The 120,472-nt window shown below is 38.5% G+C and overlaps 6 protein-coding genes and 1 pseudogene across 7 annotated transcripts; 3 read left to right on the plus strand and 4 right to left on the minus strand.

The window, feature by feature from the left end:
- Positions 1-17,626: 17,626 nt before the first annotated feature.
- LOC149393051 (homospermidine oxidase-like) lies at positions 17,627-82,119 on the minus strand (annotated as a pseudogene).
- LOC149393052 (patatin-like protein 3) lies at positions 25,074-27,210 on the plus strand. The gene is made up of 6 exons (XM_089618459.1): positions 25,074-25,319; positions 25,579-25,766; positions 25,859-26,045; positions 26,149-26,310; positions 26,434-26,727; positions 26,800-27,210. The coding sequence occupies exons 1-6, from the start codon at positions 25,203-25,205 to the stop codon at positions 27,058-27,060; spliced, it is 1,209 nt and encodes a 402-aa protein (XP_089474585.1). The 5' UTR covers positions 25,074-25,202; the 3' UTR covers positions 27,061-27,210.
- LOC149393053 (patatin-like protein 3) lies at positions 37,688-44,398 on the plus strand. The gene is made up of 6 exons (XM_089618461.1): positions 37,688-37,851; positions 42,785-42,972; positions 43,065-43,251; positions 43,355-43,516; positions 43,640-43,933; positions 44,018-44,398. The coding sequence occupies exons 1-6, from the start codon at positions 37,735-37,737 to the stop codon at positions 44,276-44,278; spliced, it is 1,209 nt and encodes a 402-aa protein (XP_089474587.1). The 5' UTR covers positions 37,688-37,734; the 3' UTR covers positions 44,279-44,398.
- LOC149393054 (patatin-like protein 3) lies at positions 72,272-74,185 on the minus strand. Its single transcript, XM_089618460.1, has 6 exons — positions 74,022-74,185; positions 73,725-73,912; positions 73,446-73,632; positions 73,181-73,342; positions 72,764-73,057; positions 72,272-72,679 (listed from the first exon to the last, which is right to left on the minus strand). The coding sequence occupies exons 1-6, from the start codon at positions 74,136-74,138 to the stop codon at positions 72,419-72,421; spliced, it is 1,209 nt and encodes a 402-aa protein (XP_089474586.1). The 5' UTR covers positions 74,139-74,185; the 3' UTR covers positions 72,272-72,418.
- A 3,452-nt stretch (positions 82,120-85,571) lies between the features above and the next one.
- Positions 85,572-87,679, plus strand: LOC149393055 (uncharacterized). 2 transcript variants are annotated; one of them, XM_089617493.1, is made up of 3 exons: positions 85,572-86,064; positions 86,148-86,650; positions 86,739-87,679. In XM_089617493.1, exons 2-3 carry the CDS (start codon positions 86,150-86,152, stop codon positions 87,405-87,407), a joined length of 1,170 nt encoding a protein of 389 aa, XP_089473619.1. In that variant the 5' UTR covers positions 85,572-86,064; positions 86,148-86,149; the 3' UTR covers positions 87,408-87,679. The 2 variants fall into 2 exon arrangements, with proteins under 2 accessions (XP_089473619.1, XP_089473618.1); XM_089617492.1 differs by having other exon boundaries at positions 85,572-86,650.
- A 3,786-nt stretch (positions 87,680-91,465) lies between these two features.
- On the minus strand, positions 91,466-97,452 carry LOC149393056 (homospermidine oxidase-like). The gene is made up of 5 exons (XM_089616321.1): positions 96,624-97,452; positions 94,321-94,705; positions 94,136-94,249; positions 92,403-92,941; positions 91,466-91,788 (listed from the first exon to the last, which is right to left on the minus strand). The coding sequence occupies exons 1-5, from the start codon at positions 97,388-97,390 to the stop codon at positions 91,593-91,595; spliced, it is 2,001 nt and encodes a 666-aa protein (XP_089472447.1). The 5' UTR covers positions 97,391-97,452; the 3' UTR covers positions 91,466-91,592.
- A 14,513-nt stretch (positions 97,453-111,965) lies between these two features.
- Positions 111,966-112,325, minus strand: LOC149393057 (uncharacterized). Its single transcript, XM_089617893.1, has one exon. It carries the CDS (start codon positions 112,323-112,325, stop codon positions 111,966-111,968), a length of 360 nt encoding a protein of 119 aa, XP_089474019.1.
- Positions 112,326-120,472: the final 8,147 nt, after the last annotated feature.

Consider the following 120,472-nt stretch of genomic DNA (forward strand, 5'->3'; position numbering starts at 1 on the left):
GATCAGCAGTGACAATTTTTCCTCTACCCAGAAACTCGTTGATGGCAGAGGATGATATATCAAAGCAATGGCCACGAACATAGACTTTCCCAAACTCAGGGTGATGGGGCTGGTCAATCTCAGAGGACAGATTCACGATGCACTCTTTTACCAGTCTGGGATAATAAGGACCGATCCCAGTGACAGTCTTCCCAAGTTGAGCGTCGGACAAGAGTTCCATGATCACATCAATCTTCAGAGCCTCTTTAGACAATTCTTTTTCCGGAAAAATGGATCTGTGATAGACATACCTCCATTTTCTGACACGATCTTCCTCATGGAAGGAGACATTGTCTAGAGGAGCGGCGGGGACATCTTTGGGAAGCTTTTGGCCTCCGACAGTTTTCCTGGAGATGAGAGACATCCCTTCAGGACGGGCAACATCTTCTTCCTCTTCCAAGTCTTTCAGAACATCTGGAATTGTCTTTTCAACAGACTTTCCCTTCAGCCTTTTCTTGTTCAAACCCATCTTTACTGGTTTCTTCATCTTCTTTTTAGCCGGGATGGTAGTGGGAGCAGCTTCTTCCACCAGCTTTCGTTTCTTCTTTTTCTTCTCTGAGAGAAGAGTGGCTAGACACACATCATCATCTTTCTGAATTTTCCTTTTCAGAGAAGCAAGGATATCTTCTCCAACATCCTGGATAGGGTCGGATGTTCTTTCTTGCCTCTGAGAAGATGCAGGCACATCTTGCGAAACATCTTTACTTAAGCCTAACATGCCCCCAATGGCATCTTCCGGAGTAGGCTCTTGAGGCAACGAAACCTTATCAATAGAGGAGGCAGAGACAGTAGGATTACCTATTACAACCTTGTGAGGGCTTTCGACGGGGGAAACACCAGATGGGGTTTCTTCTTCAGGATCATCAGCACTTCTTCTTTCTTCCTCAGACGAGCTGCTGGAACTAACTCCTCCTGTGATGTCTGTGATGGAGAGAGCAGCTTTCTTCAGAATTGTGCGTCTGGCGGCAGATAGAGATGGATTCTCAGGTGGTACTGATGACCCAGCGATCGCACCTCCGGCCTGACCATCGGCGCGTATGCTGGGTTTCAGACCACGAACCCTAACTCCATGCATGTTGCTCTCAGCACTGGGCTTTCTTGTCCCGACATTTTTCTTCCTCATTGTGGCTTCGACTTTTCCAGAGGGAGTAGAGGTACTGATCCCGCTTCTTGTACCCACCATTTTTGAAAAAGAAATGAGGAAACTGTCACAAAGGTAACTGTCAAAATGGGTAAGACAGCAAATTCGGGAAACAAATCTTATGAGCACTGAAGAAGAATAAGGAATTTCGAAATTCAAACAGGAAATAACTTCCCCTTCTTTCTCGGAAGAGCAACCGTCTGCATGGGTGAGATCATGGCAAGAAAAACGACGTCGCAACTTCAAGTGGGCCTTGAACGTTCCTGGGCCCTGAGAGACAACACTTGGCAATATAGCCCGGCAAATCAGTCGAATGGGCCAACCAGAAACATGGGCCCATGAGAGAAATAACACACCAGTAACACGAACAAGAGTCAGCGAAGGATTAGCGCAAAAGTTAAGACCAAAAAATCCTTCGATAAACAATAATTGCTATTGATCAATAACACATAACCCAAGAGAGGATCTGAGATTTTCAAACCGGTTAGCATCCAAAGCCTTGGTGAAAATGTCTGCAAGCTGTTTCTCGGTGTGAATGTATTCGAGTTTGATCTTCTTTTCTTCCACGAGATCTCGAATAAAATGATGTCTGATCTCAATATGCTTGGTCTTACTGTGTTGAACAGGATTCTTTGAGATGTTGATGGCGCTAATGTTGTCGCAGAATAATGTCATGACATCTTGTCCAACATCATACTCGGCGAGCATCTGCTTCATCCAGAGGAGCTGAGTGCAACTGCTCCCAGCAGCGATGTATTCAGCCTCAGCTGTGGACAAGGAAACACAGTTTTGCTTCTTGCTGAACCAGGAGATGAGATTGTTTCCAAGATAGAAACATCCACCAGAAGTACTCTTTCTATCAATCGTGCTACCTGCCCAGTCAGCATCACAGTATCCCACAAGCGTAGAAGAAGTATCATAGGTATATAGTAAACCGAAATCAGCAGTGCCTGAGATGTACCTTATGATTCGCTTAGCTTGAGCCAGATGGCTGGCTTTGGGATTGGCTTGATAGCGCGCACAAACACCTACAGAGTAGGCTATATCTGGTCGGCTGGCAGTGAGATAAAGAAGACTGCCAATGATGCTTCTGTAGAGACTTTGATCAACAGATTCTCCATGCTCATCCTTAGTGAGTTTGATGTGAGTAGCGGCAGGGGTCCGCTTGTGAGAGGATTTCTCCAGGCCAAACTTTTTCACCAAGTTTTTGGCATACTTACTTTGGGAAAGGAAAATACCATCATTCATCTGTTTGATCTGAAAGCCCAGAAAGTAGTTTAATTCGCCGACCATACTCATCTCAAATTCTGACTGCATTTGTCGAACAAAAAGATCCACCATCTTGCTCGACATTCCTCCAAAGACGATGTCGTCAACATAAATCTGAGCTATCATAAGATTGCCATTCTCCTTTTTCACGAACAAAGTCTTGTCAACGCCACCTCGAGTATACCCATTCTGCACAAGAAATTGGGTAAGTCTTTCATACCAAGCACGAGGGGCCTGCTTAAGGCCGTAGAGAGCTTTTCTGAGTTTGTAGACATGTTGTGGAGAGCTGGGATCTGTAAACCCTTTTGGTTGAGCTACATAGACTTCCTCATTCAGGTACCCATTGAGGAAAGCACTCTTAACGTCCATCTGATAGAGCTTGAATTGCAGGTGACATGAGATGCCAAGCAAAAGTCTGATAGCTTCTAGTCTCGCAACAGGGGCAAAGGTTTCATCAAAATCAACACCTTCCACCTGTGAATAGCCCTGCGCCACAAGTCTAGCTTTGTTGCGAGTTATATTACCATGTTCATCAGATTTATTCTTAAAAATCCATTTAGTCCCAATGACATTTACATTGTTAGGCTTGGGGACCAGCTCCCAGACTTGGTTTCTTTCAAACTGAACCAGTTCTTCTTGCATAGCATTGACCCAATATTCATCATCAATAGCCTCGTTAACATTTTTTGGTTCAATCTTAGAGACGAAACAGAGATTACCAATCATTTCCCGGTAGTTAACAGAAGGTTTTGGACGAGTCTTTATTCCTTCACTGATTTCGCCAATCACCTCATGTGCAGGATGATTTTTCTGAATTCTTCGAGAGGGGACTCTTTGTTCAGTCTCAGGAGGGGAGCCTTCATCTGGAACAACTGGAACAATGTCGTTAACTTTGTCATCAGCATCAGTCCTGACATTCGGATTTCCAGTGGAGATGTCGTCCAAGGAGTTAGCAACATCTGTCATGTCATCTGGGTTACTGGGAAAAACTTCATCCTCATCATTAGGACTGTTAGTAGCATCATGATTATCATCATTTATCACCACGTTTATTGATTCCATTATAGTCTTAGTGCGTTTGTTAAAAACACGGTATGCACGACTATTTCTAGAGTATCCAAGGAATATACCTTCATCACTTTTCGGGTCAAATTTACGCCGTGGATCCCTGTCAGCAAGAATATAACACACCGAACCAAAAACATGGAAGTATTTCACATTTGGCTTTCTCCCCCTCCATATTTCATAATGAGTGCTGGAAGTACCTGGACGAATAGTAACTCGATTGTGAATATGGCAGGCAGTATTTAAAGCTTCAGCCCAGAAATGTGGTGGAATATTCTTGGCCAACATCATTACTCTAGCCATCTCCTGAAGGGTTCGATTTTTTCGTTCAACAATTCCATTTTGTTGAGGTGTGATAGGAGCTGAGAACTCATGTGCTATCCCTTCTTCAGTACAAAACTTAGCAAAGCTTATGTTCTCAAATTCCCTCCCATGATCACTCCGAATTCTGATCACTTTGCCTATGCTCTCTCCTTTTTCTCTCTGAACCTTCTTACAAAGAGCTTCAAAAACAGCAAAAGTGTCAGACTTTTCACGAATAAAATCAACCCAAGTGTACCTGGAGTAGTCATCCACACAGACGAACACATATCTCTTCCCTCCAAGACTCTCGACCTGCATCGGTCCCATCAGGTCCATGTGAAGAAGTTCCAGAACCCGAGACGTGGTAAGATGTTGCACCATCTTGTGGGACTTCTTGACCTGTTTCCCAATCTGGCACTCACCACAAATTTTACCTTCAACAATCTTCAGGTTTGGGACACCGATGATAGCATTCTCAGAGACAATTTTCTGCATACTTCTGAGATTTAGATGACCGAGCTTTTCATGCCACAGCTTGGTTTCATCTGCTTTGGTCAAGAGACACTTGCTGGTTGGTGCGGGGTTCCACATGTAGCAGTTGTCACGTGATCTGTTTCCTCGCATAAGTTCATCCTGATCTTCATTAATCACCACACACTTATCACGAGTAAAGTTGACATGCAAATTCAGATCACAAAGTTGACTAATACTAATGAGATTAGCAGTGAGTCCTTCTACCAACAAAGCCTCAGTCAAACAAGACATACCAGGATAGTTTAATTGACCTTTACCCACAATTTTGGCTTTGACTCCATCTCCAAAGGTAACATGGCAGTTCTAGTAAGGTTTTATGTTGGTCAGAAAGGTGTGATCCCCAGTCATATGACGAGAACAGCCACTGTCGAAGTACCAGTCATTCCCGGTGGAGGCGCTCAGAGAGGTGTAGGCAATATTGGCACGATAGGAGGTATTCTTCACTCTCCATTCCAGCCGAGTAGCAGGTTGTTGATGAGAAGAGACATTTCTGTGGATGGACCTGTGTTGACGGACATTTCTCCCATACAAACGATAGCAGAAAGGACGAATATGTCCCTTTCTTCCACAATAATGGCATACCCAGCGAGGTCTGTTGACAGGAGACCTGTTTGGTCCAGATTGATGATATCGAGAAATGTCATGAAATTTGTTATTACCAGATGGTTGAGGCAAGTTTCGTGACATCTGGCTAGTCTGCTTTTGAGGAACGAACGTAGTCTGGGATGACGAAGCGCCATGGGTATATCCAAGTCCCTTCATGTTCTTCGCGGGTTTGCCGATGGTGAGGATTTTGTCAAGACTGTCAGTCCCAGAGTTCAGCATTCTAACGGTTTTAGTCATGTGCTCGAGTTCGCCGTTCAAACGACTGACTTCCTTCTTTAGATCCACAATAGTCTCGAGAAGTCTAGCTTTATCTTCAGTCAGGGTAAGGATGAGAGCACCCTGTTTGTCTAGAATCTGAGATTCCTCAACCCATTTGGTATGAAGGGTATTGTAGGCTTCATTCATAGCATCGTCAGATAGTTCATCATCAAGAACATATTTCTGAGAGCACTCACCAAATTCATTAGTAGACTCATGAGTATGAACAGAAGCAGTAAAGGCTACAAAATTACTTATCTGATCTGAGTCGCTCTCTTCATCTTCTTCATCTGAAAGAGTAGCGTTGTATCCCTTTTTCTGTCTCTTGAGGAAGTTGGGACACTCCTTCTGAATATGTCCAAATCCTTCACACTCGTGGCACTGAATGCCTTTGCCTTTCCCAGATCGTTCACCACCTTTACTATTCCTGTGAGGATAAGTATTTTTCTGGAAACGTTGTTGGAAGTTGTCCTTGACATCTTGTGAGACATTTTTCCCATTCATCTGATTAAGTCTTTTCATGACCCTGCCATAGTTTTTTGCAAGCATAGCAATAGTATCATCAATATCATTGTCAGAGTCTGAATATACCTGATCCCTCGGTTCATGGACAGAACTTTTGAGGGCCATCCCTCTTTGTTTCTTTTCCACCTTAGGAAGAGAGAGTTCAAACGTCATGAGAGATCCCATTAATTCGTCGAATTTTAACGTCTTTAGGTCATGCACTTCCTCAATGGCCGTGATTTTCATCTTGAATCTGGGGCTCAAAGCTCTCAGGGTTTTTCGAACAAGATCTTCATCTGTCATGGGTTTTCCGAGAGAATAAGATTCATTGGCGAGATCACGAATGCGAACATTGAACTCAGCGACAGTTTCGTCTTCGAGCATCATGAGAGCTTCGAAATTGGTTGTGAGGTACTGAAGTTTTTGTTCCCGGACCTTTGTAGTTCCCTCATAGGCAACAGCGAGGATTTCCCAGGCCTCTTTGGCAGTAGTGCAAGTATTTATCAACCTGAAAACATCTTTATCAACAACATTAAATATAGCATTGAGAGCACGGGAGTTACCAAGGGCAGCCTCATCCTCAGTGGGGGTCCAGTCTTTTTCCGGCTTGGTTCCAGTACGGGCTCCTTTGTCATCAGTAGTCACAGGAGCTTCCCACCCATGTATCACAGCTTTCCATGTTCGACTATCCAGGGACCTCAAGAAGGCGGTCATGCGTGCCTTCCAATATCCATAGTTGGTTCCGTCGAGTACTGGAGGGCGATTGACAGAACCTCCTTCTCGGGAACTATCCATAATAGGCAATCAGAAAGAAAATACAGGAAACCACCTAAGAGATCAAGGTGCCTGCTCTGATACCAATTGAAATTCTGATTAGTTGCAAGGGCAAGATGTCGCACACAATGTGTTGACAATGTGTCCGACAACTTGCTTGAACACAGATATGGATAAACAACAAAGGTGCAGAAATAAAGTACACAGGATATGGTTACCCAGTTCGGTGAAACACACCTACGTCTGGGGGCACGCTGCCAGTGGAAAGGATTTTCACTATCTTGTAGTCAATAGTACACACAAGGTTATATCTGATTACAATCAACAAATCAATAAAACCTAGAGACTATTACTACCAGTGATCACCTAGACAGGGACTCCCCCTGAATTTGAGCTCCGTCTCAATTCCACCCCTCGAGCAACCTCCTGGCTCGGTTGACCTTCAGTCTTCAGAAGCACGTGAACCTTCAATCACGAAAAGCACAAGAACCCAAAACTCACATACACTCAATCTGTAGAATAGTGTTTGAGAGAGTACACCACTTAAAACCAAAACACACAGCCTCCCAGTCCGCCGGTCTTGCACGTCTAAGAGCTCTGAGTGTTTGATCAAAAGTGTCGAAGCTGCTAAGGGAGAGCACACGGCTTTTATAGCAGCTGGACAATCCTGGAAGATATCTCGGGTTTCCTTACCCGGCCTCAAGCGAATATCTCAATGTAAAGACTCCATCAAAGAGAATATTCGAGCAATGAAGATAGCAGCGGAGAATATCTTGCAATGAAGGCTCCAGCGAGGCAGATATCTTGTAATGAAGACAGCAGCAAGGCAATAACTCAGCAAAAATTCACCAGCGAAGCAATCTGTCGAAACTGGAAACTTGCCTGAAATACTGTCTGCACACACGAGGAAAGATGTCAAACCAGAAGATGAAACATAACATCCGACATCTTTCCATACTACTTGCACTAAAAAATAGAGCCAACAAAACAACGTAATAACAAAAGCAGTGGGATGAAACGGAAAGAGCTTCTTGATGACGGGTTTGGTTGGTGCGACCCGCTGTTCCACCGATGATAATCGAAACGGTCCAACGAGGATCAGAGGGTTGGTTTGGTGTACCCCGAAACTGGTCGGGTCTGTTCGGATGGGCACCGCCGGGTCAGTGGGGCGGATTGGACGACCTGTTTCCTCGGGTTGACGGGTTCAGGTTACATGCCTAGATTTGAGGCCTCGGTCACCTTAAGTTGTCAAAAGGCTACCCTAACCGGGACAATAAGGTTAATTGGACGTATATAAGTATCTTCGATATATTATTTTGGCTAATAAATCAATCAAAATTGTTTTTTTTTTCAAATCTATTTCTACACTTGTCACAAAATCCCATAAACTTATCACCAAATCTCTTTTTATGAAAAATTCATCATAAGATCCAATATTTTGTGACATTTTGTAGCATATGTGTAGAAAAATAATTTTATTTTATATTAATATAAATCTTCGAAAATAGTAATATTCATCTCCAATTCCCCTAATAAAGACCCTCAGTGACTTTCAAGGATCAACCAACACCCGTTTCGCTCCAAGTCCAACCATGATTTGATATTTCTACTAGATACGATATCAGGAAGTCTCACATCGATTGAGGATGTATACTTTGTGCTCTTTATAAAGGTCATGAGTTACTCCTCATATTGCCAATTGGTTTTAAGATGAAACCCCATGATACTTTAATATCGTATCAGAGCTAAACTCATTCTCGATGTTGGGCCCTCCCGTTTTTACAAACTTCACGCAACAGTTGTTCAATCCTCGGCGTGAGGGGGGTGTATCAGGAAATCCCACATCGACTGTGGATGTATCATTTGTGCTATTTATAAATGTCATGAGTTACTCATCTTATTGGGAAATGGTTTTAAGATGGAACTCCATGATACTTTAATAAGGATCAACCAACACCCGTTTCGCTCCAAGTCCAACCATGATTTGATATTTCCACTAGATATCCATGCATCCTAAAATCAACGCAGGTCAGGTGACCTGAACCTTGGTCAATGGGGATAAGTTTATTAGCTGTCCAAGCCCTATAAAAGGCTCTCCCTAATCAGTAATAAGACCTTAAGTCACAAACCATAGTCAAGGAGTCGCATTTGACAACGTAGAGCCTTGTGAGTCACTAACATTTCTTTCAAGCTCTTGAGCTAGTCACGAGTCATGACCTTTTTGCTAACTAGGATTGTGTATGGACACGAGTTCACACGGCATAGCCTATGCCTCACCGAGGTCTTGCTGTGTTGTAATTTTCAAGAACATGACCGTACCAAAAATAGTTTTAATTCTATATGCAAAACAAATATACTCAAAAAATACGTTTAGAGAGATTTATTTACATGAATGGTTTGTAAACTGGTTATGTTAGGTTAGTCCCTATTTTTTTTTTGCACTAACAGTCCTCGAATTTAAATTCTTGGCAGCTGTCGGGCCTAAGTCGTTTGTTTCCCTGGTCTTTTTATGTCCTTTTTGTAATCACGTGTCGTTTTTTCTAGTAAGAAAAATAATGACATACGCTAAGAACTCGCTTATGTAATAACGCTAATGACCTGGTTTCAATAAATCCCACAAATGAATTTTTAGTACCTAAATGCTTCCTAATATGGATATATACTTGCTTGCCTAAATTGCAAGGCACACTCTGATGAATTGTAATAATATGGTATCAAAATATATCCCCGAATGCTATTACAAATGATGGCAGTCCAAATGTGCACAGTTTCACTCCCAATCTCTTGATTTGTATATCACTGTCGTCTCTTCTTCATATCTTCATATCACGGGGCTTGACAGACACTAGTGTCTCGGAATACAAACTTCTGTAAGTAGTACATTCCAAGGCAGCTATCGGAATCGGGAAGTTGGTGAGTTGTTTGGTAGTGAAATTGTAGGAGACGACACTCCCGTCTTTTCCCTCCATCAACAGATCGTCGTCCTTCCAAAAATGTTATCGGAAGTTGGACGCTCGACAATGGTCCGATCCTAAAATATTTGGACCAACCACCGGCTTCTCCGTCCATGACCCACATCTCGAAAATACCCGAAAAGTTGAAGAAGACGAGCGAGCCCTTCCACACGAGGAGCAGCATCGCCCACGTCCACTGATGGTCGCGCCACGGAAGATCGACGGTCCCGAAGCTCTCGTCGGACATGTCGAACCACACCAGAGTGTTCTTCCGGACGTAGTCTTGCCAATAAAAATGGCCTTTCAGATACGCCCCGCTCAGCGTGACGCTCCAACGCCTGTAGATAAAGACGAACAAAAAAAATTGATTGGTTAACCATGTAATAATAATTTTAACCGGATCAAGTGAACACCTTTACCTGTGGAGTTTGATGTCTCTCCAGCCAGTTCGCAGAGTGTACACCTCGTCCTTGCACACCCCGTGGGCCGACTCGTCCGACAATAGCCTCACGAACTTGTAGTCGTCGGTTTTGGGGTCGTGGCCGAAACCCCAGCTAGAGCAACTGTAATTTCTGTCAAGGATGCCCGATGAGGTTTCGATAAGCTCGTGCTCTCTCAGCGCGGGGTTGTAGAAGCAGATCCGCTGCAAGAAGCACGGCGAATCGTCCATCAGACAAAGAATTGCGTTGCAATATGAGCCGAATAGAGATATTAAACAGCCAAAACTTCCTTTAAAAATTATCGTATAGTAAAAAGGCAATACTAAGCATGTACAAAACAACCAATATTCGTAATGAAAGCGAAAAAAAACCAATATTTAGAAATCGACATACCAAGCAAGCATTTTTTTTCATCCACATAAATTGAGTGCATCTATTTCCTGCAGCAATATAATCTGCCTCTGCAGTGGACAATGAAACACAGTTCTTTTTCTTGCTAAACCAGAAGATCAAGTTATTCCCCAAGAAGAAACAACCACCAGAAGTATTCTTTCTATCCTCGGCACTTTTAGCCCAGTCAGTATCACAATATCTCACTAAAGTGAAATTTTATCAAAAGAATACATTAGTCCATAGTCAACAGATCCAGAAATGTATTTTATGATATGCTTGACCGGAGTAAGATGACTAACCTTGGAGCTTGCTTGATAGCGAGCATAAACATCAAAAGAGTAGGTTATATTATGACATGTCGCGCAAGCTTCCAATCATACTTTTGTACATATGTTGATCTACAGCTTCTCCCTGGTCATCTTTGGTGAGCTTGATGTGTGTGGCATCAGAAGTATGTTTGTGAGATCCTTTTCAAGACAAAACTTCTTCACAATATTTTTGGCATACTTGTTTTGGCAGATAAAAATATCACCCCCCATATGTTTGATCTGAAACCCAAGGAAGAAGTTGAGCTCACCAACATGCTTATTTCAAACTCTGCTTGCATTTGTCGGACAAAATGATCCATCATCTTGGTAAAAATTCCTCCAAATACTATGTCATCGACATATATTTGAGCAATCACGAGACTTCCTTTTTCTATCTTAACTAAAAGAGTCTTGCAACTCATCCATGAACATAGCCCTTCTAAACAAGAAATTTAGTGAGTCTCTAATACCAAGCACGAGGGATTAGCTTGAGCCCGTAAAAAGCCTTTTTGAGTTTGTACACATATACGCACGAGGGACTTCACCAACAAGATAAATTTTCTGAATTCTAGTGGAAGGGCCTCTACTCTTAGTAACCATGTCCTCTTCATCATCGGAGTTGTGCTGATCAGCAGAAACATCTTCTACAGTATCATTGTCACCCAGATTGCTAGCAGCATCATTCTTGACATCTGTACTAGAAAGAGGTCTATCATCCTAATCAACAAAGCTTACAGAAACATCAAGATTATCAATTTTCATGACATTAGTAGGTTTCATCATAGATTTAGTCCGCTTATTAAAGACACGACAAGCTCGACTATTTTTGTAATATCCAACGCAGACAAATGACATATAATTTTCCTCCAAGACTTTCCACCTGCATTGGACCCATGGGATCCATGTGGAGAAGCTCCAGAACACGAGATGTGGTACAATGTTGTACCATCTTATGAGACGTTTTAACTTGTTTTCCAACTTGGTGGCCATCACAGATTCTTCCTTCTTCAACCTTGAGCTCAAGAATACCAACAATAGCCTTCTCAATTATGATCTTCTTCATACTTCTTAGATTAAGATGGCCAAGTTTTTTATGCCACAGTTTAGCTTCATCAACCTTAGAGATGATGCATGGTTGACTTTGGGAATCTTTGTTGTAGGACCACATGTAGCAATTATCAGGGGATCGAATTCCCTTCATAAGCTCAACCTATTGCTTGTTAGACACAATACAGTACATTCCTCACGAGTAAAGTTAACAAGCAATTCTTGATCACAAAGTTTGCTAATAGTGGTTAAGTTAGTAATAAGACCATCAACTAATAAGATAGCTTTCAAACAAGAGAGACCAATATAGTTTACTGACCTTTAGCAATAATTTTACCTTCACCTCTATCACTAAAGGTAACATCAAAATTTGAGTAGGGCTTTACATATGTTAGATAGCTTTTTAACACTTGTCATATATCAGGAACATCCACTATCAAAACACCAATCTTCAGTAGATGAAGCACGAAGAGAGGTGTAGGCAATGTTAGCCCGATAACCAGCGTTGACTCTCCGAACTTTGTGTTTGTTAGAAGATTGACAAACTGACGTCTATTGGAGATTTGAGGGCGATGGAGATTCCTTTCATACATACTATTAATCGCGTTTTTGGATTAGCACTAAGAACCGTCCGTGGTTCGATCTAGGTCCGGACCCTATGACCGCACGTAGGTTGAGTTTGGTGAAGTTCTTCTCTTCTCGTCGTGTTTGTGTTATTCGGATCTTCGGGTTTCCGAGTCCTTGAGTTTTCGGATCTTGGGATCTTTCATGTTCTTCGTTGAGTTCTTGAGGCTTTGCTTCTTTGAGTCTTCAACCCTTTGAATCTTCCATGTTCTTCATGTTTCTCACGTGTTCTTCGAATCTTCTAGTGTCCGGGTCTTTGGATCTTCGAGTCTCCGGGTCTTTGAATCTTCCACGTTCTTCGCGTTCTTCGTCGGGTCTTCGAATCCTTGCACTTTCACCTAACCACAAGAAAACATGAATCTAGAGGGACGCGGAAGGTTTTCCCTCGGCGCGTTCTCTGATGCTCAACATTAGTCGTGTTGTATTGTGTTTTTGGTAAACGATTTGTACTTGTCTCTATGTTTTCTAGAGAGAGAAAATGGTGGTGTGATTTTTGTAGAGTTTTGACAAGTTGAGAGAAACTTACCTTGTGTCGTGAATGAGTGGGGTATTTATAGGAGCCAAGAGTTTGGTGAAAAGTACTTGATTGGGTGGTGGAGATGGCCGGGTGGTCTTGACCGAGTGAAGACGACCGGGTGATCTTGGCCGAGTGAAGACGACCGGGTGATCTTGGCCGAGTGAAGATGACCGAGTGATTTCGGCCGAGTGAAGATGACCGAGTGGTCTTGGCTGAGTGAAGATGACCGAATGATCTTGGCCGAGTGAAGATGACCGGGTGGTCTTGGCCGAGTGAAGATGATCGGGTGATATTGGCCGAGTGAAAATGTCCGGGTGGTCTTGGCCGAGTGAAGATGACCGGGTGGTCTTGGCCGAGTGAAGATGACCGGGTGATTTTGACCGAGTGGAGATGGCCGGGTGGTCTTGACCGAGTGAAGATGACCGGATGGTCTTCTTTTTTGGCTGACCGGGTGGTCATTTTCTTTGGCCGATCGGGTGGTCATTTTTGTGGTTTTGTCTTGAAGATTTGTCAAGAAGTCTCGCTTGAAAACATTTTTTGAGAGTCTCTTTTGAAAGACATTTTATGAGTGTTGACTCGGAGTTTGGCGCGTGAATTTGATTGTGGGCTTGGACCTTGTGTATGGGCTTGATGTTTTATTTTTACTTGGGTGTTATTTACACCATGTGAAAATAACGGCATAACACAGACGACAACAAAAAGGGCGTATGTGACCATGGTGACCACAATAATGGCATATCCAACGAGTTTTGTTGACTGGAACCTCATTGATCTAAAATCAAACTGATGTTCAAAAATTTGGTGACGCATGTCAGTGTCTAATGTTTGTGAAATTTTGGGAGCCATCTGTCTAGTTCCCTTTTGAGAGGGAGGAACAAATGTTGTCTTGGAGCTGGAAGCACTATGAGTGTAGCCTAGACCCTTCATGTTCTTCGTAGGCTTCGCAATTGTGAAAATCTTGTTAAGATTATCTGTTCCAAAGTTCAGCGTTCTCACATATTTGGTCATTTTCTCAAGTTGTGAGTTAAGACTACTTACTTCATGCTTCAAATCAACAATAGTCTCCAACAACTTGATTTTGTCCTCTGTGAGAGACTCAGTCATCCTATTTTCCTCTCCAAAACATGTGATTCTTCTATCTATTTAGAGTAAAGAACTTTGTAAGTTTCAGCAAGAACTTCGTCAGGAAGTTTATGATTAGAGATATAGGTAGTAAAGGTAATGAATTGCTCATCTGATCTGATTAAATATCGTCAGACTCATCATCATAAAGAGTAGCATTGTAGCATCTTTTCTGCTTCCTCTGAAAATTAGGGCATTCCCTCTGATTATGCATGTACCCTTCATATTCGCGACACTAAATTCTCTTATATTTGAAATTGTTGAAGTTGAATTTGTCACCATCATGAACAGTTCTCTTAGAATTTCTTCCTTTCTGATATTGTTATAGAGGCTGATTGTCTCTGACAACAGGCGAGACATTCTTTCCAGACATTTTGTCGTCTCCTCATCACCCTATTATATCTTGACAGGAATAGCAATAGTGTCATTAACATCATCATCGATTTCAGAATATACCTGATCCTTCTAATCAGAGACAAAGTACTTGAGAGCCAAACCCTTGTTCTTCTTTTCAAGTTTGGAAAGAGACGATTCATGAGTCATAAGAGACCCAAATAGCTCATAAACATTCATCTGAGAGAGATCATGCACTTTTCAATAACATTTATCTTCATCGCGAATCTTTCAGGGTGAGATCTCAGGATCATTCGAACAAGTTTCTCATCACTCATGGGAACTCCAAGTGACTCATTAGCAATGTCACGGATGTGCACATTGAACTCAGAAATCATCTCTTCTTCAAGCATATTCATGGCCTTAAACTTAGTGGTAAGAAGCTAGAGTCACGAACTACGCACTTTAGAAGTCCCGTCATATGCAAGTTCAAGAATCTATCATGCCTCCTTGACACTCTTACATGTATTTATGAGTCTAAAAATATTTTTGTCAACACCATTGTTAACAACATTAAAAGCGCGAGAGTTATCAAGAGCAGCCTCATCTTCTACAGCATCCTAGTCATTCTCGGCTTTGGTGGACACGACCACACATTTATCATATTTGACAGTGGTAGCAGTCTAGCCATTGATAACAGCTTTCCATATCTTGTTGTCAACTGACTTAAGAAAAGGACACACCTTCGCTTTCCAGCACCCATAATTCGTCTCGTCAAGAACAAGTGGATTAACAGATCCGCCTTCTCTGGCATTATCCATCAAAAACAAAAACGGTCAACAATTCAAGGAATGCACCCTAAGACCTAGGTGCCCGCTTTGATACCAATTAAAATTCTATATAGTCAGAGACAAAATGTCAAACACAATGTAGTGCGTAAAAGTAAATGACACAAGAATGGTAACTTAGTTCGGTGCAACGTCACTTACTCTGAAGGTAACTAAGTGTGCCGAGTGGAAAAGAAATTAACTATATGAAAAGTAATCAATCGTACGACAATGGACTTATAAGAAGGATCCCCGCTTCTAGGCCCTTTTCCTATTACTACCCGTGAATTCCAGATCAGGCTCCCCCTAAATCTGAGATCCCCTCAATTCCACTCTCAAACACTCTTCCAACGTTTGATATTCTTCGATGTCAATGCTCGTGAAAACTTTAATCACGAAAATCACAGAACCCATAAAACTCTCTATCACTCAATATGTTTGGAACAGTGTGTAGAGAATTAAACCACACACATTACACCAATAGCTTCACAGTCCACCGATCGTACACGTCTAAGATCCCTGATGAGTATGTTTTATACGTACGATTCAACTCTCTTTCGACTTGAATCTAGCCTGTTCTTAGGTCTGTTTGATGGTTATTTCGAATTTCGTGCCATATTTCAAGTAAAATATGATATTTGAGAGCCGTGGATCTTTGAAGCCGAGTAGAGTTATTCGGGAACATTTGAGAGCTAAAACGAGACGAAACAAAGTCTTCAAAGCCTAGGAACGCAATTTCAAAAGCCCACGCACCGTGCAGTTCATCGGCACCTTCGGAACTCCTCCAGCAAATCTTTGCGCACCGCGAAGTCCTACAGAAAACTAGCGCGCGGCGCATAGTTTCTAGAGTTTGATGGATTTCCTTTTCGTATTTCACGGTTTTGGGCCTTGGAACTCGTCCAAAGGCCCAATTTTGATCTGATATCAACCTTAAGCCTATGCATATATATATATATATATATATATATATCATGTAACCTAAAACCACACTTTTTTTTTTATTTTAAGTTTTCTCTTACTGTGTTTGGCTACTTTGGAGAGCTTTTGTGAAGAGATAAAGTGTTCTTCGTGGGAATCGACGCCTCCGACGAGTCTCTTGAACTCAAACCAATTGTTCATCTTTCTTCCTTCTTTTTTTATTTATCGTTAGTCATTTAAATATTTGTTGAACATCAATTTAATTAATATGAATTATGTTTTCCTGTCATTATTCATCTTAATGTTGTTTATTATTGTTCGTTGTCTGTTGATGATTATGAATACCATTAGAGGCTAGGCTAGAACACTCGAGAGAGGTTAGTTAGTATTCTTGATAGTGATATTAGCATTCATATGGGTAGATTTTGTTGTTCAAGCATGAAACCCCCGACCTAGATAGTTCCGGTGAAATCGTGACCCCTACTTTCTCTTTATTGAAAACCCGTGTTTAATTTTGCCTTTTTTTTAAAAATTTAATTTTGTTATTCGTATCAAACCACTTCTATTTTACTTTGGAATCAATTCGCTACGAGTCATAGTATATCGTTAATTTTTCTAGTACTTGTGGGTTCGACACTCGATACTTCCATATTTATATTACTTGGACGACGCGTACGCTTGCGTGTGTGATTTAATCACAACAAACCCTAAAAGTGTGAATGAATGTGTCGAGACTATTAAGGGTGAAACCTTTGGCTTTTATAGTATTCAACACTTCTGAAGTCGAATTAGGATTTCCTTACTCATTCATGCGGAGAAGATGAATGTAAAAGGTCTTCTGGGAAGTATTTTAGCGAAACATGAAACTCGCCAAAAATACAATTCTACATACAGTGGACAAGATGTCTCAATATATCAGAGAATATATTACAAAACATCTTACCAAACAGACTTTAACTAAAGAATAAGCTAACAACATACGTAACAAGATTTTATTAACGTTGTGCTCATCTTTACAAACAATTACTTCATTCTAAATCATCCACATGAGAATTATTCCACAAGTCAGAACACAAAATGATTGGATAAAATTGTAAACCCTCTGTGTTTAATCATCCATCACCATGTGGAACATTAAATTATAATACTTTTTTGGTCAAAACATTAAAGCAAATGAAAAATTTTAGTCAGACATGGTTGCTCTTGCTCCTTTATCGCTTTATTGCCATAGATCTGAGCGACCAGTAAATAAAGCGCAACTTTTAATCCCAGTATTAATAGACAGTGAGATTATGATTTCACAAATATATCGACTATATATATATATTGATTAACTCTATTAATTTAGATACTGCTATCCATTTTTAGCCCAAATTTATTGATATACAAGATACCAATAAGTATACCAACAAATTTCATATTAAATAGTAAATATAAAAAACATAAAAAAAAAAGCTGAAAAAAAAGCCTAAACACAAAGTCAAATAATTCAAACAGTATTCAAAATACAACATAAATCATAATATCTGTTATAGTCTCGTACAATACTCAAAATAGAAATAACTCATAATATGAGTGTCTCATGCAATAATTATGATTTCAACCAGATTCTAAACAATAAACTGCCCATAATACTAACATTTTTATGCATCATATCACAGTTGATGCTGAGCAATTTGGCAACTTGATAGGCTCAGTTGGCTTAACTTTGAGCATAGGGTTTCTCTCGAAGAAATTCGTGGTCCTAAGCTCAAACCCACTGCTCAATGTTGGCATCACCGGAAAATCTTATTGGTAAGGAATATGATGAAACCCCAACGTGTACCACAACACAATATCTCTGTTCTCTATCTCCCAGTTCCTCAAATATTACAAATTTACATACACAATCTCATTAGTTTTGTTTTCAATCTTTCACTTCACACTTTGATTGGTAGCATAAGAAAGAAAAGAAAAACAGTTCATTAATTGGCTTTTATAATTAGCTTTTAACTTTTTATATATAATCTAGAACATGTACATATGCCTTCTATAAAACAAGAATATTTTTGTTTTTTAAAGGAAAAATCCAATCGTAGGCCCAAATAGCTAAGGAGGACCGTCCTGACAGCAAGTCGGGTCCAGGGTTTGAAACCACAAAGATTGGACATGAATATTAGCATCTTAATATTTTTTTACCCAAAATAATTTTTTTCACATCTATTACCATCTTTGTTAGAAAATCCCACCTTTTTATTTTTTATTTTTATGAAAAACTTGTCACGAAATCTAGTATTTTGTGACAAGTTAATAATAAATGTGTAAATAAACATTTTTGTCATTTTAGTACAAATTATCTAAAATAATAATGTTTATGTTCCTTCCAATCACACGGTCCACGTATGATTTGATATCTGCACTAGGGGATAAATTTATTAGTTAACCCAGCTCTATGATAGCTCACTAATAAGTAAGACTTAAATTAATTTGACTGGTTGTGGTGGATTGGTCGTTCTTTTTATTTATTTATTTATTTTTTTTTTTTTTGCACTCCTTGAATTTGACAACTTAACACTAATGTGCACTTTCTCTTAAGTTACATCGGTTTTTCACGGAATTTCAAGTATGCGAGCAGGGACCTTATATTTAGTGTGCAACATTTAGTTCATACGCAAATATGATCACCACCTAATATCGTTTACGTGGTTATGTTTTTTTACATTCAACTAATTATTTTACCCTAAAATTAAGGCCACCTTAGTCGGAAGTTAAAAAAAAAGGGTCATGAAAAATCAAAATGTCACATGTGCAAAAATTAAACAAAAGGGTTACATGTGCTAAAATTTAAGGCTCAAGGACTACCAATGCATATTTAATAAAATGTAGTCGCTAGTTTACCAAATCTCAATACGTTCAAGGGCACGGGGTGTAAAAAAAAAATTTAATTTAAAGAATAGTAAGTACTTCAATTACCTTTGGCTCCATATAGCTAAAGTATCATCTCCATAGCTTTGGTCAACATACATTCCTCCTGCCCATTTTTCTGACTTATTATAAGGCGTAACCCAAACATTATGCTTTGTAAAGGCGCCACGGATAATCGTCGTTCGATAAAAGCTGGCCCGCCACCGATTTTGGGATCAGACGGTACCCCACATTGTTGCCCACTTTTGTCCTCTTGTTCGGGTTCACAACTACGATATCGGACGGCCCCGAAGAGCCGAGATCGATCATCGCGTCACGCTCGGTCTTCGCGGTCTCGCTGACACGACCGTCCAATAGCTTTTCCTTGGTGACTTTTTGTTGGTCACTCTTGTGGTTTTCATTTTGGACATGACAGATGAGTATGACTCACCGTCAACGTCAAGGCGATATGAGAGGAAGTGGTCATGGTATACTCCAAATTGTGTTTTCAGCTATAAGTGTGCCATAAACTTCCTCTGCTATTTTGCCTTTGTGAGTGTAATTTGTTCCTTTTACTCCAAATTTACAAAGGATAATTCACTCTAATTTTATATGTGGTGGTATTATCCAGTTTGTTTGAATTCCCAATCCATAATGTAGTCATAGTTGAACACTGTTGCTACCGTTCTGACCACTAGGGTCACATCTGGCCTTACCTCTCTTACCTGCAAAACCATCAAATTATTTGTTATAGGAAAATTGGATAAGGAGGCGAAACTTTAGTTCGAAATGCAAAGTTTAAAGAAAATTGGGCACCTAATTAATTAGTGTCATAATACAAGTAGATCAATCATAAGTTTGTCTTGAAAATGTGTAGGGATATATACATTTTTTGATAATTAATTCGTTAGTGGCATATTTTATTATTTTAGAACATTTTTATGTTGTTTAAGACTTTGTTCAACTACTTGTTCAAGTCAAGTGGGTCACTTTGATCACGTGTTCATTCCGGCGATAATCGAACTAAAAACATCCTCATATTTTGGGTTCCGAGATCTTTAGAGATTGGATTGGATTTGGTTTATCGTTCTACTGCCTCATGGAAGATTTTGTTACTGATTCTAACAAAATCCTCATAAAGTTTTGGTCACATTGGATTTGGTTTATCGTTCAATGAACTCGTTTTAGTCACATATGCTGTTTTTTTTTTCCTTATGAGTTCTTCATCGACAACTGAGTCTGAGACTTGATCATAGTGTGTATTTACATTTCTGTCGCTGTGACGATCTCCGAGAGACGGTCGAGATATATATATATATATATATATATATATATATATATATATATATATATATATGATCTAAGGGGAGCTTGAATTGCAGTTCATTGGAAGTTAAAAGAGATGGCTAATTTGTATGTTTAAGTCATTGTACCTTAAATTATTATAGATAATTTATTTTCACCATGAGGCATACATAGGCTCGGCTTAAGTATAAGGGTCTTAAAGCTTTTGCTTTAGGCCCATATTTAAAGGAAGTGCTTTAGGTCCATATTTGAAGGAAGACTAATTTTTTTGTTTCTTTATCAGGAAAATGCCCATTATTTTTTTAAGATTGAAAAACATTACATGATTATTTTGGGCTCTTAGAACATCATTCCCTCATTTTATATCAAAAACTTTTCACGTCTCTAAGTGAAATCATTCTAAACGTAAATTTGTTCTTTTTGTTGGGCTCTTAGAAAAATATGGTCAAGGACAAAACAACATATCCCTCTCTTCAAATTCGATCTGCATGAGACGATTTTTTTCACAGTTCAATGAAATTTGTTGTTTTATTTTTCTCAGTGGGTTGGAGAGAAAACTGGAACTATAAATAATAAAGATTAGAAAGGTGGAAGTATAAAAAACTTTAATAAGTTGACACATTATAAAGATGAAAAAAAAAATATTACTGTTTCTTATTATATTTAAGACAACACTTTGAATTATGAGGTTTATGATGAAATCATTATTTTCTCTGATACATCTCTTAGAATGGATTAAGAAAAAAAAGGTCAATTCTCAAATTTTTGCTTTAAGCCTCAAGATGTCTAAAGCCGGGCCCTGGGCATACAACACCCTTTATAATAGGTGCTTTATCACCAATTTGGATTACCAAATTTATATGTCATTTACTATTTTTCTATTTCATTTATTGCATGTCTGTTTTGTCCTGCATCAAATAGTTGGTCGTTCAGCTATTTATTCTACTGGACAGTTGAAAAACCATATTTAGTATTTTCAATTCTTTTAATTATTTACAATTATAATGCATTCTAATATTTTTTCCCAAGTCCTAAAGTATGTGTATATTCTTAAATTATTTAAAAAAAAAACTCAAAAATTACAATACTCCTAAAAAAATGATAACAAAAGGATTTTGTAGTTAGGAACAGGTATAATTTCATAGTTTAACAGTACAAAAAGTTTCTTCAAACTGTGTATTAGTAAAAAGTTGTCCTTAAGTTAAATATTTGGTAGCATTTTAATCCTTTTAAAATCTATAACCTAAAATGCTCACAACTTTTTTCTTTCTATCTTAAAATCTTTTTATTTGTATAAATTAAAGCAATTAAATTATAGTTTAAATGGATACCAAGTTATTTAAGCTTATAACTATATTTTAGTTGTTTATGCGAGGGACTATTTTATAGATATGCAATTAAGTTGACACATTTTCCAGTCTATTCGGGATCTCGGTCTCAGTGTGACGCCACATAATATCACCATAATAACGTTCAAAAAAGCAAATAACGTCAGGCATTTGAACTTTCAAGAAGCTTTGGAACTTTCAAGAAGCTTTGGAAAAGAAGACGGAGAAATGTCATGGATGAAGAGATCAAGAAGATAAAGAAGAATGATACCTGGGAGTTAGATTCACTTCCAAAAGGGGACAAGGCGATAAGTGTCAAGTGAGTGTACAAGTCAAGGAAGAACTCCATAGGAAAAGTTAAAAGTTACAAGGCAAGATTAGAGTTACAAGGCAAGATTAGTGGCAAAAGGCTACAGCCAAAGAACCGGCATCGAGTATGACGAGTTATTCACTCATGTTTCTCGACTAGAAACTGTTAGACAAATCATATCATTGGAAGCTCAAAACAAATGGAGGATACATCAAATGAATGTCAAATCGGCATTCCTAAATAGGGGTCCTTGATGAAGAAGTCTAGATCAAGCAACCATAAGGCTACGAAGTCAAGGGAGAAGAAGACAAAAATCTTGAGGCTGAAGAAGGCGCTATGGGCTGAAATAAGCCCCAAGAGGTTGGAATGCTCAAAGTCGTTTCCTTCATTTTTGTCGTTCGAATTTCAAGGAAACGACATGCCGTTTCGGTCGTTTTCTGCCGTCGTTTGTCGTTCAAAATTCTGTATAAAAGCCTCAGTGTTTCCTCGAGAGTAGACGAAAATCGAAGGAAAAGAAAAAAAGAAACGAGTTTCGGCTGTGAAGAAGACGAGTCTGTTGTCGGCGAAATTCCATAGCAATCGGCGACTTTCCATCAATTTCGTCAAGCTGAAGTTATAAATCAACAAATTGTCGACGAATTTCCTCCGATTTTAAGGAAATTCCAGGTCGTTTTTAAACCCTAGATTCTGAAACTTGCATCTTCAATTTCTTGAGTAATTTGATTTTTTTTTCATATAATCCTCTTCATGAATGTTGTTTGTAATGTGATGATCTATCATATATATTTTTTCAGATTTTTTGGTGAACTTCCGACAAACCTTGAATTTTTCCGGCGAAACACCATTTTTTCCGACGAACCTTGAATTTCTTCGGCAACTGAAAAAACAGAATTTCAATTTTTTATTTATGTTTTTAAGTAAGGTTATGTGTTAGACGTAGAAATGTTGAATTGAAATTTAGTTATCATGTATATGCTAGAAATGAAATTAGTCAAGAGTATGAATTTATGGACATGTTGAAATAAATTTGTTGACATGTTTACATTAGATTATGAAATGAAGTTGTTACGTTTTGAATTGAAATGAAAGTAGTGTGAATTCAATTTATTGATATCTTGAAATAAATTTTTTGACATGTTTACATTAGATTATGAAATGAAGTTGTTACGTTTTGAATTGAAATGAAAGTAGTGTGAATTCAATTTGATGATATGTTGAAATTCAATATGCAGGTATATCGAAGATGAGCGAGGAAGGAGTTCGTAAGCATTGCACCCCAGTTGCAACAAATCCGAACCACTTCACGTGCAATTATTGTGGGCACGTTACCAGGGGGATCACATCGGATGAAGTTACACTTAAGTGGAAACGATCCGAAGAAAAACGTGAAAAAATGTCCGAGTGTTCCTTCAGAAGTACGCAAGGAGATGTTAGCATTACAAGCGGCGACTGTCCAAAAGAAGAAAAGTAAGGCCGTCCTTGATGAAACCGTAGACGAGCACTTGGCCGGATGCTTCGGTCCGACTCACGTAGAGCTTGACCCCGACCAACAATACGAACGTGATATGATGCAAGCTCTTAAAAGAAGCCTTCAAGAAACACAGCCGGATGCTTGGAGATCTGGCCCTAGTGGGGGTTCCGGGATTTCACCACCACCACCACCTCATTTTCGGCCAGATAGTGGACGACAACCTACGATCCCGGAAATCACGAATCCTAAATTGAAGCAACGTCTAGGACAAGCAGCTACACCATCCACGAGAACATACCAGCCGCCAAAGTGAAGTCGCCGCACTTTCGACACATGATCAATGAAGCTGTGACAGTTGGTAAGACTCGTGTATTTGAATTTTGAACTACCGATTTTAATTTGACAAGTATTATGGTGTCCGACTATACAATAGCGTGCACACTGAATTATTCCCTGAATTGTTCCTTGAATAATTATGTACTGTCTTTGCAGTTCAATTAAGACAAACTAAAAAAATGAGATTGTAAAAAACATTTGGGTTGGGCCATTTTAGAGATTGCTAGAGGCACTTGAATAGTTGATTCATGTCGAAGACTTGCAAATCAGCTTCGAAGTATGGAGACAGGCCATAACTGAGCTATATGATTTGGTCAACAACACAGCAATCATTGAGAAAAATGTATTATTAAATGCATGGACGCCAAAGTTGAGCATAGTCATTTTTTTTCTTATTTTTGGTCATGACTCATGAATGTATGTATCACTTGTTCAGTGAATTTATTTAGATCCAACCTAAAACGCGCGCTAATGACAATACTTTATTTTCTATTTCGTTAACAGTACTTTAGTTATTTAATTTTTATATGAGCGTTGTAATTTCATCGCCAAGATGCAACTTTGCTGAGAAAATTAAGAACGTCGTGACTACTTCGTAGTGCATATCATGGAAAAAGGTAAAATATATCACATGTAATTATATCTTGTATCTTAAAAGGTAGAAAAACAATATTAATACCGAATAATAATTAGAAGAACCTTCCATTTAGTCATATTTTTCAAATAATTTCAATTATGAAACGTTATGAATGATATTGTACTACATATATAAGCAGGGCTGGCTCGTTATCTATTGTGAAATTCCGAATCCACGTCTTGTTCCAGAATTGAAGAGAGAGAGAGAGAGATCAATTTTTGGGGGGAGAGAGAGACGGAGAGACTTGAAATGAAATAAATTCAAATTGCAATAAGTTACTAATTAGAAAATTGATTTTTTTTAATTTCAATAAGTATAATTACTTAATTAATAGTGGTAAATTAGATATATAATAATTGATTTCATTTGCCACACCAGCTTAAAAGCTATTTAAAAAAAAAAATTTGGCTAAAATGAAATTCCAACATTTTAAGTGGCTTAATTTGGTAACAAATTTCTATTAATTATTAGGTCATAGATATTGATATATTGATTGATGCAGCAAAATGACTATATCAATACATGACCAATTAAGAGTCATAAATTTGATGGTCCGATTTACGCGTGTTTTAGAACATGGGACCCTACTGAAACTTATTGAACAATCAATACATTAATGCGTGACCAATAATAATCAAAAGTTGACTATGAAGTTCAACCGGCGGCGTCCGCATATAACTAATAATATTTTCTTATATCACTGTATCGTTCTTGACCAAAACAGAGCTAAAATGTTTTTTTTTTTTTTAATTTCTTTTCTTTTTAATTATTTTAATGTATGGATGGCTGTATATAAGACCACCTCTTCTCACAATATTCTCAAATCATTATTAGATAAAGAATTTGAGGCCTTCCTTCTCTTCTATCAGCGCTTTTCTTTCATATATATCATCATTTCAAAGTCGATCCGATAAGTAGATCTCTCATTGTTTAGTTCATAACACATATCTTCAGAGATGGAAAAATCTGGTTCTACGAGGACTAAGACAGTTACAGTATTAAGCATTGACGGCGGTGGTATTAGAGGTGTGATTCCGGGGACACTTCTCGAGTTTCTGGAATCCAAACTCCAGGTACGTACTAAATGAGTAAACGTGTTTTATAGTAATTAAATCCCTTATTTTTTTTTTTATAATAATTATTAATAAACCATTATTTATATGACATACAAAAAAAAAAAAAAAAAAAAACCAATGATAGCCGGAAACAAAATAATGTATTTTTTTTTTTTTTTTTTTTTTTTTTGGAAAGCATCTAATTTTTATGGTAAAAATCAAAGCATGAATTCTTGTGTGTGACATATTTTCTTATAATACACCTATTATTGTGCAGGAATTGGACGGACCGGAAGCAAGAATTTCAGACTATTTTGACATAATTGCGGGAACAAGCACCGGCGGATTGGTCACCACAATGCTTACGGCTCCAAACGTAAATGATTGTGGCCGACCGTTATTTACCGCCAAAAACATCAACGAATTTTACTTAAACCACACCCCTAAGATTTTCCCTCAAAATAGGTAATTAAATAAATTCAAGGAGCTATGGCATTTTATTTCTTCAACATTTTACTAATGTTAATTATTCTTTAAATCTGATTTATTTTTCACAGAAACTTTGTGAAATCAATGACCGGTTGTCTCGACCCGTTTACGGGCCCAAAGTACGACGGGAAGTACCTCCATACGCTTTTAAACAATTTGCTCGGCGATCTCACTCTTAAGCAAACCCTAACAAAAGTGCTTGTTCCGGCTTTTGATATCAAGTACCTCCAGCCAGTAATTTTCTCAACCAACGACGTAAGTACATACATATCTCAATTTTGTTGCTAACATAAATTATAGTAATAAAAGTTAAATTTGTGACAATTAATTGATTTGCTTTAATGTTTTCATTGCTCAGGCTAGAGAAAATTGTTTGAAAAATCCCCGACTGGCAGATATCTGCATCGGTACCTCTGCCGCCCCTACGTTTCTGCCGGCACACACGTTTAAAACAAAGGATGGCAATGGAAAGACTCGCACTTTTGATCTCATCGATGGTGCTATGGCCGCAAACAATCCGGTAAGAAAATATTTTTAATTATTCTTCCATAAAAATTTCAATTAGTTAATTTATAATACTAGCTAGTAATGTAAAATGTTATAAATATAAGGATCTAATTGAGTACATATGAATTGTTTACAGACTATGCTGGCCATAAGTCATATCTCTAGAGAAAGATCGAAGAACAACACGAACGTAGAGCCGATGAGCGGTCATAAAATGCTAGTTCTATCACTGGGAACCGGTGCTGAAAAACGCGAGCAAAAGTACAACGCGGCCAAGGCCTCTAAATGGGGTGTGCTCAGCTGGATCTTCAATAATGGAAGCACTCCTCTTGTCGACATTTTTAGCGACGCTAGCGCTGATGTCGTTGACTTTCTCGTGTCAGCTCTTTTCCAGTCGAAAAACAACCAGCACAACTACCTTCGAATCCAGGTAGATATAAAAAATTATAGATAATCATATTTACTCGTGAAATTATGAGTAACATTTTTTTCTATTATTTAGGATGACAATTTGTGTGGTGAGGAGTCGTCGGTCGACATAGCAACAAAGAAGAACCTCGAAAGATTAGTAGAGATCGGAAATCTTTTGCTTAAAAAGTCGGTTTCAAGGGTAAATTTAGAAACGGGAAGGTATGAGGCTATTGAAGGTGAAGGGACCAACGAAGAAGCTCTTACTCGGTTTGCAAAGCTTCTATCGGAAGAAAGAAAACTCCGATCCACCACTCGATTCGGGAAACTTCTAGCACAAGACAAGAAACTTTAAGGGAATCAACTAGCTTTATAAGATTTAATATTTAATTTATTTATTCTTTCATTTTTTAAAACCTGATAAACACGTGTTACTTATAAATTCATCGGGTGTACAATATAAAGGAGAGATAAGTTGGAATAGTTGAATGATAATATCTTCCATCGCGACGCTAAAATTGAACTTTTTTTTTCATGAATATGTACAAGCACAAAATTATAAAATATCAATATATCATTCATGAAATTAGAAAAAATTAGTTTAAAGATTCCATGACGATCATATATATGAACATGGGTATGAAAGAAACTACCATACTATCACATACCATTCAACGTTGAAAGTTAATTATATATTGAATTCTAGACTACTTTCTTTTTCTCTCTTCTTCCTTTGATATATCGTGAAATATATCTTCACCGATCCAAGATTAGGAATTGACCACAAAGCAAAGTAGTTATCGCCATCACCTTGGTCATTCAAACGGAGTGTTGCATCTTAAAAATCCAGAGGAATGTCGATCCACGAAGACAAGGCTAACACACGCCTCAAGCAATTTTTATTTTATTTTTTTATTTATTTTTTTTATATGTCAATATCAATTAATAACGATATGTACGTAACCTCCTCAACATGACGACATTAGTTTTTTCTCAGAATATTTTTATTTCATTTGATTCCACTTTTGGACTTCACACTTTTTAAAATAAAAACATAGGATCTTTGTGTAGACGTTGTAGATATCTAGATGATCGGATCCTATTACACATTCAATGCCTTTGTCATCCTCTGCCTTCGCCTCCTTTTCGGCTCCGTGGCCATTCCACGGTGCGTTGGTATAACTAATTTTCGTTTATCGATATTTTTTTTATACTGTTGATTTTAGTGATTTTGGCTGGTTTAATTAGTTTATCTATTTGGTTTGTAAGCTATTATTTGTTCGCTATACTATGTGGTTTTGTGTTTCGAAGATGATTTACTCATCTTTTGAGTTATTAGTTCGACTTTTTTTTAAGGCCTTTTGGCGGTGCAAATATGATAATGAGTATATTCAGAGAGAAAGAGAGACTGATAGACAATAGAGAGAGAGAGAGAGAATTCTGTTATACTCTACAATGATAAATATCCGTACTCAAGAACATTTATATGAGTTAGCTATGATGTGACTGAGAGCGTAGTTCGCCCAATCACGCGTTAGCTGACTCAGCACTTTTACATGTGAAATTATGATTAGTCACAAAGACAAGATATCGCACACAATGTATTGACAATGTGTTCGACAACTTATTTGAACACAGATAATGGATAATCAACAATCAGTGCAATAAAGAAAAGACACACAATACGGTTAATTACTCAGTTCGGTGCAACTTCACATACGTCTGGGGGCACTCTGCCAGTGGAAAGAATTCCACTATATAGTAGTCAATAGTACAAGCAAGGTCTTATATGATTACACCACAAAATCAAAGCCCTAGAAACTATTACCACAAATGAATACCTAGACCAGGGACTCCCCCTGAATTTATAATACTAGCTAATAATGTAAAATGTTATAAATATAAGGATCTAATTCAGCACATATGAATTGTTTACAGTCTATGCTGGCCATAAGTCATATCTCTAGAGAAAGATCGAAGAACAATACGAACGTAGAGCCTATGAGCGGTCATAAAATGCTAGTTCTATCACTGGGAACCGGTGTTGAAAAAGGGGAGCAAAAGTACAACGCGGCCAAGGCCTCTAAATGGGGTGTGCTCAGCTGGATCTTCAATAATGGAAGCACTCCTCTTGTAGACATTTTTAGTGACGCTAGCGCCGATGTCGTTGACTTTCACGTGTCTGCTCTTTTCCAGTCAAAAAACAACCAGCACAACTACCTCCGAATCCAGGTAGATATATAAAATAATATATATGTTAATAGACAATCATATTCACTTGTGGAATTATCATTAACATATTTTGCTATAATTTAGGATGACAATTTGTGCGGTGAAGAGTCATCGGTCGACATAGCAACAAAGAAGAATCTCGAAAGATTAGTAGAGATTGGAAATATTTTGCTACAAAAGCCGGTTTCAAGAGTAAATTTGGAAACAGGATGGTACGAGGCAATTGAAAATGAAGGGACCAACGAAGAAGCTCTTACTAGGTTTGCAAAGCTTCTATCGGAAGAAAGAAAACTTCGATCCACCACTCGATTTGGGAAGCTTCTAGCAATGGGCAGGAAACTTAAAGAGAATATCTGCTAGCCTTACAAGAAAAATCAACGTTGTATATTCGTTCATTATTTTAAACTGATAAAAATATATGGCATATAAATTCAAAAGTGAGTAGTTGAAACAGTGAAAATGAATACATATATTTCATTGAGATGCTAAAATAGAACCTTTTTCATTCGTAAATATAATGAAAATACAAGCATTAAATTACAAAACATCAGGACTGCATGACGTTAATTTTTTTTTGTTTTTTTAAGAAAGCATGACGTTAATTATTATTAGTTCAACCGATACTTCTTGTCTCTGAGCTTTCCCTGAGCTACAGAGCTTTCCCCTTGTGGAATTTCCTTCGCATAAGGTCATGTATGATTTATGCAACAAATGGAGTTACGTTAATGTGACTGAGGAAGAGGAGGTGGTGGTTGCTATCGATGACAAAACCTTGGACGACGGAAGGGTTGAAGCTGACAATCTTTTGCTCGGCAAACTCCTAACTGACAAGGGTTATAACAAAAAGGCATTGAAGGCAATTATTGGAAATCTTTGGAACGTGAGGAAAGGGCTGGAGATTAGTGAAATTCAAAACTCAATCCTGAAATTTAGTTTTGGCTCTGTTGATGACAAGAAGAAAGTTCTGGAAAATGAACCTTAGGTTGTTTGACAAGGCGTTGTTAAGTCTTTCGGACCCGGCAGAAGACTCGTCAAGAGGCTTAGGGCAATTCATGAGCGCAAGATTTTGGACCCAAATCCACGGTCTCCCCTTGTTGGCGACGACGGCTAGGATGGGTGAGATTTTGGATAGCAAGGTGGGGACGGTTCTAAAGGTTGATACGGACCAGAGAGGACATGTTTGGGACAGTTTTATTCGGGTTCGGACCTTGTTCGACATCTTTAAAACTCTCCGTCAGTGTATACCGGTCCAACTTGGAAGGAATGCAGATAAGATTTGTTGTGAGATCAAATACGAGCAGTTGCCGATCTTCTGCTTCCATTGCGGTCTGATCGGCCATCAATGGGAACGATGTACGGCACCCAATGCTCCGGTACACAAACCCAAGGAGGGATTCGGAGATGGGGTTTTCTTGGTTGGTACATGTCCTAATCGTTTCAAAGCACTGGTGTTCCGCATAGCGGCGGAGCGTCAGGAAGGGAAGAGGAAAAGTGATAGGGCGGAGGGCAGATTAGCATCATCGCGTTCCTCTGACTCGAGTTCACCGGCTTTTTAACAGGAGGGTTAGGCTTCGGCTAGGAGTGTTCGTACTGAAGGTTTTGGATCGCAGAGTCACGAGAAAGGCTTGGCGACGGATAAGATGCACTCGCCAGAGCCTCAATCGCCGGCCTTCGTCTCTCAGACCTGGGGAGACTCGCTGAACGCGCGTGGGAAGCAGACTTCGACCTACCCTTCATCGCCCGTGCGTGACTCCAAATCCTCGGGGAATTTGAGTCACAGGAACCACTTGTCTGTTGGCACAATTCCCAGGAACGAAGCCCAATCAGGTAGTGCGGTGAAGGATTTTTCGGGAGAAGAAGGGATTTCCAATATCCCAATTTCCGAAGACCCACTGAATGAAGGCTGAAGATTTTCTCTAGAAGAGACACATCACTAGAGGATTAGGGAGACTATTGAAGCTTTAAATGGGCAGGCCCATTTGGTAAAAAGCCTAAAAGGAGTAATTTTTGGGCCCCAGGGTAAGCCAAATTTTTTTGAAGACCCTCCTGAGATGCAAGGAACCAAATCTTCGCATAGAACTCTTGCTTCAATCACTGAAGTACAGGAAATCCATGGCTCCTTGAAGTCACACCTCGCATCGCCGAGTCCGACGGCGTAGGAGGGGGAGAAGGTTAGGAAGCTAGTCCAAAGCGATGTCCCTGTGTCGAAGTTCACATTCGGCGCCGAGGAGTTGACTCCAGCTCCAGGATTACAGAGCCAGAGAGGGCTGTCGGAGCTGGGGGGGGGTCCCTGGACGGAGAGGGATGAGTGTGGGGGAGGGTAATAAGAAAAGGTTGAGATCGGCCACGGCGAATAAACACTCTTGGAAAAAAAGCACGCTAATTTCGGGATTAGAAGTTCATTCCCTACCCCAGAGTGCTAGCCTTAGGTGGTCAGCCAGATGATGGGTCCACTAATCTTGCTATCCCTTCTCCCGTGTTTTCGCCGAGGAAAATGCAGTAGAATCTCATTAAAGCCTCAGCCCACCTCCCTTCCCCTGCTATTTCTAACTCGTCGGCGTTAGATTTGGCGGTGGGTTCCTTTATTACCAAAGCGGCGCTCCAAGAGGATTGATTTCCCTCGTCTGGAATGTCCGGGGATTGGGAAATCCCAGGATGAAAAGGGCCGTTCAGTCGCACTCTTTTAAGTATAAGTCCGACTTAATCTTTTTGTCGGAAACTAAACTTAAGAGTAGTACGTCTGAGAGGGTTCGATTATTGTTGGGATTTGAGAATTGTTTTACAGTGGAGAGTGTGGGTAGAAGTGGGGGGCTGTTACTTCTTTGGCGTGACTCGATAAGGTTTACCTTGGGGTCGTTTTTGAGATTCCATATTGAAGGGTGGGTCATGGACGAGGAGGGGATTGGCTGGAAATTTTTGGGTCTTTATGGCGATCCAGTGGCTGGGAATAGAAAGTTTTCGTGGGAGCTCGTTCACCGTGTCATGTCGTCGTTTCATGGGCCTTGGTTAGTCGGTGGCGATCTTAATGAGGTAGCGGAGAACGAGGAGCTTAGCCACGGAAGGGTTAGAAAGCCGTATATCTTCTCGACTCTTTCCGGCATATGTTGGAAGATAGTGACCTCGAGGATTTGGGGTTCGATGGGGCATGTTTTACTTGGCGTCGTAGCTCGGATCCGGATAGTATGGAAGAACGTCTTGATAGATGTCTCACCAACTCGGAGTGGAAATTTTTTATCCGAAAGCGAGGGTGTTTCATCTCGAGTATTGGAGTTCAGATCACCCCCTTCTTATGGCTACTCATGGGAGGAAGTCTAGGCCTTCACCTGATCATCCTAGAAGGTTCTTCTTCTAAGAGGCTTGGTGCAAAGAGGAAGAATGTGGGCGAACAATTCGGAGCGCTTGGGACTCGTGCGTAGGGGGCGGGCTTCCGATTCTTCTTGAGTCTCTTAGGAAGTGCAAGGTGAGCCTTGGGAGTTAGGTATGGGGAAGAAGTTGGCGTTGTTGGCCATGATTTAGAAACAAAAAGAAGTGGTTAGAAGAGCGGGTGATTCGAGTTTCGGGGACGATCGTTGGGATCTTGGTCGTGAACAACGGCAACTCAACGCCCTCCTTGAGAAGGAGGAGAGCTATTGGAGACAACGGAGTAGGATTTCTTGGATGAAGTGTGGCGATAAGAATACTACTCTTTTCCACCGTAAGGCCTCGGCGCATAAGAAAATAAATAGTATTCGGAGCCTTATTGATGAATCAGGGGCTCGGAGGGAAGGGGACGAGGGTATTGAAGAGGTGATTTCCTCCTATTTCAAGGGGATTTTCACATCTTCTAGACCATCGTCGGAATGTATCGATAAGGCCGTGAAAGGAGTCGAACCACAGGTTACTTCCACCATGGACAACGACGGCCCTTCGATGAGGATAACGTGAAGAGGAAGGTGTTCTCTCGATGGGAATCATTAAAGCTCCGGGGAGTGATTGTTTCCCGGTCCTCTTCTATCAAAAGAATTGGGAGATCGTGGGAGCTCGGGTGACGGAGGTGTGCTTGGGTATTCTCAACGACAGAGGATCAGTCTCGGAAATCAATGACACCATAATCACCTTGATTCCTAAAATCGACAACGCGGCTAAGGTTAGTGAGTTCCGATCCATTAGTCTTTGCAACGTGATTTATAAGTTGGTGTCTCGGTGTCTTGTGTCGAGGTTTAAGAACATCATGGAGGAGGTGATCGCGAAAAACCAAGGTGCTTTTGTGGGAGGGCGCCAAATTTTTTATAGCATCATGGTTTGCTTCGAGGGAATCCATACGATGAAGAGAGGAAGATTAAAAAATGAGAGTTTTGCGGCTCTCAAGATTGATATGGCCAAAGCCTACGACCGTGTAGAGTGGTCCTTCATTGAAGCGATGATGCTTAAGCTAGGCTTCGCCGGTGAGTGGGTGGAGAAAGTGATGCGGTGCATTACCTCGATTAGTTTCTCCTTCAACATCAACAGATCGGTTCGGGGGAGGGTGGTGCTGGAAAGAGGTCTTCGTCAAAGGGACCCGCTTTCCCCTTTTCTCTTTCTCATTTGCGCGGAGGGTCTCTCATGCCTCCTCAAAGAGGGGGAAAGCAGGGGAAACATCACCGGTGTCCGTTTCGGCTGAGGCAACTTTCGGGTTTCGCATTTGCTCTTTGCCGACGATAGTCTTATCTTCTTCCGCGCTAGTCTCGAGGAGAGTATCGCAATTATGGGGGCTTGGGTTTCGTGATCTGGAATTCTTTAACCAAGCCCTTGTTGCTAAGAGTGTATGGCGTCTTCTTCGTCGATCGGGTAGCCTCTTTGAGTGAGTGATGCGTGAAAGCTACTATCCGGAAGGGGATCTTCTTGGAGCCACTTGCTCCTCGACCGGGTCTAATCTTTAGCGTGATCTTGTCTGGGGGAAAGAGATTATTACCGTGGGGTCGAGGTGGAGAGTCGGAGATGGGGAGTCAGTGTTCGTAATTAAGGATAAATGGATTCCCCAGCCTAATAGCTTCTCTCTTATCAATCCTCCGTTCATCCCCGATGATATGCGTGTGGCGGAACTCAAGAACAATGACGGTGGGTGGAATGAAACCTTGGTCCGAGATATGTTCGAACATGAAGATGTGGAGGCCATTCTCGCCATCCTTTCGAGTAGAGCCGGGGCGGCCGATGCTATTAGGTGGCATTACTCTAAGGACGGCGAGTATTCGGTGAGAAACGGGTATTGGTGTGCTTGTTCGACCTTGAAGATGGCTAGATCGTCGACCCCCTCGGCCTCTTCGAAGTGGTGGAATACTCTTTGGAAGCTTACGATCCCTCCGAAGGCCAAACTCTTTGCGTGGAGGGTGTCCAAAAGGTGGATCCCGGTGAATACGTTACTTCGCCGCCGTAAGATTATCGACGATGACCACTACCCTTTGTGTCATGGTGGACCGGAAATGGTTTCTCATGCTATTTGGGGTTGTTGTTGGGTGCGCAAGGTTTGGAAACTCACTAGCTTCGGGAAAGTGCTTAAAGATTTTCAAGGGGAGGACGCTATTGGAATCTTCTCCAAAGTCATGGATTCCGTTGAGGTTAGCAATCTTGAATTTTTTACTGTTTTGGCTTGGGATATTTGGATCCATAGGAACAAAAGTCTCTCCGACGATGTGAAGTGGGCCCCCGGTTTGCTTGTGGAGTGGTCTGGGGGCTTCCTTGAAGCTTTTCGTGAGGCAAACATGGTTAGTTCCCCCAAGGGCAGCAAGGTTAAGGTCGCGGCATGGCCGCCGCCGAGACCCGGAGTTGTTGCGGTCAATGTGGATGCGGCTATCGACTCTACGGGTAGCCGTTTTGGGATCGGTTGTGTGCCTCGGGATCATCGGGGAGTGGTTTTGGCTTCGGAAGTTTTGGCTAAGCCTCAAGGGCTTGCGCCGTCACTCGCGGAAGCTTCCGCTATTCTCCGCGGCCTTAGTTTTGCTAGAGAATCGGGTTGTAGAAGGGTGGTGGTCCATTCCGATTGTCTCCAAGTGGTTCATGCGATCAACACGGGGGTCATTCCTACGACGGAACTAAGTACCATTTTGGAGGATATCAAGGCGAGTTTATTTGCTTTTCATGAGTTTTTTTTTTGTTCATTCCTCGCTCTTGTAATGTTGTTGCCCATAACTTGGCTAGGTATGCCTTTCTTGTTAACTCGGAGGTTCATTGGTCGGGGCTTGTCCTGCCATGTACCGTCCGGGAAATTCTTAAAAATATTCCTTTGATGTAACCACGGTTTTCCTCCGCCATACGTGAGAGTTTTAATCTATTTTATCGTGGTTCCGTCCACGTTTTATAAAAAAAAAATTATGAAACATCAGAAAATCATTTTCATGATTTATATGACATGGTTGTGAAAGAAGCTATCGTACTATAACGTCTCATTCAAGTTTCAAAGAGTTTTCTTATTTAGTTGAAACTTAGAATATGGATTATGTTTTATTATTTTTGCCGTCATGTTTAGTTTTAAATTCGTATTTTCAATTTTGGTTTAGTGATTCTCATGAAATGTTCGATATGCAATCGTTATATTTTGCTTAAATGTTTTTGTTTCTTTTTAAGATCTTTAAAACTTTGGTTCGTCTTGTTTCGATGTGTTTTAAATAAAAAATTTCCTCCAAGTTTTCTAAAATTTAAAGTAAGATAAGTAAGACGGTCCGAAAAGTCGGGTCGTCACACGAGAGCTAAAGACGAACTAGGTCATTTAGGTTATATTAAAGAATTAATCATAATAATTAACAAGAAAGAGTAAATACGTAAGATTAGAAAGAGTGGTAGAGATTAATTTCACTTACAAGTATCATATAATTCAAGACATTTAAAAAAAAAAGGAGGATCAAATATATAATAGGAATAAATGAAACTTTGGGACATTTCTTTTATAGATCTATGATCACTTTGTGACAACGATGTCTTTTTTTCCTAGAAAAAACGAAAAATTTGTCCCTGTTTTTTGTTTATTTATAGATGTAGCCATTTATGTACATAAGAAAGGGAGGGATGAATATATAAAGCAAATTCAACAAAGAATAATGTTGTCAAAAGGCAAAGAAAAATTTATATGAATGTAAAAATAGATCATAAAAAGATTAATATTGTCAAAAGGCAAATAAAAATTTATTCTTGAAGATAGGATTAATAAGAGGGCTTTTTTCTAATATTTCATAAGAAAATTATATTCCACTTATATGATTATAGCTAGTTGTCATTAAATACAGTTTTTTCATGGCATATTTATTATAAAAGCCTATTTTGTGACATGTATGATGTCAAAGTGCGGAAAAATACATACTGATGGATGCGAAAAGAAAAGAAAAACTCGTTTTGCCGTACTAAATAATTACATAAGCTGTTATTCGATTTACCCTTATCCAACTTGAACTCAAAGGAGTGAATTAAAAAAATGGACAGTCCATAATATTCCGTAAAGGGGGACAACAAATGAATAAAACAAAAGAACTTCTTCATTCTCAGATAAAATAGGATAAAATACAACTCTCCTGGTGGAAAATGTTATAAAATGTTTGAAGACAAATACCAATTATTTGGAAACATTATTGGTTAAAACTTGAAATATAATATGGCTGCTGACTATAGCTAAACAATAAAGAAAGAAGAGGATTTGCGTTGAATTGGTCAGAAACGTTCTATTGTAACGAAAACGCCAAGCAAATTCGCATATAATTGGGTTAAACTTCATACATTTTTAATCCCACTTAATGTACGTAAACCAAAGGGGTTTGAAACATGTAGTTGAGAGAGTCAGATGAATATTTAGGGTGATAAATTTACTTGAGAGGTCATATTTGATAAAGTACTAAAATTTATCACACTGCCTAAGAGTATTACACTTTTTACATATATTCAGAATTCAAAAGCGACTGTTTACTATGTTAGAACTATTGATTACACAAAACAAAACAAAAAGTTAAATAGATAGGTAGCTACTAAACTTCCAATAGAAGCAATTATATTTGAATAATAATAATATTGTGTTTAAGACTTGAGGATGTAATTATAGTATTCTACAGTGTTTCTTATATATGGACATGGGCGGAGACACATGAGGCCAATGAACTTTCTAAATTTGTGTATTTCATCTAAAATATTTTAATTTTTGTCTAGAATTATATATTTATTTTATAAATGTCCCTCGTAAAAATGTTTCGTCATATATGCTCATTCTGATGAAATCTTACCCCCACCACTGCATATTGGGTGATGAGAAAAAAGAATAAATCTAACGGAAGAAAACTAGGAGATACACAAATTGTTCGAAGAGCAATACTTAATATAACAATACATGACTCAATAATAATAGTAATAATAACAATAATAATAACTCATATCAAAATATGACCAATTAAGAGTCATACCTTATTGTCCCAAAAAATGAATTAAGTAAAAAATTTGATGGTCAGATTTGCCTGTGTTTTAGAACGTGGGACGTAGTGAAATTCACTGAATAATTAATACATCAATGCATGACCAATAATAATCAAAAGTTGACTATAAAGTTCAACTACGGCGTCCATGCATATATAATATACTATATATCACTGTACCTTTCTTGACCGAAACATATCTCAAGTTTTTAGATTGCTTATATATATGTATATAAGACCACATCTTCTCATATAATTCTCAAATCATTTCCGGAACAAGAATCTGAGGCCTCTTTCTCTTCTAACTATTAGCTCTTTTCTTTCGCAAAATCATTTCATTGTCATTCCAATCAGTAGATCTCTCCTTTTGAATTAAAAACACATATATTTTAAAGATGGAGAAATCTGGCTCTACGAGGACTAAGACAGTCACAGTTTTGAGCATTGACGGCGGTGGAATTAGAGGTGTCATTCCGGGCACACTTCTTCAGTTTCTGGAATCCAAACTCCAGGTACGTACTAAAGCATTCAACACTAGTTTATAATTATTAGGATTGAGAGAGATGAGAGCCAAACAGTATTTTGAATATATCAGAGTAAATGATACAGAGTATTGAACGCACACTTTATAATAGGCAAGAGTAAAGGGAAAGTGATAAGCCACGTAGGACTTGAGTAGACTAAAGATACACCAATAGAAAAGAAGTAAAGTGCCACATAGACTATGCCTTAACAGCCCCCCTCAAACTCAAGGTTGCAAGGCTTTCAACGTTGAGTTTGGACCTGAGAAGAGGAAAGCGCGCACTGGATATGGCCTTAGTGAGAATATCTGTAACCTGATCACAGCCAGGGACATGCTTCACATTCACAGCGCCTTGAGCCACCTTTTCACGAACAAAATACAAGTCCATTTCTACGTGCTTGGTGCGAGCATGTAAGACCGGATTGCCGGCAAGCATGATAGCACTCATATTGTCCACCCAGATGTCAGGCACACGGACTTGAGGGAGTTGCAGTTCAGAGATCAAAGCACAGACCCAAGTTACTTCAGAGACAACAGCTGCCAAGCTCCGAAACTCTGCTTCAGCAGATGAGCGAGAAAGTGTATGTTGCTTCTTGGAACTCCAAGCCACCAAATTGCCACCAACAAACACACAGTACCCTGAAGTAGAACGACGATCTTCAGAGTCGGCACCCCAGTCTGCATCACTAAAGGCGGTGACATTGAAGTGAGGTGAGCGAAAAAGATGAAGACCAAAATCCAGAGTTCCAGCTAGATAGCGAAGAATTCTTTTCACAGCCGCCCAATGAGCTTGCAAGGGATTGTGCATAAACTGACAGACACGACTCACTGAGAAAGCCAACTCTGGTCTAGTGACAGTAACATATTGCAATCCACCCACTATGCTCCTATATAACTGAGCATCCAGAACAGCATCACTCCCAAACGTTGTGAGTTGCAAGCCACTAGTCATGGGAGTGCGACTAGACCGAGCAAACTGCATTTTGGCCTTGCCTAGCAGCTCCTTAATATATTTGGTTTGACACAACAGCAGACCAGAGTCAGTAGAAAGGACCTGAATTCCCAGAAAAAAATCCAAGAACCCAAGATCTTTTAACGAAAACATATCCCCAAGCTTCACTATCATCTGCTCAACCTGAACTGGGTCACTTCCAGTGACTAAAATATCATCCACGTAGACCACAACAAATACATGATGACCTGAAGAAGCCTTGATAAACAAAGATTGATCGGCTTTGGAAGCTACAAACCCAAGAGACCCAAAAGCTTGATTAAGCTTGCTAAACCACGCTCTCGGAGCTTGTTTCAATCCATAAATGGCCTTCTTCAGACGACACACCCGAGACGGATAGTTAGGATCTCCAAACCCACTCGGCTGAGCCATATAAACTTCCTCCTCTAACTCACCGTTTAAGAACGCATTGTTCACATCTAGCTGTCGCACTTGCCAAGCACGAGACAGAGCAACAGATAGAATGAGGCGAATAGTTGTAGGTTTGGCCACCGGAGAGAAGGTCTCATTATAATCAAACCCAGCTGTTTGGTTGAAGCCTTGAGCCACGAGCCTCGCTTTGTAACGATTCAGCGAGCCATCTGCATTTTGCTTGAGTTTGAAGATCCACTTGCACCCTATTGCCTTACGATCTGGGGGAAGATCAGTGAGATACCATGTGTCATTCCTCATTAGTGCGAGATACTCATCTCTCATAGCACCACTCCACTCCTGAGAAGCCAGAGCACTAGTTACCGAGTCCGGTTCCACAGCGGCACTGTAGACAAGAGGCTTGAACACACCAGCTTTAGCTCTTGTCTGCATCGGATGAGCATTTTGTGGACCAGCACCTGCCCGTGATGACTCAAACGGAAGATCAATGACTATCTTGCCATGGTCAAGAGAAGAGACCAGTGGTGGTGATGAAGATACCACCGGAGACTCCAGACCTGATCCTGCAGCAACAACTGATGAACGTACAGGGGTACTAGATTGTGCATATTGATCAACATCAGAAGAGACACGTGAGGGAACCAAGGGAATGGACAAGGTTGGAGACATTGATTTGCAAACAGGAAGTTGAGATGGCTGAGATATTGACTGGAAAAGAGAGGAATATGGGAACAACAATTCATTGAAGATGACATCACGAGATATATAGACACGACCCGTCCCATCTAAACACTTGTAACCTTTGTGATTTTGACTCACCCCAAGAAACACACATAATGTGGAACGAAAGGCTAATTTGTGAGAGTTGTATGGTCGTGTATTCGGATAGCAAGCACAACCAAACACACGTAGATGAGTATATGACGGAATTTGACCAAATAAGGCTTGATAAGGTGTTTTTCCATGAAGCACTGAAGTTGGTAATCTATTGATGAGATACACGGCTGATCTAAAAGATTCATCCCAGAATTTAAATGGAAGTTGTGCCTGTGCAAGTAAGGTTAGACCATTCTCAACAATGTGCCGATGCTTACGCTCAACTAAACCATTTTGTTCATGAGTGTGTGGACATGGTTTTCGATGAACAACACCTAGAGACTCTAGAAATTTAGTGAACGGTCGAAATTCACCCCCCCAGTCAGATTGAATACACTTGATTTTGTGAGGAAATTGTAGTTCCACTTGAGCTTTGAAATTTTGAAAAATTTTGAACGCATCAGATTTGGCTTTTAACATATATATCCATGTATAGCGAGTGCAAGCATCAACAAAGGTTATATAATATTTAAAGCCATTTCTAGATGGAACCGGTGATGGACCCCAAAGATCAGTGACAATAAGTTCTAATGGCTGTGAATAAACTGTTTCAGAAGAGAAATATGGAAACTTATGAATTTTTCCAAAACAGCACGCTGAACAAGTGTCTATGGAATTTTTATTCAGACTGAAAGGTATGTTGCATTGTGACATTACATTTTGCACAACCTTACAAGAGGGATGACCAAGACGATTGTGCCAAAGTTTAAAGACATCTGAATTTGGAACTTTTGCTGAAATAAAGGCTTCACACTTTGAAGTGGACTTAGGAGCAGAACAATCTGAATTTGTGACTCTAGACTTAGACGCTGAGTTGAGAGAGACTTGATTCTTGTCAAACACGTAGAGACCATCCCTAAGCAAGCCCTCCAAAAGAATAGTCCTGGAATTCTGATCCTTGACACAACAATAAGAGGAATGGAATTCAAAAAACACGTTGTTATCAAGACAAAACTTAGACACGCTAATCAAATTTTTCGTAATTTCTGGCACATGTAGCAGTGTTCTAAGATCAAGTTTATGATGTGATAAGGGAGACTGAAATGATGTTTGACCAATATGCTTAATCTGTAAACCCTTACCATCACCAATATGAAGTTGTTCTGCACCGTGATACTCAGATTTCAGCTCCAAATTCTGCAGGTCGGAGGTGACATGATTGGTTGCTCCTGAATCTGGATACCAATCTGAGTCCGGTGCATACCAGGATTGCTCTTGATTATACCAGTTCTGACTCTGAGTGTCTTGAGGAGAGACAATGGTCTGAGCCACATAGCCTTGAACAGCGCCAGTGGATTGATTGTGAGTCTGAGAACCAGTGGTTTGAAGCTGATTTGGTCCTTTAAATGACTCGTCGAACCTGTAGAAGCATCCAAGAGCAAGATGCCCAATCTTTCCACACACCTGGCATTGAGGTTTGTTGGACTGAAAACCACGTGAGACGAAACCACGGCCACGACCTCTGGTAGTTCCTCGAGGTGATCCTCTGAAGGCGTTACTGAAATTGTGGTTGCCGTAGCTCGAACCTCTTGCATATTGTTGCGAACCTCCATAGTTTTGCTGTCTGTGACCATGAAATCCTGGTCCTCCTCCTCTACGATCATTGTAAGAGTGAGCAGAGGAGTAGTTAGCAGTCATCAATGACGTATTCTTTTGTTGAGGTAGATCGAGCTCTGAGTTTTTCTTTTCAATCCTCGCTTCCATTGCCAACAGTAGAGCTTCAATTTCTTCTACCGTGAACACATCATTTCGTGCTATGGTTGCTAGAATAAAGGTTTCATACTCATCAGGTAAACCTTCGCAGATCGCTTCAACATGTTCTTTGACTTCAAACTTGCTTCCGACGAGAGACAGCAGATCCACCAGATTCCTGATCTTCAGTAAATACTCATTCATAGAGATATCATTCTTCTTTGTTCTCGCCAATTGATTCTTGAATTGAGAGATTTTAGCTCGAATTTGTTGAGCATAATACACTTCCAGTGTTTTCCAGATCTGAGCTGCTGTGTCGCAGCTGATAACTCGAGGTAGAATACCTTCTGCCATTGACGAGAGTAACCAGGACACCAGAAGCTGATCTTGTCTCTCCCAGCACCTGTACTCTTGAGTGACTTCATCATCTTCTTCGTCTTTCGTATTTCTATACTTCATCGGTGCCGCGTCGGATTTGAGAAGAAAATCCTGTAGATCATGTCCTCGCACTGTTGAGAGGATTTGCTTTCTCCAGACGAGAAAGTTGTTGAGGTCAAGCTTTGTTCCAATCGAATTGTTGAAAACAACTGGAATCGCTTTTGCAGGTGTAGATCCCGCTGTGTCTTCAAGAGACGTTACCGACGCCGTCGCCATGATCGGATCTCTGTTTTTCCGAAGCCGGAATCACAGCTCTGATACCATATTAGGATTGAGAGAGATGAGAGCCAAACAGTATTTTGAATATATCAGAGTAAATGATACAGAGTATTGAACGCACACTTTATACTAGGCAAGAGTAAAGGGAAAGTGATAAGCCACGTAGGACTTGAGTAGACTAAAGATACACCAATAGAAAAGAAGTAAAGTGCCACATAGACTATGCCTTAACAATAATTATGAAATGAGATTACCCTTATCTTATTTTACTATAATTTATAACGAGGCAACTATATATACTATTATTTTGCAGGAATTGGACGGACCGGAAGCAAGAATTTCAGACTATTTTGACATAATTGCGGGAACAAGCACCGGCGGATTGGTCACCACAATGCTTACGGCTCCAAACGTAAATGATTGTGGCCGACCGTTATTTACCGCCAAAAACATCAACGAATTTTACTTAAACCACACCCCTAAGATTTTCCCTCAAAATAGGTAATTAAATCAATTCGAGGAGCTATGGCGTTTTATTTCTTCAACATTTTACTAAAGCTAATTGTTCTTATAATCTGATTTATTTTTCACAGAAACTTTGTGAAATCAATGACGGGTTGTCTCGACCCGTTTACGGGCCCAAAGTACGACGGGAAGTACCTCCATACGCTTTTAAACAATTTGCTCGGCGATCTCACTCTTAAGCAAACCCTAACAAAAGTGCTTGTTCCCGCTTTTGATATCAAGTACCTCCAGCCAGTAATTTTCTCAACCAACGACGTAAGTACATACATATCTCAGTTTTGTTGCTAACATAAATTATAGTAATAAAAGTTAAATTTGTGACCGTTAATTGATTTGCTTTAATGTTTTCATTGCTCAGGCTAGAGAAAATTGTTTGAAAAATCCCCGACTGGCAGATATCTGCATCGGTACCTCTGCCGCCCCTACGTTTCTGCCGGCACACACGTTTAAAACAAAGGATGGCAATGGAAAGACTCGCACTTTTGATCTCATCGATGGTGCTATGGCCGCAAACAATCCGGTAAGAAAATATTATTAATTATTCTTCCATAAAAATTTCAATTAGTTAATTTATAATACTAGCTAGTAATATAAAATGTTATAAATATAAGGATCTAATTGAGTACATATGAATTGTTTACAGACTATGCTGGCTATAAGTCACATCTCTAGAGAAAGATCGAAGAACAACACGAACGTAGAGCCTATGAGCGGTCATAAAATGCTAGTTCTATCACTGGGAACCGGTGCTGAAAAACGCGAGCAAAAGTACAACGCGGCCAAGGCCTCTAAATGGGGTGTGCTCAGCTGGATCTTCAATAATGGAAGCACTCCTCTTGTCGACATTTTTAGTGACGCTAGCGCCGATGTCGTTGACTTTCTCGTGTCAGCTCTTTTCCAGTCAAAAAACAACCAGCACAACTACCTCCGAATCCAGGTAGATATATAAAATAATATATATGTTAATAGACAATCATATTCACTTGTGGAATTATCAGTAACATATTTTGCTATAATTTAGGATGACAATTTGTGCGGTGAAGAGTCATCGGTCGACATAGCAACAAAGAAGAATCTCGAAAGATTAGTAGAGATTGGAAATCTTTTGCTACAAAAGCCGGTTTCAAGAGTAAATTTGGAAACAGGAAGGTACGAGGCAATTGAAAATGAAGGGACCAACGAAGAAGCTCTTACTCGGTTTGCAAAGCTTCTATCGGAAGAAAGAAAACTCCGATCCACCACTCGATTCGGGAAACTTCTAGCACAAGACAAGAAACTTTAAGAGAATATCTGCTAGCCTTACAAGAAAAATAAACTTATTTGTTTATTCGTTCATTATTTTAAACTGATAAAAATATATGGCATATAAATTTCACGTGTCCGCGGGTTTCAACTCTTTCAAGCAAGGGTGTCGTAGTTAATTGTTTTGTTCAATTCAAAAGTGAGATGTTGAAATAGTGAAAATGAGTAGTATATTTCATTGAGATGCTAAAATAGAACCTTTTTCATTCGTAAATATAATGAAAATACAAGCATTAAATTACAAAACATCAGAAAATCATTTTCATGATTTATATGACTTGGTTGTAAAAGAAGCTATCGTACTATAACGTCTCATTCAATGTAATATACCTATGATGTACTTGAAAGAAAAGAAATACTGATGCCATGCATAATGCCATGCAAATTGGTCTTACGTACATGGAAATGTGGGAACAAAACAATGGGAGAAAATGATGTAATTTATTTCCTCTTTTATGAACTGTTATTTTGTCTTTCCGTTTCCTCTTTTATTTCCTTCTTTATTGCCTTTTATTTGCTTTCAATGTGGCTGTGCCCATTTGCTTTCTTGTTTTGTGTTGAACGTATCATGTTTATTTTAGTTTATATATACTTGTCTTATTTGTCAAGTTACTCGGCAGACTTGATTAAATAAAAAGAAACCCAAGCATTGCTTGAAGAAACCTGTGTGATTATCTCTTTCCTATCAGCTTGTCTACATCAGTTGGTATCAGAGCCCACTCCGATCGCCTCACCACCGCCATGGCTTGCGTGTTCAGATCCAAGACGTCTTAATTATGTTCGATCCCGTCATGGTTGCCTAAGCCCACCAACGTGCTCTCGCGATTGAAAAACAACAGTCACGCCGCGCGTATATTTCAGCCCCGCCGAACATCGCACAGCCCCGCGCCGCACCTGTGGCACCACCGCGAGGAAATCCAGCCCCACCGCAGCCGAATCCAGCCCCGACACAGCCTATTCTCCTGCCATCGGTTGTGGCATTCGATGCTTTGGCTGTGGCGAACTGGGCCATCGCCGAAACAATTGTCCGCAAAACCAACGCCGTGGTCTCCTTGCCGATGAAACCTACGAGATTATGGGCGATCCCATCTTTGATGATGACGCCGGTGCAAATGACGAGATCGAAGAAGTTGTGGGTGATGTTGGTCACGCTCTTGTTCTCCGCCAAAATTTTCTCATTCCCCGAGCCGCGATGACGGTTGGCTCTGGAATAATATTTTCCAATCCTCGTGCACTATTGGCGAGAAAGTGTGCCGTTTTGTTATTGACTCCAAAAGTTGTGAGAATGTCATCGCTAAAGACGTTCTCAAGAAGCTAGGGGATCGAAGCGGAGAAACATCCTAAGCCGTACAAATTGGCGTGGCTCCAAAACGGCACCGATGTGACCGTCTCTCAGCGGGCTTTAGTGTCGTTGTCGATAGCCACAACATACCGGGACCAAATCATGTGTGACGTTGTGGCAATAGACGCTTGCTATTTACTCCTCGGCCGGCCGTGGCAATTCGATCGCCACGCAATCCATGATGGTTTAGAAAACACTTACAGTTTCTTTTTTGGTGGAAAGAAAATTGTGCTTCTCCCCTCGAATCCCGCAACAACCCCCGCTCAAAGGCCAACTATGTCACTGCTCTCTCACTCCAAATTTGAAGCCGAAATGACCGAGTCCGGGGTTTTCTATGCGCTTCTCGGAAAATCAGTCCCCGACACTTCTCTGGTGCCTTCGCCCGTCCAACCGCTGCTCGCGGAATTTAATGACGTTTTTCCCCTTGATCTCCCGCCGAGTTGCCACCTCTTCGTGACATTCAAAATCGGATCGACTTTATGCCCGATGCTTCTTTACCAAACCGGGCCCATTATCGCATGAGCCCGGCCAAGCACGAAGAACTTCGGCGCTAAGTCGAGGAGCTTAAAAAAAATGGCACATTCGCGAAAGTCTAAGCCCGTGCGCGGTCCCCGCCTTGCTCACGCCTAAGAAGGATGGTACTTGGCGCATGTGCGTCGATAGCCGCGCCATTAATAAGATCACGGTTCGCTATCGTTTTCCTATTCTGCGACTCGATGACTTACTTGACCAATTGAGCGGCGCGCGCGTGTTTAGCAAATTGGATTTGAAGAGTAGATATCACCAAATCCGCATTTGCCTCGGCGACGAGTGGAAGATTGCTTTCAAGACTCACGAAGGTCTTTACGAGTGGCTCGTTATGTCTTTCGGCCTCTCCAACGCACCGAGCACATTCATGCGCGTGATGAACCAAGCGATGCGCCCACTCATCGGTAAATTCTTTGTGGTTTATTTCGACGATATATTGATCTATGGCGCTAACGACGATATCCACTTGCAACATCTTCGCGAGGTCCTTGACATTTTTCGCAGAAACTCATTTTATGCCGCTGTTGGGAAGTGCGTTTTCCTCACCGACCGCGTCACCATTTTGGGTTACGTAATATCTGCCGAGAGATTAAGCGTCGACAACTCGAAAGTCCAAGCCGTCGCCTCATGGCCAAAACTGTTGGAAATGATCTAGGGTTTAAGAAAAAGTTTAACGCTTCGTTAAGCGGCGGAATTTTAAAAAATTTCTTTTTCAAGTAAAACAGTTTTTAATAACCTAGACAAAGTGCAAGTACATATAAATAAAACTAATATGAGCATAATAAATTTACTAACCTCTTTAGAAGCTTGAACGTTGATGAGCCTTCGGAAGGTTGAAAACGTTCGTCTCCCTCGCAGCACGTCTCTCTTTCTTTCCTCGGCAACTCGAGCAACCAAGAAAGTTTCTATCACTAAATCACTCGAAATAAAAGGAATTAGTGTGTGGGTACTTTTAAACACTACGACTTAAGAACGAGTCTTGAAGTCGCAGAGGTAAACGCTAGGTCAAATGAGGACCTAGGTGCCAAAACAATAAAACGAAATTGACTAGAGAGAGAGAGGAGAGGGGCAAGTCTAGAGAGAGAAGCTCTCAATCTCTAAAACTTTGGATGAATGAAATGTGAAGAATGAGACTTCTATTTATAGGAAATGTCTCACCTTCAATAAGGTAGTTTCCTCTTCTATAGAATATCACATATTCATGAGCAAAAATTGCCCATTTCCCCTTTAATTCACTCGGCCAAGGCTGCCTTCTAGAAGGCTTGGATTTGTTTCCTTTTTTCGTTCCTTTCTCTAGCTTGGCCGATTCCCTTGTGCATCCATATGCAAATTTGTTTCCTCTTTTTCTTTTGGCAAGTATCTTGATACATTTATGCACAAAATATTCTCTCTTCCTATGGGTATGTTGGGCGCCTATTTCTCATCTAGAAGGAGCTTCTAGAAGCTTCTTCATTTGTTCATGACAACATGAGAAAAACCCATTAAGAATTTTCAATAGAATTCTTATGAAATGAAATTAATCCACAAGGCCCAATAAGACTAATATTGGCCGAGTGACATTAAGTCATCAAATGACCTTGTCAAAAAATTTATTGACATTCATTTCATCCTATGTCTCAAAAGACAAAAATACCCTTTTGACAATTGTCGTTCTTATTTTGACTTAGCTTCCAGTTTAACTATTCCTACTCGATGTGATTCGTGACAGTGACCTCATTGATCCAAATGAACAAAGCTTGAGCTAAAATACTTGGACTCAAAAGTTCACAAACCTTTTCCAAGTTTAGCTTAATGTCAACTGACTCCACTAAAGAGTTGACACTGAAAATCTCTCGGTTCAAATGAATTTATTTTCTACTCAAGAATTCAACCTAATTGTAATGAGTGGATCCACAGAATATTATCAGTGTTTACCCTTCATGAATATCATCAGCTAGTCGGGATTTACAAAATTATCATTTTACCCTTCTAGCTATTATTTCCTCAACTCCTTTGTCGTTTGTGAATAAGTTAGAAACAATGTATTGACGAGGAGCTAACAAGTCACATTGTTTCATCCAAAAGAGTCAGGACTCAATTTGGACACTGGCCAGTTCATTTATTCACACTCCAAGGAACAAAGCATGAGGTGATATACATTGCATTTCAGCAATCTTGTACATGAATTCCATATCTATGAGATCTTCACAAAGTTACTCATAACATTCTCACAAGTTAGTACTTCACCAATAGGCCTTGTTCGGAATCACATAGTGAGTTCGAACTCTGACTTTCTCAAATGAGAATACTAAGCTGTGAAATGACATGTTTCATTTCAGGATTAAGGTAAGCACGATGCAATTCATACGTAGTACTTCGAGATACAAGAGGTTAAATGGTTTGTTCTTATCTTGTCTCTAGAAGTGTACTGGTCAATTCAGTACCTTCGGAAGATACCTAGAAGAACTATAGAGTCTCCAACTCTCAATGCCTCATAACCAGACATCATAGATTCTGATGAGTGCGTATTTTACGTACGAATCTGCTCTCGTTTGACTTGGATTTAGCGCGTTCTCAAGTGTTTTTGATGGTTTTAGTGTGGTTATAGTGAATTTCAGGTCAACATAGATGAAAAGTAGCTGTCGGGTCACATATCGATGGAACGGAAGTAAAAGCGATGAATTTGGAGTCAAAATGAAGAAAATGAAGATTTGGAGGCTGGTGCGCAAGACCTCGCGCCGCGACCGGAAGACCTCGCGCCGCGACCCCTGCATTTTCACGAACACAAAAAGTTCCAGGAGCGTCTCGCGGTGCGCCTCGCGGTAATCTCGCGCCGCGACGATGCAAAGAAAGGAGCCTCGCGCCGCGAGGATGGATGGCGCGCCGCGAGACGACGAATCCTGACGAAAATAAAGTCGAATTTTGACTTAATCTCAGCCGTTGGATCGTTTTTTAAGGCCCAGATCAGTCCAAAATTGTACTTCGACCTAAACCACTATAAAACATAACTCAGTCTCTATTTTTAGGTTACGCTTTATTTTATTATTGTTTTGGAGAGCTTTTGCAACGGAGAGAAAGCTTATCAACGGAATTGACAAAATCCGATCAGCCGGAACTCCATTAATAGATTTACTTCTTCCTTCTATTTATTTTCTGCTCTTAATTTACTATTGTGTTCTTGAATTCCTTTTTCGTTATAATCATGAGCTCTCTTCGTCATTCTATGCTAGTTTTATTGCTTTTAATCACTCTCATTGTGTTGATCATGGTCATGAACACCGTTAGAGGCTAAGTCTTTAGCGGGGTTACGATGTAGTCGGGGTTAGATATAGCTTAGGGGTTTCGTTAGGGTTTGATTAGTTATTAACTGTTTCATGAATATGTTTGCTTGTGTGGAAGTGTTCTTAATGCATTCTTTAGCTTGATCACCTTTAGAATTGTTTAATTAGAGTTTTTAGCTGCTCGAGAGAGAGTAAAAATTCGTGCCCTTTTTCACTCATCACATTGTTTTAGGTTGCTTGACGGCTTAGACGAGTGTGTAATCGTTAGAATTCTCGCGTTTAGTGCATGTGGTTGTTTTAATAGGATTAGAGGCCGAGAGGATAAGTAATCCGACAATTGCATAGGTTCGCTAGATCACTCGAGAGAGGCTAGGGAATATTAATGAGAGAATGAGATTAGCTTACATAGGAATAGTGGTAATTGTTCGTTCTCGAAACCCCGATGCTGTGTTACCTGGTGAAATCGCAACCCCATAGTTTTCTTTGCTTGTTATCTCGTGTTTGTTTCTCTTTTATTTTTACGTTAATTCATTTGCTAGTTTTATAAACACATCCATCAACAAATCTATGAAATCAATTTGCTTTAGGTTGTTTAACGTCGCTATAGTAACTAGTCTCTGTGGGATCGATATCCGTTACTTACGTAACACTATTATTTGTTCGATACGTCCACTTGCGTGCTAGTTATAAAAATATCGCAACAAGTTTTTGGCGCCGTTGCCGGGGACTTTTTACAATAGCGTCGAAAAATAATCTACTTTGCCATTTGATTTTGTTACGCGTTTCCTAACTTTGCGTGTAGTTTTCATGCGGAGTGAGGGAACATCAAACCTCGTTCCACTAAATCTTGAGATCGAAAAATTCTGCAAGACGAACAGAAAGCAATCAAAGGAACGGGCAATGGGAGATAGAGCGAACAACGCGGCGAACGAAGAGCCAAAGACCCTATTCCAATATGGGTTACCACCAGCTGACGCCGCACAATCGGCAATCGCTCTCCCGGCTCTTGCGGGTAACCAGAATTTCGAGATCAAGACCGGCATAATACACATGGTCCAAGCGAATCAATTCTCTGGATCACCGGCCGAAGACCTGCAAGACCATCTGACTAACTTCGTCGAGATCGCAAACACGTTCAAGCTCCACAACGTGTCCGACGAAGCCATCCGCTTCCGCCTCTTCCCGTTTTCACTACGGGACCGAGCCAAGATGTGGCTCAACTCCCTCCCACCGGGTTCCATCACATCATGGGCTGACCTGCGTGTCAAATTCATCTCAAAGTTCTTCCCGTTCGAGAAGATGCACAAGAGACGCAATGAGATCCATTCGTTCGCCCAATACGACGGGGAGTCACTGTTCGAAGCATGGGGGCGCTTCAAGGAGTTAGAGAGGAGGTGTCCCAATCACGGCATTCAAGGGTGGATGATGGTGCAGATTTTCTATGGCGGCCTCTCACCATCGTCTCGCACCCTCGTCAACACCGCCGCGGGAGGATCTTTCTTCCAAAAGACCGAGGAGGAAGCTCATGTCATCCTCGAGGAGCTCGCGTACAACAACGACCAATGTCCTTCCGAGCGAAGAATTCAGAAGCGCGAGCCAGTCACGCCCGAGATGGAAATGATAAAAGCCCTCGCAGCACAGGTGGCCGACCTCACCAAAACGCTCCATGGGCAGCAAGCTACCGTTCAGGCTATCCACGCCCTACTCCCGAGCCGTGCTTCTGGTATGTCGGCCCTCATTCTAGCGATGAGTGCGCGCAAGGGAACAAGGGCCAACAAGCAAGCTTCATCAACAATCGGCCGCCCTACAATCAAGGCCCGATGAGCAACTATCAGAATGGAGGATGGCGCGGTCACCAAAATAACATGCCGATGCAACTCGCACCGCAAGCTCAGCCTCGACCGCCTCAGAATCAGCCCCGACCACCGCCGTATCAAGCAACCATTGCGAGCTTACAAGAACGAGACTAATCTGGAGGAGCTCGTAGCTAATCTGGCCACGTCGACGACTGCCTTTGTGAATACTACCACCGACTTCATGCATGAAACGAAGACAGCCCTCTCGAACCAATCGACACAGATCCGAAACCTCGAGACGCAGGTGGGGCAGCTCGCCAACGCCATCCACACACGACCCCAAGGCACGCTTCCAAGCGCCCCTGAAGTGAATCCAAGGGAGCACTGCAATGCCATTTCTCATCAACACGTTGCAGCCACCGAGAGCCCGAAGAAAGAAGAAGAAGAGGCTGCCCCGGTCACCAAAGCTCCTAAGCCGCACCCGCCGGTCCATACATATGAGCCGCCACTTCCGTTCCCGCAAAGGCTCACGGTGGCACTTTCCGCCGAGTGTAGTGCGCTTCTAAAACAAGAGCTCCCGCAAAAATTAGAAGATCCGGGCAAGTTCACATTGCCGTGCACCATTGGAGACATCTTCATCGAGAACGCGTTGTGCGATCTTGGTTCGGGCATCAACCTTATGCCATCGGCCGTCTTCACCAAACTCGGGGTGGGTGAACTAAAGCCCACGCGCACCACTCTCCAATTGACGGATCGGACCGTAAGGCACCCGCGCGGTTTCGTGGAAGACCTCCTCATGAAAGTCGGAAAATTCACTTTTCCGGCCGATTTCTACGTCATCGACATGGACGAGGATCGCGATATCCCCATTCTTTTTGGAAGGGCTTTCTTAGCCACTTGCGGGGTTCGCATAGACGTGCAAAGAGGCGAGCTGATGATGCGCGTGAAGAACGAGGAAGAGAAGTTCGGGACCTGCAAAACCCGAAAGCGCAAGAAGGAAAAAGAAGAGATCTACGTCATCGAGACGTACGAAGTCGCCACTCCACCATCCACACCTCCGCCAAGTGCTCCTCCTAAAGAAAAATCAACAAAAAGTGCGAGTGAGGATGCAAAGCTGAAATCTCCATCCAAGCCATGGCGAGGACATTGGCCGAAGCCATTCAAAGAGGTATGGAGGAAAAAAGAGAGCGTACAAGAAAATTCACCGCCGCCCGAGCGCGGCGGCGACGAATAGGGGAGTTCTACCACCCCCGCGAGGTAAGTTCTCTGTCTCCCGTGTTTTTATGGATCTACATTGAGGACAATGTAGAGATTAAGTTTGGGGGGGTGAACTACTTTGTGGGGGATTTCTGTTAGATTAGGTTGTTTTTTTTTTATTTAATTTTTTTATTTTCTTAATTTTGTTTGGTGATTGCTTATAAGTGATAGTATTAAAGTGTTTTCTCTCGTTACTTGCCAATGATACCATGTATTTTCAAAGAAATCCGAGTTCGAGTCAATTTTAAATTTTTTTTTGTGCTTCATTGTGATTGACTAGTGGTTTGAGTAACGCAATTTCGGTTGATTTTTCCCATTTATGCACACACGTCCGTCCCGGGGTTTGAGTAGTCCTTAGAGGTTCGATCACATCTTTAAATGTCTTTTAGCTCACGAACACTAAGAACCGCTCTAGCCCTCTTCGAGGCGAAATGACCTGACACGAACCTAGGGAACATGACATAGGCCTTCATTTGGACCAATCAGAGCCGAAAAGCCAACCCGTAATACTTCCTTGAGCACCCTTTCAGAAAAAGCCGAACGATTAATCCTTTCTCGATACTTAGTCAGAAAAAGCCGAGCCAATAATATTTCAAATCCCACAAAGAACCCCGTTAATTTAGCGACTCTTGAGTGAATTCTTTCGATTTTTGTGACATGTTCTTCGACTAGTCTCTATGTCTTTTATAGTTCATTAGACACCACGCCGGTGATTGTTCGTTTTTATGTTTATTGTTTTGTATTAGAAAGAGAAAAAAAAAAGAAAAAAAAGGAATGAAAAAAAAAGAAGAGAAAAAAAAAACTACAAAAAAAAAGAGTGTTTAATTTATGCATTTTATTATTTATTTGTATTAGTTTCGGGCGTGGTATTCTGTGACATTGGTTTTAGAGACTAGACGTTGCATAGTCAAAGTTTGGGGGGAAACATTGGGAAGTAAAGGCTTAGGAAAGAAAACGTTCTCGAAAGGTGAAATTTTATGCCATGAACTAGGGGTGAACTGGATCGGTTCGGTTCGGTTTTTGACATTTTTAGTATCCGAATCCGAATTTTCGGTTTTTAAAAACTCGGTCCAGTATCCGGTCCAATTTAGTCTAAAACCGAAATTCGGTTATCCGGTTTCTTAAATCCAGTATCCAGTTTTTAAAATTCGGTTATCCAGTTTGTAAAATTTCAGATCCAATTTAATATCCAATTTTATAAAATGGATATCCATTTTCTAAAATCCAAATCCGGTTTGTAAAAATTCAAAAAACGAGTACAAACGACTCTTATAAAGCTCCAAAAAGACAATACATAATCTAAAACTGAGTAAAAAAAAATAAAATTCAAATGGACACTCGTCTCCAACTACATGCACATGTAAATATCATAATATAAAATTAAAATTACAACCCTAATGATCATAATAAACCATACAACAATTGAATTTGTATGTTACTTTTATAGATCACATAATCAAGTTGTAGTAGCAGTAGGAGTTGATATATGAGAAGTTTCTTCTTTTATGACAACTTGACCATCATCTGTTAATAATAATGACATAAATTTAAAATAAATTTGTTTTAATAAACAAACAACAAATGAATATGTCAAATAAAATATCAAATTAATTATCTTACCCAAAACAACTTGCTTAGAATCATTTAGTGCTTCCACTTCAGCAAAATCTGATTTGGGAAAAAAATAAAAACGCTAGGTCTCTCTCAAAATTAGGTCAAGTCTTTTTTTTTTTATATATATTTATTTTTAATTAAAAAAAATTGGTTAAATAACCGATATCCAGATTTTCCCAAAATCAAATCCGATATCCGGTCCAGTTTTGTAAACCGGATCGGTTATCCGAATCCGAATTTCGGTTAGCTGACGTGGCTCCAAATTTTGGTTTCGGTTCGGTTTGGATATCGGTTTTATCCGATTTTCGGTTCGGTTTTGTACAGCCCTACCATGAACGTGGGAATGGGTGAGTAAGTAACATCATGAGAAAGTTTGTGAGTTGGTGAGATTGAGTCGCTAGGTTGACGTTTTAGCCACATTTTGACCGTATCCTACCGTTGACCCTAGCCTAACATTACAAGCCGACAAAGCCCTATTGATTTCCTCGGTAAGTGTCTTGCATTAGTGGAGAGTGAGCGGCGAAAAGCATTATGGTGTTCGATTCACATTCATCTCATTATTATTTGAGCATTTGACATTAGAAGATGTGAACGAACATATTGAGTTGACCTCTCTCTCTTTCGGGACATATTTCACACACGGGGGATTTTGATCGGGAACGTGTTGCAAAAGGCCATTTAGTCAATCTAATTATTTTTTCTTGGTTTCATATGATGATTGACTTGGATTCGGAAATTTTTGTAGGTTGAGGCATTTAACTAACACTTGACATTGTTGCTAAACTTTGTGATCACCATTCGTTTTTAGTGTAACTTCTTTGGTGTGTTTATTTTATTGTCTAGTTTTGTGTTGCTTGAGGACAAGCAATGTTCAAGTTTGGGGGAGTTTGATGAGTGCGTATTTTACATACGAATTTGCTCTCGTTTGACTTGGATTTAGCGCGTTCTCAAGTGTTTTTGATGGTTTTAGTGTGGTTATAGTGAATTTCAGGTCAACATAGATGAAAAGTAGCTGTCGGGTCACATATCGATGGAACGGAAGTAAAAGCGATGAATTTGGAGTCAAAATGAAGAAAATGAAGATTTGGAGGCTGGTGCGCAAGACCTCGCGCCGCGACCGGAAGACCTCGCGCCGCGACCCCTGCATTTTCACGAACACAAAAAGTTCCAGGAGCTTCTCACGGTGCGCCTCGCGGTAATCTCGCGCCGCGACGATGCGAAGAAAGGAGCCTCGCGCCGCGAGGATGGATGGCGCGCCGTGAGACGACGAATCCTGACGAAAATAAAGTTGAATTTTGACTTAATCTCAGCCGTTGGATCGTTTTTTAAGGCCCAGATCAGTCCAAATTGTACTTCGACCTAAACCACTATAAAACATATCTCAGCCTCTATTTTTAGGTTACGCTTTATTTTATTATTGTTTTGGAGAGCTTTTGCAACGGAGAGAAAGCTTATCAACGGAATTGACAAAATCCGATCAGCCGGAACTCCATTAATAGATTTTCTTCTTCCTTCTATTTATTTTATGCTCTTAATTTACTATTGTGTTCTTGAATTCCTTTTTCGTTATAATCATGAGCTCTCTTCGTCATTCTATGCTAGTTTTATTGCTTTTAATCACTCTCCTTGTGTTGATCATGGTCATGAACACCGTTAGAGGCTAAGTCTTCAGCGGGGTTACGATGTAGTCGGGGTTAGATATAGCTTAGGGTTTTCGTTAGGGTTTGATTAGTTATTAACTGTTTCATGAATATGTTTGCTTGTGTGGAAGTGTTCTTAATGCATTCTTTAGCTTGATCACCTTTAGAATTGTTTAATTAGAGTTTTTAGCTGCTCGAGAGAGAGTAAAAATTCGTGCCCTTTTTCACTCATCACATTGTTTTAGGTTGCTTGACGGCTTAGACGAGTGTGTAATCGTTAGAATTCTCGCGTTTAGTGCATGTGGTTGTTTTAATAGGATTAGAGGCCGAGAGGATAAGTAATCCGACAATTGCATAGGTTCGCTAGATCACTCGAGAGAGGCTAGGGAATATTAATGAGAGAATGAGATTAGCTTACATAGGAATATTGGTAATTGTTCGTTCCCGAAACCCCGATGATGTGTTACCTGGTGAAATCGCAACCCCGTAGTTTTCTTTGCTTGTTATCTCGTGTTTGTTTCTCTTTTATTTTTACGTTAATTCATTTGCTAGTATTATAAACACATCCATCAACAAATCTGTGAAATCAATTTGCTTTAGGTTGTTTAACGTCGCTATAGTAACTAGTCTCTGTGGGATCGATATCCGTTACTTACGTAACACTATTATTTGTTCGATACGTCCACTTGCGTGCTAGTTATAAAAATATCGCAACAGATTCTTCTAACAATCATACTGAGGTCAATAGTCCTTTGACCTTTAGATTGCGAATATATCGTTTTAAGCAAACTACGAAGAGTTTGTTCATGCAAATCTACATTTGTCTCTTCGCAAGTTGTTTAGTTTGTTTATGGACTAAAGACTAATGTTTTATCATAAAGGTTCAAATAGACAAGGAGGAATGAATGAACGTTTCAACTTTTTATTAATGAATAAGCAATTACAAGCAAGAGTCTTCATGAGACTTTATTACATCAAATGTACTTAAATACACACTACAACTCTTCTTGTGGGCACCATTGACAACAAAAACCTACCACCGTCACGGACGTGCGTAGCTTCCACAGCTTAACATCATTTTACCGACAGTTCATTCCGCATTTTAGTTCTGTGATGGCTCTAATAACCGAATGCATCAAAATCGGACGCTTCCATTGGTCACCACAAGCGGCCGTGTCATTCGAGCGGATTAAGGCACTGCTCACGAGCGCTCCAATACTCGTCCTACCCTATTTCAAGCAGCCCTTTTTACTCCACTGTGACGCGTCAAAAGTGGGGATCGATACCGTTCTTCGCCAAGGTAATCGCTCGGTCACCTACTTTGGTGAAAAACTCACCGGCCCGAAGTCACGCAACAACACGTACGATGTCTAGTTTTACGCGATTGTCTGCGTTGTTCATCATTGGCGCCATTATCTCTTCCAAAAAGATATTGTCCTCTACACCGACCACGACAGGCTAAAACACCTCGGCACTCAAGATAAGGTATCTTCGCGACACGTTTCTTGGATTTCTTTTCTACAACAATTCACATTCTCAATAAGGCATAAAGCGGGTGTTTTGAACCGTGTCGCCGATGCACTTAGCCGCTGCCACACCTTGCTCACCGAAATGCGCATCGATGTGCCCGGGTTCAACTCTTTGACCGAGCTCTACGCGGTGGATCCATTCTTTTCCATATCATCCAGCGGCTTCACACGACCGAGCATCCTAAGTTTTTGTGGTCCGATGGGTTCCTCTTCTACAACATACGATTATGCATTCCCGAGGGTAGTCTTCGGCTAAAGATCATCCGCGATATGCATAACGAGGGCCATGGCGAGCGGGATCGCACTCATCACCTCGTGGCGGCTTTCGTATTTTTGGCCTTCCTTACAGCGCGACGTCACACGCTTTGTCGAACGTTGCCGCACATGCCACCTCGCCAAAGAAAAAGCAACTAACGCGGGTCTCTATATGCCGCTTCCGATACCGACACAACTGTGGGTCGACATTAGCATGGATTTCGTGCTGGGCCTACCTCGCACTCAAAATGACTCCATTTTGTCGTGGTCGATCGCTTCTCCAAAATGGCTCACTTTATTCCGTGCAAAAAGACTTCGGACGCGGTCAACGTCGTCGTTTTATATTTCCGTGAGGTATACCGTCTTCATGGTCTCTCCACGTCCATTGTGTCCGACCGCGACACTCACTTCTTGAGTCATTTTTGACGAAGCTTGTCGCGCCTCGTCAACACACGCCTCGACTTTAGTAGCGCTTACCATCCACAAACCGATGGTCAAACTGAAGTTGTCAATCGTTCTCTCGGCAATCTCCGCCGTTGTCTCGTATGTGAAGCAATTAAATCATGGGATCTTAAGCTCTTCCAAGCTGAATTCACTCACAACCACGTGACTAATCTAAGTACGGTTTTTAGTCCATTTCACGTCGTTTATGGTACCAACCCTCGCTGCCCGCTAGATCTCGTCCCGGTTCCCGACCACACACCCGTCCATGGCTCCGCCGCTGATTTTGTCGAACAATTCCAAAATGTTCACCGGCTAACTACGGAGAACTTGCGCACAACCACTGCTAAGCACAAGCTCCATGCGGACGCGAAACGTCGATCGGTCGACTTCGAGGTTGGAGACTATGTTTGGGTTGTTCTTACGAGAGAGCGGATTCCGGCTCAGGAGTACAAGTTGAAATCCAAGACAATTGGTCCGATCGAGATCGTGGAGAAGATAAATTCCAATGCGTATCATCTAAATTTGCCTAGCCACATTCGCACCGCCGACGTTTTTAATGTTAAGGATCTCCGCCCTTACACCGGCAACAATTCCGACGATGACATTGTGCAAAATTCGAGGACGAATTTTCTCGACCGAGTGGAGAATGATGCCATGCATAATGCCATGCAAATTGGTCTTACGTACATGGAAAGGTGGGACCAAAACAATGGGAGAAAATGATGAAAAGTCACTTTCCGTTTAAGCTTAATGGTGTCATTTATTTCCTCTTTTATGAGCTATTATTTTGTCTTTCCGTTTCCTCTTTTATTTCCTTCTTTATTGCCTTTTATTTCCTTTTAATGTGGTTGTGCCCATTTGCTTTCTTGTTTTGTGTTGAACGTATCATGTTTATTCTAGTTTATATATACTTGTCTTTGCCTAGTTACATGACAGACTTGATTAAATAAAAAGAAACTCAACCATTGCTTGAAGAAACCTATGTGATTATCTCTTTCCTATAAGCTTGTCTACATCAAATACCTAGCATATACTCAAGATAATTAGACCCTTGTTTGAAGTTGATTATCAAATCACTGAGTCATATGAGATCTTTTATGCCGATAGCATATAGTATTTAAGTTTAGCAATATATAATTAATCTGCTCCGGAATGTTGATTATCCCCAACGAACCTGAAAAATCCACTGTCTCCTATTGTTCAGTTTCTGTATAGATTACAGCATTGTAGAAAGGCTTTGTGGCATACAAAATTCATTTGATTATTCTGCTTGCACCTTCTCTTTAATTGAATAGAACAAATGAATATAAAGCGAAAGAGGCAAATAAATGCACAATTTACTTGGTTAACAGAAGAAAAAAAAAACGTAAGCCTGATCAAGTTAAATGGAAAAATTTGTTGCAAAATTTCACTTTTTTATTTTTTAAAACTAAAGAAAATAAATGAAAGTTATTTTAAAAAAATAGCTAGGCTATATAAATAAGTGATGGTATTATCATAATTTCTCTCATTTTAATCATCATGTGCTTAACACATGACTCACTTAACATTTTTTACAGTAATCCATAATGAATTGAAGTTTAACATGAAGGGGGAATACGACAATTTTTAAAGTTTCGGGAGTCACTTGTTAATGACACCATAGTTTAGGGGGCCAAAATGTCAATAATCCATAAATAAATTTTCAAAAAATTAGCAAAATAGCCAAATCAAACCTTATGATTTGCTATTTAGCCAAGGTTTTGTAAATACTAAGTAAATAGCCATGCCGATGACATGGCCCAATAACAGGTTTTTTTATTTCCGAAAATTGCCCATGTGCGTTTGAATTTTGAATTACATATTTGAATTTTCGGTTTAAATTTTTTCCCGAAATTTTTGAATTGTTTTCCTGATATAAGTGTGAACATGATTTAGTCAATTTATGATTCCCTTTATTTTAGGAACTAAATGGACGTGCAAGTTGTAATTTATTTGTTTCTTTTTATAGATTATTTCTGATATTTTCAGCCAGAAATATATTGTATCGTTTATTTTTTAAATATATGTAAATAAGTTAAGATTATGACAACTTATGCAGTAAATATGCGTAAATAAACACTTACAGATAACCAAATATAATAGTACTTAATATTTACACACATTTACTACAGATATTAACAACCATACATTGTTGTAAAATTCAAGGATTGACATACTCGGTGTAAATATGTGTAAATAAAGATTTACACACGACAAAAATTTAAACTGCCCAATATTTACTCAGATTTACTGCAAAATATGTCAACACCTATTTTTTCATTCTAACATCCAAACACCCAAAATTCTAAACGCATTCACAATGGTTTTTCCCATACATTAACACTGAAACATGATTACATTTTACAACGCATCAAGATACATTAACAGAGATTTTTTCTTAATGGCAGATTGAATATTGGTGGAGGGATAATCGGTAATTAATTTGCAGTTATTACTTCCTTGATTCTCGTTTACACGTTACCTCTTTTTTTTTTTTTAAGTAAACCGTGTGCTTATGGGCGGGAAATGTCTGGGCTTTTTAGTAAATGTAGTAGTGTCTTAAATGATATCTGGTTATTTACTTAGTATTTACAAAACATTGGCTATTTAGCAATGTTAAAGGTTTGATTTGGCTATTTTGCTAAATTACCCATAAATTTTACGTGTCAATCTGTGATAATTGTTTCTTTTTTTAATTAAGTGGCGCACGACCACTCTAGATTAAGTATTATGGGTTATTTTATCCTAATTCATACGGATTATACAATGAGCATCTAAACTATTTTAACCAATATCCATCCATTGATTGCTTCTAATTACTTCGAAAACTATGATCAAGTTTACCAAATAAATACGTATTTTGTTGACATGTTTGTCAATCAGGCCTGTTGTCAATAAACAGAGTTTACTTATTGACAAGTCTGTCAATAAATTGTTATAGTTTTAGCAATAATATGGTTGTGTGTCACTTGATTAAAGTCGCTGAAAATTGTAACAAAAGGAGATCTGAAAATATATCATTAATGTGGAATTTTTTAAGATTAATGAGGTGTGAAATGGGTCATTTTCCCATAAAAGGAACATTAGTCGGTCAAAGCTTGGAGAAAAGAAATGAAAGCCTAAAGACAAAAAAAAAAAAAAAAAAAAAAAATGTAAGTCCAACTACAGCCCATGTAAGCCTCAGATGCCTCAAGTGGCCCAAGCCACGTCTTGCCGCCTCGCACCGGCCGCGATCTAAACAGCCTAGCATCGAGTCACATTAAAGAAACATGATTGTCCACCAAAGCCGCGTTAGAACCGTGTCCGAAGGATCTTTATTCAATCCATCACCACCGAAAGAAATTTATAATCACATATGAGGCGCTAGCTCAGCTGGTAAAGCACCAACCCTCGAACGAGGAGAAGAGTTTGAGCCACCACAAAAACAATTTTGCTAAAAAATTATCAGTAATAAAATTATTTGTTTCTTTGTTTTTAATTTTTAATTTTAGTTGGACGTTGATGGACCAAGTTAAGAAAAGGAGAGACGACAATGATACCGAATGATATACAAATTATAAATAATTGGTTGCTTAAGCCATGGAATGTGTAGCAATTTATTTTTGGCCAACGTTTTGTTAATAATCCGTAAATAGCCTAGTTGCTTACGTGGCTGCACATTTATGAAGGATTTTTTTTTACAGATTTGCCCTTGTATACTCGGATTAGTAACTTCTTATTTTAGGCAGTTTTTTTGTTTAAAATTTGAAAATGAATTCGGCAAGTATTTAAATTTTCAGACGTGTGGATATGGAGAAATTTCAGCGTTGACTTAACTAATTTGTTTCATTTAGGCAGTTTTTTTTTTTTTTTTTTTGTAATTTTGAATCAAACCGATTAGGAAAGTAGTTAACCTGGTTTTTTGAATTTTGGACGTGTGGATTTGGAAAATATTCTTCATTTATTGATATTATTTTGTTTTTCATATATTCATAATTTTAGAACGTCCAAAATATTTCCAGAATTTTTTCCAGTTTATTTATACTAATATACTGTAAATATGCTTTGTATTTACAATGAATATACTGTAAATATGTTTTGTATTTACAATGAATATACTGTAAATATGCTTCTTATTTACACGAATATACTGTAAATATGTTTTCTATTTACACGAACATATGCTTCTTATTTACACGAATATACTGTAAATATGTTTTCTATTTACATGAACATACTATTAATGTGAGCAACAACCAAAAAAAAAAAAAGTGTTCTTCGCGGTGTCCATGATTCCGATCGGGACCTTGGACGCAGATCACGGAGAGGAGGACGAAGTGACGCTTGACGGCGGTGGTGACGTGGTGGTGGTCGTGATTAGAAGTGGTGGCGGTGGCCTGAAGGAGGTGCTGCCTCTCGCGGAGCTTGGAGGTGGGGAGACCATTTCACACGCACGCACGGCCAGAACCATTTCACACGGCCAAGACCAAATTTAAACCCAAACTCGTCCAAAAATGAAGAACAAACAATCTTAATCCAAAAAGCCCCAATTTCAAATACATAAACCCCAATTCTCATTTTTCGGCCAAAATCAAATCATAACCACCAAATCCAGCAATTCACAACCCAAATCTAACCTCTATTTGAAGATTTACGATCGGAATAAGAAAAAACTCAATCTTGAACCCTAAATTCAAAACCCATTTTGGAGAAAAAGATTTATCACCTTTATGGCTGTGAAATCAACTCTCAGGTGCTCTCTGCGTCGTTTCCCGGTGTCTCCTCTCGGTCCGGCATCCTCGGCGGCTCGTGGCTGTCCTCATCTTCTCGGCTAGAACACGCGCGGGTGGTGCTCGGTCTCGGCCATTGATGGCGCGCAAGGAATGAAAAAGAAGATAGGAGAAGGAGATGAAGGAGACGATGACGATGAGAGAGAGGAGGGGGGGTGCTCGGGCTCGGCCATTGATGGTGGCCAAATCTTTTTTTATTTTTTATATTTTTTCTTCTTCTGAAAAGCAGTAAATAGCGTGTGAATGCAGAGATACGATTATACTGACCTTCCTCGATTTTAGCCATCATTAATGACCAAATATTTGAGCCGATGATATTTAATACAAAAAATTAGAAAAATAGCCAACTTACACGTTTGATATTGCTAAATAGCCAAGGTTTTGTAAATATTAGGTAAATAGCCATAAATGATGACGTGGCTTAATATGGCAGTGGCTATTTACTTGATATTTACGTTTGTAAATATATAAAAATGGCTATTTACCTAATATTTACAAAACCTTGGCTATTTAGCAATTCTTAACGTTTAAGTTGGCTATTTTGCTAAATTACCCTATTTAATAACCGTGATCACAAAATGGACGGGAATAACAAAGGGCAATCCCGTCTCATTTTGACTGTAAATAAATCTCAATGGCTATTTACCAATAATTAACTAAATGTGGGCTAAAAATAAATTGTTTATTTTCGGGAGGCCATTTAGCTTAATTACCCTACAAATTAAGAGTTTGGCAGTGAAATTGTACCCTGCGCTATAGGTATTTCTGTTGAATGATATGTGTATATATATATATATATATATATATATATATATATATATATATATATATATATATATATATATATACATAAACATAGATCGAGACAGATAATAGATATAAAATCTAAGAGTTCCAACATTTTATGTCTCTTAACAAAATAGATCGACCTCAAGACAACAATGATTAAATACTCACTACTAAAAAAATTAGGTTTTACAACGGAAAAAACCGTTGTAGAAGGATTTTACAACGATTCCGTACTGTAATCGGATGAAAGCACATTGTGTGAAAACTTACAACAAACAAAATATATACTACACTAAAATTCAAGCAACTCATTGATTATTTTAAAATAATAAAAAAAAAACTAAAAGGTTAGCAAATGAACCTAAGTGCTCGAGTACCACCAACCGTGGAGAAAAGCGTTTGAGTGTTTGCACTGCTCAAAGACCATAAAAAACTCGAACTAATATAGTATAAAAAAAATCATAGCTTACAAACCACATAGTATAGTGGACAAATCATAGCTTACAAAGCAAATAGATAAACTAAACTGGCCAAAATCACTAAAATTAAGAGTATAAAAAAATATCGATAAACAAAAATTAGTTATAATCCCAAAACTAACATCATCACTAAAAACCTACCATAAGAAACAACATCAAACAATAACAATGCACGGTGTAATGGCCACGGAGCCGAAGGAGGTGAAGGCAGAGGACGCGAAGACGCCATCAAGAGAATCGGAGATACATGCATTGAATGTGTAATAGGATCTGAGGGAGTGACCATCCAAAAAAGGGCAGAGACTCGGGATGTTGGAGGTGGTTGAGAACCATAAAAAATTTAACATACAAGACTTAATAAAGACTCCGTTTGAATGACCATCTACTACCTATTCCATAGATGACTAAGGTGATAGCGATAACTACTTTACTTTGTGGTCAATTCCTAATCTTAGATCGGTGAAGATATAATCAACTTTCAACGTTGAATGGTATGGGATAGTATGCTAGTTTCTTTGATACCCATGTTCATATATATATATATATATATATATATATATATATATATATATATATATATATATATATATATATATATATATATATATATATATATATATATATACATCGGAAGATTTATATTGACGATGAATTGGTTATATGAAAGAGAGATTTTGGGATTATCTAAGTCTAAAGAGAATATGAAGATTTGAGTACGTAGGCAGGGAGTATAGAGATTTAGGACTTGTTTGTTGAGAGAGGAGATATTCAAGAATTTTACAGAGTACCCTGGTTTAGGCCTTCTTCTAGTCATAAAGAGAGAGAGAGAGAGAGAGAGAGAGAGAGAGAGAGAGAGAGAGAGAGAGAGAGACTGAGAATACTTCTTTATTTCTTCAGTTTTCGAAACTTGCTTACACACTGAGAGCAAGCTCTCTTAAATAGACAAACTTTCGGATTCGAAAGGGTTTCAAATCCGTAACAGAGGATATTATCCCCGACATAACTACTGTAGATCTTTTGACTTTATTACAGAAAAGATAAAGAGGAATCTTATCCTCGACATACTTACTGTACAACATCAGACTTTTAACAAACAAACAAAATAAATAAAGACATAACTACTATTCATATTTTTACAAATAAGATAAAGAGGAATCTTACAAAATTTTGAATTATGGTATTTGAGAAAAGAAATCGTTCGGATCTAATCCGAACTCTTTTTTATTTAAACTTTCGTCTTCATCTTCTTCTGGTAGACTCTCTTGATCTTCACTTGATAACTGGGACTTGACATCTTCTAAGAGCTTTATGTAGTCTTCTTTTGAAGAGGCTGCTGCTAATAATGCTTGAATCTTGCTTTTTTTAGTAAGAAATTCTAGATGTCGTGGGTCCTTGGCTGGATACCAGACTTTTGAATTGAGAAATTTTGAAATGGCTTCCGAGTTGGCTTAAGAGACGTTAAAAGTATCCCACCACTTGACTCTGAATTGTCTGACTAATAAAGTAATATGATTTTCTTGATTATTAATTTGGAATGTCCATGCAAGTATCCATGGAACTCCAAACTTGGAAGAGAATGATAGTAATTTATTATTACAAGAAATTTTTTTAGAAAAAAGATTGAATCCATCTAAAATTGGAGGAGGAAGGGTATTGGTGACAAGTCCAAAGTAGGACCACCATTCTTGAAACCATAAAGGAAAAGGTTCGGTAGCTTGTTTTGAGAACTGGATAAACCAAGAATGAGAAAAGGCTAGAATGAAGAAAACATTAAACCAAGCTTTTTGGTAATCTAGATAGTTATAGGATTTTACTGTTCCTGGATGAGAGAAATATTTGGGAGTATAAATATTTTGATCCCAATCAGAAGGAGTAAAAACTTTAAGAATTTTTAACTTTGAATAATTGATTTTACGAGAATCTTGAGGATCGAGGCAATGGTTAATTTCTACAGAGTTGGAATCTATGAGAATATGTTCAAAGAATTTTCTATCTTTAAGGGGATGATTATATATAAAGAGACAGTCAGGAGGAAATACTCTTTTGAGGATAGTTGGAAAATTAGCATTTTGAGTATCTCTGAATTCAGGTTCTAAGGTAATAATAGTTTGGTTGACCGGTTTGTTAAAATATATAGAAGGGGGACTTTTGATAGTTTGGACCAAAGTTGAAGGAGACTTTGAAGAAGATGGCTTGGATATGGTAGGAAATTCATTGAGTAAGTTGAACTTATTTTGAATAGCAACTGTATTTGAATAAGATTGTTTGGTCATTTTGACCGGTGCATCTTTTTGAATAACATTCTTTTTTTAGTCTCCTTTTCTTGAGTCAGACATTGATTCTATTCTTTTCCCTGTAAATATTCTCGTGAGAGAAAATCATGAAGAGAATTAGTACTACCTTTTATATGTTCTATATCGAAATCAAAATTGCTTAATAGAGCTTGCCATCTAGTAAAAATTTGTTTTGAAATCAAATTTTTTATATCTTTGTTTAATAAATCTTTGGCTGCTTTGTAGTCAATCCTTAGTAAAAACTTTTTCATATATAAATCATCTTCAAATTTTTTGATACATAAAACGATGGCTAATAGCTCCTTTTTTATAGTAGAATAATTTTGTTGAGTAGTGTTCCAGCAGCCAGAATAGTATCGAACTAAGGATTCTTGTGTTTGACCATGAAATTTTTGGTTGAGTATGCCTCCAAAACCTTTATCAGAGGCGTCGGTTTCGACTATAAGAGAGGCTGAGGGATGAGGTATCGATATACAAGGAAGATACTTGATTTTTTCTTTTATTTGCTTGACTATTTTAGTATGAGAATCAGACCAGGGTTGTGGGTTTTTCTTAAGCCTTTGGAATAACGGTTGACATATCATCCTAAGTTCTTTGAAGAAATCTCCTACATAATTTAAGCATCCTAAAAATCTTTGTAATTGATTCTTATCTTTTATTTCATTTGGGAAATTTGATGTAAACTCCAGGACTCTAGAAATAGGTTTTATAGTTCCTAAATAAATGTCATGACCTACAAATTTTATATGCGTCTGGAAAAGTTTCATTTTTGTTTCAGAAACAGCTAATCCATTATTTTTTATGATGTTATAAAATTTTTTGAGATGAGATGTATGCTGATCTAGTGAGCTAGAGAAAATAAGAACATCGTCGATATAAACAATAGCAAAAGATTGAATAGGAGCAATAATATCATTCATAATATTTTGAAATTCACTTGGAGCATTCTTTAAACCAAAAGGCATCACATTCCATTCATAATGCCCAAAAGGAGTATTGAAAGCAGTTTTATATCTATCTTTTTCATCTATTTGAATCTGCCAAAATCTTGATTTCATGTCAAATTTTGAGAAAATTTTTGCATCATAAAGTTTTTTTTTAATAAGATCTCTTTTATTAGGTATTGGATATCTTATCCATTTTAAAACTTTATTGAGAGGTTTGTAATTGATTACCAATCTTGGAGCTCCTCTTTCTAATTCCGCATCATTCATAACATAAAAGGCCGAACAGGACCACGGAGATTTTGAATCTCTAATGAGTCCTTTAGATTTTAGATCATTTATTTCTTTAATACAAATCTTTTCTATCTCTTGATTCATGTGAATCGCGCGAGATTTAGTTGGAATATCTTTTTCACAAAAATTTGATTCATATGGAAGGCTAACTATATGTTTTTTGCGGGTCCAAAAAGCATTCGGAATAGTTGAACATACATTTGAAATAAATAAATTCTTTATTTCTTGTATGTTTTTTTATAACATTAGGATTAGACAATTGTTGTTCTATTTTTAAATTATTAACTTCTTGTTTTAGAAACGTAATATAATTTTCTTTCTTGGAAATCAAATTAATTTGTTGAATGCAATTTTCTTTTAATAGATTAACTTGTTTTTCCTGAATTGGATAGATAAATTTGAAAATAATTTCTTTTACCTAATATAGAGGTTTTTAATCCCTCTCTATTTACCTCAAAAGGGTAAATTAAAGTGATGAAAGGCGTTCCTAGAATTAGAGGACAAGAAAGGTTTTTTACTAAAATAAATTGAATATGAAAGCATAATACTGGATTACATATCTTTACTCTTGATAATTTGTAATTTATTTGCAGTTTAGTATTATTTGTAGCACTTAATCTTTCTTTAGTTTTTTCATAGTATTTGGTAGGTATTAATCCTTCTTGAATGCAGTTTTGATCTGCTCCGGTGTCAATTAGAGCAGTGGTGGTTAAATGAAAATCTGAATTTATTACAAGGTTTATTTGAACATACCACTTGTGAAAATACATTTTAGAAACTGTGTTTATAAAATCTTGATTTATTTCTTCTGTTTGAGATGGAGATAGGTCATCTTTTTCAATTTTTATTTCATTTTCTAAAAGTATTTCTTTGATCTCTTTGTTTTTAGCTTTTAAATTTGAAATATCAATTTTTATGTTATTTATTTCTTCTTGTAAATCTTTAATCGTTAAAGTGGATTTTGAGGGTTCTTTGAATCTATTTTTTATTTCAGATAATTTATATGGTTCAAAACTGTTAGTTTCTTTGCCTGAAATTAAGTCTTTAAGTTTTATTAAATATTCTCTTCTTAATTCGGGATCATTGATTCTATCTATGATATCTAGAAGAAATTCCTTTTCTTTAGTAATGACTTTAATAGTTTTACAATTACACAAACCATAAGGTTGTGTTTCTGTGTCAGAACTTTAATCTGATTCGGAGATTAAATTATCATTGATTTCAGACTCAGAACTTGTTTCTATAAGAAGATTATTAAGTTGTTGTTTTAATTTTTCTGATATTTCTAGATTATTAATTTTATCTTTCATTTTACACTGGTTTGAAAAATGACCAACTCTTCCGCACTTGTAGCAGGTAGGTGGCTTGTTGTAGTTTTTATTTGGTTTATATTTTCTGTGTTTTGAAGTAGTTGGGGTATTTTTTGAATAAAACTTTGGTTTGGATCTCTTAAAAGGTCTTTTTAAATATTTTTTCTTATTCTTTGAACTAGGAGGTTCTATTTTCTCATAGCCGTATTGTGCACAAAATTCTCCTAATTCTTTTCTATTTTGACTACTTTCTATTTTAATTTTATTTTTTAATTTGATATCCGTAAAAAGGGTTAGTCCTTCATTATTAATATAGTTGATTAACTGACCATAAGTTAAGTGATCGTAAGGAATAGTGTTGTTAAAATCAGATATAATTTTATTCCTAACCTTATCTGCGAATAATTTTGGTAGGCCTTCTATAAATCTCTCCTTCCAAAAGGAAAGATTACTATCGCTTCTTGTGTAGACTTTAGTAAGGAAAACATCTTTGTACCACCTAAAATCGCTCAAGGTTGGGCAATTAAGATTGATTAGGGTTTCAGAGGCCCTGTGAGAAGGGTCTCCTACAAAACTTTTCATAATAGCAAAGATGAGTGTATTGACTACATCATCTTCTTGGGTCTGAACATTAGTACCATTTTCTAATTTTACGACATTCTTCTTTGCTGTAAGTATTTGAGTCTTATTTTCTGGTGAAATGTAATAATCCCACCATCCTTTGAGTTGGCCCGTAAAGCCAGAAATTAAAACATTAGCTACGGTTGGATCATTATTATTTTTTGATTTATAGGCACAAGCTGCCATGGTCATCTCTTGAAGAGTTCCTAGGATTAAGTATTCACTTAGTCCATCTATATTCCATTCATAAATGGACTCACCATCATATTTGGCTTGTAGACTTTGAGATCTTTCTTCATATTGAATATCAGGAGGAGTAGGTCTAGGGTAATAATTTCTAGTATGTGGTTTTCTAGTGAATGTTCTATCATGTTTTATTTTGTTTATATTGGGATTATCATTAAATAATGATTGGAATTGCTGTTCTATAGAGTCAATTTGATCAAAAGAATCATCATTTTCATTTTCATTATCTGATTCTGATTTTTGGTTTAAAACATTTATTTGTTGACTAGGACTGGATTCTCCTAGAGTTAGTTTATCTAGTTTCTGTTGTATTTGTTCTAAAAAATAGTCATTAGAAAGCTCTGAAAGCTTTGGTTGTAATGTTTTAGGAAATTCAAAAGGTTTGAATAAAGGTTGGGTACTCCTTCCCTGGGGAAAATAGGATGAAGATACAGTCTTCATGTTGACTGTGTCCTCAACCCGGGTTAGCTGATTGGCTATGGTTGACAGAATTTGATTTGTAAAATTGTTTTGACACTGTATATTTTTTATGTCTCTCTTCGTTGATTGCTTAGTATCTTCTGTATTATTTTGAGTAAAGGATTTAAAAGGAGTGGCTATAACAGTAGTATTATTAACTGTAAAAGTTATGCCTTCTAGAGGAGGATGAATATCTACTATTTCTGAATTATCTAAGGTTTTTCAATTTTTTGTAATATTGGTATTAACATTTAAATGATCAAACGGGTAGTCTACGTTGTATATTTTACTGTAATGAGAAAACCAAATAAAGAAAGGGATATTCATTTTAAGGTTTCTTAAATTTGAATACCAAGTTTCTCTAATTTCTATTCTTTTACTGCTTTCGAAATTATTTAGAAACCAGTCTCTTTTAATATCATTTGAAGGATCAAAATAATCCTTTTTCAGTAATTCTTTGTCTATTTGGAATTATATAGTAATCATATTAATACTTCCATAGGCTTCCATTTGAGATCTAGTCGGAGATATAGACGATTCTGGAGAACTAGTTCTTATTTCGTTATACATAAGTTGTGGTATATTAGAATTGAAATTTACATTTCTAAGTTCTGTTTCTATCCTAAGGGGTGTAGATAAACTTCTAGTAAGACTAGGTTGTTTTCGTGGAATATAAAAAAGACTGTCTAGAAGGAGCAGAACTTACCGAAGGTGTTCTAGTAATCTTTGGTTCGTTGTCTTGATTTGATTCGAAAATAATTTGAACAGATCCATCTGTCTGCTCAAGGATTGTTGAAGAGGATTCTGTGGGTTCTTGGATTCTTGGCTGACATATGTCAGACAGTTCCCATGATCCTGCTTGACTTAATTCATTCCATTTTAATCTTTTAGGAGTACTAATTTTTTAATGTTGAGTATTGGCTTCAAAAATTATGGTTTCATTTCTAGTTAAACTATGTTTGGATCTTGGATTAAGAGTAATAGTCATAACTTTGTAATAAACTCGATAAATGACAGCTATAGATCTGGAATTAGCAGCAAAGTTCATGTTTTTTTATTTAATATTTAGAGTCAGAGTATCAAGAATATTTGAATCAAATAGAGAAATAGAAAAGTTTGGATAACAATTAAAATAAACTGGTCCATTAGTAAGATTTGATTCCATCATAGCTAAAAGAGAATTATTAAAATTTAGATGCCGTCCATCTCGTAAACACATAAATACTGGAATATCTAGACCTATTCTAAATAATGGTTTAATAGCAACTTGAACCATACCTACATGCAAATATTTGTAAGTCTTTTTATGATTATTTAAAGCAGAATGAGATAATAAATGCAATGTTTCATGCTCATGATTCAAAGCAATAGTATGCTCTGTTTGCTTGATTGAATAATCTTGTCTAAAGTTGAAAGTTCCAATTTGATAAATAGTCTTAATATCTTTTTTAGGGATGCTCCAATTATGTAAATGATTTTCTATTTGAGCTATATTTATTTTTGTACTATTGGTATCTTCTTCACTGGGTTCTGCAAAGTCATTTGAAGTAGAAGGATTGGTGGACTCGAAGATTTTGAGGATTCTATTCATATTGTTTAAAGGATTTTGGTTTATTTGAGAGGGATGAGGGAACACCTGTGGGACCACCTAAACGCCTATCTTGGCTAAAAACGGTTGACCAACACAATTCTGCCTTACCAACACAACTTCTCAACATAAAACAAAACCTTAAATAATATGAGTAGAAAACTTACAAAATTCTCCGAGAGAATCAATTTTCCAACTTCAAAGACTTTGAGTAATCAGTATATAGTGATTTTTGAATAGTGACTTTTTTTAATAGTACTTTCGGAGCTTTTTGAAGAAGGGATTGGCTCTGATACCATTTCTGGCCGAAGGTTTATATTGACGATGAATTGGTTATATGAAAGAGAGATTTTATATATCATGTCATGGACTCTTTAAACTAATTTTTTTCTAATTTCATGAATGATATATTGATGTTTTATAATTTTGTGCTTGTATTTTCCTTATAAAAAAGAAAGTTCAATTTTAACGTCGCGATGGAAGATATTATCATGAGAATTATCATTTCCACTATTCCAATATATTCCTCCTTTGTATTGTACAACACCCGGATGAATTTATAAGTAACATATGTTTATCAGGTTTTAAAAATGAAAGAATAAATAAATTAAAGATTTTTCTTGCAAAGCTAATTGATTCTCTTAAAGTTTCTTGTCTTGTGCTAGAAGTTTCCCGAATCGAGTGGTGGATCGGAGTTTTCTTTCTTCCGATAGAAGCTTTGCAAACCGAGTAAGAGCTTCTTCGTTGGTCCCTTCATTTTCAATTGCCTCGTACCTTCCTGTTTCCAAATTTACTCTTGAAACCGGCTTTTGTAGCAAAAGATTTCCAATCTCTACTAATCTTTCGAGATTCTTCTTTGTTGCTATGTCGACCGATGACTCTTCACCGCACAAATTGTCATCCTAAATTATAGCAAAATATGTTACTGATAATTCCACAAGTGAATATGATTGTCTATTAACATATATATTATTTTATATATCTACCTGGATTCGGAGGTAGTTGTGCTGGTTGTTTTTTGACTGGAAAAGAGCTGACACGAGAAAGTCAACGACATCGGCGCTAGCGTCACTAAAAATGTCGACAAGAGGAGTGCTTCCATTATTGAAGATCCAGCTGAGCACACCCCATTTAGAGGCCTTGGCCGCGTTGTACTTTTGCTCGCGTTTTTCAGCACCGGTTCCCAGTGATAGAACTAGCATTTTATGACCGCTCATAGGCTCTACGTTCGTGTTGTTCTTCGATCTTTCTCTAGAGATGTGACTTATAGCCAGCATAGTCTGTAAACAATTCATATGTACTCAATTAGATCCTTATATTTATAACATTTTATATTACTAGCTAGTATTATAAATTAACTAATTGAAATTTTTATGGAAGAATAATTAATAATATTTTCTTACCGGATTGTTTGCGGCCATAGCACCATCGATGAGATCAAAAGTGCGAGTCTTTCCATTGCCATCCTTTGTTTTAAACGTGTGTGCCGGCAGAAACGTAGGGGCGGCAGAGGTACCGATGCAGATATCTGCCAGTCGGGGATTTTTCAAACAATTTTCTCTAGCCTGAGCAATGAAAACATTAAAGCAAATCAATTAACGGTCACAAATTTAACTTTTATTACTATAATTTATGTTAGCAACAAAACTGAGATATGTATGTACTTACGTCGTTGGTTGAGAAAATTACTGGCTGGAGGTACTTGATATCAAAAGCGGGAACAAGCACTTTTGTTAGGGTTTGCTTAAGAGTGAGATCGCCGAGCAAATTGTTTAAAAGCGTATGGAGGTACTTCCCGTCGTACTTTGGGCCCGTAAACGGGTCGAGACAACCCGTCATTGATTTCACAAAGTTTCTGTGAAAAATAAATCAGATTATAAGAACAATTAGCTTTAGTAAAATGTTGAAGAAATAAAACGCCATAGCTCCTCGAATTGATTTAATTACCTATTTTGAGGGAAAATCTTAGGGGTGTGGTTTAAGTAAAATTCGTTGATGTTTTTGGCGGTAAATAACGGTCGGCCACAATCATTTACGTTTGGAGCCGTAAGCATTGTGGTGACCAATCCGCCGGTGCTTGTTCCCGCAATTATGTCAAAATAGTCTGAAATTCTTGCTTCCGGTCCGTCCAATTCCTGCAAAATAATAGTATATATAGTTGCCTCGTTATAAATTATAGTAAAATAAGATAAGGGTAATCTCATTTCATAATTATAAACTAGTGTTGAATGCTTTAGTACGTACCTGGAGTTTGGATTCCAGAAACTGAAGAAGTGTGCCCGGAATGACACCTCTAATTCCACCGCCGTCAATGCTCAAAACTGTGACTGTCTTAGTCCTCGTAGAGCCAGATTTCTCCATCTTTAAAATATATGTGTTTTTAATTCAAAAGGAGAGATCTACTGATTGGAATGACAATGAAATGATTTTGCGAAAGAAAAGAGCTAATAGTTAGAAGAGAAAGAGGCCTCAGATTCTTGTTCCGGAAATGATTTGAGAATTATATGAGAAGATGTGGTCTTATATACATATATATAAGCAATCTAAAAACTTGAGATATGTTTCGGTCAAGAAAGGTACAGTGATATATAGTATATTATATATGCATGGACGCCGTAGTTGAACTTTATAGTCAACTTTTGATTATTATTGGTCATGCATTGATGTATTAATTATTCAGTGAATTTCACTACGTCCCACGTTCTAAAACACAGGCAAATCTGACCATCAAATTTTTTACTTAATTCATTTTTTGGGACAATAAGGTATGACTCTTAATTGGTCATATTTTGATATGAGTTATTATTATTGTTATTATTACTATTATTATTGAGTCATGTATTGTTATATTAAGTATTGCTCTTCGAACAATTTGTGTATCTCCTAGTTTTCTTCCGTTAGATTTATTCATTTTTCTCATCACCCAATATGCAGCGGTGGGGGTAAGATTTCATCAGAATGAGCATATATGACGAAACATTTTTACGAGGGACATTTATAAATATATATATATAATTCAAGACAAAAATTAAAATATTTTAGATAAAATACACAAATTTAAAAAAGTTCATTGGCCTCATGTGTCTCCTCCGCCCATGTCCATAAGAAACACTGTAGAAGACTATAATTACATCCTTAAGTCTTAAACACGATATTATTATTGTTATAATTATTATTATTATTCAAATATAATTGCTTCTATTGGAAGTTTAGTAGCTACCTATCTATTTAACCTTTTGTTTTGTATTGTGCAATCAATAGTTCTAACATAGTAAACAGTCGCTTTTGAATTCTGAATATATGTAAAAAGTGTAATACTCTTAGCCAGTGTGATAAATTTTAGTACTTTATCAAATATGACCTCTCAAGTAAATTTATCACCCTAAATATTCATCTGACTCTCTCAACTACATGTTTCAAACCCCTTTGGTTTACGTACATAAAGTGGGATTAAAAATGTATGAAGTTTAACCCAATTATATGCGAATTTGCTTGGCGTTTTCGTTACAATAGAACGTTTCTGACCAATTCAACGCAAATCCTCTTCTTTCTTTATTGTTTGGCTATAGTTCAGCAGCCATATTATATTTCAAGTTTTAACCAATAATGTTTCCAAATAATTGGTATTTGACTTCAAACATTTTATAACATTTTCCACCAGGAGATTCGTATTTTATCCTATTTTATCTGAGAATGAAGTTCTTTTGTTTTATTCATTTGTTGTCACCCTTTACGGAATATTATGGGCTGTTCATTTTTTTAATTCACTCCTTTGAGTTCAAGTTGGATAAGGGTAGATCGAATAATAGCTTATTGTAATTATTTAGTATGGCAAAACGAGTTTTTCTTTTCTTTTCATATCCATCAGTATGTATTTTTCCGCACTTTGACATCATACATGTCACAAAATACGCTTTTGTAATAAATATGTCATGAAAAAAACTGTATTTAATGACAACTAGCTATAATCATAAAAGTGGAATATAATTTTCTTATGAAATATTAGAAAAAAGCCCTCTGATTAATCCTATCTTCTGGAATAAATTTTTATTTGCGTTTGACAACATTAATCTTTTTATAATCTATTTTTACATTCATATAAATTTTTCTTTGCCTTTTGACAACATTATTCTTTTTTTAATTTGCTTTATATATTCATCCCTCCCTTTCTTATGTACCTAAATGGCTATATCTATAAATAAAACAAAAAGCCGGGCACACAGTTTTTCGTTTTTCTAGGAAAAAAAGACATTTATGATCACTTTGCGACAACGTTGTCGCAAAGTGATCATAGATATATAAAAGAAATGTACCAAAGTTTCCTTTATTCCTATTATATATTTGATCCTCCTTTTTTTTTAAAATGTCTTGAATTATATGATACTTGTAAGTGAATTTAATCTCTACTACTCTTTCTAATCTTACGTATTTACTCTCTCTTGTTATATTATTATGATTAATTCTTTAATATAACCTAAATGACCTAGTTCCTCTTTAGCTCTCGTCCTAAAACTATCCATCTTTTCTCTATTAGCAAAGAGTAAAATGTATGCTGTCAGGCGCTGATCTTGAACTTGAATTTATATTAATTACTATTGGATATTATCACTTTCAATAATCTTTCAAAGCAATGACATCGATATATAATGTCGTTTGTATAGAAAGCCTGTCGTGTTCTGATATCGGATTATTAGCTGTTGTTTTCTAACAGTAATTAGGTTTTTTCTTTATTTTGCATCTCATAATGCCTACTTCATCAAATTTAGTCTTGTAGCGTAGGCTTGTGTCTCGTAACTTCGATTATTTCGATAGCGATCCATGAACAACTCATCAATTTGTTTGGAAAGAAACATACATAAATACAAATATATCGGATATATCTTTTTTATTATTTGGTCCAATTGAAATCTTCTGGTTCCTTGACTTTGAGCGGTTGATTTCGGTCAAAGAAATTTGTTGGCCTAAGTTCAAACCCTCCAATCAGCGCAGGCATTATTGGAAAGTCCTCTTGACAAGGTGCGTGATGAAACCCCATTGTGTACCATAACACTATGTCTTTGTTATTAATCTTCCTATTCTGCCACATAATTAATGAAAATAATCTTAATAAAAATTTAATTACGTATCTTGAATTAAAACTTATTTGACAATAGCATATTACACATTTATAATATGACACGTCTATTTCTATTATTTAAAACGGGGTTAATTAAAGTGCACTACATGAGTTTGAGCTTAAAGCTCACTCTTAATATTGTAAATATTAGTTTGCAATCTTTCCTAAAAACTTAACATTCTAAGAGTTTAATTTTGCTTATATTAATCATATTTTAGGCTTTTTTTTTTACGATGAAACTTATCAACATTTTTCTAAGTAATTTTTTATTATTATTTAAGTTTACATTCACAAATTTTCAAGTTGGACAGTTTTAGGTTTTCTATTTTTTTTTTTTTGGATGATATTTTTTTATGAAAAATTGCATGTTTAATTGTGAAACTATTTTGAATGCGTATATTCAAAATTTACTAATTATCTCATAAAATATACTATCAATGTGAATTATCATTATTATTCTTTTATGAGACTTGTATTTTTATTTTAAATAAAATTAGTGATATTCTTTTAGTATACATTCAAAATTAGTAATGTTTGTTCGACCTGTACAAATTGACGTTGAAAATTAATACCAACAATATTTTTAAAGTCTAAAAATAACCTAAAGCAAAGATTAAAAAGACTGTATGTCATAAAAAAAAACATGGTTAAAGAGAAATCATGCGACAAGTTCATGAACTAAAAAAAATTGTTATACAAAATATTTTTTTGAAATTAATTGCCTAATAATTAAATTGTTAAATTTTCAGCGAAATAACTGAAGTAAAATTCAAAAAACAAAATTAACATAATCATAATTTTTTTAACGATTTATATAACCGATTTATCATTTTCTAAAAATTTAATCACATATTAAAAAAATTTGTGGAAAACTAGTTCTTGAACATTATGGCTATTTAGTTACTTTGCAAATTCATTAATTGTAATTTGGCTATTTAACTATGAAACCACAAAAAAAAAAAAAAAAAAAAAAAAACCTTATTTTAGTTACCTTTTAGTCCATGTAGGTAAGGTGTCATCTCCTCGACTTTGATCGACAAACCGACCTGATACCCATTTTTCAGAGTTGTTAGACGGCGTTACCCAAACATGATAATTAGTGAATGCTGCCCTAATTTGCGGATAATTGCCCCTTGATAATAGCGGGCCCGCTATCGGCCCCAGGATCACACGGTAACCAACATTGTTTCCCACATTAGTCCTCTTGTTCAGGTTCACAACTATCGACTCGCGAGCATCTCTAGAGTCGAGCCTGATCTTTGTATCGGACTCTGTGTTAGCGGTCTTGCTAACGACCTTCCAATAACTCTTCCTTGGTGACCCAACGGCTCTTTTCGTCTGGAATTTGTTCTTCACAAAGGAGTTGGAAACCCCATCGACGTCGAGATCAAGGTGATATGTCATGAAGTGATCGTGGTTTATGCGAATTGTGTTTTCCAACAAGAGTGCACCGTAAACTTCCTCGTTGATTTGGTCCTTGCGTGTGTAATTCATTCCTCTAACTAATAACATTCCAGTTGATCCAATCTGTTGAAGCACACAACACATATATATTATGAGCAGAAGAGCGATTTTATTTCACTTATGTTCTTTTTCTTGCGAAATCAGTCTTCGAATTACTTTCATCTCATTTCGTATATCATTCTGCTCCAAGTGCTTTATTTTGCAAATTGAGCTAATATTAAATAGGTGTTTTAATTTTTAAAGCTTAATTTAATTTGTTTACTAAAAGACGAAATAATGTGTTGTTGATTGAGAGATTATGTTTGTGTGTGAGAAAGAGTCCCACATGGAACAAACACTAAGGTGAAGAGCACCTTATATATGTTGCACTTAATAACCATGAGTAAACAAGTAGATGAGGGGAGAGTGTGCCATGTGAATGTGAGGTGGAGGTGAGGTGGCGGACCTATGCTTCATTTCACATTCACACCCACCGGCGACAGCGGCGTCCAGCAACGGCACACTTTGGCACTTCGGCGTAGAGGCATAGAGGCGTTAGTGGCATTTTGTAGGCATACTTTGGAACTTCGGCGCGGTCCGCACCAACGGTCGCGCCTCCTCATTCGGTGGTTATTTTTTGGTTACCGTTCGAATGGACAGTCACGTCGTTTCGGAAACAAACGGTCATTTGGCCAACGGTCGTGTCGTTTGCTGCTATAACTGTCGTTTGAATGAAACAGTGCATCTGTTCGTCGAACCTCTTCATGAATGGGTACAATTTCTTATATAATCCGAGTTCGGATTCAGAAATCATTACAGGTTTTCGAACCTACTCTCTCTTTCTCCGAAATAGTTTTCCCAAAAAAATTGTTCTTGCTTATTTCGGATTTTCACTCTATCTTGGTGCAGTCCGAAATAGGCTTCTCGTATCCTGCGATATTCTTGTACAGAACCTTAAAACATTTTGGGGTACTCGAAATACTATAAGGAAAGCGTTCTCATGCGTGATTCATGCCTCGACGTCTTCAATTTCGAAGAATTTTCTAACACTTTACTTCCTTACTTTTACATAACCGCAAAATGCAGCTATGATATATTAAATATGTGACACACAAGAAAATAAACGGAAATGCAGCTATAATATATTATAATAGTTCACTACGGTTTAATAGTCAATCTAATATAACACACAAGGAAAAAAAAAACAATTTTTTTTTTATAGTGATGATTAAATCCAAGATGTCATAGTTAATTATTCTCTCCATAAAAGAACTTCTAGGGAGGGCTAATATGCATACAAAAAAATGGGAGGGCTAGTTTGTAAATTTATAAAGTAAAAAATAAAAATATAAACATGCAAACATATAAAAAAAAATAAAAAAATTTAAAAAAAAAAAAAAAAAAACTTGAGGGGGGTTTAGTGCGTGTGTGTGTGTGTATATATATGTAGACAACCTAGCAGATCCATTCACCAAGGCCCTAGCGAACAAGGTCTTCGACCAACATCGAGAGAGATTAGGCATGAACGACTATACAAATCTTCTTTGAGTCAAGTGGGAGATTGTTGTCGATGGTGCCCACAAGAAGAGTTGTAGTCTTTATTTTGTACATTTGTTGTAATAAAGTCTCATGAAGACTCTTGCTTGTAATTGCTTATTCATTAATAAAAAGTTGAAACGTTCATTCATTCTTCCTTGTCTTTTTGAAACTTTATGATTAAACATTAGTCTTTAGTCCATAAACAAACCTAACAACTTACGAAGAGACAAATGTAGATTGGCATGAACAAACTCTTCGTAGTTTGCTTAAAACGATATATTCGCAATCTAAGGGTCAAAGGACTATTGACCTTAGTACAATTGTTAGGAGAATCTATGATGTCTGGTTATGGGACATTGAGAGTTGGAGACTCTATAGTTCTTCTAGGTATCTTCCAAAGGATATATATATATATATATATATATATATATATATATATATATATATATATATATATATATATATATACACGCCACATTCGACGATACAAAATGCATTCGCAATTTTCATGGGTTTCCCATTTTGCCCCGCGTGAAATGCGTCCATAAAAACTGCCTTTTTAGGGCAATCGCGAAGGGGTTGAAGCGACGCAGCAGATAATCCGATTCCATATTCACCGGCGTCGGAAGATGGTTCTGTAGTACCACTCTTCGGTCAATTCCATATATGGCATGAAGATCTCGGATATGAAGGCTCTGTAAAGTACTTGACGACGCTTTTGCTTTTCCACGTCCAAAATTGATGCTAAAGATATTTTCGGACCAACTCTCATGTCGAGACTTAGATGAAATTCCCACGTTGCCCATCTGATCAACCAAAGCATAATAGTATTTTACATAACAAGTGTTGTTCAAATCTATCTCGCATGTGTATATTGTATCTTGCATCTAATTAATTACTACTAAAAAATTAGGTTTAAAATATTCCGAAACTACAATACTTTGCCTATTTTGAATTTTATTTGTATGTATACGTACAATGTGACTACACCTCAAACAATTTGAAAATGAGTTCATTATTGTTAGCATTCTAACGGTTCTAATTCTTCTTCAATGTAGGAATTCTAAAACGCCTCTACAAGTTGATAATGTTTTAAGTTTTAACAAACGGCTGATCATCTTGGCGGAATTCTACAAAATTGGAATCATGTACTTATTCTTAGTTGAGTTTGGACTTTGGAGGGGAAAAAATAGAATAATAAATTTAACCAATAATAATTGCCTAACAAAATGTGAATGACTAGTTATTAAAAAATCAGAAAAAGTTGGTTATTTCTTAATTACAATAGTTTGAAGTGGCTACATTGTGCAATTTCTATATATTAACTATATAAATGTTTCATCTCAATACTAATTGACAATAAAATAGCAAATTTATAATTAATTAAACTCAAATATAAAAAATGAAAAACTAAATAGTGTTTCATGACCTTATAGAATGGCCATCAACGGTGAAACTCGGACCATCGGGTTGAACCATCGAAATACTCTTCAAACCCGGCCCAAAAGGCGGTATCTGCTTAGAATATCTCGATAATCGGTCATGTCGGTCTTAGGCACTTGAACCACCAACCTATCACGAAAGCCAACGATCTTCATCTCGTCAAAGTCAACCGTGACGGTCAAACCATCAATGGGCCTCATGTAGATATTGACCGTCCTCGAAAAGCTATAACACGTGAGATTTACCACTCTACGGCAGTCCTTCCCACCGAACCACCCCACCATGAATGTCCCACACGTGACCTCATCCGCCACCAAACCCCTCTTCGCCACGGCCGCCACAAAAAGGAGGGTATTTTCGTACCAACTCGTTCACCTTTATTTGCTCGTCAAACCCTAGGGTTGGATATATATCCGTAGCTAACGTGTATGTTGTCCGATGCAATGACTCCCTTTGACAAGTCAACCACGATCTCATGGGTGACTTTGTTGGCTCGGGTCACTGTGAGGGCTCGACGGGGCAGCCTAGCGAGAAGTCATGATAATTCATCTAGCGAAAGTATAATTCACTGTGAGGACTCCCTTTGATAATTCATGTTGATAGTATATTTTGGGCTTGTCCGGTTCGTCTAGGCCCACATAGTGGAATGTTGAGTTGGGATAGCGAGAAGTGATTATTTTTCGGACTTTTACCAGCTCCTTTGGGCTGAGGGTCTAGTGGGTGAAGTATTTGGTGAGTTAGGACGAAACAAAGGAAGAGGAAAGGAAAGAAAACGAACAACGAGATCTTCACGGCTGCCATAGCCGAGGCTCTCTCTCTCTCTCTCTCTCTCTCTCTCTCTCTCTCTCTCTCTCTCCCTCTCTCTCTCAAATGTATATGTGCTAGCTATATATGTTAGGATTATACATAAATTACAACTTACAAGTAATTAATTACATAATCTGACAGTCTTGTACGCATTCAAAACCTATCATGCAATGTCACTATCCTCATTTTTTTTTTTGTGGACCGATCTTTCTATAGTTTTATTCTTCAGTGGTAAGTCACAAGCCTATAAGTCACAATTCTCTCATTTTTTTTTTTTAGGAATTTGGGTATGTGTTCAGTTTCGATTTTGAGGGTTTCACATTATATTTCATCGTACAGCATCGTATCGCATCGTACGACATCGTACAGCATCGTACGACATCGTACGATATCGTACATTATAATGTGTATGAATTTTATCGTACATTATAATGTACGATATCGTACGATGTCGTACGATGCTGTACGATGTCGTATGATGAGATACAATGTGAAATCCTCAAAATCGAAACTGAACACATACGATGCTGTACGATGTCGTACGATGTTGTACGATGCAATACGATGCCGTACGATGAAATACAATGTGAAACCCTCAAAATCGAAACTGAACACATACGATATCGTACGATGACCACCGAAAATTCTAATCCTAGCGCAACCAATTTGAACATGAAAAAGAATTGTGATGAAAATCATTTGAAAATGAGAGAAAAATATGGGTTTTTTGAATCAGGGGTATTTTTGTCCGATTTTGGACCAAAAGTCCATATTCAGATATTTTTAAACATTAGGGTCTAATCTTGATATTTAATGGCTTATTAAGCCCAATTAATGAAATTTCTCAAAGAAAATATAACTTAGAGACTCTAGTCAACGTGGAATTCCATAACGAAAAAAACTCCCGAATATAAAAGCCGTCTATTTGATTGATAAAGAAAAGAGTAATTCCGTTTTTTATGTGTTAGAAAAAGGAAAGCTCTATATTTAAAGGGTGTTGATTGATAATATTATCAATCAACAGCCCCCCAGTCATGTGCTCAATATGTTGTGCGCATGACTTTAAAAGATTTTTTTTTTTTTTTTTTTTTTTTTTTTTTTTTTTTTTTTTTTTCTGGATATAGACTTAGCCTTACTCCTGAACCTTTCCAGCTCCTTTTCCCTTTTTTTTTTTTTTTTTTTTTAATTGAATATGTATAGGCTGATGGCTTTTGTAGGCGGGGAATAGCAAAGGTATTTAATATACTATATATTTTTAATATACAGATTTTACATACCTTTGTTACATGTTACAAATTATTTTATTGGACTTTGTGATAACTTATTGTATCGGAAGTCAGAACTCCTCTGCCTCTTTCTTTTTTATTTATCATTTTTTTTTTTTTTTTAACTTTAAAGTGTGGCCCAATGAACTAGCCATTTTGTCAGCCAAGTGGGAGGGCTTGGGAAGAGTAAAGCGAAAAAACAACAGAGGTATTATTTCATCCGTTTTCTCCCTTTCGCCTTCTTCTTCTTCTTCTTCATCAATATATATATATATATATACATTTTTTTTTTTGTTGCTTCATTAAAGTCTGTGTATCTACCCCATTGATGGGGTCCCCATTTCATGAACGTGGGCCCTTACATCGTGATGTTGTCGGCCTTGAGGTCCCACGTGATCAACTCGAAGGTTTTATCACTTTAACCCCACAATGTGTTGGTTTCGGCGATTTCCTTACTCCGGCCATTGATGCTCATGTGATTTCTTCCCCACCAAACTTCGACCTTGACTTGCACGACTACCTCGCAGAGAACCTCCGCTCGCCTCCCGTGATGGTGGTTCTCGTCGGTGGGAAGCTTCCGCTCGTGGCTGAGGGACTTCGTGGCGCGGCGGTTCTCGGGGCGGGCGGAGAGCTCTCGGTGGGTCCGTCGACCATCTCGGGCGGAGATGTCTTGAACGGAGATCTAGGCGAGACGGGCCAGGTGGGTGATGATTCTCTTGCTTTGGCCGGGAATATTTGCACCGGCGGCGAGGTCCCGGGCGTGGGTATCCAGGCCAGCGGGAAGGTGCCGCAGTCGGTCGAGAAGGCTCCGGTGCTAGGCGGCGAGGAGGTTTCGGCACTGGGCGAGGGGCTCTTGATGTTGACCGAGAGTCTTCTTGGCGCGGACGTTGTTGGCGGGAAGGGCCAGATGCCGGACGATGAGCTCGTTGTGCTCGGCGAGGTGGTCCCGGTGACGGACGGCAATTCCGTTGTGCCAGGCGAGAAGGGCTCGGTGTTGAAGAGTTGGAGGCCAGGCGATGAGCCGTCGAGATCGAGCGGGAAGGTCCCATTACCGGAGGAGATGGATCAGGTCGGTGAGCAGATTTTCATTGACGACGAGGATATGTGCGCGATTGTGGTGGCTAATATTGACAAGGACCCTATTCACGGCGATAAGACCGATGTGAGCAGAGGTCTTCAGTTCGCTAAATCAGTTCCAGTCGAGGTGCTCGCATCTTCGTGCGGGAGGACACATGATGAGAAGATCTTGTCTTCGCTTGCGGGCGCCCCGGACAGGAAGTCTGGCGACGCGGAGAATTTATTTGGAAGAGACTTTCTCGTTGATAAGACCTTTGGCGAAAAAGACCTAGGCAAAGAAGGTTTGCTCGGCGGGGATCCTTTTGGCGGGAAGATCTTCGGCGATGAGGTCTCTATTTCTTTAGGCAAGCGAAGTGGGGAATCCACACCTTTGGCTGAGGGAGTCTCGTCCTCAAGCGGGAGGGGTCGATTTGTGAAAAGCATCGACTCTAGTGATATGGTTTTTTTGGGGGAGGACGGTCCTTTGTTGGCGAGGACTTTGTTTGACAAAAAGGTGGCTTCCGAGGTTGACGTAGTTGCCGAGGTGATCGCCATAGGCGATGAGGATTTGAACTTTGGTGTCACGACAACTTCGGCATGGGGCTCGAGCAGTGGGAAGAAGCTTTCGGACGTCGAGAGTACGCTTCACAGAGGTAACGATGATTTTTTCATGATTGGAACGGTTTTAGTTCCGGATTCGCCTTCGGATTTAGTGGAAAGTATAGGCGTGTCCGTGTCTAGCGATGGTGATGTTTTAGGAAGTGTCGTAGGGATTTTGGGCAAGAAGAAAAAACATCCGCTAGCCTTGAGGGGTAGATTTATCGGACCTCTTCAGGAATCGCGGCTCGGTGACTACTCCGGTCTTGAGTCGCCGAGTCTAATCACGAGGGGACGACTTGCGTATTTTCGGCGGAAGTATAGGATCCCCGAAGATGTCTCTATCATATTGCCGGCGCCTGGGGACACAGGGAGCAAACCGCCCGAGGGTTATACGCTCGTCCACGTCGATAGTGTCAAGTGTGGTCTTCGGTTTCCGGTTCATCCCCTCATTTGCGAACTTCTTTCGGCGTATAAGTTGGCACCGGGTCAACTAAACTCGAAGAGCTACTGGGTCATAGTCGCGCATTGGATCCTTTGGTTTGAGAAAAAAAACGCGGATTGACCTTAAACGAGTTTTTGTCGGTGTGTCGTGTGAATCCGAACCATCTGAAGAAGGGGTCGTTCTTCATTCGTCATAGAGAGTCGAAGAAGGTTCTTGTCGATCTTCCTGGTAAGATCCCGGGTTGGACGAACGAGTGGTTTTACACTCGTACTAGCTATTTTAGGGGGGCTCCAGGAGAGTTTGGGACGGGCGTGCTCGTCCCGAAGCCGCTTGAATCTTCAGAGTTCGAGTTGTTCTTCAACTCTCGTTCAGACGATGAGATCCACGCTGATCGATTTCTTGATGATGTTCAGTGGGAAAAGGCCGGGTGGTTCGTGGATTATCCACCATATGTGGTTTCGACAGGTCGTCGGGGATCGCGGTCGCCTCGGTCCCCTCTGATCGAGTTTGTGGATGAGTGTCTGGGAGCCTCTCCGTATGCTTCAGCTCCTTCGCCTTCTCCGGTGGGGGGCGATGGTACTCGGGCTATTCTTTTAATTATGAGCTATATTTTCCTTATTTTATTTTTATGTTTTTGACGTTCGTTTCTCTTTTTGCAGATATGGTGATCGTGCGTTCCGACAAGAATCGGGAGCGAGGGGATGGATCGGCGAGACTGAGCACTCGAGAACTGGGTGACGGATCGAAGGGAGAAACTCTCTTGGGCACGACGATGCTTCCTCCGCCGGGGCCGGGCTTCGGTTCACGCATCACTCGGGCCTCGACTCAACCAAAGAAACCTTTGGGGCTTCCGCAAATGCCAACATGGGGCGGTTCAGGAGGTGGCATGAAGAGGGGCAAGGTTGGGGTGCCTTCCTACGTCTCGAAGCGACCTTGTGAAGACATTCTGCAGCTCGTTCCTTCTCACGAGGTGCCGATGAAGCGACAAAAGATGGTCTCAAACTTGGCGGCAACAATTGTTCCATCCGGTTCTCGGCCGTGTTATGACTTGTCGGCGAAGGCGGCGGGCTTCCTCGCCGCGCTCCCTCGCACGGAGGTGAACCGGATTGACAAGTCGCCGGTGCTCGACCTCGAGGATAAGATGGCGTTCCATGCTCGAGAGGTATACTCTGTTCTCTTACTTCTTTAAATATATATTTATTTATTTTTGCAGGGTTCCGTTGACCCTACATTTGCTCGTTTGTGTGTAGCTTTATTACTCCGTGTTTGCCTCGAAGCGCAATCTCAACGACGTGGTGAAGACTTCAAAGGCTTCGGATGAGGAGCTCGACGCCGCGCGGGTGGAAGGCGCGAAGGCCGCTCGAGAGGAAGCCGATGGCCGAGTGAAGAAAGCCATCGATCGGGCAAAGGATGCTGAAGATCAACTGAAGGAAACTGAGGACCGACTGAAGAAAACCGAGGAACGTCTCAAGGAAGCCGAAGACCGAACGAAGGAAGCCGAAGATCAGGCGAAAAAGGCTAAGGCGGATGGCAAGGCTTGGGTAAGGGCGGCCCGTGATGACGGTGATGCTCGAGTCAAGGAATATATTCGTAAGTCGACGCTTGAGATTGACGCGACGAAGCAGAAGCTGGAGGGATCTCAGGCCAAATACGAGCGTATCTGCGCCGACCGAGACCGCCTTGTCTCCAATCAGCCGGATCAAGATTTACTTTACTTCTGGCGAGGAAAATACTTTGGCATGATTGATACGATCAAGAAGAGTTCTGGCCTTGAGATCGACTTCTCTCATATTCCAGATGGCTTGCCGCCAGAGGTGACTAACCCGGATGGCGACCTTCCTCCCGGGGGCACGGAACATGTGGATCTTGGTGATGATGACCTCGGCGGTGATGATTCTGATGAATCGCCGCCTGATTAGGCGTGTTGGGTACTTTTCATTACTTTATTTCTTAGTCATATTTTTGCGTACTGACATGTGGATGAGTAGGTAGTCGACAAGGTTTTATTTTAGTGGTCGGGTCTATTGTACTTATTTTGGGGGCCTCGTAGGGTTCGCGTGCTTTAGGGCAAACAGTCATTTGTCGATCTTTTCTTTTGTCGGCGCGGTTTGTTATGCGTCTTTTTAACTCGTTGTATTTTTGCGAGTCCCCGTTTGGGTGTGTCTTGTCGGCAAATGAGCGCTTTCCCTTTTTGCACTTGCTGTTGTACCAAATCTTGGAATCTTTTATCATATTCACTATTTTTCTCTTTTATCTTTTGCGTTTACGCATGTTGTATGAAAACGCTTGATTTTGTGCGAGGCTTTTGACGCATTTTTCCTTTTCTCGCGCGCCTTGATGAGGCTTTGCGGTGGGTCAGTGTCTCGATAGTGCGAGTTTCCTCATCTCGGACTTCATGGGATTCCTTGAGTTGCGCTTGGTTTCTCGGCGCCGTGAGTAATCCTTTTTTTTTGGATCCCATAAAAGCTTTAATGTCGGTCGGGAACTCGATGGTGTGAGTACCCTCATCTCGGACCGCATGAAATTCTTTGAGATATGTTCGGGAAACCCATATTCTCGGATTCCATGGACGCTCTGAGGTTGGTCGGGGACTAAATGGCAAGAGTACCCTCATCTCGGGCCGCACAGAATTCTTTGAGATATGTTCGGGGTTTCGACACCGCGAAACTCATTCTCTCGGATTCCATGGACGCTTTGAGGTGCGTTTGGAGGCTCAAGACTGCGAACCCTTCGTCGTCATGATTGCTATGCCTGCATGCGTATATATTATATATATGTTCAATTTTTTTTATTATTTATTATTATTCCTCCTTCTAGCGCCAAAATGTTAAGCCGTTTTTTAGACTTAACGTTCGTGAACACGCGGCGTGCTTGGGTTGGTCGCGTGCCTAGTCTCGGGTCGGCCCAAATTACTTTTCAAGAGTCCAAAGGGCTCGAGGAAGCTCAGGACAAAGCCCAAAACGTCCAAGAGCTTCAGAGGATCTTAGAATCGTAAAGAGGGAAATGATGCTTCGTCTGGTTCTTCGTCGGGAATGATTTCTTCGTCTTTGATTCCTAAAAAGAAAATAAATAAAACGTGAACTAGAGGGACGCGGAGGGTTTCCCCTCGGCGCGTGCTCCGACGCTCAACATTAGTCTTGGTGACGTTTGTATGAGTGGAGATAATCTTGATTCTAATCTTAAATGTATACAAGAGATGAATTTTGTTGAGTATAATTTTTTCTATAGTTTTTTTTTTTAGTCTGAGAGAAAATTCCCTTGAAAATAATGAAGGCATGGGGTATTTATAGAGATTTGTGATTGTGTTTGGTGTTTGTTGGGTTTGCTGGTGGGTTGGAGGAATTATCCAAGCGGATCACAAAGTCAGCCGAGTCATTTATTTTCTCCATCAGACTAAAAGACTTGGTCAAAGCAATGAAATAGATTTCCTTTTAGCGGATGACGTGGCTCATGATGTACTATTTGGGTAAGAAGGATTTTTGCTTGGGCGGCGGTGGGATAAAAAGAGAAATTTGGATGGGTTTTTTTGTTTTTGTATGTGGGGCCCAATTCTCTTTTCTTGCACATGTACCATTAACAGCCCCCCAGTCCAGCGGGTGACGTGTCGCGTGCTGGATTCCTCTCTCTTTTTTTTTTTTTTTTTTGGGAACAGTTTTCTCATTTGTTTAATTCCTTCTGCCTCTTCTTTTACTGTATGGTAACATGGTCTATTGCGTGTGTGTGAGTGTATAACTACGTATATGCAACAAAATGTTAAGCCGTTTTTTAGTCTTGGTGAACGTATATATTTATTATTATATATATATATTAAAATAGTGCTGCCAAGAAGTTGGTCCCACCCATCAAGCCACAAAAGTTAATTTTTTACCTCCCCACAAAGTAACGAAGAGAGTTATTTGCCCACAATATTTGACATGCCATGTCATCCGCCAAAAGAAAAACAAAAGAAGCTTACCTCACATATATCATCACTATACCCACTGGCTAATAATCTTATCCGCAAAAGAAAAAAGAGACATGCCCCTCACTTTTTCTTTGGCCACGTTACCGGCACACACACAAAAAAGGACTGTATAGCTCCCATAAAGAAGAGAGCCCAGATCACAATTAATTATAAATACCCCGCAGCTCTATCATTTTAGGGGTTGGTTCTCTCTCTCTCTCTCTAGCCAAACTATGGCAAAAAATATATTCAACAATATTCTCTTACTTACACACATTTGAGACTATAATCAAGTATTTCAAGATTATCTCCACTCATACAAACGTCACCAAGACTAATGTTGAGCGTCGGAGCACGCGCCGAGGGAAAACCTCCCGCGTCCCTCTAGTTCACGTTTCTTTTCTTATTTTCTTAGGAATCAAGGACGAAGAACGTATTCCCGACGAAGAAGAAGGCAAATCATTATTTCCCTCTTTGCGATTCTAAGATCCTCTGAAGCTCTTGGACGCTTTGGGCTTTGTCCCGAACTTCCTCGAGCCCTTTGGACTCTTGAAAAGTAATTTGGGCCGATCCGAGACTAGGCACGCGACCAATTCAAGCACGCCGCGTGTTCACGCACGTTAAGTCTAAAAAAACGGCTTAACAAAGGGTAAATGAAATAAATTCAAAAATTATTTACAAAGTGATAAAAAAAAAAGTCCTTTTGGCACATATATAATTTTCAAATTTCAACTCATATCATCTCTCCCTCTCATTCCCTTCTCTCTCACTTCAACTTCCATCACTCTCACTGACCCCTCTCACGGCCCACCCTCATCGACCGCCTTCATCATCTCTTGATCTGCCTAAGCTTCCTAAGCCGCCACTCGACCTCATGGACCGTCGCTCTCATGTTATTCTCGTCTCGGATTATTGTTTTCATTTTTTCAAGTGTTTTATGTTAAGAGGTTAGATTTCAGGTCTTCTATTGATTTGGGTTAGTTTAGCTCGAAACGATAGATAGATTATTGATGGATGGATATGTTTTTGTACCACTGGATTTTTTGTAATAATGGTTTTAAATTTCAGTCATTAATCTGATATATGATTTATTTTCTTTGAACGTTGATCTCGGCCAAGATACTCTAGAACACAGATTTCATGGTACGGTACGTGTTACCTTAAAAGACTGCTAATCCACTACTATTTGTGTATTATTGTGATTATATTTATGATTCACTTTTCGTCTTTGTTTAGCAGTTTTGAATTTTTCGTAAAGCTTAATTTTTGTAATCTATTTTAACTTTCATCAATATATTTCTATAAGCAGCCCTTTTATAAAAATTAAAAAAAAAAACAAAAACAAAAAGTTAAGAAGGAATTTCATAAACAATATGTATTGTGCTATTTTTCTGAAGCTATCGATTGATTAGGGAAAAAGCCCGTATTTATGACTCGTAAATTATGAAATCGAATTTTCAGAATCAATCAAATCTATTTTGGGCCCCGTTTAATGAAATTGATTGGTAAAAAATAAATATGTGACACGTCTTTATATGAGTACGAGTATTCAGTATTCAATCATATCAATTTAAGGTTCTTATCAATGAAATTTTTTATTTTTATGTATTTAATTTTTTCTTGTAGAGGGTGAAGATTCTGTTCCATTTATAACTTATAAAAAAAAGATAGAGAGCTACGTCAAATGATAGGGTTACAATTATTTTTACACAACGGTTTAAAAAAAAACGTCGGGCAAAGTGCTTTTTTGTGGAGTTTGTCACAGCTTAATTTTTTTTTCCTTTCAGCAAACATTTTTCCAGATGGGCTTTTAAATTTATTTATGCAAGTTGAGTTTGCCACAACAAATTATTAAGTTTGTGGCGGCGAACGATTCTTTGAAATCCGTCGTGCGAGATAAGATTTCAGCGGCGAACTACATAAAATTTCAACTCTTTTTCTTCGGTACTATACGTAACATTTTTTTAGAACCATCGTGTACGAGGTTAGCACGACAGTTGTGCAAATTAAATACTACATTTTAGGGCTATGGTGTGCATTGAAAGTCGTATGTGTCATTTTTATGAGAAAGATAAACATCAATTAGGCCAAATTTTTAATAATCGAATAGTTGGATTATAATCATTTAGGATAGTTAATGAGATATTTCAGACAATTTCTTCTAAATATATGTTGGCCAATTGAATTGTTTAGGTTCCTTGACTTTGAGCGTCGGATTTCTCTCAAAGAAATTAGTTGGCTTGAGTTCAAATCCTCCACTCAATGTGGGCATCAATGGATAGTCCTCTTGACAAGGTGCGTGATGAAACCCCAATGTGTACCATAACACAATGTCTTTATTCTCAATTGTCCTATTCCTGCAACATAATAAATGATAGAAAAGTCAGTTAAATAATTAAAATACTTATTTAACAATAATGAGACTTAAAAAAAAATTCTTGTAAAGTAGACTACTTACGTGGTTTTATAAAAGTATGTAGAATTCGATTAGTTGTGATATGGATAACAATATCAATGAGATGGGAATAGAGCATGGAAAATGTTGGATTTGAGTATAAATCACTGCTAACTACTAAAAAACGTGGCAATTGATCCTCGTAGTCGATTTTTGAACTTTATCGCAGAAGTAGCGTGCTCCAAGTGTTTACTGTAAAATAGTGTTTTTAAGTTGTAAATTTTTTTTTTTTCACAATTTGTTTACTATTTTAAATTCTATTTAACTTTATTTACTTTTTACAATTTAATTTATAAGGAAAATAATTGTTTACTATATACAAAATATGCTATATTAAAAAGATTTAACATAGTCTCTATTTTAAAATTTTATACTTCCAAAACGCCATTATTGTAATTTCCTCTTAAAAAATTACTAGGTGTTGGACACTTTAGATCTTGTGAACTAGTGTACATTTTAAAAAAGGCCAATAAACCAAGTTCGTAAAACATGAGAAGTGCAAAATAATAATAGTACCTTTTAGTCCATGTAGCTAGGGTTTCATCTCCACGACTTTGATCGACAAACGAACCTCCTGCCCATTTTTCGGACTTGTTGTAGGGTGTGACCCAAACATCGTAATTTGTGAAGGCTCCTCTAATCTGCGGGTAATCGTCACCTGATAATAGTGGGCCTGTCATTGATCCGGGGATTAGACGGTAACCCACATTGTTACCGATGTTAGTCCTCTTGTTCGGGTTTACGACTATCAACTCGTCATAACCTTCTCTTGAGCCAAGCTTGACCTTGGCCTCGAACTCAGTTTTAGCTGTTTCACTGACGACCTTCCAATAACTCTTCCTTGGCGAACCAACGGCTCTTTTTGTCTCGAATTTGTTCTTCACGAAGGAGTTGGAAACCCCATCGATGTCAAGATCAAGGTGGTACGTGATGAAGTGATCGTGATTTGAGCCGATTGTATTTTGTGACAGGAGCGAACCATAAACTTCCTCGTTAATTTGGTCCTCATGTGTGTACTTTGTTCCCCTTACCTCTAACATTCCAGTTAATCCAACCTGTTGAGTAAGAAACATTAATGACTAATTAGCAGCATAACAATAATTTTGTCTCACTTATTTTGCTTGCAAAATGAATTAGCTTCCCTCAAGTTTTTGCATTCTATACACATTTCGAAAATTTCATTTGGTGTGTACTTAAAATTTATTTAATGCTTCATGATTTGCTAATGATTCAAGTGACTATGTTTTAGATCTTAATCCAACATTTGGTATGTTAAATTATTAAATAATATAGACTATTAATCAAGGAAATGCAAGTTTTAAGGGATCCAATACGGTTTTTGGCTATAACTTAAGTGTGTAGAAAGTATATGCTAGCTACTATTCATGAATTAACGGGCTGAATTGGGAAGACTTAAAGGGTAATATAAAGCTGCCTACATACACCAATAATAGCTCTTATAATTGAAATTCATACGCGTTTCTTTAACTCCGAATCATTACTTATATGATTAAGTACTTATAACGAAAACAGGGTTTTAGATGGAAATCTAAAAAATGTTCTTGAATTTCCAATCACTAGTTACCAGTTCAAATTTGTGCTATGGTGGTCACATATTAGTCATCACTTTTAAATATTTAATATCTTGTCGTTACTATGAAGGGAATAATTCCATAACTATAATCATTTAAAAATTACCAAAATCTATTCATTGTTTTTAATGAATATTATAACAAACTAAACAAAGTTTGTCAATAACATAGCTATTTATTGACATGTTTGTCAATAAATACGTTTATTTATTGACAAATATTGACAACTTTGTTAATAAATAGTCATAGTTTTATAATTAGAGGCAAGTAATGAATTTTGGTAAAAAAATAATTTAATTATCATAATTTTGGTATGATCCCCACAGTGAAAGGAGAGGAAACAAATGGACTCTTGATTATATACTTTCATCAATTATGCTTTCGCTAATTTAGTTATGATTTCTTACAACTTCAATGTGATTTGCTATTGTGTTTATGCGGTGATTTTCACATGTAATTTTTGTTTATTTGTGCGATGATTATCTAATTACTATTATATGTCTCTCTTTTATAAACTCAGACTTGCAGTTGTGATAAAAAAAAAAAAAAAAAAAAAAAAAAAAAAAAAAAAACAAATCAAGATATGTTATTATTAATATCATTAATGGTGAGATATCATAGGTTAGGTCTCCAAAAAAAAAAAAACTATTGAGTTACCTTGGCAATAATTGAGCCGGTTTGCTTGAATTCCCAATCAATGACGTAATCATAATTGCCTAGTGTAGACACCATTCTCACCACAAGGCTTACGTCTGATCTAACCTCCCTTATCTGTATATAAAAATCCAAATCATAAATATTTTACATGTAACGATAAACAAAGGGAATCTAAGTTCAATTACCACTTGATTTGGTATCAAAGCCTCGGTGTGACGCCACATAATATCTCCAGCCGATCGTTCGAATATACAGAAACAATTTGAGACCTTTACGGGTTTCCCATTTTGCCCCGCGTAAAATGCGTCCATAAAAATTGCATTTTTAGGGCAATCACGAAGAGGTTCAAGTGACATGGCAGATAATCCGATACCATATTCACCGGCATCGAAGAAGGTTCTGTAGTACCAATCTTCGCTCATGTCCATATACGGAACGAAGAGCTCGGATATGAAGGCTCTGTAAAGTACTTGACGACGCTTTTGCTTTTCGACGTCCAAAATCGATGCTAAAGATATTATCGGACCAGCTCTCATGTCGAAACTTAGATGAAACTCCCAAGTTGCCCATCTAACCAACCAAACCATAATAGTTTACTTAACATTTATGCATCATATTTTATGTCTAGTTGCTACTAGGAAAATAAATAAAGGTACAAATGGGAATTAAATGAGGGATTTTTTGTTGACCGGTTAATTGGAATGACCTGGTTTTTCTAACTTACAAATGTTTTGAATTTAGATATTAAAATAAATGATGCAATGGACTGTTTGTACCCCTGATCATTAGGGCTGTACAAAACCAAACCGAAAATCGGATAAAACCGATATCCAAATCGAAGGGAAACCGAAGTTTAGATCCACATCAGATAATCGAAATTTGGATTCGGATAACCGATCCGGTTTCAAAAACTGGACCAGATATCGGATTTGATTTTAGACAAATTTGGATATCGGTTATATAACCAAATTTTTTTTTATTTAAAAAATTAAACTAAAAATAATTAAACATAGGTCTTTCACAACCACCTAGACCATGATTTTGAAAAGAAAAAAAAAACTTCACAACATTTTTTTACCTAACTTTTATTTTTTATTTTTTTAGACTATGAATTATTATTTTAGAGCTTTATATGACTCGTTTTGTACTCGTATTTAAATCATTGTAATAATTTTAGAACTAGATATGTATATTAAAAACTGGATAACCGGTTTGTTTAAACTAGATATAAAACTAGATCCGAAATTTAAAGAATCGGATAACCGAATTTTGAAAAACGGATATTGGACCGGATATTGGATTTAAGAAACCGGATAACCGAATGTTCGGATAACCGAATTTCGGTTTTAGACTAAATTGGACCGGATATTTGACCGAATTTTTAAAAACCGAATATTCGGATTCGGATATAAAAAATGTAAGAAACCGAACCAAACCGAAACGATCCAATTTCAGCCCTACTAACCATAACCAATTTTCTGATTGATTTTGATAGTGGTTAAAAAGTTTGATAATTATATTTGACCGGTCTGATGGATCAAGAATACATTTTTAAAGGGGACTGATGAAGTATCAATATCACAGGTTAAATCATTCTTGATAAAATAAAATGTATTATACGAGAGACATTATATATTATCGTGATACGTTCTTTATGGTGGTTAACCTTTTATTTGCATATGATATATTTACACATTTAACAGAGTCATGACATGCCTGTCCCTTTGTAACATATAATCAATAGTTTATAATCGTTTTCATGCTTTCAACAACTCGCATCTCGGATATCCTTAACATTTTATATTTTCTCTTATTTCATCAAGTTTACAACTCATATATATTTGACACCTTTTGTAATTTTTATTATTTATTTTCACATCTCGGATATCCTCTATATATATATATATATATATATATATATATATATATATATATATACATATATATACATGAGTTGTTAACTTCATAAAATTAGAGAAAACATATATATGTTTTCTCTAATTTTATTAAGTTAACAACTCATGTATATATATGTTTTCTCTAATTTTATTAAGTTAACAACTCATGTATGCATTTGACACCTTTTGTAATATATATATTTTTTTTTTTTAAGTTCACGTTCTGATTATGACAAGGACCCATGTTTGCGGATTTCAATATACAATGATACTTGATATTTTCGAAAAGAAAATTTTATGTTAACCTATTTCGATTATGGATTAAAATTACTAAGAAAAAGTCGGTTTGTCCCCACTCTTTGGCCGCTGAGCCTGAAAGTGATTTATTTCTCTTGATCTTGATTTGTCGTTTATTTTTAATTAATTTCGTTTGAAAAAAAAAAGAACTTCTGAAATTCTCACAAAAATTTCAAATCAAATTATTCAGAATATTTTAATCCTCAATCTTAACGAATAATGGTTTTCAGAACGTGCGCAGAGTTATATATATCGAAAAATTCAAGCAGAGAAACTATAGAGTAATTTCTAACCTTATACAATGCCCGTCCACGGTGAAACTCGGACCTTCTGGTTGAACCATTGAAATACTATTCAAACGTGGCCCATAAGGCGGTTTTTGCTCGGACTCTCGATAATCGGTCATCTCGGCTTTAGGCACCGGAACCACCAATCTATCAAAAAAGTCAACGATTTTCATCTCGTCAAGGTCAACCGTGACGGTCAAACCCTCAATGGGCCTCATGTAAACGTTGACCGTCCCCGAAAAGCTGTAGCACATGAGTTTGACCACTCGACCGACGTCCTTTCCACCGAACCACCCGACCGTGAAGCTCCCACACGTGACCAACTCCGAAGTCAAACCCCTCTTCTCCACCGAGGCCACGAACGGAGGGTATTTTCGTACCAACTCGTTCGCGGTCATTTGCTCGTCAAACCCTAGGATGGGATACCCGTGGCCTCGGTGCACGTTATTTGTCGCGATGACTCCCTCTGACAAGTCAACCACGATCTCGTGGTTGACTTTGTTGACTCGGGTCACTGCGAGGGCTCGCCGGGGCGGCCTAGTGTCTATTGGGCTTCCCGCGGCGAGCCACGAGAGAAGTGTGGGCTTTTCTGGCTCGTCTAGGCCCACATAGTGGAACGTTGAGTTGGGCTCGTGAGTGGCGATAATGGTTCGGACCTTTTCAATCTCATATGGGCTAAGAGGGTCTAGTGGGTGAACTAATTGGTGAGTTTGGGTGAAACAAAGGAAGAGGAAATGAAAGAACATGAGTAACGAGATCTCCATGGCCGCCATGACTGATCAGACTCTCTCTCTCTCTCTCTCTCTCTCTCTCTCTCTCTCTCTCTCTCTCTCTCTCTCTCTCTCTCTCTCCCTCAACTATGTATGTCGTGTATTAGACAACAATTCGAAACTGTTTAATACATTATCTTAATCTTAACGTTGTGTACGCATTCCAAGCCTTGAATTAATATCATTATCCTCTTGTCGTTTTATGGAACCTGGCTTTTTAGACATGCACTAGGCCAAATTTAAAATTTGAAAATTTTATTGTTTTTAATTCGATTCAGAGATTACAGGCCTGTAGTTTATTATATAAAGCCCATATATAAAATAGTAGTAAATATTCGATATGTGATATCAAAAGAGAAATTTCATTTTCTAGACCTAAAAACAATGAAAATATCAAGATTAGACCCATTAGTTTAATAATATCTGAAATTGGACTTTTGGACACTTTTCGGACAAAAATGCCCTTGAAATTCAAATAACCCATATTCCTCTCATTTTTAAATTCTCTTCATCATAAGGATTGTCACATTCGAATTGGTTTAATAATATCTGAAATTGGACTTTTGGACACTTTTTTTTTTTAGGAATTTGGGTATATGTTTAGCTTCGATTTTGAGGGTTTCGCATCGTTTTTGAAAAAAATTCCATAGTTTTTTAGGGTGTCGGAAACTCGTCGGAACGTGTCGGAATCTATCGGAACTCGTCGGAACGTGTTTGCATCCATCTTTGGAGGTGTTTTTTTTTTTTTTTTTTTTAAATCTGGATTTCCGATGAAGACCATCGGAATCCATCGGATTCGGTCGGATCCGACCAAATCCGATGGATTCCGATGGTCTTCGTCGGAATCCATCGGAAATTTCCGATGAAGACCATCGGAATCCATCGGATTCGGTCGGATCCGACCGAATCCGATGGATTCCGATGGTCTTCATCGGAAATCCAGATTTTTTTAAAAAAAAAAGAAAAATTTCATCTCCAAATCTCATTCAAATCAACCTTAAAAAAATAAAAAATTCACTTCCAATTCGGTCGAATTTGGTGTGGTGGGCATTGAAACTCGTCGGATTTGATGTGGTTGGACGTTGGAATGAGGCTCACGTCGGATTTGGTGTTCTTTGGTGTGGAGAGAAGGAGAGAAAGTGAGAGTGAGAATGAAAGAGATGAAAATAGATGGAGAGATGGTTTATTTTGAATTAAGGGTATTTTCGTCCAAAATTGGTACAAAAGTCCAATTTTGGATATTTTTTAACTAGCGGGTCTAATTGCGATATTTTCATAACTTTTGAGTCTAGAAAATGAAATTTCTCTATCAAAATGTGTCTGTCCCTACATTCTCATAAATATTTCATTCTTCAATCATTTTTTAATACAAAATCAATCACATTAGAGATTTGAACAGACTTACAATTAATAAATTTTAAGTTTGAACAATAATTTTATTTTTACATTTTGTGGAGTTAGAACCCTCACTCTCTCAAGCTTTAACATTGGGGTCTTATTTTTTCTTCTTCATAAACTTGGTATTTTTTTTTCTTCTCTCTCTGAGTATATATTTGACTGATTCTGGACAATATTCAGATTAAATTAGACACCTGTTCTATAGAAAATAATTGTTTTAACATCTTTTCCTAGTTTATTTTATTTCAGTTCCATGTTTCCACTGTTTCTCTCATGTTCTTAATTTGACGTGTTTTCTTACCTCAATAATTCTTGAACTTTGAAAATTTTGTACATGTGGCTTATTCCCGATTTTCAGTATTTATCTAAAAATGACAATTTGACCCGTTACTCGTGTTTCGGCCCGTTACCCGATTTATCCGGGTCGGGTAATACCCGTTATTTTTTGGTAAACGGGTAATACCTGTTAAGGATTTAAGAGGTTCGGGTACGGGTAACGAAATAGTCATACCGCTCGGTTACTCGGGATACGACCCGTTAACTTTTAAATATTTAAAAATATAATAAATCATATGTTTACAATTAGATGATATATTTTAGGGTTTAGGGCTTCTCATATTGATATCGCACGCTAAAAAAGGTATATATGGCACGCTAAAAAAGGTATATATCGCACGCTTGAGATTTTGTCCGATATTGATTTGCAAAGGAATCCGAATTGATCATTTACCATATATATGGTCACTTAGTCGCGCACTCACTTGAGATCTGTATAATTAAGCAAATATAAAAACAAATAAACAATGATGGATATATTTGGCAAAGGACCAAGTTTTCAAATTTCAGATATTATTGGTACCAAGAAAAAAAAATAAAGGGCACTCTAAAACATCGACCAAATTAAAACGTTGAAATTTTAATTTAACCACTGTTTAATCAATTTTAATCAAATAGTACTGTCATTTGTTGATGTGGAAAATATTTTAGTATGTAAAAAACTCAATTTTGACCTTATCTAAAAAAATGCCCATTATATAGAAGAAGTAAAAACGATGAACAAAAAAAAAATAAAAAAATAAAAAATAAAAAATTCTAGTCGTACGTAGATGAACACAACATCATATTAACAATAATTAAATTTACTATATAAATTCAGATGTAAAAAGTTGGAAAAACATGAAACCCAACATTAACTAACGTTAATTAACATAAATTTACAAACGATTCCGGTGTGATGCTCCTTTACTTCTGGATCGATGCACGGTGCTTCTGAACCTCTGTTGTCCAATGAAGAGCTCCGACGCCCTTAGAGCCCGGATTTGCCGTGCGACTAGGGATTGTTCGATTAATTAATTTAGTTAAAAACTATACTTATTTCGGATCCACACGTACTGTAGTGAAAAAAAAAAAAACAAATAATATATGTTATAAATTGGATATAATAATTTATGGCATCGTATTGTAAAACTTAGATATCATCACAAGCAAAGTACTCGCGTGATTTTGCAGATTGCTTGATAAAAGACACTTCTGGAACTTTTCCACACACAAAAAAAAAAAAAAAAAAAAAAAAAAAAAAAAAAAAAAAAACTGCTGCAAAATTGTCGAACAATTGGTCATTCTCTATGGGGATATTAAAATAGTAGCCAAATTATGGATTTATTGTGAAACCCCGAAAACTAGCTTATTAAAAATTTAGATATTTCATAATCATATATGAAATTTCAAGTTCAAAGTGTGCTTATATAGTATGTGTGAAATTTTTTTTGTTTTGGTTAATTATTAGTTATGGTACATGTTTTGTGTGCCTTATTAATTTGTTGTGTATAAGCATGTTAGATGTTATGATTTGTGTGTGTGCTATTTGTGTAATTATTCACACAAATAATAGCAATATTATATATACTCTTTTATACGTATATAGCTTTATATATAAAAAAAAAAAAAAAAAAAAAAAAAAAAAAAAGATACGTAGAAATCATATAAATGTATGTAGATATGTGTGCATTATTAATACAGGAAGAAAATAAATAATATTTTTACTTATATATTTTGGTATAGAATCACAATACTTGTGATAATATGTATATATGTAAATAAGTATGTTAATGTAGATGCGTTTAGATATAAATTGCTTTTATGTTATATATATATATATATATATATATATATATATATATATATATATATATATATATATGGGGTATAGCGACAAGTTACTTTTTTTATAATGTATATGCGTATATATATGTATGCATATATAGTTTCACATTAATTGTCGCATGCTATGACGTGAGATAGGATTTTTAAAGAATACAATTATTTAGTTTGTATTCAAATCTTTTGACTCTTTGTTCCGGATTTAAAAATAATAATAGTAGTATAATACTAATATCAAATCCGTTTTAGTAGGATCAGTTACCGAGTCTTTAGAGTATTTGATATATTTTATCACTTTATTTTTTTTATCACAGCATATGTAAAAATATAGTCTAGGGTTTTTCTTCACGCATATGCCTCACCCTCTCACTGCTTCACTCCCTCACACCAGCCTCACGCTGGTTTCTCATCATTCTTCATTCTCCTCTTTCACTTTCTTCCCCCAAAAAATAAACCCTAGCCACCAAGCATTTTTTAGATCTATCTTTTTTGGAGTCTAAAACTCTTAGGAAGCACTTTTTCATCCTCTCTATTAAGGTATTTCGTGTTTCATCACTAGATTATACTAGAATATTATTATTCTTCTCTCTTTTTATGACCAAACTATTTTTTTAAAGTGGTTTCTTGTTCGGATTCAATGAAAATTATTGATCAAATTTTAGAAATCGTTTTTCAGACGCTTAGTGTGAATTGCCCGTTTAATTATTTTTATTCGAAAGTTTTTGCAATGGTTAGTACTATGTGTCGTTTTTCTAAATATGTAATTTATTTTAAGTTTCAATCAAAAAGTTTTACGGTATAAGAATTTTGGAAACGATGCGCAGACTGGTTTTTACAAGTTATTTTTTTAGCCAAATTGTTGCATCTTATTTTATTTCTAATAAATAGTTAAAAATTTATTTTGGCCGTGATGCCTTTACAAAAAGTGCTCAAAATTATATTTTATACGTACTGGATTTTTTTACAAAAGTTTTTCTAGAGTTTTAGTTTTCTCCGAAATCCTAATAGCCAAGGGTATTTTAGTAATTTCACGTCGGATCTCGTTTCTGAAAATTTCCAGAAACTAAGTCATGTATTAAATCCTTTTCTTACCTGATAAGTAATAGTCAACCTTTTCCATTTAGGTTCCGAGTCATTAAGAGCATCATTTTCCTTCGACGGTCTTCGATCGTAATTCCGATATCCAGGTGAGAATAATATCACCGCAACACGGATTAGTTCAAAAATATACTAAGTATTATGTGATATGAAGTATTTATGTATTGTGTGAATTTGTGTGTGTGTGCGTGTTTATTCGGAATGTGCTTGGTATGATATGGTATGACGATATGTGAGTTTATGTTATCTTATGCTGTGTATTAGAATATCTATAACACGTCTTATCTTGCTAGCTATGTTATCATGTATGTTTTTATTTTATGTCGCTCATGCTTTTAACGTAATAAACACGATTAATAAGCTAAGTAAGCAAGAGAGTCGTACCGCCTCGAACTACGGAGGTAACTAGAGGAATTTCTCGAGCCGAAATACGGGCTCAAATAGAGAGTTCCTCATATGTTTATGTATGTGACGGGACGTTCTATGGGAGGTCGCAGCCCTATGGTTCGTTACCAAAGTGTACACTGAAATCGGTACGGCTACTCCAGGGGACCCCCGAACTAAAATACGATAGACTTTTAATAGGGTATCTCATGTCACGATTAAATTTTAAAGTACTAATAACCGGTTCATGCATTTTATTTTATTGCTTACGTTTTGTGAGTTATAGTTATTCTCGTTGAGCGTTAGCTCACTCTATGTATATACGTCCGTGTTGTAGGTAAACAACATATGAACAAGTGAGGAGGGTGGATCAGCGGCAGCGATAGCGAGATGGTTGTGTTATGGTTGCCGTTTTCGAAAATAAAAGACTTCCGCTTTGCTTTCAGTTTTTCAATAATCTAAACCCAATGTTTTATTTTTCATGGTTTAAGTCATGTTTTTCAATTCCGTTAAAGGTTACGACTTTATTTATGGTATTTATTTTACAATGGTATCTTTGGGTTTTAATTTTCAATTATGCAACTTCGACTTTTTGGTTGTTTTCGTTCATCAAGTTTAAAATGAAAATTTATTTTTAGGTTACGAGTTTTCAAAACTTTATACTTTAAGTTATGTTTTAAAAAAAAAATTACGTCAAATTTCCTTAAGTTTTAAAAAGTAAGATAAGTAAGATGGTCCGAAAAGTCGCGTCGTCACAGTTGGTATCAGAGCAACGAACTTACGAACCCATTTGTTATCGATCGTACGGCTCCCCCCTACTCAAGTAAGTTAGTACTTTTATTTTTTTTGTTTATATCTTAGTCGTATTTTTTTACTTAGATGGAAAACGTTCAAGCTGCTCGTGGACGAGGTAGAAGAAGGCCACGAGGCCGAGGTATAGGAAGAGGCAGAGCTTCTGATGTCCCAGTGCAAGATGCTCATCATGCAGCTCCATTTCCCGAACAACAGGGAGCAGCAGATAATCCTAACGGTCCAGCTCCCGCTCCTCAGCCAGCGGCCCAGTCAGAGCTTGCGGTACTCGTTACTGCATTGTTACAACGTATCAAAGCCCAAGAAGTGGAGATACAAGAGTTGAGGAACCACATCCCCCAAGTGAATGGAAATATGGAAGAGAATCAACAAGCACCACCAGTACCTCCTCAGGGTGTACCTCAGATGGGCCAAGTTGTTGTGGCTGATGATCTTTTCGAAAGGTTCAGGAGGATGAGAGCTCCAGATTTTGAAGGTTCCACTGATCCTTTAGTGGCTGACGGGTGGATGTCAGAGATGAAGAAGATCTTCAACTTCATGAATATCTCGGAAATTGAGAATGTCATATGCGCGTCTTTTGTTCTGAAGAAGGATGCACGATACTGGTGGGAGACAGTAGCAGCTAGAAGAGACACACGCGATATGTCTTGGAAAGACTTCATCGAGGAGTTCAACAGTAAGTATTTCAACATGCGAGCGATGAACACTCAGCAGAAGGAATTTACGGAGCTGAAGCAAGGGACGATGACTGTGACTGAAGCTGTTAGTAAGTTCAATCAATTGGCTAGACTGTACCCTCATTTGGTTCCGACAGAGACAGAAAGAGTTTGACTGACGATGGGAATGTTCCGACCGGAATTAGCCTTAGCCATTGATAGTGGAAGTCAGCTACCTACCACAGTCGCCGACTGCCTCGAACGTGCCATGCGAGCTGAATACCCCTTGATCCAAGTAAAGGAGGAATGTGCCCAGTTTTACAAGGCTCGAAAAGAGGAGAAAGGTCAAAGTAGAGGACCCGACAACAGGAAGCCAAACCAATCAGGAAATCCCCAGCCTAACCATAACCGTGGCTTCAAGGCATAACCCCAATGGAATGAGAATGGAAAGAAGAGAAACCATTATGGAAATAGTGGCAACGCCAACAACAAGGTCAAGGTAGAGGGAACGACCTTTCCAGTATGCAAGACTTGTGGGAAGATGCATCCTTGAGAGTGCCGGAAGGGAACCATGACTTGTATCAAGTGTGGTCAGCCTGGTCACTTTCTCAAGGATTGTCCGAAATCATTTTCCTCTCAGAATGGACAATATCAGCAGCACAACCCGAATGGACGACTTAACTTCATGCAAGCTGCCATCGAAGGGCCACCGATTTCCCAAGGTCGTTTAGAAGCACCTCTAACCACCCAAGTTCCACCACCACAACAAGCCCGCATCTACGCCTACACCAACGCTGATGCTCTAGCTAGCTCTTCGAATGTGGTAGCAGGTCAGCTTCCTATAGCTCATCTTGACGCTTTAGTATTGTTTGACTCTGGTGCTACGCATGGCTTTATTTTGTTAGAACTAGCTAGAAAATTAGGCGATAGTGTAGTAAAAACTAATAAGGTTTTTTAAGAACAGCATTACCGTCTGGTGATGAGTTGTTATCGGAGTACTGTCTGGAAGGAGTATCGATAATTATAAGTGGACAAGAGTTAAAGAGTGATTTCATTGTCTTAGAAATGAAAGACTTTGATGCCATCTTGGGTATGGACTTCTTAGGCGAGAATAATGCAATGATCGATTGTCGCCGTAAAAGAGTAATCTTCAAGCCGGTAATAGGAAGAGGGTTTACCTTTGAAGGAAGGCCACTCAAGAAATCAAATATGTTGGTGTCAGCATTACAAGCTAGAAGATTGATTAATAAAGGGTGTTATGGATTCCTAGCGTCGGTAGTGGACAAGACTAAGGATGTAGAAGCAACTCCTAATGACGTGTCAGTGGTGAGGGATTATGTAGATGTTTTCCTGAAGAATTACCAGGCTTACCTCCAGAGCGTGAGATTTCTTTTGGGATTGAATTACTACCTGGTACGGGACCGATCTCTAAGTCACCCTATCGAATGGCGCCAGCCGAACTCAAGGAGCTACAAACACAACTTCAAGAGTTGTTGGATAAATGATTCATTCGCCCAAGTCATTCACCATGGGGAGCACCAATTTTATTCGTGAAGAAGAAGAATGGATCTTTCCGTATGTGCATCGATTACAGAGAGCTTAACAAGGTCACCGTCAAGAACAAGTATCCGCTTCCTAGGATTGATGACTTGTTTGACCAACTCAAGGGAGCAAAAGTATTTTCGAAGATAGACTTGCGATTTGGGTATCATCAATTGTGAGTCAAGGAAGACGACATTCCAAAGACGGCATTCCGTACCCGCTACGATCATTACGAGTTCACGGTCATGCCGTTTGGACTTACTAATGCACCTGCGGCATTCATGGGCATGATGAATAGGATCTTTAGCAATGTCTTGGATAAATTTGTAATTGTCTTCATTGATGACATTCTGATTTACTCTAAGAGTGCCGAAGATCACGAAGAGCACCTGCGAGTTGCACTACAGACGTTGAGACAACATCAGCTATATGCCAAGTTCTCGAAGTGTGAATTTTGGCTAGATAAGGTGCATTTTCTTGGTCATGTGGTTTCTAAGGATTGGATCTCTATTGATACTTCCAAGATAGAATCTGTGAATGATTGGAAACCCCCTAGAAGCGTGACGGAAATAAGGAGTTTTCTCGGTCTAGCAGGTTACTATAGAAGATTTGTTGAAGGGTTTTCTACATTAGCTGCTCCACTCACTGCCCTCATGAAGAAAGATAAGAAGTATGAGTGGACCGAGAAGTGTGAAGAGAGTTTTCGCGAGTTGAAGAGAAGACTCACCAGCGCGCCAATACTTATAGTCCCTGAAAGTGGAGAACCTTTGTCTATTTACAGCGATGCGTCAAAGACAGGTCTTGGTGCTGTGTTAATGCAAAACGGCAAAGTAGTGGCCTATGCATCACGACAACTCAAAAATCACGAGAGGAATTATCCTACTCATGATTTGGAGTTAGCCGCAGTGGTTTTTGCCCTCAAGATTTGGAGACACTACTTGTATGGTGTTCGATGCGAGATATTTACCGATCATAAGAGCTTAAAGTATATTTTCACTTAAAAGGAGTTGAATATGAGGCAAAGAAGGTGGCTAGAATTGGTTAAGGACTATGACTGTGGTATCCATTACCATCCCGGAAAGGCGAACGTGGTAGCCGATGCACTGAGTAGGAAAGATTATGCTAGACTATCGATGATGCAAACTCTACCTCCTCAACTCGTCGATGAAATCAACAACTTAGAAGTTGAAATTGTCACTCGAGGATTAGCCAGTATGACCTTGCAGTCGGATCTTTTTGAAAGAATCAAAGAAGCACAAAGGCGTAATCCAGACATGTCGTGGTTGAAAGACGACGCACTACAAGGTTATGATTCAAAATTTACTCTATCGCATAACGATGTACTCTTTTTTTATGGAAGGATTTGTGTACCCAACGACGACGAGTTACGAAGACAGATCCTGACTGAGGCACACGAGATACCGTATTCGGTACATTCAGGCTCTACTAAGATGTACCAAGGCTTGCATGAACACTTCTGGTGGAATGGGATGAAGGGAGATGTTGCAAACTTTGTGAGTAGATGCCTTACATGCCAGAGAGTGAAGGCGAACACCAACGACTAGTCGGAGAGTTACAGCCAATCGAAATTCCTGAATGGAAATGGGAACAAATCACAATGGATTTTGTGGTTGGGTTACCTAAGACAATTGAAGGTTATGATGCTATATGGGTAGTGGTGGACCGTTTGACCAAGTCTGCCAGATTCATCCCGATAAAAGTCACGTACTCCGTGGAGAAGTTAGCTGAGCTATATGTTAACAACATAGTGAGACTGCATGGAGTGCCCTTGTCCATCATCTCAGATCGCGATGGCCGTTTCACTTCAAATTTTTGGAGGTGCGTACAAAAGGCGATGGGTTCGCACCTGAAGTTTAGCACCGCATTTCACCCCCAGACGGATGGACAATCTGAAAGGACTATACAGACCTTAGAGGACATGTTAAGGGCTTGTGTCATGGATTTTGGTGGGAGAACGAGAGACTGCCGCTCATTGAATTCTCCTACAACAGCAGTTACCAAGCCTCTATCGGTGTTGCTCCTTATGAGGCACTCTATGGGAGGAAGTGTCGATCTCCGGTTCATTGGTTCGAAGCCGGAGAAAATAGTCTCGAGAATACAGATTTTATTCGAGACACGACAGAGGCAATCAAGAAGATACGAGACAGAATGGGAACTGCCCAAAGCCGACAAAAGAGTTACGCGGACTTAATCCAAGAGCCCATCGAAGTTTACGAAGATTTGACGTACGAAGAGAAACCTGTCCAAATTCTCGATCGCGAAGAGAAAGTTTTGAGGAACAAGAAAATTCCATTGGTAAAAGTACCATGGCGGAATCACAAGATTGAAGAAGCAACTTGGGAGCGGGAAGAAGACATGAGATTACAATATCCCGATCTTTTCAAAGAATCTTAGTATTCCAAAGTAAGATTTTATACTTTTCTCTCTCGACTTTTGTTAATTTTCGGGACGAAAATTCTAATAAGTAGGGGAGATTGTGAAATCCCGAAAACTAGCTTATTAAAAATTTAGATATTTCATAATCATATATGAAATTTCAAATTCAAAGTGTATGCTTATATAGTATATGTGAAATTTTTTTTGTTTGGGTTAATTATTAGTTATGGTACATGTTTTGTGTGCCTTATTAATTTGTTGTGTATAAGCATGTTAGATGTTATGATTTGTGTGTGTGCTATTTGTGTAATTATTGACACAAATAATAGCAATATTATATATATACTCTTTTATACTTATATAGCTTTATATATATATATATATAAAAAAATACGTAGAAATCATATAAATGTATGTAGATATGTGTGCATTATTAATACAGGAAGAAATTAAACAATATTTTTACTTATATATTTTGGTATAGAATCACAATACTTGTGATAATATGTATATATGTAAATAAGTATGTTAATGTAGATGCGTTTAGATATAAATTGCTTTTATGTTATATATATATATATATATATATATATATATATATATATATATATGTGTGTGTGTGTGTGTGTGGGGTATAGCGATAAGTTACTTTTTTTTATAATGTATATGCGTTTATATATGTGTGCATATATAGTTTCACATTAATTGTCGCATGCTATGACGTGAGATAGGATTTTTAAAGAATACAATTATTTAGTTTGTATTCAAATCTTTTGACTCTTTGTTACGGATTTAAAAATAATAATAGTAGTATAATAATAATATCAAATCCGTTTTAGTAGGATCAGTTACCGAGTCTTTAGAGTATTTGATATATTTTATCACTTTATTTTTTTTATCACAGCATATGTATACATATAGTCTAGGGTTTATCTTCACGCATATGCCTCACCCTCTCACTGCTTCGCTCCCTCACGCTGGTTTCTCATCATTCCTCATTCTCCTCTTTCACTTTCTTCCCCCACAAAATAAACCCTAGCCACCAAGCATTTTTTAGATCTATCTTTTTTTTAGTCTAAAACTCTTAGAAAGCGCTTTTTCATCCTCTCTATTAAGGTATTTCGTGTTTCATCACTAGATTATACTAGAATATTATTATTCTTCTCTCTTTTTATGACCAAACTATTTTTTTAAAGTGGTTTCTGGTTCGGATTCAATGAAAACCGATTTTAATACGCTTACTACGGTTTTGATATTTATTATTTTGCGTTGATTCTTCTTGGAGATGTTAGATCTAGATGTCTTCTGTTTAAATGTTTAATCGAATAATTTTTTTATGAAACACAAAATATTTTATGATTAAATTCCGATCAGTCCGCATACCAGTTTTACAGTTTTGATCAAATTTTAGAAATCGTTTTTCAGACGCTTAGCGTGAATTGCCCGTTTAATTATTTTTATTCGAAAGTTTTTGCAATGGTTAGTACTATGTGTCGTTTTTCTAAATATTTAATTTATTTTAAGTTTCAATCTAAAAGTTTTACGGTATAAGAATTTTGGAAACGATGCGCAGATTGGTTTTGACAAGTTATTTTTTTAGCCAAATTGTTCTTATTTTATTTCTAATAAATAGTTAAAAATTCATTTTGGCCGTGATGCCTTTACAATAAGTGCTCAAAATTATATTTTATACGTACTGGATTTTTTTTAAAAAGTTTTTCCAAAGTTTTAGTTTTCTCCGAAACCCTAATAGCCAAGGGTATTTTAGTAATTTCACGTCGGATCTCGTTTCTGAAAATTTCCAAAATCTAAGTCATGTATTGAATCCTTTTCTTACCTGATAAGTAATAGTCAACCTTTTCCATTTAGGTTCCGAGTCATTAAGAGCATCATTTTCCTTGGACGGTCTTCGATCATAATTCCGATATCCAGGTGAGAATAATCTCATCGCAACACGGATTAGTTCAAAAATATACTAAGTATTATGTGATATGAAGTATTTATGTATTGTGTGAATTTGCGTGTGTGTGTGTGTGTTTATTCGGAATGTGCTTGGTATGATATGGTATGGCGATATGTGAGTTTATGTTATCTTTTACTGTGTATTAGAATATCTATAACACGTCTTATCTTGCTAGCTATGTTATCATGTATGTTTTTATTTTATGTCGATCATGCTTTTAACGTAATAAACACGATTAATAAGCTAAGTAAGCAAGAGAGTCGTACCGCCTCGAACTACGGAGGTAACTAGAGGAATTTCTCGAGCCGAAATACGGGCTCAAATAGAGAGTTCCTCATATGTTTATGTATGTGACGGGACGTTATACGGGAGATCGCGGCCCCATGGTTCGTTACCAAAGTGTACACTGAAATCGGTACGGCTACTCCAGGGGACCCCCGAACTAAAATACGTTAGACTTTTAATAGGGTATCTCATGTCACGGTTAAATTTTAAAGTACTAATAACCGGTTCATGCATTTTATTTTATTGCTTACGTTTTATGAGTTATAGTTATTCTCGCTGAGCGTTAGCTCACTCTATGTATATACGTCCGTGTTGTAGGTAAACAACATATGAACAAGTGAGGAGGGTGGATCAGCGGCGGCGATAGCGAGAGGGTTGGGTTATGGTTGCCGTTTTCGAAAATAAAAGACTTCCGCTTTGCTTTCAGTTTTTCAATAATCTAAACCCAAGGTTTTATTTTTCATGGTTTAAGTCATGTTTTTCAATTCCGTTAAAGGTTACGACTTTATTTATGGTATTTATTTTACAATGGTATCTTTGGGTTTTAATTTTCAATTATGCAACTTCGACTTTTTGGTTGTTTTCGTTCATCAAGTTTAAAATGAAAATTTATTTTTAGGTTACGAGTTTTCAGAACTTTATACTTTAAGTTATGTAAAAAAAAAAAATTTACCTCAAATTTCCTTAAGTTTTAAAAAGTAAGATAAGTAAGATGGTCCGAAAAGTCGGGTCGTCACATTTATAAGGGATATAGTCAATATTAAATTAGAGTACCTAAAATATCATTTTCCAATTTCACCTATTTCACCCATGTTTATTACCCAATTCGTCGAATTTGTTCGTGTCATATGTTGATGAAATCCAATTCGATTTAATTCAATTCGTCGAATTTGTTTAACCCATGTTTAAACTAGGTTATTCAATTCACAATAACCTCGATTGACGCCGAAGTAAGAACACAAATGAGTGATAATTAGGGTTTCGCGGCTGGTTCTGAGGTGAGGGCTCATTCCAAAATGATTATCACTCTCACGCTACTCTGTCTCTTCCTCTCTCTTCTCGTCGCGGCTCTGACGGTCCGGTCGGTATCCGAGTCGAAGCTCCGATCGCTTCTCGAGTTCAAGAAGGGAATCAAGATCGATCGCGAGAGGAAGGTCCTCGCTTCTCGATGACCTTGCTCCCATTCTTGGATCTGTCTCGGAACAGGTACTATTCAACGCCCTCCGGATCACCACCGCTGATAAGAGAGATTCATTCACACTTATCTATGGCTTTTAGATAAGAATGGAACTTATTCCTAGTGTTTTTGATATTATTTTGTAGTTTTATTATGTTTTCAGGTCACACCCAAGGGCTATCGGAGATGGCGTAGATGACTCCGGCGTCAAGCCACTTTAAAATTTGCTTCCTCACCACTTCTTTCATCGTCGGGTTGAGTCACCGTTGATGCTCGACCGAGGGGCGGTGACTGTCTTCCATGTGGATTCGGTGCGTGCAATAGGATGAACTAATGTCCTTGATGTCGAACAAAGTCCATCCTAAAGCGGTCTTGTGTCTTCGCAACACCTCCAAAAGTTTCTTTTCCTCCGTCTTGCTCAAGTGCGCGGAAATGATCACCGGGAGTGTAGACTCATCTCCTAAGTAGGAGTATCGGATATGTGATGGCAACTCCTTGAGCTCGAGCTCGGGTGCCTTCTCGATTGACGAAATGACTCGTGGTAGTCTCTCCCCCAAACTCTCAAAGTACTTCTTTTGTTAGGCTCAAAGCTATCCATGTACTTTGCCTCATCTAAAGCTTCACATTTCAACAAGTCATTAGAAAAATCCATTGCGTTTAGAAGGCATACCTCTAGTGAATCGGTGGATTGGTGAGCGTAGTCGTTGATTATGGAGTTACACATGTCGATGCGGAACACGTCGTCGCTAGTCGCGGGTATTTCACCGAGTTGAAGACGTTGAAATGAGCTTCTTCACCATTGACCTGCAACTTCAATTCTCCTTTTTGCACATCAATGAGCGCACCGGCGGTCGCTAAGAAAGGTCTCCCCATAATGATCGGAATGTTTCGATCCTCCTCCATGTCGAGCACAACAAAGTCCGTCGGGAGGATGAATTTATCCACCTTAACGAATACGTCCTCAATCACTCCCCGCGGATACTTGATCAACCGGTCCACCATTTGAAGCGTGATGCGAGTCGGTGCGATTTCCCCGATTCCAAGCTTGACGAAGACCGAGTACGGCATCAAGTTGATGCTAGCTCCCAAGTCACAAAGTGCTCTCCCAAGATTCGAGCCTCCAATATCACAAGGGATGGTGAAACTCCCCGGATCTTTCAACTACTTGATTAGCCTCCGTTGGATAATCGCACTACACTCCTCGGTGAGAGTGATATTGTCGCACTCTTCGCTTATCCGTCTCTTGTGGGTAATGATTTCCTTTAAGAACTTCGCATACTTTGGTATTTGCTCTATCGCTTCGGCAAATGATATGTTGATTTCGAGTTTCTTGAAGATATCAAGAAACTTACCAAATTGCTTGTCGAGCTCGTTCTTCTTGAGGCGTTGAGGAAAAGGGACTTGAACGGGAACCTTGGTACTTGGTGGAGCGATCGGAAGCATTGTCGGTGAAACTTGACCCGTCGGTGATGACTCGTCGACGTATGCCTTTCCTCTCTTCTTCTCTTGACTCTTGGTCAAGTTGTTGATCACATTACCGCTTCTCAATGTAATAGCGTTACATTGTGGTCGAGGGTTGACATCGGTGTTGCTTTGGAGGGAACCTTGCGGTCTCTCGCTCATGGCTTTAGCGAAGTGACCCATTTGAACCAAGAATTCTTATTTGGGCCGAGTTGCTTTTGAGGGCCGCTTCTTGGCGTTCGAGTGTGGCCGTTGTGTTCGTCATGAACTTGGTGTTTTCAATTGCCATTTGGGAAATTAATTCTTCAAGATTCGGTCTCTTGTCTTGAGGAAGAGGATTATCCCGGTATTGAGAACTCCCATGGTGTTGTTGATGGTGTTTTTGAGGCGGTGGATGTTGATGTTGTTGATGATGCGGTAGAAGGTATGGTTGTTGGTGTTGAGGTGGACCCAGTTGCATTGCCACTTGGTCTTGAGGATTTCTCCACGATTAGTTTGGATGATTGTTCCTCGCTCCCGTGTAATAATTCCCCGAGTTTTGGTAAGTGGGACGATTATTGTGGTTTCCCACAAACTTAGACTTATCTATCTCGCCACATTCGTCCGTCGGGTGAGGATCCGCACACAAACCACACTTGTGGTGAGATGCCTCTACCGCCTTCGCTGCTTCTTTTCCGTGGACGGTCTTCGCGAGTTTGGCTACCTCAATTGTCAACGATTTGAGGAGCTCCATCTCCGGAGTTATCGGCTCTCTCGCGGCAATTCTCCTCTCGACCAGGCATTGATCGTTAACTTGGGCCATCTTCTCGAGTAGTGCAAACACGTCGGTGGTAGTGTTGTCGATAAGTGAGCCTCCCGATGCGGTGTTGACTCGGTCTTGAGTCGAGGCCGTAAGCCCGCTATAGAATGTTTGTATTTGCACCCACTCCGCTATACCGTGGCCAGGACACTTCCGAATCATGTCCTTGAAGCGAGCCCACGCTTCGTAGAGGGACTCTCCATCGAATTGTCCAAAGTTATGGATTTCGTTTCTCCTCCGGGTCATCTTTTGAAGAATCGTGAGATGAACTTCGAGCATAAGTCATCCCACGTGGTGATCGAACCCGGAGCGAGCGAAGATAACCACCCATGTACGCGGTCTCGGATGGAGAATGGGAAAAGTCGGAGACACACGGCTTCCTTGGACAAATGAGGGAGGTTGAACGTGTTGCAAATCCGCAAGAAATTGTTGATGTGATCTTGCGGATCTTCGGAGGGGGAACCGGCGAATTGATTGTTTTGCACCATGTGAATGATCGAGGTTTTAATCTTGAAATTCGGGTTCCCTTCCATCTCCGGAATTCGTATTGCCGATTGGTGCTCGTCAAAAGTGGGTTGACCATATTCGAGTATAGTCCTTCATTCTTCCACTTGTTCTCCGTTTCGACGAGCACGATGTTGTGCTTCATTGCCTCTTTCCATGGCGGCTTTTCTTGCCTTCGCTCGGTTTCGTCGGCAAGTCTGTTCGATCTCGTGATTGATAGGAATGAGCAGAGGGTTAAGTCGTCGCATACACCTTTAAAACATAAGAGACACACAATAAGCACAATAACAACAACAAACTCAAAAATTAAACTAGAAAATTCAATCGAAAATAAAACCGAAGTCCCCGGCAACGACGCCAAAAACTTGATGGAAATTTTCTTAACTAGAGAAAATTCGACACGACTCAAGCGAACGTGTCGTCAGGTAATAGAGTGCAAAAGCACGTATATCGATCCCACAAGGACTCTAGACTATTTCCGAAGCCAACTCACTAGCTTTCTTTTTCGAGTTATGGAAATAAAAAGGGGGGGTTTTGTTTTGAGAACAAGATGAAATGTAAACAAAAGCGAAAACAATATTTAAACACAAGTTAAAAGGAAGGGGCGCGATTTTGTTATTTCATCGAGTCGGTCGGTCATGATACATTTCTAAGCTCGGGTTTAGAGTGTTAAAACTTAGTCTCAATCCCTCATATAACATTCACTAATCTCTCTCGAGTCTTTAGGAATCAAGCTATGTGTCGAACTTACACCTCTCGGTTTGGGTTCTATTAAAACACAAAACCGCATTTAGCCCGGGATTTCAATCAACTACAACTACCCCTTCTTTCTATAGCTCTAGGAAGGTTAAAGATAGGATGGGTAGAGCTCACTCGTTTATTACCTCTCGGTGTCTAATCTTGTCTAAGATTCACTAACTAGGTAGCTACTCTAGTTAGCGCTAACACACACCCCATACCCATTGAATTTCACTATCAACCCAGCCATGAAGCACCAATCTCATCCAAATGTTTGACCAACCAACTCAACTACATCGCACCCCAAATCAACTTAGCTACTCATGATTAAGAATAAACAAAGTAAAATTGAAATAAGTAAAAGAAGTAAAACAATAAAGAAACAAGACATTGAATGCTAATCTCAACAACCAAATAAAGCTTTCATTAAACTCAAGCAATAGTTCAATATTCCACTTAGATAAAGCAATAAAGTTATCACAATATTCAATGCTCAATAGATAAAGGTAGTCAACAAAAACTCAAATAGAATACTTGAAAGCCTAAAATATGTTCAACAAAGCAATAAGTGAAGTAAATAAGTCAAGAACAATAAATAAAAGAGATAGAGTTAAGGATGAACAAATGGAGATGATGATGATGATGATAGAGGTTGTCACTTCTCCCTCTTCTTCTTCATTCTCAAGCTTAAGAATAAAATGAGAATCAAACCCTATCTTTCTCTCTGTAACTCTCTCTCAAGTTTTCAAACAAAAGTAAAAAGTGTTTTTTTGTATAAATCAAACCCTATCTTTCTCTCTGTAACTCTCTCTCAAGTTTTCAAACAAAAGTAAAATGTGTTTTTTTGTATAAATCCTTTTATATTTTTTTTTATTTTATTTGTATTTGGCGTGGTGCAACATTTCTTGTTAGACAAGCAAGCACATAATCTAGACTAGAGTTTGAAAAGTCTAAGTTTGGGGGTATTTGTGAAGCTTAGTGTTAACGAAGAAAGGAATGTAAAAGAAAGCTGTGAATATTGGTCTTTTGGTGAGTATGAGTCGCTAGGGTAGCGTGTTTAGTAACTTAAAAACTCCATATCCTACCCTTGACCCGAGCCTAACGTTACAAGCCTTGAAAGACCTTTGGACTAGCGCTTACTCTCCTAAACCGAGTGGAGAGTGTTTGGTGAAAACTTTATGGTGTTCCTAATTCATCATTGAATATCCTTTTTGAGTTTGCATGCTAGGAAAAGGTCGGAAAAACTACGAAGATACTTGACTTGGACTCGATGAAAACTTTTACACGGGAAGCCTTAAGCTAGGTAAAGCCACACGAGAATTGGTTGAACACTTGTATTAATTGAACTTTACATGTGATTTTTCTTACTCTTGAGTCGATTTTGTCTAGGAGAGACGTTCATGTGAAACCAAGGTCATAGCACTTTCAACACTCAAATTTTTTTAGTTTAACGTAGTATAACTTCTTTTATTCTTCGGAATAGCTTTGTGTCTTGTTTAAGTTTTGTGTGATTGTGTTGTATATACTTTTGTTTTGTTACTTGAGGACAAGTAACGGTTCAAGTTTGGGGGTTTGATAAGTGAGATTCATTTACACTAATCTATGGCTCTTAGATAAGAATCGGAACTTGTTCTTAGTGTTTTTGAGGTTATTTTGTAGTTTTATTATGATTTCAGGTTAAAGAGAGTGAGAGAAGGCTGTGGTGCGAAAACGGGCTGAATCGGAGCTAAATCGAGGAAGTTATGGCCTTTTGAAGTCAAGTCAACAAAAGTCAACGACGGTCAACAAGAAGTCAACGTTTCAAGGTTGGCGCGCCGCGCCTATTGTACGACGCGCCACTCCCTGGTGCTTAAAGTTTACACCGAGAGCTCGAGCAAACGACGCACGAGAGAGGCGCGATGCGCCTTCAGAACTTTACGAGTGGCGCGACGCGCCTGTTATGTGGCACGCCGCGCCGATTACTTTTTTAGTATTTTTGGAGCTCGTCTTTTAATTCATTTTTGTCCCTTGGATCTCATCCAAGGGTCCATATTTGCTCCGAAAACATATCTTAAACCCTCATATACACTTGTTCAAAAGAGGAGGGGAATCATCTTTAAAATAAAAACACTTTTTACTTTTGTTTGAAAACTTGAGAGAGAGTTACAGAGAGAAAGCTAGGGTTTAATTCTCATTTTATTCTTAAGCTTGGGAGTGAAGAAGAAGAGGGAGAAGTGACAACCTTCATCATCCTCATCATCTCCATTTGTTCATCCTTAACTCTATCTCTTTTATTTACTGTTCTTGACTTATTTACTTCACTTATTGCTTTGTTGAACATATTTTAAGCTTTCAAGTATTCTATTTGAGTTTTTGTTGACTACCTTTATCTATTGAGCATTGAATATTGTGATAACTTTATTGCTTTATCTAAGTGGAATATGGAACTATTGCTTGAGTTTAATGAAAGCTTTATTTGGTTGTTGAGATTAGTATTCAATGTCTTGTTTCTTTATTGTTTTACTTCTTTTACTTATTTCAATTTTACTTTGTTTATTCTTAATCATGAGTAGCTAAGTTGATTTGGGGTGCGATGTAGTTGAGTTGGTTGGTCAAACATTTGGATGAGATTGGTGCTTCATGGCTGGGTTGATAGTGAAATTCAATGGGTATGGGGTGTGTGTTAGCGCTAACTAGAGTAGCTACCTAGTTAGTGAATCTTAGACAAGATTAGACACCGAGAGGTAATAAACGAGTGAGCTCTACCCATCCTATCTTTAACCTTCCTAGAGCTATAGAAAGAAGGGGTAGTTGTAGTTGATTGAAATCCCGGGCTAAATGTGGTTTTGTGTTTTAATAGAACCCAAACCGAGAGGTGTAAGTTTGACACATAGCTTGATTCCTTAAGACTCGAGAGAGATTAGTGAATGTTATAGGAGGGATTTAGACTAAGTTTTAACACTCTAAACCCGAGCTTAGAATCGTATCATGACCGACCGACTCGATGAAATAACAAAATTGTGCCCCTTCCTTTTAACTTGTGTTTAAATATTGTTTAATCGCTTTTGTTTACATTTCATCTTGTTCTCAAAACAATCAAAAACCCCCCTTTTTTATTTCCATAACTCAAGGAAGAAAGCTAGTGAGTTTGCTTCGGAAATAGTCTAGAGTCCTTGTGGGATCGATATCCGTGCTGTTGCACTTTATTACTTGACGATACGTTCGCTTGCGTCGTGTAGAATTTTCTCTAGTTAAGAAAATTTCCATCAACCGCATCGCAGATCCACGTTAACACCGCCGTCGGTGCGGAGGTCACCGACCTCGTCGTCACCGTCATTGCGCCCGCCGGATCTACGACAAGGGTCTCTCTGCAGAGAATGGTGAGCACGGCGACGGTGATATCTGGGTTCAGGAAGATGAGGTCGGACTGGACACCGGAGAAAACTGTGTCCCATAGATCGGCGGTAAGGTGAGTTGATCGGATTAGGTCGAAGGCGAGCTTCTTGCAGACCGCGGAGCCGGCGATGCCACGATCTCTTCCACGGAGGACTTGGCGATGACGGAGATGTCTCTTCCGGCGGCAGATTACTGTAGAGCTTAGAGCAGCGCGCCGGATTGTTGGAGGGAATCGAGAATGTCCATTGTTGATGGCTGAGAGATCAAGGTATAGATCTTAGGGAATTCGACGGAGGTTTAGGGTTTCGGAGGTGTTTGGACATGGATGAATGACTATGTGAGACAATGGATTTGCAGAGTTATTGATGATGATGTTGATTTCCATTTCCACGCTGTTTTTTTTCTAACTGTTGTTGGAGCTTCAGCGAGGGAAATAATTCGATAAAAGGCACTAAGTCTGAGTGAGCCCCCATGTGAGTTATATTTACCATATGAACGAATAATTTACTCAATGGTTAATATGATTTACTGTCAGATTTACTATCCTCGATTGTTCACGGAAATAATTAGTAAATCGTATTTACTGTTAGATTAACTAGTCCTCATCTCAGATATTTTTCCTGTTAGATTAACTAGAAAATGTTATAGTTAATCCGTAAATGTACCTAATAAGATTTACTGTCGTTCTTGTTATGGTTAATAAGATTTAATGTCGTTCTTGTTATGGTTAATAAGATTTACTGTTTGTTCTTGTTACGTTAAACAAGATTTACTATCGTTCTTGTTACGATAACTAAGATTTACTATTGTTCTTGTTACGGTAAATAAGATTTACTATTCCAGCATGGCGAGATGCCAGTCATGCTGAGATCAAAATCCTCGAACAGAATGACACATGGGTGATCACCGAGCTACCCCTGGGCAAACGAACGGTCGGATGTAAATGGATATTTACCATCAAATACAATCCAGATGGTACAGTTGAGAGATTCAAAGCTCGACTGGTCGTAAAATGGTACAGTCGGGCGTACGACATCGATTACCAAGAAAAATCGCTCTAGTCGTAAAGTTCAACACTGTCAGAATCCTTCTCTCTCTAACAGTCAACTTAGATTGGCCCATCATCCAGCTCGATGTGAAGAATGTCTTCCTGAATGGCAAACTAGATTAAGAAGACTACATGCAACTCCCACCAGGATTCGATAACAATCAAGGTGCCAACAAAGTCTGCAAGCTCAAAAAGTCTATATACGGACTAAAACAGTCTCCTCGAGCATGGTTCGGAAAATTCACCCATATACTTTGTTGCGACTGCGTGCAAAGTCAAGCAGATCCCACACTTTTCTCGAAGATCTCCACCCAAGGTAAACACACCATGCTCAGTGTATATGTGGACGACATAGTCATTACTATCGACAACCTTGAAGAAATCAAGAGACTGAAGTAGATCCTGTCGTCCGAGTTCGAAGTCAAGGACCTTGGAAGCTTACGATACTTCCTAGGTATGGAGGTCGCACGATCTGAAAAAGGTATCTCCGTCTCTCAGCGCAAATATACATTGGATCTCCTCAAAGAAACTGGCATGCTTAATTGCAAACCAGCTGATACTATGATGGATCCCAATGTAAAATTACTAGTTCGCACTACCGAGGTCGCTGCTAACAAAGAGAGATTCCAGCAGCTCGTAGGAAAACTCATCTACCTCACTCACACTAGACTAGACATCGGATTCGCAGTAAGCATGGTCAGTAGATTCATGAGTAATCCATCGAAAACGCACATGGACGCAGTCATGAGAATTCTCCAATACCTTAAAGTAGCCCCAGGGACTGGTCTCTCGTTTAAGAAAAAAGAAGCCGAGGTATCGAAGTCTTCACTGATGCAGACTGGGCAAGATCTGTACCAGATCGAAAATCGACATCAGGCATGTGCACCTATGTCTGGGGAAACCTCGTCACATGACGTAGCAAGAAGCAATCGGTAGTCTCGCGAAGTAGTGCTGAAGCCGAACTTAGATCACTAGCAAGTGGAGTATGTGAATGAATCTATTTGAAGAGAGTTCTTGACGACCTAAAAATCGAAGTCGAAGTGCCGATCAAGTTCCTTTGACAATCAAGCAGCCCTAAGCATTGCTAAGAATCTTGTTCATCACGACATAACCAAACATATCGAGATCGACCGACACTTCATCAGCGAAAAGATAGAGTCAAACATCATCGAAATAGAGTACATCCCGACTCACCATCAGCTCGCAGACATCCTCACCAAACCTCTTTCTCGTACAAATTTTTCCGGGCTGTGTAGAAAGCTTGATCTCCTTAACATTTACGATCAAGCT

Source organism: Urtica dioica, chromosome 6, assembly GCF_054948205.1.
Source record: "Urtica dioica subsp. dioica isolate 48M chromosome 6, U.dioica_male_clone48M_v1_H2, whole genome shotgun sequence".
Classification (NCBI taxonomy): Eukaryota; Viridiplantae; Streptophyta; class Magnoliopsida; order Rosales; family Urticaceae; genus Urtica; species Urtica dioica.

What these genes read in the sequence shown, in the direction of transcription:
- LOC149393056 (XM_089616321.1), bottom strand. Translation starts at nt 97,390, where the DNA reads ATGGCGGCCATGGAGATCTCGTTACTCATGTTCTTTCATTTCCTCTTC. An exon ending in CTTTGATACCAAATCAAGTG is followed by an intron (nt 94,250 to 94,320) that starts GTAATTGAACTT and finishes TTTTATATACAG; the next exon opens with ATAAGGGAGGTTAGATCAGA. An exon ending in CTAGCTACATGGACTAAAAG is followed by an intron (nt 91,789 to 92,402) that starts GTACTATTATTA and finishes ATTATGTTGCAG; the next exon opens with GAATAGGACAATTGAGAATA.
- LOC149393052 (XM_089618459.1), top strand. Translation starts at nt 25,203, where the DNA reads ATGGAAAAATCTGGTTCTACGAGGACTAAGACAGTTACAGTATTAAGC. An exon ending in TTCTGGAATCCAAACTCCAG is followed by an intron (nt 25,320 to 25,578) that starts GTACGTACTAAA and finishes ATTATTGTGCAG; the next exon opens with GAATTGGACGGACCGGAAGC. An exon ending in AAGATTTTCCCTCAAAATAG is followed by an intron (nt 25,767 to 25,858) that starts GTAATTAAATAA and finishes TATTTTTCACAG; the next exon opens with AAACTTTGTGAAATCAATGA.
- LOC149393055 (XM_089617492.1), top strand. Translation starts at nt 86,117, where the DNA reads ATGTTTTTGACGTTCGTTTCTCTTTTTGCAGATATGGTGATCGTGCGT. An exon ending in TGGCGTTCCATGCTCGAGAG is followed by an intron (nt 86,651 to 86,738) that starts GTATACTCTGTT and finishes GTTTGTGTGTAG; the next exon opens with CTTTATTACTCCGTGTTTGC.
- LOC149393054 (XM_089618460.1), bottom strand. Translation starts at nt 74,138, where the DNA reads ATGGAGAAATCTGGCTCTACGAGGACTAAGACAGTCACAGTTTTGAGC. An exon ending in TTCTGGAATCCAAACTCCAG is followed by an intron (nt 73,913 to 74,021) that starts GTACGTACTAAA and finishes ATTATTTTGCAG; the next exon opens with GAATTGGACGGACCGGAAGC. An exon ending in TAATTTTCTCAACCAACGAC is followed by an intron (nt 73,343 to 73,445) that starts GTAAGTACATAC and finishes TTCATTGCTCAG; the next exon opens with GCTAGAGAAAATTGTTTGAA.
- LOC149393057 (XM_089617893.1), bottom strand. Translation starts at nt 112,325, where the DNA reads ATGCCGTACTCGGTCTTCGTCAAGCTTGGAATCGGGGAAATCGCACCG.
- LOC149393053 (XM_089618461.1), top strand. Translation starts at nt 37,735, where the DNA reads ATGGAGAAATCTGGCTCTACGAGGACTAAGACAGTCACAGTTTTGAGC. An exon ending in TAATTTTCTCAACCAACGAC is followed by an intron (nt 43,252 to 43,354) that starts GTAAGTACATAC and finishes TTCATTGCTCAG; the next exon opens with GCTAGAGAAAATTGTTTGAA. An exon ending in CTATGGCCGCAAACAATCCG is followed by an intron (nt 43,517 to 43,639) that starts GTAAGAAAATAT and finishes AATTGTTTACAG; the next exon opens with ACTATGCTGGCTATAAGTCA.